We start from the raw sequence: 135,754 nt of genomic DNA, 5'->3' as shown, positions 1-135,754 counted from the left end.
TAATAAATTTCACCAGTACCCTATTGATGGACATCTAAATTGTTTTCATATTTCCTATTAAAAGCAATGTTGCAGTGAATGAGCTTGAAAATTGCACTTGTTGATTGTATTAGGAACTATTTTTTACTTTGCTGTTTTTGCCTGTGTGTGATTAGGTAATGTATATACATGACCTAAAATGTATAATTTACCCAAAGGTAAGTAGGAAGAAGACATCTTTCTCATGTCCCTTTCACATAAGCAACCACTATGACCAACTTCTTATTGTTCTAAATGTACACATTCTATGCATATAAGTATCCATAGTATGAAAATAATTATACATATATCTATAGAAGAATTACACCTATTTGACAGATACTTGGTTTTCTTCTGTCACAGCCTACAGAGATCAGAAGACTTGTCATAAAAGGCATCATGTATGAATGTAAGCCTTTATGTTAGGAATAGCTTTTTTATTATTTCACTCTTTATCAACCACACACCATCAATATTGTGGATCTCATTAAGAAAGCAATGCTTTCATTGATTTTTAATGCCTATGTTTTTCTTCTGGATGGAAGAGGGGCTATGGATATGGGATACTCCCTTCCCTGTCCTTGGCCACACTGTGTTGAATTTTCCAATTTGGATTCATTGGTAAATTCATTGATTTAATCTGGATAAATGCTTTAAAACAAATTCCCTGGCTTTTTTGCAGAATTATTGAGATGACAGGCAGCTGGCACCCACTTAGTAAGATGATGTTCAGTACTAACTAGTAAGAATGCTTTATAGCCAGGTGTGGTGGCTCACACCTGTAACCCCAGCACTTTGGGAGGCCGAGGCAGGTGGATCATCTGAGGTCAGGAGTTCAAGACCAGCCTGGCCAACATGGTGAAAACCCTGTCTCTACTAAAAACACACAAAAAATTAGCCAGGTGTGGTGGCAGGCACCTGTAATCCCAGATACTTGGGAGGCTGAGGCAGGAGAATCACTTGAACCCAGGAGGCAGAGGTTGCAGTGAGCCAAGACCATGCCATTGCACTCCAGCCTGGACAACAAGAATGAAACTCAGTCTCAAAAAAAAAAAAAAAGAAAAGAAAAAAGAATGCTTTATAGGTATAGATGATATAAACAGTGAGATAGACGAGTTAGGCTGCAAATTTTAACATTGCAACCATGTGAGTCCTGCTTTCATTATCCCAGTGGTGGGGTCTGCATTGGGTTGGCTGCTTCCTATGTTTTGTGTTTTTCTCTTTCTTGATTGTATTTTTCCAGTGCTGAGAGTCTACTTGTTTATTAACTCTAGATCGCAGGCTGCATGCAGAGAGACCCTCCCTTCACACACAATAAAATCTCCACTATACAGTTACGTCTGTCCATGCAAACTGTACACTTCTCGCCTGAGTCCTTCTCTTCCATATGATCTTGCTAAAGGTACTTAGGAGCAGTCGTTCTAACCCACCACAATATTCTGAGTTTTTCCAATCAGTCTCCCAGGAAGGGGTAGAAAGGCATGTGGCTTCCCTTCTGTGACAGTGCATGTGACAATTTTACCAAATGTTTTGCCATGGAATAACAAGGTCAACAGCTTTACAGCCTGCCTAACAATCTTTCCCATCACTTAGATGTCACTTTATTCAATGACTATCATGAATAATCAAATTATGATCCTTTCTAAGATGTGGAAATTCTATCAAGTCTTATCTTTCATAGGATTCTGTGCCAAACATTCAATGTAGCTATTGTATTACCTAAGTAGACATCTGTATTAGTTCGTTTTCGCACGGCCATAAAGATACTACCCAAGATTGGCTAATTTATAAAGTGAAGAGGTTTAATTGACTCACAGTTCCACATGGCTGGGGAGGCCTCAGGAAACTTACAATCATGGTGGAAGGGAAAGCAGGAACATCTTACGTGGTGGCAGGTGAGAGAGCGTGTGTAGGAAACAAAAGGGGAAGAGCCCCTTATAAAACCATGAGATCTCATGAGAACTCACTATCATGAGAAGAGGAGAACAGCATGGGGGAAAGCATTCCCATGATTTAATCACCTCCCATCAGTCTCTCCCTCAACACCTGGAGATTACAATTCAAGATGAGATTTGGGTGGGGACACAAAGCCTAACCATATCAACAACATAACCACAGTTTGCTATTGTGTGCTCAGGGTCACTATTCACCACTAGAGTTAATCAAGACAAAGTTAACTGTCCAATTCAAGTTTCTTTCAAGCAAGCAAAACAAAAAACAGAAGGACCCAGCAGCTGTCTACTTTCCTTTCTATCCCCTGACTTTTCGGAGGCCAATACTGAGGACAAACCTTAATCTTGTGCAATTCCCACCCTTGAGCTGTGCTGTTTTGGACTAACGTAGGTTTCTTTTATCTTTATTGGCTTTGAGAATGCAGTTCATTTTTTTTTTTTCTGAATAAGCTTGATGGCTCAACACAGCCAGCAGGCTTAGGCTTTAGGCCCGGAGCACCCTGGAGGCCACATGTGGTTTAATCTGGACAAATGCTTTAAAACAAATTCCCTGGCTTTTTTTCAGAATTATTGAGATGACAGGCAGCTGCCACCCACTTAGTAAGATGATGTCCAGCGCTAACTAGCAAGAATGCTTTATAGGTATAGATGGTATAAACAGTGGGATGGATGAGTTAGGCTGCAAATTGTAACATTATCTTAGAATTTGGATCACCACCTCACTGTACCATTAAATTGCTGTAATTCTTTTGTAATGTACCCAAAACGTTATTAAAGATAGCTTTGGCACACCCTTTATGGAATAAAATGCAGTTGTAAATCCTGAAAGTCTGTTTTTTCTAAGTATATTTTATAACATAAAAATAAAATAATGTGCCAAGATTCTAAATCTTCAAAATTTCTAGTTATTTCAGTATTAACCAAGCAAGTTGAAGACAAATGACCATTATACTTTTTATAAAGTGAGAAAAAAAGTTTTCAAAAAGCAAAAATATAAGCCAAATGCCTTAATCAGAATAATCCACTTTGTAAAATCTGCATTGTTATATTGTCATTTAGTCTTATGTTCCCAGCATTATCTCATAAGATATATTTAAATAGTATCTGGCATTGATTCTTCATAAGACGTCTACTTTCTTTAAGAACTATTGTATTTTCCATGTAAATACAATTAAAGTATAGTGAGTGAATTTTCAGACTGGTATTTTATTATTCCCGACTGATATTTTATTATTACAAGCCCCTTAATACACATATTGGGGCTAATTTTCTTACAATAGATTTTTAAACTATATAGAAATTGTTAGATTTTTTTTTAAAAAAATCACATCAGAATTCAAGCGTTCTAGACAATTTATTCAAATGTTTAAAAGAAAACAAATTCTAAAATTATTAAATTTACTAATATTTTTCTGAGGATCTTATGGTGTTTGATTTCTGCCCCATTCTCACCTCATTGAACTTCTGCTCTCAAATATGTTCTAATATCATACTGTGCTTATTCCATTTTTTTTACATGTCTGTATATCATTAAACCTAAAATGTCATGGTAAAAGATTACAGCCTGTAATCCTAGCACCTTGGGAGGCCAAGGTGGGTGGATCGCCTGAGGTCAGGAGTTTGAGTCCAGCCTGGCGAAAATGGTGAAACTCTGTCTCTACTAAAAATACAAAAATTAGCCGGGTGTGGTGGCAAACGCCTGTAATCCCAGCTACTCAGGGGGCTGAGGCAGGAGAATCAGATGAACCCAGGGAGCGGAGGTTGCAGTGAGCTGATATCACGCCACTTCACTCCAGCCTGGGCGAAAGAGGGAGACTCTGCCTCAAAAGAAAAAAATGAGTTATCATTATCTTAAATCAAAGGAAAAAAAACCCTCTAACAATTAATTGTCATAATGTTTCCTTCTGTCTTCGAATTTTATACTTGCTGAAACAGCCCTTTTCAACTTAAGATACAATTTTTTTCATGTATTCTTATAATTTTTTTCATGTATTCTCATAAAAAGATTAAGGATAAGGTACAGTGGTACAGTAGACCTCCTGTATCTGTGGTTTCAGTTTCTGCAGTTTTAGTTACCTGTGGTCAACATGGTTAGAAAATATTAAATGGAAAATTCCAGAAATAGCAATCCATATGTTTTAAACTGCATGCTGTTTTGAGTACTGTGATGAAATCTTGCACCGTCCTGCTCCATCCCACCTGGACCTGAATTGTCCCCTTGTTCAGCAGATCCACACTGTCTACACTCCCTGCCCATCTAGTAGCACTTAGTGGTCTCACTTAGTCGACAAGGCTGTCAGATTGACTGTTATGGTATCACAGTGCTTGGGTTCAACTCTCAATTCACCCTCATTTTACTTCATAATGTCTCCAAAGTGCAGGAGTAGTGCTGCTGGCAACTCGGATATGCCAAAGCAAAGCCATAAAGTGCTTCCTTTAAGTGAAATGGTGAAAGTTATGGACTTAATAACGAAAGAAAAAGAAATTGTATGCAGAGTTTGCTAAGATCTATGCTAAGAATGAATGTTCTATCTGTGAAATTGTGAACGCCTTGTTGTTTTAATTGTTCTATTTTATTATTAGTGGCTGCTCATTTCTTATGTGCCTAATTTATAAATTAAAGCTTAATTTAGATATGTACAGAAAAAAATATGTGGTATATACAGGGTTGAGTACTATCTGCAGTTTCAGGCATTCACTGGGGGTCTTAGGATGTATTCCCTGCTGATAAGGGGGACTGCTGTAATCCTAAAATATCCTTATATTCATAGCTGGACTTATCTTGATCACTTTCCTACTCACAATTGTCAGTGTCCATATTTTACCATATTTTCTGCACTGTCAGGAATGTTGCAACTTTTCACACAAGAGGACTCCAGCATTGTCTCTGGGATTTTATTCCAAGCTACCAACTCCTCATCTGCATTTTGATATTGGTCTTTCCTCCCAAGGCAACCACTTCCTTCAACTAATATCAAATTCTGCCACTCTGCTCAGTTTTGGCATCTTTCTGTATACATAAAAATGTTTCCTTTCCCAGGACAAATAGTAGTGCAATTATTATTATTATTATTATTATTTTATTTATTTTATTTTTTTGAGACAGAGTCTTGCTCTGTCACCCAGACTGGAGTGCAGTGGCAGGGTCTTGGCTCACGACAACCTCCGCCTTCCAGGTTCAAATGATTCTCCTGCCTCAGCCTCCCAAGTAGCTGGGATTATAGGCACCCGCCACCACACCTGGCTAATTTTTGTATTTTTAGTACAGATGGTGTTTCACCATGTTGGCCAGGCTGGTCTCAAACTCCTGACCTCAGGTGATCCACCTGCCTCAACCTCCCAAAGTGCTGGGATTACAGGCGTGAGCCACCACTCCCGGCCTAGTGTAATCTTTTGTAAAGGTTTTTTTTTCTGAGACAGAGTCTTGCTCTGTCACCCAGGCTGGAGTGCAATGGCGCCATCTTGGCTCACTGCAACCTCCGCCTCCTAGGTTTAAGTGATTCTCATGCCTCAGCCTCCTGAGTAGCTGGGATTACAGGCGCCCGCTACCACGCCCAGCTAATTTTTTGTATTTTTAGTAGAGACAGGGTTTCACCATGTTGGCCAGGCTGGTCTTGAACTCGTGACCTCAGGTGATCCGCCCGCCTAGGCCTCCCAAAGTACTGAGATTACAGGTGTGAGCCACTGCGCCTGGCCAAGACATTTTAAATGTCAGTTAAACCTAACATGCACAGAGCCAACAATAGACAAAACTCAGTTGAAATGACAATAACCAAGTTTGTTCCTCCGTGCATGATGTTGCATACATCACAACTGCCCCCTGGTTGATAGTGACTGTGAAACACCATTGATTTTAGAGATGTTCAAACATGAAAACAGCACATTGTAAGATAAATGGAATATGCTCTTCCACCAAAACATCCCACTGTTTCCTAGATGTTACCTTTTTTAAAATCTGGCTCAAATCCAGCTCATTGTGCAAGCCTTCATAATTAAAACCCCACTTGACACTTGGTATTGCTTACAGAACTCTGTGTATCCACTACACAGTGGTATGTCATGTCACATTTGCTCCCTTCTTCACAGTAAATACTTATGAGCCAGGCTATAAGAATCCTCTTTGATATTGCTTGGGAGGGCTTTCCAGATAGGAGCTGGGATGATGCCCTCCTAGGAAGTCAGAGCTGAATTAAAAAGCAATGGGTGACCAGGTGCTGTGGTTCACACCTGTAATCACAACACTTTGGGAAGCCTAGATGGAAGGATTGCTTAAGCCCAGGAGTTCAAGACCAGCCTGTGCAACATAGTGGCACCCTGTCTCTACAAAAAATAATTTTTAAAAAATTAGCAAAGTGTAATGGCTTGCGCCTGTAGTCCCATCTATTCAGGTGGCTGAGGTGAGAGAATTGCTTGAGCCCAGAGTCTGAGGCTGCAGTGAGCTATGATTGTGCCACTGCACTTTAGCCTTGGTGACAGAGCAAGACCCTGTCTCAAAAAAAAAAGCAGTGAGTGTCAAAGTGCCCTCTTTGATGGCTTGTTTAGTAAACATGTAGTTTGGCTGTTGGATGTGCAAACTCTTTTTTTGAGACAGAGCCTCACTCTGTTACCCAAGCTGGAGTGCAGTGGCATGTTCTCAGCTCACTGCAGCCTCTGCCTCCTGGGTTCAAGTGATTCCTCTGCCTCAGCCTCCTGAGTAGCTGAGATTACCGGTGGGTGCCACCATGCCTGGCTAATTTTTGTATTTCTAGTAGAGATGGGGTTTCACCATGTTGGCCAGGCTGGTCTCAAACTCCTGACCTCAGGGGATCCTCCTGCCTAAGCCTCCCAAAGTGCTGGGATTACGGGCGTGAGCCATCGTGCCCGGCCCCAAACTATTTTTTTTTTTTTTATTAATAGAGACAGGATCTCATGCTGTCATCCAGGCTGGAGTGCAGTGGCACAAATATGGTTCACTGCAGCCTTGAACTCCTGGGCTCAAGTGATCCTCCTGCTGCAGCCTCCCAAGTAGCTGGAATTACAGGTGTACAGTACCACACCTAGCTAATTTTTAATTTTTTTTTTTGTAGAGACAGGGTCTTGCTATGTTGCCCAGGCTAATCTCCAACTCCTGGCCTCAAGTGATCCCCCTGCCTCTGCCTCCCAAAGTGCTGAGATTACAGGTGTGAGTCACCACACCCTTCCTGGATATGCAAATATCTTGAAGGATTCTGTCTACAGTTCCTCTCTATCTATCATCTGCCTATTTAAAAGAATGTGTAAATATGCAGTCAGTTGGATTTGACTCCCAACCAATGCTTAATTTGTGTAGCTTAGACATTTGTGTGGAAATTTATGACAGTGATTACCCTTCCATTTAATGGGGAAAAAAAATTGTTCCTATGGTAACTGTTTCAGAAGAGTGCATACTTACCATACTTCTAAAATATGCAGCCCATCCTATGGGAGTACAGATCATCTTGAAAGGATTTTCCCTCCTTCAATAAACATTGATTTTTCCTCCTCTTCACGTGATTTCAGAATAAAATAAAACTTTGTAAGAATTGCTAAAGAAGAGCTTCAGGAAATGAGAACCATGAATGGGGCTGGCCCTTTGCAGCTCTCATGGGGGAGCAACAACACTGTCCTCAAGTGGTTTCTGGAAACACAAGCTGGTCCCTTCATAGCTGTATTTCTCTCAGACTCTTTTTCTTTTCCGTGTATCATCATGTTTGCTGTGTTTGGGATGTTGCTATGCAAAATGATATAAAAGAGTGGGTTTTTTCTAAGGCAATCAAGCTTAGCAGATGCAAGTTCAAAATGATGCAAAAGTTTCTTAGAAAAGTTTTAGACTTCCTTAGGGAATGTTATAAGAAATATTCATGATAAGAGAGGATAAATATCAATGAAGGCCTAAAATGTCGTTCCACGTGATAAAATTCATCAGCTACAGGGGCTTTGTAACTATGGACAGCACTTAAGTAGCCGTTTTGAAACTGCTCTTATTTGTATTTTTGCAAACAAAGGGCCCCCCTCCAACTTTTTTCTTCAAATTCACTGCTCTCTGTGAATTTTTTCCTTTAAAAACTATGTCTTACAATCTTATTAAAGCAGAGAAATAAGTACACCAAACTACAGCTTGTAGTATTTGTTAGAAAGTCAGCATCATGGTCTCCTTTTTCATTTTTTCCATGTTATATGATTTTTTCTTCAGAGCTCACTTATAAAAACAGACCTATTGATTCTGTAGTTCTGTGATGGACATACAGAAAAAGAGTTATGAAACGTTCATAATATCTTAAGTACGTAACACCCATCCTGAGCAAACATGACTTACAGACTCTAAAACTGTGAGTCTTCACAGCCAAAGGAGTAGCATGGGCTTACTTAAGGACTGAAAACATTCATCTTGCTACTTATAAAGTAGTCAAATGTGGCCGGGCGCAGTGGCTCATTCCTGTAATCCCAGCACTTCGACAGGCTGAGGCGGGTGGATCACTTGAGGTCAGGAGTTCCAGACCAGCCTGGCCAACATGGTGAAACCTTGTCTTTACTAAAAATACAAGACTTAGCCGGGCATAGTGGCACATACTTGTAATCCCAGCTACTCTGGAGGCTGAGACGGAAGAATCACTTGAACCCAGGAGGCAGAGGTTGCAGTGAGCAGAGGTCGCACCAGTGCACTCCGGCCTGGGTGACAGAGCGAGACTCCGTCTCAAGAAAACAACAACAACAACAAAGAAGTCAAGTGCAATAGTTGGGAAAATAGAGGCAGAGTGAGTGATCATATGTGATTCGACTTCTGTCTCTCCAAAGGTAGCAAGCTCTGTGTACAACAGAGCCTTGAGTAACATACAGAATACCTAGGTGAAATTATGGGTTTTCAAACAATTGGTCTGCTTTTTTCAACTCACTACAGTGTCTGAAATCCCACCATCAAATCTTTTCAGGAAGTACTGAATTCACTTATCCAAATACGCTAAGGATAGAAAGGCCGCAGCTGAAGGAGTCAGAGGCATACAAAGGAGCAGAAGAGGCAGTGTAGGGGCTGAGAAAAGTCGTGGGTGTGCAGCGGTACTGTGCAAGGCAGGTCTAAGTACGGCACCACTGGAACGATCTTGGACAACAAAGGATGCTGTCTAAAACCCAAGGAGGATGTTAGCTCCTGGATGAGCAAGGGGATGTTGGCACCTGTGAGGTAGAGATGGGTTGAAGATTGGTAGATTCCTATTTTTTAAGTCTGCCTTGTTGGCTCAGCAAGACATCGAATTTGTACCTTCTCAGACTTCACTGGCAGGAGCACCTAACAATGGGTAGGCTTACGCTTTGTTTTCCTTGTGCATCAGCCCTGGAAAAGGACTGATGTCAGAGACAAAGGAAAAAGGTAACAGAGAGAGAGTTCTTTCCTCTGGGACTGGGAAAAACTTGCTCCCTATATTAGAATCAAAAGTAAGAAGGAATGATAGCCCAAGCTCTTACTTGCAGATAGATTTTCAAAAATCTATCAGGTAATGACATTTCCCACTAATATTTTGCACTCCTTGCAGCATCCCAGTGATGATGTAACTGGTGGCCAGGACTACCAGCAGCCTGTACACATACACACTCACACACACACACATCATACACACATATATACACACATATATACACACACATCATACATACACACACATCATGCTCAAACATACACACATATCATACACACATATACACACACATCATACACACGTATACACATACATCATACACACATATACACACATATATACACACATCATACACACATACACACACATCATACACATACATCATACATACGTATTGTACACACATATACACACATCATACACACATATACACATACATCATACACACACATCATACACACTATACACACATATATAGACACATCATACACACATCTGCATATATCATACACATACTCACATCATACACACATATACACACACATACACACACATCATACACACATATCCACACACATATACACACACAATGCACACACATCATATACATCATACACACAAATCATACACACATCATATACATGCACATATGCACACACACACCATACACACATGCACACATATGTACACACATCATGCACATACATACATCATATATACACATATACACACATATCACACATGTATACACACATCATACACATATATAGACACATATCATACACACACACACAAAATACACACACATCATATACATCACACACACATCATACACACATACACATATACATGCACATATACACACACATCATACACACATCATACGCACATACACACATATACACACATCATGCATATATGTACATCATACATACACACATCATACGCACATATCACACACGTATACACACATCATACACACATATAGACACATATCATATACACACATCATACACACACGTACACACACACGCACATAGGAGTCATTACTATCCAATCAAGGTCATCAAAGACATAAAGGAGGGTCAGGATTACAGTGAGACTGATGAAAAGTCTCTTGTAAAATTTGTTTGAGGACCTAAACATTGAATTAAGCAAAGAGTAACACAATGAGAACTATAAAGCTTCACTGAAAGAAAGAGAAGAACTAAAATTCCCCATCCTTCCCCCACTACCTCCATGGTGAGCATTCAGCTCATTTGGGGGTTTATTCTCAGTTGTAAGAGCCAAAGCCTTTCATCATTTCTGGGCAGAACATCCATTAAAGGCAGACCAGGTGGTACCAACTGCACCTGATGAAAGAAATCACACGGTTTCATTATGTAGAGTAATGACAGAAGAACGGGCAGTCTGGACCAGCTGGATCTGTCTCTGCCACTCTTCAGTGCATTCACACACACACATGCACACACATGCACATGCACACACACGCACACACACATACACACACACCAGAAAAAGAAGACTCAGGAGCTCTGAATTCGTGGAGCCCAGAAATTGAACCTGGTACCCATGGAATCTGGAATCTTTCTGGCCTGTTATGATGTGCAAAGCAGCAGGCCTTGCTCATAACTGGCAGTAAATCTGCTTATTTAGTTAGGTAAAAAAAAATAATTTGTTATGACTTTTCAAAGCCATGAATAGCCAATAAAGTGAAAAACAGACACTACCGCATTTTCTTCTCTGCTGTAGTAACAATAGCAAACATATATAGCTCTTACTAGGGTCTGTGTTATTCTAAGTGCTTAATCTAAATTAACTCAGTCCTCACAATAGCCTTATGATGTAGATATGATTATCATCCTCTTTTACTGATAGGGAAATTGAAGCATGGAGAGGTTAGGTAATTGTCCAAGATCTCACCGTCAATAATTCATAATAGAGGTGTTGATGGGTGAGAGTGTGGATGCCCATAAATAAAGCAATATACTCAGATGCCTAAAAAGGTACAGGAAGTACTCTTCACTAAGATTTCACTTAATCTCCAGCATCTTTCTTGTACCATATTCCATCCATTTTAATCCTTACACATGTGGAGTGACACATTCTAACAGAGTGTGATTCCATTAAGAGAATAATGAAAACGGTGTTGGGGCACCAGGCTTGCAGCCCAGGCTGCTCAGTTAATGCTGGAAATTGTCTCAGAGAAAAGGTGTTTCTGATGTCCAAAAAAAGGCCCACAACACTGGGAGAAAGGACTGAAGAAAGCAAGAGGGTGTTGTGGTCTCAGCAAAAGTTGGTGCTGCTTTCAAAGTTAATGAGAAGGTTGCATGTACAACACATTGGGGTCTCTCCTTTATTAGCCACTTTATTATTAGGGCCTTTCTTTGCACACATTTCATTTTTTCTTCTTTAAATATAAAGGTGGCATTGATGCCAAAGTGGCAAATTGCGTAAGTGACATATTTGATTTTCTGTTTTCTGGATACAGCAGAGAGGTTCCAGTTTCTACTCTCCTTGCACTGTGCTTCACACTTATTCTTCAGGAGGGAGGTGATGAATCTGGATGTGTTCTTGGCAAAGTATTCTTAAGGGCATCCTCTATTGAGTCAATATCCAAATACTATTGCAGGCAAAGCCAAATATAACTTATTTTCTCTGCTAGTTATATCTCTTATTCTGAAATTTTAATGTTCATACTTCATAAATCGTTTAACTAAAGAATCAGGTCAACCTCCCAAGTTACACAACCTCTACTAAATGCAAGAAACAAGACCAGGTTTCAGGTGGTTGTGTGGCTGTGGAATTCTTTTCATTATTTTGTGTTTGATGTATTCTCATATAAAATCTTTAAGTGCAGCAAGTTTATAGGCCCACGACTTGCCAATTTCTGTAGCTTATTAGTGAACAAGGAAAGAGATTCAACCAGTGTTGTTCCAGAAGAAAAATCAAGAGGAAAGTATACACTTTTCAATAACTAGAACTGCTCAAAAATGAAATGGAGTGCCCTGCAAAGGACTGAGTATCCATCCGTAGAGGAATCCTTGCCAATATTCCTTCCACTCAACCCAAAGGCATTTCTGATTATATTTCACAGAGAACTTAATTTTCCATATTCATAGACATCTAAGCACTTGGAAATTTAAAGAAATCATTTCAAGTAGTAAGAAATTGACAGAGATAATTTGGTGAAGCATGTAAGCTTTTTCTGAAAACTCTGCAGAGGTTTGCGTAGTCTCTCTTTAGGGCTGGGGCTCAGAATCAGGGCTGGACAAGTCAATGAGGGCTGTGGCCTCTGGAGGCCAGTGGACCAGACACAAGTGGAGAGGAAAGAAGGAAAAGGAGGAAACGCGGAAGAATAAAGTGGGTGGCGGTGATAGTGATACTAAGATAATCATCACAACAGTCACATCAATCAATTGCAGTTGTTCTCATTTTTCACACAAAGGAATTGAACCTTAGGGTTGTGAGTCCCAAGATCACACAGTAAGTGACAGAGGCAGGACATGGTAGATTTCAGGGTTGGGATTCCTGATTCCAGGTTTTCCCACAATAGCAGAACAATGGCTTGTTCATCTTAGCCTGGATGGTTCTAATTTTTTTTTTTTTTTTTGAGATAGGATTTCGCTCTGTCATCCAGGCTGGAGTGCAGTGACACAATCATGGCTCACTGTAGCCTCAACCTCCTAGTCAAGTGATCCTCCCACCAAAGCCTCCTGAGTTACTGGAACTGCAGGTGTGCACCACCATGACCAGCTAAGTTATTGATTTTTAGTAGAGAAGGGGTTCTCCCATGTTGCCCAGGCTGGTCTTGAACTCCTAGGCTCAAACCATCTGCCCACCTGGGACTCCAAAAGTGCTAGGATTACAGGTGTGAGCCACGCTGCTCAGCCTGGACAGTCTTATGTTAAAGGCAGGTCTAAGAAGGGAAGCTCACTTCTGGATCCTGCTGTAAGCCTCATGAATTTAAAATATCATTACTGTGGATAGTCATAAGTACATTGCTTAGTCTCCCGAGAGTCATTTTCCTTTATATGAAATGGAAGTAATATCAATGAATCTTGGATGTCTATTAATATTATAAACTCCAAATTCCAATTTTGAAAGACTAGGAAAAAATGGAAATGATTGATTTTATATTAAAAAGAAAGTGCAGGTCTCTAATTTTGGCTTTGCATTTTGACCTGAGCTTCATTTAACTTATGTTTCTCTATGTTTGAAACAATTTATATTTTCTTTGTGTTTATGTTTTTTATTCCAGGAAGCATGAAAGAAAGAACCCACACACACAAACTTTTCTCTCGTTATTCCCATATTCAAGAGAGCTACAGACCTACTGTCTATGGGTCTATCAGCTATGAGCCTAACATTTTCATTTACCTCCTAAAAACAGAGTAGGAAACAGCTGAGGTCAGTATAAAGGCTGTTACTCTAGGGCAGTGATGTTTAAGAATAGCAGGGGATGAGTTTGGGCTATCACCCTCTACCCCCAGCCACCATGGACATCTGGCACTTTCTGAAGACATTGTTGATGGCTACAATTGGGGGTGCTACTGGGTTCTAAGGAGCAAAAGAAGCCAGGAATGTTGTTAAACAGTTTACAATACACAGGACAGTTTCACACGAAGAATCATGGAGCTCCAAGTGTCCATATTGCTAATATTGGGAAACCCTGATCTTTATAAAACCAGGTAAAATGCATGGCATTTTACAAACCTGGGTACTTCCATTGGCAAAATCTTCTAAGCTCCCAAACCTTGAGAATGACAGCATGACAGAGCTGTCCACAGCTTTTCACAATGGATAGAGAAGCCTTTCCTGCATGCTCCATTAATCTTCAGATGTTCCTAGAATGTGCTGTGTGAAATGGGGAATGTTTCTTAGATCATTATTTCTACCATTTTTATTTTTCTCTAGGAAAAAGCAAACTGGCTTTTGGGAATTTTTGGTTGCCTGATGTTTTACATCATTTTTCATGGTTTGCTTTTAATGTCAAAATTTTTCTTTTTATTTGTCTTTTGCAGGAAGAAAAAGAAAATATGGAAAGAGATTTGGAAAAAGCTTTTAGAACATGTGTAATGTCTCTAAGAATAAGAAAAATCATCAGAACTGTACATTCCAGGTTTCCCAAACCAACTGAAAGAGGTTCTTGAATAATAACAACCTCAATAACCATTCTTCATATTTGCCATTTTAAAAAGTCTGCTACTTTTAAAAATCAACGCAGTTGATTAGGCAATTGGTCTGAACCTGGGAACTATGCCTAAAGCAAGAGCTCAGAAACACAGACTAGTTTTAAAACTTAGAAAATAAATGTCGAAAAAGAATACAGAGAGGTCACAGGTAACACTGCACACAGAAAAACAGAATATAAAAGGTAATATGACTTGACTAACAAGGTGAAAGGTAATGAGTACAGAGTCCAGGTATGACTTTCACAATTGCTAAGGCATTCTGTCTATATCGCTTAAGCTTTGGCAAAATACCCAGACCCACAGAAAAGTCTGAGTCACCCATCTCTCATCTCTTTATTCTCTGGAAAAGGTGACCTAGGTGTCAGCTGTACTCTGTGGCTGATTGTAATGAACATGCTGAGAAATCTGAGAATGGAAAGCCAGTGACATCAATCTTGGAATTAGAAAGAAATTATTATTTCTGGGTTCAGCATCTGGCCTTACCATGCAAACTAGATTTTTCTAGTCTCCTATTCTTTGAATTGCCTTAATTTAAAGTGTGTTGAAAAGTTCTCACCTGTGTGTGTGACTTTTAGGGTTGTTTCCTTTGTGTGTTTGATATGAACTGAAGAGAATCTGAAAGTTCTTTCTCAAGCCAAGAGACAAATTGAGATAATGACAATGTTGGCCTGAGCTTTAGGTTCAGAAGGATCATGATCATTTTGCCGAGCTAAGACGTAGAAGAGAATCTAAGGTAAAGTGAGTTCTAAGGCAAGAAAACCACTGACCACAGTAACCGAATGGCATATACAATGGCTATGGAAAGAGAAAACTGCTTCAACCCAAATGCCAAATTCAATGCCCACTTCTGCATCGAGGGACAATCTTTCAACATGTACGTTACACTTCTTCTAATCCTTTTTACAGACACTTATAAAAATGTTTAAATGATTTTTAAAATTCGATCCATTTACATTTGTTCCTTAGAAATAAACTATAAATATTGAGATTTAGTGATGTAGTTATGTTTGCTATAGAGCTTATTTTAAGTATATTCATTGATTTTGAAGTTAATGTGTGTTGTTGTCCTTTATATTCCAAACATTAAGGGCATGAAACAGACTAATATTTTCTTCCTAATGTAAGATAAAAATAATAAAGCAATAATTTAAAAAATGGGGCTCTTAATTCGGAATCCATCACTATTTATACTAACTAGACAGAGATTTTCTTGTAATTTACTTTTGTTTTACATACTCACATATAAATATATGATATAACATGTATAGAACGAGTTGATAACACAAGACATAAATATAATTTCATGGGAGCATGTTAGCTCATCTACATGATGAAGCTTTTACAGATTGTAGGTTTATTTTTTAAAACTACTAACTGACCTGTTCATCATTAATAACACAGAACTTCTGACTGACCAGGAATTCCACTACAATAATTCTGTTTTAATATTGGGTAAAAGGTTTTGAGCACTCCTTAGGTACTCAGCACTCTGTATACATTATTTTCTTTAATCCTCACAGTAACCCTAAGTAGCAGGAACTGGCATGATCTCCATTGAACAGATACGAAAAATAAGGCAAAGAAAGTAAGAAACTTGCTCACGGTCAAAATCAGGTGGTAGGTGGTGGAGTCTGGTTTTAAAGCTGAGTCTGCCTGAGTTGGAGCCAAAACCCTGAAACACAGCACCATAAACTTTTCATTAGACTAGGTATTACTTTATGGAGTACAATGATAAAACCACATTGTTTTAAAATAGTGTATAGTAAAGAATGAATCACAAATTCAAACTGACTTTTTTTATTAGTTCCAATTACTATGCTTTTAACATATGTTAGCTAATATTCTTTTCCCTCGAACCTCAAAGTGTTTTCACAGTAAAATTTAATTCACTTTCAGTGAAAAATCTTATAAGATTTACTGTATTCTTCCATTGAAAAAAAAAGACACTAATATTGTAAGTTAAACTTAGCAAGATATATATCAAGAACCTTACAATATTTATACTCTATAACTTAGAAATTCCATTTCTGGAGAGCATATCCTCTAGAAATAGTTAAAATGCATATAAATGGTTTATTACAAACACATTTATTTATATATTTATACAATCAAAATTTGGAAGTAGTATACTTATACTGGAGAATGGTTAAATAAGTGATGGCATTGCTATTTCAAATGATGTTTATAAGGAGTTTATTATACTATGGAAAAACACTTGTGTTATATGTTTATTTTACTTAGAATGTGAAGCAGAGAAGAAGGGAACAGAACTACAGCCTGTGCATTTAGTCACAACTAGGTAAGATAAACTTTCCAGAATCACAAAACTGGAAGAAGGCACCAAAATATAACATGCTTTTCTATTTTACTTCTGTTTTTCTATATTTTCCAGTTTAAAACAACTTGTACATACTAATTTAAAATGGAAAAATACCTTTGCACTGTCTTTTAAAAAGTTATAAACAGAATGGCTGAAACATAGCAGATTTGACCCTCTATGAGTCAGGTTCAACTTGCCATGGATCCTACAGTCCCAACTGAGGAAGGGAGTGTAGGTAAGAGATGCCTAGTTAGAAAACACAAGGAATGGCAAGGTGTGGTGGCTCATGTCTATAATCCTAGCACTTTGGGAGGCCAAGGCGGGAGGATGGCTTGAGCCCAGGAGTTCGAAACCAGCCTGGGCAACAGAGTGAGACCCTGTCTCTATTAAAAAAAAAACAAAAAATAGGCTGGGTGCAGTGCCTCATGCCTGTAATCCTTTGGGAGGATTAGGCGTGGTGAGGGAGCACTTTGGGAGGCTGAGGCAGGTGGATCGCTTGAGGTCAGGAGTTCATGACCAGCCTGGCCAACATGGTAAAACCCTGTCTCTATTAAAAATACAAAAATTAGCAGGGTGTAGTGGTGCACGCCTGTAATCCCAGCTTCTCGGGTGGCTGAGGCAGGAGAATCGCTTGAACCCAGGAGGTGGAGGTTGCAGTGAGCTGAGATTGCTCCATGCACTCCAGCCTGAGCAACAGAGCAAGGCTCCATCTCCAAAAAATAAAAATAAAATAAAATAATAATAATAAAACAAATAAAACACAAGGAACCCAGTTCCTTCAAGTGCAACCCATAGGACTCTTAATGTGAGAGCTGCAATAGATTCCCACTGGGAGAGTTCCTTGAAAGGAACCATGAGCCCAGTATGCCCATACCTTTGTATGACTTTTAATACCACATCCCAGCTCTGCTTCTTGGTTCGCTGGGACATTCCACATGTTGGCAATGTCTAAAAACAAACAATTACCTTTGCAAGCTGCCACATGGTCACTGAGAGAGACAAAAGGGAATTGCCACAATGAGATGGCTTTCATTTCTCTTGCTATTCAGAAGGCTGATTTTGTTCACACATGAGGGAGAGAAAATGGCAAAAATGGGAAAGAGGGTGGGGGATGAGGTGGGGGTAGGGAGGTGGAAATAAGTTCTCTGTCTTCTAGGAAAATACCAAGTTGCGTATCAATCTGAAGGATAACCCAAATTGCAAATCCAGGATATTTCACAAGATGAGAAAGGCCTTAGCCATTTTCATTTAAATTCCTATTACATATTTTTACAAAGAAAAAATATCTATGCACAATTTGAAAACAGTGTTATATATAAAATATTTAGTCCTTTTAGTGTATCTTTAAGAATATATAAAACCTCTTACTTGGAGAAAACATTCAAAACATAAATTTAAACATTTCATAATATTGCAATATTTTTAAAACCTTTATAAAACACCTTCCAGAAAGGTTTGCATATACAAAAAAAAAAAAAAAAAAAAAGCTTGGGAAACATTGCATTACATTGCGTTTTGCAACAGTCTTCCTGAATATTGGCAGTGCATATTGGCATAGTAAAGACTCCTGGAAGACCTACAACATAGAAGTTGGCTTAACTTTGCTTACTTAATTGTTTCTCAAACCTAATGAATCAAAACGCCATTTTCTTCAAATATAAAGTGGATCAAACACACAATTAGGGAAGTGTTGCTCTATGTAGATCAGTGTCCAATTTCTTTTACTTTCTCCATCTCTCCCACTCTCAAGCCACATCTCTCAACCTCTTTCCCAAGCTCCTCTCACCTTAACTCTAAGATGCCACCCATAACCTGGCAATCACTGGATCATGTCTTGGGATATTGCCAGTGGCTGTTATACATCAGCTCTGATCTGAAGAGAATCCATGTACAGCTAAGAGAATAAACAGCTCCATTCCCATTCTAGCTGATCGTCTCCCCAGGACACCAGGCAAAGTTGCTGCTGACTAAGGAGGCCCCCCTTTCTTTGTTTTTGTTTTTGAAGTGGACATCTTTCCTTTAGAAACTCAGCACTGGCTGAGGCACCAATTAATTTTGCATAAGCTGCTACAGGACCATCAGATGCTAATCAGTTTGTTCATAATCACAGAGTATTGTTTTAGGGTCATGTACGTAACTTCTGCCTCCAGCCCTGTGGATTTATTTACTGCTTAGTCCCTAGTTCCTGCAGCTGTGTCCTTTCAATGACTGCTTTATGGTGGCCAAGAGAGTTGAGGTCGACTGCCAGGACTCAGAGATCTGGAGGAACACATGGACACATTATTCTTTTGCTCTGAAGCTATCCAATTCCTGTTCCGGTCAGATGGGGAGATAGTGGGAGGATATCTCTGAAACTGCCCAGCACTTACTGCTGATATTCCTCATGTCTGACATTATTGCAAGAGAACAAACTTAGATCTACCCTCTGTGTGTCCTTCAGTGGAAGGTGAATTACTAACGAAAGTGTAATAATACAAAACACAATTGAGTGTAGCCTTGGCTTTATTTGTAAGACCTACTCTGGAGACATTATTTTCTTTACTCCAAGACTGCACATTGGATCCAGTCTGCTTCAAACAAGAGACCGGGAAAGATGGGTTACTACGCTAATTGAATACTAATGAGGCCTTTGCTTAAGTTGGGTTTTGTTGCAATTATTTGCCACTACATTTCTTTTGTATTTATGTAGAGGGAAAAATAAAGTACTTCAAAGGTAGCAAGAGTCTTACTTAGCCTGAGCACTTGCAGAAAAAATGTCTTGCTACTCTTTCTTTTGTACTTGTAACATTTGTAAAGAGTTTTGTTCGGCACTATGGAAAAGCAAAATATCATCATCATTATTACTGGCCTTTGTCCACAGTGGATTTCATCCAGATTCTAACCAGTGACTCTGTGACTCACAATCTGAGTCACTAAGTTTCAGATGTTTATGGATTTCAACACAATTCCCAGACTGAAAGTCTTTTTTTAAAATTTATTTTCATGTTTCAAGACTCGGAAAGAATTAACTGCCTTTCTGTATTTCCAATCTAGTGTCACTGAGTGACGGGCTAGGAACAATTCAGTGGATAGATTGAACTGTTCCTTCAATTACAGATTTGTATTGACAAAAGTCAATTACCAAAATGTCAAAAAAAATTAGTATATACTTCCAGGACAAAAGCCTCCAGGCTGGCAGAGAATTCAGTGAATTATAAATATTTGTGTTTTCACCATGGTAGTGGCACAGGATAATTACAGAATTTAAAATGCAGAGAATCACGGTGATGGGAAAACTGAATATCCACATGTGGAAGAATGAAACTAGATCCCTCTTTCTCACCATATACAAAAATCAACTCAAGGCCGGATGCAATGGCTCATGCCTGTAATCCCAGAACTTTGGCAGGCCGAGGCAGGCAGATCACTTGAGGTCAGGAGTTTGAGACCAGCCTGGCCAATGTGGTGAAACCCCATCTCTACTAAAAGCACAAAAATTAGCCGGGCGTGGTGGTGGGCGCCTGTAATCCCAGCTACTCGGGAGGCTGAGGCAGGAGAATCACCTGAATGTGAGATGCGGAGGTTGCAGTGAGCCGAGATAAAACCACTGCACTCCAGCGTGGGCAACAGAGCAAGACTCCATCTCAAAACAAACAAACAAACAAACAAACAAACAAAAATCAACTCAAAATAAAGACTGCCATGTAAAACCTGAGATGATGAAACTGCTAGAAAGAAAACATAGTGGAAACACTTCATGACATTGGTCCAGGCAAGGATTTTTTGGATAAGACCTCAACAAAAAGAATGAAATCCTGTCATTTGCAACAACATGGATGAACCTGGAGGACATTATGTTAAGCAAGAAAAGCCAGACACAAAAGGCAAATACGACATGATCTCACTTATATGCGGAATTTTAAAAAGTTGATCACATAGAAGTAGAGAGTAGAATACTGGTTAGCAGAGTCAGGTGAAAGGTGGGGAGGAGTGGCAGGAGTAGGAGAAGTTGGTTAGTAGGTACTAGGTTATAGTTAGATGAGAGGAATAAGTTCTGGTACACTAACGCAGTAGTCTCAACATTTTTGGCACCAAAGACCTGTTTTGTGCAAGACAATTTTTCCACGGATTTTGAGGGGGGATGGTTTCAGGATGAAACTGTTCCATCTCAGATCACCCAGCATTAGTTAGGTTCACAGAAGGAGCATGCAACCTAGATCCCTCCCATGTGCCCTCACCATAGGGTTTGTGCTCCTATGAGAATCGAATGCGGCTGCTGATCTGACAGGGGCAGAACTCAGGTGGGAATGCTCGCTGACACTCATCTCCTACGGTGCAGCTCAGTTCCTAACAGGCCACAGGCTGGTACCAGTTTGCAGCCCGGTAGTTGCGGACACCTGCTCTATGGCACAGCAGAGTGATATATTTAACAATAATGTGTTGTATATTTCAAATCAGCTAGAAGAGACAATTTTGAATGTTCTCACCACAAAGAAAAGAAAAATGCTTGAGATGATGGGTATGCTAATTACCCTGAGTTGATCATTATGCAATGTATACATGTAGTGGAATATCACACTGTACCCCATAGATAATATGTATAACTATTATGTGTCAGTTAAAAATAAAACTAAAAAAAAAGTAAGTAAACACAATACAAACACTAAAAAAAATAAAATGCAGAGAAACTACTGCTAAAATGTAATAAAGAGAATGATAGAAAAATACAAGTATATTGACTGGTTATTAACTTTGCAAAGATGCACATCTTTATTCTTATAGCTCCTTCAAAGGTATATTAGAAAATGGACAGTCTGACCAGGGCCTACTTGAGGGTGGAGGGTGGGAGGAGGGTGAGGATCAAAAAACTATGTATCAGGTGCTATGGTTATTACCTGGGTGATGAAATAATCTGTACACCTAACCCCTGTGACACGCAATTTTCCCAAACAAACCTGCGTGTGTACCCCCAAACCTAAAATAAAAGTTGGAAAGGGAAAAAAAAAAGAAAAGGAAATGGACAGTCTGAGCTAAAATATCCCTTTTTATGAAAAATGTCATTATTTTAATAATTTTATCATTTTTCTGTATTCATTCTCATACCAGCTCTAGATTATCCCTGGACTATAACTATCTCTGATTGGTCACCTTACATCAATCTTTTATTATTATTATTATTATTTGTTTGTAGGGACAGGGTCTTGCTCTGTCACCCAGGCTGGAGTGCAGTGGTGCAATTATGACTCAATGCAGCCTCAAACTTCTGGCCTCAAGCAATCTTTCCAGCTCAGCCTCCCCAGTAGCTAGGTCTACAGGTGCCATGCTACCACACCTGGCTAAGTTTTTAATTTTTTACAGTGATGTGGTCTTACTATGTTACCCAGGTTTGGTCTTGAATTCCCGGCCTCAAGTGAGCCTCCTGCTTTGGCCTCCCGAAGTGCTGGTATTACAGGTGTGAGCCATGGTGCCTAGCCCCATCAACCTTAAAAGACAATTCCTTGTCATTTTCACATGGAATAATTTTACAAACATTTGGTCATACATTTTTACAGCATGTCAGGTTAATAATATCTTACAGTTTTATAGCATTTTGCAAAGAATTCTCTTGCATGTTATCTCACATTCATCTCATCATCATATCCAGTAGAGAATAAATGGGTGGCTCCATTTTATGGATGAGAAAATTGATGTATATTACACTGATATAATTGGCTTAGACTCATTGGCTAAAGTAACATGGATTGTTACAGAAAAATAGAGGTCCTAGTCCAAAGCTATTCCACTAGACATGTGATATGGTTTGGCTCTGTGTCCCCACCCAAATCTCATGTTGAATTGTAATTCCCAATGTTGGGGGAGGGATCTGGTGGGAGGTGATTGGCTCATGGGGGTGGATTTATCCCATATTGTTCTCATTACAGTGAGTGAGTTCTCACAAGATCTGATGGTTTAAAAGTATGTGGCACTACACCCTTGCTCTCTCTCTCTCCTGCTCTGCCATGGTAAGACGTGCTTGCTTCCCCTTTGCCTTCTGCCATGATTGTAAATTTCCTGAGGCCTCCCAGCCTTGCTTTCTGTACAGCCTGCAGAACTGTGAGTCAGTTAAACCTCTCTTCTTCATAAATTATCCAGGTCTCAGGTAGTTCTTTATACCAATATAAGAACAGACTAATACAACATGTAACAGAAATTTGAGGTTTAAAAAGAATTTTTGCCTCTAAATCCTCATAATGCAAGATTAAGAATAAAGCCTTGGACAGATGAGCTGTTATTTCTGGATACCGGTCTTTGCAAATACTATTTGGGTTATCAAGTATTATTTTGTATTATGTTAATGCTCTGCAAAGTATCGAAGTGTAATCAGACCGCACAAAATATTATCAAAATATACAAAGATAATAAAGAAAACGAATTAGATTTCTAAAAACTATTTACTCATCATTCTGTGCCCTTTATAGGATGACCTATATAAGTCTGTGTAGGATGTTCTTGAGCACACGTTCGTAAGATTCCTGTTGTCTTTCAAGCAAGTTACATTTTTCACTGTGAACTTGTTGGATTTTACATTTAAACTAATAGCCCTTCTAAGGGAAGAAGATTTATCTACCATTTCCCTTACATCTTCCACAGTGTCTAGGCTGGAACCAAAGTTGATGCTTTTTGACTTCTGTATGGCAACTACTCCTGTGACATATTTTGAAGTTCCTTGTACCCCCCCAATCTGGCCCTGCACCCACACTGAGCCTCATGGCTAAGTTTTGATATCCAAGCAGTAAGACGGTCTAGTGGAATCCCCTAAAGCATGGGTCATGAGCCACCCACATCACACCCATCTGGTGTCTCTCAGCAGGTACAGGATTCTAGGTGCTTCCACAGATCTTCCCCACCCAGTGAAGCTGCATTAACCAGCTCCCCAGGAGAGTCTTGTGAACTCTAAAGTTTGATCATCATCCTAATGATAGCACTTTTCTGCTCCTGGAAATTTTAATGATGTTGCTTGTGAATATGGCTCCTGGGCCTGGTCTTTGAAAATGAAAATGGAAGATGGTGCTTGACTTTGGGGAAAAGAAGTGAGATGCAGACTACAAAAATGGCTCAAAACAACGCCCTCTGACAATTACTAAGAGAAAATGTTTACCTGTGTGCTGGGAAACAACACCCCCCATTTCTGTAAGGCAGTTGCCAAGCAGATGCCTGATTTCAGGGATCTCTGGAGCTGCACCCTCCAAGGCGCTGGCGCTTAGAAACGACATGAAGAGCCAGCCCTGCTGAGCAGGACCAGGGCGCCAAGTCTGAATGACTAATATTTTTCCAACCTAGAACGTCATTAACCGATTGATAACTATTTCCCCTTTAAACTAGGCAAAATCAGCATTCCTCTCCCCTCTGTGTGCCAGAATTCGAAGATGAACAAAAGACGCCTGAATCAGGAAAACTGTGTTAAGTTCTCTTGGATTCAGGGCTTTGACCCGAGTTGGGCTGAGTGAATGAAGACGCTGGTGAGATGTCAGGGACCTGGGGAATGAAGACACACCCAGAAAAAGCAGGAACCTGCAGGAGTGGACAAAGAACTGGAGCATAGGCGTGTGAGAGGGGTTGAAATGAACAACAGACTCATACAAGAAGGATTTCTAATCAGAAAAGAGCGATTGCTTTATTAAAGCTGCAACCTGGAACAATTACAATCTGACCAGATGTTCTTGCAAAACTGGTAAAGCAGAGAATGTGTAAAAATCTCTCCCCCTCCTCCCCTGAATGCATTTGACGAAAGGCCGAAAGGCTGGATCCTCAAAGCCCAGATCTGATCACTGCAGATCCAGGCCACCCTAAAAGCAATCAGGTGTAATCTTTCCAGCTCCAGGCCCTGGGATGAGGGAGGTGGGGGAAGGTGGAGAAAGGTGGAGGAAGATGGAAGGAGGTGAGGGGAGGTGGAGGGAGGTGAGGGGAGGTGGAGGGAGGTGAGCGGAGGTGGAGAGAGGTGGGTGGCGGCTCCAAGGTTTGAAAACACATCCAGGACACTTCCCATCCTCCAAGAGCACGCTGGCTCACAGGCTCTTTCACGCTTCTGCTTGGGACAATCGCGTGCATGAAATCTGGCAGGGAGGAGTCAAGGAGATTGTTAGCCCGAGGGCTGGGACGGTGGATCTGGGAATCAGGGGCCTGGGGGACACGTTCTCTTCCTGCCGCGGGCTTCCTGCTCCGGAGTTCCCGCGGGGCCTGGCGGCGGGGCCGGGGGCTGCACGCGACCATCCGGCAGGGGGCGGCGGCGACAGCGGCGGCCGCAAGGGACGCGTCCGGGGCCCGCGCTCAGGGGGAGCGGTAGCGGCTTGGCAGCTGCTACCCGCGCCCCCGCGGCCTAGCCAGGGGAGGGGGCGCAGCGCCAGGGCCATGGATCCGCGTCAGGCCGCTGCTTCCCGCCGGCGGGCCCGGGGCGGGGCGGACCCGTCCCCATCCCCGTCCCCGTCCCCGTCCCCATCCCCATCCCCACGTCCCATCCCCCACGCAGCCTTCGCCCTCCCTGCTCCTTCCCGCGCCGTCTTCCCTTCCCGCGTTCCCCGGGAGAAACATGGCCGGGAGCAGCGAGGAGGTGCCAGACTACGGGCGAGGCGTCGTGGTAAATGCAAACTCCCGATTTTGGGGCTCGGCCCGCTCCCCTCCCTCCCTGGCACCCTGCTTGTAGATTAAATGCTAGCCGTGCGTCGGGGGAGAGAGAGGGCCACCGCTTTGTTCTCCCTCCCGGCGGGGATCGCTTCCATCCTCGGACCCGGGCCTCCTCTCCCCGCCCCCAATCTGACGAAACGCTGAGTCCCGTCCCTTCACCCCGAGTTCCCAGCGTCCCCCCGTGTCCTCCGGCCGGTAGCTCGCTCCTGCAGCGTCCCGCCGGCGCCCAGCCGTCCCCATCCCCGCGAGCTACGGGGAGCCGCTTCTGCGAGCCCGGCAGGGCCCCAGAGACCCCCGCGTGCTGCTCTGGAGGCCTCCTTCTTCCTGGGCCTCCTCTTGACTCCTCCAGGGCGGGCTTCAAGTTTTGTTTTTAAAAAGGACACTGAGGGGTTTTGAAGGCAGCTAGGAAATAAAGTAGCTCAAGTGGACAGAGCTTGAGATTTGAAGCCTTTGGTACCCAGGTTGGGGGCTCTCTGGCAGTGGAGGCCTCTGCAGGAGCTCTAGGACACGCTGGCGGCTCCTGAGTGACCTATGGCTTGTCTGTAAAAGGGAGCAACAGCAAGCTGGGCTCTGGAGCCAACTGGGAGGATGCATGTAAAATATCTAGCAGTGTGTCCGGATGGGAGGGTGTGGGGTGCTGGTTTCCCAGAACTGAGCCTCATTAACCCTGAGAATCCTGACGGTGTCAGCCAGAGGGTACCCATCTCTCAGTGTGCTAGGATCCAACCCGTTCTTGACCTTGTGGCCACGTCCTCCCTGCTCCCTGAGCAGTGGTTTTCCTAGAAGGTGGTGGTTATAACTTGTGTCAGGTTCAATGTGAAACTCAATGGTGGTGAGGATGGTGGGTGGGGCTAACTTGCCATCTCTTTCCAGGGATCAGCTTGTCATTCACAGATAATCTGTTTATGAATATGAATGGCCTGAACTAAAGTAAGTGGGCTGGGGAGGGAAACGTGCCACATTCAGACAGAACGGGTCAGGTTGAAATGTGGGGCTCAGTGCTTAATTTAACAGCAGGACCTTTCCTTCTGAAAGGATGAGGAGTTGATTTATTCATTCCACACGTTTATTGTCCTGCTGGGTTGTAGGAGGTGCTGTAGGCTCTGGGGTGCAAAAGACAAAGGCCTTGTCTTCATGAGCTTGAGTTCTAGAGAAGACACAGGCAAGCAGTGTGTAAACAAATAGAGAAAATTTCAAATAGAGATATGTGCAATAGGAGGAGGGTAACAGGATAGAGGGTAACTGGAGGAGAAGGGGGGAGTGATGCTTTTGCTCAGGTGGTCAGGGCAGCCTCTCTGCGGTGACCTTTGAACCAAGATCTGAAGGGTACACAGGAGTAGCCATGTGGACTGCAGGCAGAGACCCGCATACCAAATGCAAAAGAATCATTGTATCCGATTTATGCTTTTACAGAAACCATTCCAGTTGCCCCAGGAGGAGGGGCAAGCCTAGCGGTGCGATGGATAGGAGGGGGACTAAAACGCAAAAATGGCCATCATTAAGTTTGTTCTGGACAAATTGAGTTTGCAGTGCCTGTAAGGCCCACAGGTTGGCCTGCACTGTAGGCAATTTGAAATTCACATTTGGAATTCGGGAGAGTGATTGGAGAGATTTGGAAATCATCAGCAAAAAGAATAATATTTAATGTTCGGGAGTGCTCAGTGAATATGGAAAAAACAATTAAAGCAACTGTTAAGGATGGAAGCCTGGAAAGTCCCAAATATAAGAGGCTGCCTGTGGGGGAGAAGCTGTTTGAAGGAACCGAGAAAGAACTTTGAAGGGTGGGAGGGCAGGCAGCGTGGTGGGTGCCTTGGGAATAGAGCATTGTTGAGCAGGAGGGGCGGGGTCAAGAGGTCATCAGAAGTGTCAGATGCTACAGGGACAGCAAGTTGGATACCAAGATGGAAAACAGCCACTGTATTTAACAATTACAAAGCCATTTGTAGGAAGAAGCTTTTAAACAACCACTGCATTGGTAGAATGGTTAAAATATAGTACAAGTTGAGCATCCCTAATCCAAAAATCCAAAATCCGAAATGCTCCAAAATCTGAAACTTTCTGAGCACTGACATGATGCTGAAAGGAGATGCTCACTGGAGCATTTTGGATTTCGGATTTTCAGATTAGGGATGCTCAACCAGGAAGTATAATGCAAATATTCCAAAATCCAAAGGAGAAAAAATCAGAAATTGGAAACGCATCTGATCCCAAGCATTTTGGATAAGGGGTACTCAACTTGTACTACCGTAACATACTACATACTTTTAGAAAAGAATAAGGTGAATCTAGATGCACTGATAGAGTAGGTAAATTGTTGAACTCTAAAAAACAAGTGAGAGAACACTGTAAATAGCCCAGTCTATTGGTGTCAACAGAGGTCCTCTTGGAAGCAAGGTAATTTTTTGAAAGATGCAAAGAGGTAGTGAGAGGGGTATAAAGAGAGTAGAGGGCCAGGTGAGGTGGCTCATACCTGTAATCCCACCACTTTGGGAGGCCAAGGTGGGTGGATCACCTGAGGTCAGGAGTTCAATACAATCCTGACCAACATCGTAAAACCTTGCTGCTACTAAAAATACAAAATTAGCTGGGCATGGTAGTGCATGCCTGTAATCACAGCTACTTGGGAGGCAGAAGCAGGAGAATTGCTTGAATCCGGAAGGTGGAGGTTGCAGCAATCCAAGATTGCACCATTGCATTCCAGGCAACAAGAGTGAAACTCCTTCTTAAAAAAATAAAATAAAATAAAATAAATAAATAAATAAACAAAAAAAATGAGTATAAACTGTACCAGCTGCCAAGGGGCTTGGTGCTTGCATGAGAGTCCACAAAGGTTGGAAATAATCCACGTATAATGGAGATAGTCCCTACATTTACATCCTTTTCTCCAGTAGAACTTGGAATAATTAGATTAACCTCAAGTTGGATATAAGCAGGCAATTTCAGAGCGAATCAAAGTTGCTGGTAGAAGGCAGCTCATGGTGTGTAAGGCAGGAGGGAAGGGAGAGCTGGAGAGGGTGAGTTTACTGGGAGAATAGAAAGCTCTCAAGGATGGGATACAAAAAATCAAATTAGTACCAGTTTTAAAAAGGGCAGATGGCTGGGAGTGGTGGCTCACACCTGTAATCCCAGCACTTTGGGAGGCCGAGAGAGCGAATCACTTGAGCCCAGGAGTTCGAGACCAGCCTGGGCAGCCAACCCTCTCTCTACAAAAAATTCAAAACTTAGCCGGGCGTGGTGGTGCATGCCTGTAGTCCCAGCTACCGGGGAGGCTGAGGTGGGAGAAGCACCTGAGCCCAGGAAGTCAAGGCTGCAGTGAGCCATGAGCGTGCCACTGCATTCCAGCCTGGGTGTCAGAGTGAGACCCTATCTCAAAAAAGGGGCAGAGGGCAGGTAATAATAGCAAGCATTTCTTGAGCACAAATCTGTAAGGGAGGTCTAGTGTACTCCCCATTTTACAGAAGAGGAAACTGAGGCACCGAGAGATTAAGTAAATCACCCAGGTCGCATAAGTAGCAAATGGCAGAAGCTGGATTTGAACCAGCTTTCAATCACTATACTACATAGGAAGCTGTGATTCCAGGATGGAATTTCAGGGTTGGGGCCGTCTGTAGGACTGGTCTGGCTATGTGAACGTATTGCTAAATGGGGAATAAAGATGTGATTTGAGCTAAGGATGTAGTTTGAGCTAAGGCTGGTGAAGGAGCTACAAGATGAAGTCGTTGGAAAGATTGTTGAGGTAGGCATTGGAGTAAATCACCCAAGGAATTGTCCAGGAATGAGGTAGAGAAGAAAATTCCGAGTTGGTAGAAATCTGTTGATAAAGATGGCAAGGGATGTAGAGTCAGATGATATAAATATAAAACGAGAAGTAAAGTTTGTGCAAGAGAAGGGAATATTAAGAGATTTAAGATGGCTCTTGCCTATAAATTGGCTTTTGGTTGAACTGGGGAGGTAGGACATTTCTACCATTAACAATAAATGGTAGCAAATGCAAATTGCCACATAAGAGAGGTAGATCCTAAGGTCAGAAATTTTGCTCGGAGTTGGCTTGTCACTTGATCTGGAGCTAATACAGTCACCAGATTCCTGGTTGATACCTCTTTGTTACTTCTCAGGGAGAGATAAAGATCTTCTCTATCCACCTGGCTTTTGGGGATTGGGTTATTAGACATGTTTTTGTTTGTTTGTTTTTGTCTGGTTTGGTTTTGCCAAACGATTATCAACTGAGCCATTATTAGTACTTACCTAAGTGAGTTTGGTAGGAATCAGGAGAAGAGAGAAATCAGAAATGATTGTTGTGTTTCTGTTATGGCTGGCTTCCCGTCACCCCCCGTGAAAATACGGCAGTATCAGAGATAAGTAATCAGGTAATATCAGAGATAAGTAATCCATCGAAAGCACAGCTCTACTAGGTGGTAATGAGTTTTCCTTCTGAGGGGCAAACCCACCACAGAAGAGGAAGGCATGTGGATAGGAGGTGGTTGGCCTGTCGAGCTTCCTTCATTCCTCTGTGAGCAGAACCTGGGAATCTTTTAGCAAACCACTTGTCCCCACTTTTCAAGATGTGTGGTTGTGAGGTGGGGCCCTTCCCAGGGTACCTCCCTCCCTGGCTCTAGGGCTAGGACAGGAATCCCAGAATTCCTGTCTGGGATTCTTTGAATTAGAGGGAAGGGATGAGACCCCCTTTCTCTTGCTGGTGGAGGACAGATGAGAGCTATGGCCTGAAGGAAGAACAGGGCCAATCTGTGGAGCTCAGCAGGGGAGAGGAGCAGAGATTAGTTTCTTGTATGTGTTTTCTCCCTTAGGGAGAAAAATAATGCAAAAAATAGCCTAAGCACAAAAAAAAATTATTTTTAATGACTTACAAAGTTTTCGGTGCATCTTCAGTGAGAAAAAGAGAATCAGAATTAGTTCTGGGATTTGGATGTTGCATAAAATGACTCAGTTAATGGGTTTGTCACTTCCCCCAGCTTGGCTATGTTTTGCTGTTTTGAACAGAGAAAGCATTGTACTGAATACACTTAGAGCATATTATCTGTGATACTGAAACTATCTACAGACTCTGGTTTTGATTTTTTAAAAAGCAAGTGAATAACAGTTATCTACAGTTCATAGCAACCTCCATTCCTGCAGGTTTTGATTTATTTACAACACGATTTGCATGCACCATTGAAGTTAGCAAAGCATAAACCAGTATTTCCATCATCTTGAATCGACTTTCATCTCAACAATGAAAACTCACTATTTAAGATTAATTGAAAATAATGGCCAATTTGGATTATAGAACAGTTTTAGAGAAATATATTTCTTCTACTTTTATACTTTTTGTTTTGTTTTCTTGAGACAATCTCACTTTGCTGCCCAGGCTGGAGGGCAGTGACGCGATCATGGCTTACTACAGCCTTGACCTCCTAGGCTCAAGCGATCCTCCTGCCTCAGCTTCCCAAGTAGCTGAAACTACAGGCACACGCCCTCACACCAGAACAATTTTTTTTTTTTTTAATTTTTTGTAGAGATGGGTTCTCATTATATTACCCAGGCTGGTCTCACACTCTTGGGCTCAAGTGATCCTCCCACTTCAGCCTCCCAAAGTGTTGGGATTACAGGCATGAGCCAATGTGCCAGGCCTCAAATGTATAGTTTTAACTAAGATAATAACACTGGCATATAGGTTTGAGGCACTTCTTTAGATGAATTAAAACATATGATTTGTTGTTAAATGATTGATGTTTCAGTTCATCTAAATGATTAGCATTTATTGCATAAGTACTGTAGACCAGAAACTGATATGAGTCTTACATTCATTATCTTATTTAATGCTCACCATAGCCACATGAAGCAGGCACTAACTCCATTTCATAGATGAATACACTAAGAGAATTTAATATGCCCAAGGTCTCATGGCTGGCAGGCTTGTCCCAGGTGTGTGAGATTTCCATGTCCATGCTTTTAACACACTACTCTGTGCGGCCTCTGGGCTATGGATCCATATTACAGTTCATAGGTTTGTTTCATTTGTGATTTTCTTATCATTTTTTTCCTATTTTTGGCATTCACTTTTGAGACTTTTAGTCTGTTTCCTTTTTTTGGCATTATGCGTCAAACATCATGTATTATACATCATGCAGTGTTCCAGGTATTCTAAGTACATTATCCTTACAATAACCCTATCCATAGGTTTTACTGTGTCTTATTTAAAGCAAGGGGAAACTGGATCTCAGAGACGGTAAGTCATCTCCCTAACATCACAGTAGTAAGTGTCAGAGCCAAACTCTTGAACATGGAGTGGAGAGTATGCTCCAAGATTCAACCAGAACGGGGGCAGTAAAGGATTGATGTGGTTGGAGGAATGGATTCAGAAGACCACTAGTTAATGGTGCCACTGGTGGAGGAGCTCCAGAAAGTGGGGTAGATAGTACATGTGGTCTGGAAGGCGATCCAGAAAGTGCTGTACACTTGGATGATCCCCCTGGGGCCTGGGGCCAGTCAGGGTTCTCCTGGTCTGGTCTTTACTGTGGCCTGCCAGAGGCTCTCCTAGAATCTCCTCATGTACAGCTGGTAGTCTAGACTCAGGCCAGCTGCTGTAGTGTTAGAGGTTATAGCAGGTACAAGGAGTTCTCAGGGTGGCAGCCAGAGGAGCTTGGTGCAAATCCAGCAGTCCCACCGGCCAGTTTGATGGTAGAGGGAGAGCAAACGAGACACTTTTCAAATCAAATATGCAGATTGACCAGACATGATGGCTCACACTTATAATCCCAGTGTTTTGGGAGGCCAAGGTGGGAGGATCCCTTCAGGCCAGGAGTTTGAGACCAGCCTGGGCAACATAGCCAGACCTCATCTCTACAAAAAAAATTAAGAAAATAAGCTGAGCGTGGTTGTCCACTCCTTATCTCCAGCTACTTGGGAGGCTGAGGTGGGAGGATCGCGTGAGCCTAAAAGTTCGAGGCTGCAGTGAGCTATGATTGTGGTACTCCACTCCAGCCTAGGCAACAGAGGGAGATTCTGTCTCTTAAAAAATAACATAGATGATATACACCATGTGGCCATCAGTCAGCCAATGGATATGACATATTGGAATCTCCAGAACCTTGAACAGTGGTGCTCTTTATCACAAGGAGACAAACTGAGTTCAGGTTGGAGTTCAGGTTTTCAGGTAGCCGGAAGATGGAGACTGTGTCATCCATTCATTCATTTAACATTTTTGAGCACTTACCATATTCCAGATCAGCATTCTGGGCACTGAGGAATTCAACAATGAATCAGAAAAAGTCTCCGCCAGAAGGAGCTCATGTTCTGACAGAACACACCCATGCACACACACGTCATCCCATGGTAAACAGGGTATGAAGGTCAGGGAAGGCCTCTTTGCAGAGGTGACATTGAATGGAGACTTGAAAGAAGTAGAGGACAGCCATGTGGAAATCTAGAGGAAGAGTGTTGCAGGCAAGAGGAGGCGCCAGTGCAAAGCTCAGGAGGCAGGGGTGTGATTGGCAGATCAGAGGACTTGAAAGAGAGCAGCTGCTGAAGCAGAGGGAAGAGGAAGAGTGCCAGGAATGAGTCAGACAAGGTAATCCCTGGTGAGCCACAGTGAGGACTCTGGTCTTTACTTGGAGTAAAGTGATAAGCCCTTGAAAAAAATCTAAGCAGAAGGCTGCCATGATAGGATGTCCTTTGTTTTTTATTTTTATTTTTTGAGAGACAAGGTCTTGCTCTGTCACCCAGGCTGGAGTGCAGTGGCACAGTCATAGCTCACTGCAGCCTCGAACTCCCGGGCTCAAGTGATCCTCCTACCTTGGCCTCCTGAGTAGCTCGGCCTACAGGCACACAACACCTTGCCTGGCTAATTTTTTAATTTTTTGCAGAAACAGGATCTTGCTGTGTTGCTCAGGCTGATCTCTAACTCCTCGCCTCAAGGGGTCTTCCCGCCTCAGCCTCTCAAGTGCTGGGATTACAGGCATGAGCCACTGTACCTGGCTATGATGTGCATTTTTAAAGGAGCATGCCCGCTTCCAAGTGGAGGGGCTGCAAAGTGGAAGCAGGGAGGCAAGTGCAGTGGCTCCTGGGACAGTCCTGGGAGAAATCATGGTGGCAATGGACTGGCCTGGGGGTGGGGGAACAGCAGTGGAGGTGCCGAGAGGTGGTCCTGGATAAATTTCGAGGGAGTTGAAGATAGTTGTCTGCTGTGTTGCCTGAGGGGGATGAAAGAAAGGAGTCAGTGACAATTCCAAGGGACAGGAGCCTTCTCAAGGATCCTGCATGAGAGCCTTGGGTAAGACAGAGACCTACAAGGGGCACCAGGAATTTGGGAAAGAAGATCAGAGGCTGGGGGCAGTCAGCAAGGCCTCCAGGAAGAAGTGGGGTGTGACCTGGGCTTCTGAGTTCAGAATACAGAGGTAGAGGAGGAAAGGGCGAGAGAGAATGAAGGGGTGCACGGCAAATGAATGAATGAAACCCAGAGCTGGGAAGGATCCTGACTTGACTGCAGACCATTCTGAAGGCAGGAAGCAAAGGTGTAGGGAGTTGTGCTGGAAAATTAGGGTGGGTCTGCATTGTGAAAGGCCTCAGAAGCTCAAAGCTGGACAGAGGAGTCAAAGTGTGCAGGAGTGAGTAAAGAATGGGAAACTGAGGCCAGTTGTGCTGGCTAATGCCTGTAATCCCAGCACTTTGGGAGGCTAAGGCAGGCGGATGGCTTGAGTCCATGAGCTCAAGACCAGCCTGGGCAACCTGGCAAAACCCCATCTCTACAAAAAACACATGAACATTAGCTGGGCATGGTGGCACACCCCTGTGGTCCCAGCTACTCAGGGGACTGAGGCTGGACGATCAGTTGAACCTGGGAGGCAGGGTTGCAGTGAGCAGAGATCGCACCACTGCACTCCAGCCTGGGTGACAGTGCGGGACCCTGTCTCAGAGAGAAAAAAAAAAAAAAAAAAGAGTGGGAAACTGGAATACAGCTAGAGTATGATCTGAGTGTGTAACACTTCATTGTTACATCTTTTCTTGATGTTCCAAAAGTAAAAGTAACTCCACCTTCACCTTCCATTTCTCCCCCACCTCTTTACTATTCTAACCGTAAAACTAGCACATCAAGTCCTAAGCGAGAGGGAGACTTACTATCAGTCCATCCACTATGTGAATAGGCCAATTTTCTGGACCATCAGTTTCTAATAGGACGGTTTAAGTGTCCAACATAGTACATCCTTTTAAAGTCTTTACTATAGTGACTAGACATTCAAAAGTTTGGGTCTACTCTGATCCCAGGAGATACGTACTTTTAATAAGAAATCTTTTCCAGGCAGATGAGGCACTTACAATGAATAGAAATGTAATAGTATGTATAATATAATAATGATACTGCATGTATTTTAGAATTACAAATATGTTGTTTAATATATTTATATTTAAATATATTATATATTATAAATATATAATTTGGAGAAAAATTATATATTACACATATGCCCTCACAAATAATGCTATCGGGTTAGCTATAAAACACTGACTTTATATTTTTATTGTATGATAGGCCAGGCGTGGTGGCTCATGCCTGTAAACCCAGCACTTTAGGAAGCTGAGGCAGGTGAATCACTTGAGGTCAGGAGTTCAAGACCAGCCTGGCCAACATGGCAAAACCTCGTCTCCACTGAAAATACAAAAATTAGCTGGGCATAGTGGCACGTGCCTGTAGTCCCAGCTCCTCGGGAGGCTGAGGCAGAAGAATTGATTGAACCTGGGAAACAGAGGTTGCAGTGAGCTGAGATCACCCCACTGCACTCCAGCCTGGGTGACAGAGAAAGACTCTGTCTCAAAGTCTCAAACAAAACAAAACAAATATTTTATGATGCCAATAGTTGGGAATGGAGTGCTCTGTTCACTTTAGTACTGCGCCTTGTATCAGGTTGTGGAAACAAATAACCTTGTTCCACTAAACTTTTCATAAGTTGAGGGAATTCTCCTCTCAAGTGATACTCTTTTGTTATGTTTTAAACAAATTTCTGATGAAAAAATACCATAACCAAAATAATTTGATTTGCAGATTATGGACAATTGGCCAGGGTATGACTTGAATTTATTCACGTACCCACAGCACTATTATGGAGACTTGGAATATGTCCTCATCCCTCATGGCATCATTGTGGACAGGTGAGTGTGATTTCCTTTGTCAATCTTGGTCCTGCACTGGGCCGGCCCACACTTGTGTGAATCCCACAATATACTTTAGGACCCTATTCCTGAGCTGCTTTTTATAGTGGTAGAGAGAACTTTTATATAGGGCAGTGAATTTGGAATAAAATGAATGTATGCTTAAATTGAATGGTTTACCTGGACATTTGTTCAGGCGGTATGGTAATATGGTAAGAAGGATATACATACATAAGCTATTATAAGTAACAGCCTCAAAATAACAATGTCCTAAGATGGCTTTTCCGTGGCAAAGAAGTCCCACCCTCACAGAGGGGGGACGTTCCGTGATCAAATATACTTTGGAAATTTTGTGTCTCCCATATTTTTGTCTCTCAGTTGACAAATCAAAACAAACATTAGCATATTGAAAATACGGAAATTCCAGCCAAAAGAAAAGAAGAACACAGAAAAGAAACCTGCTTGACTTTAACAATTAAAGCAACCTTTTTTTGTGCAAAGGGAGACTTTGTACTCAGTTTACCTATTTACAACTCTCAGAAGAGATTTCCCTTAACACCAGTTTGGGAAGCTCCTAATTTAAACAAATTCTTGCATTTCTTACCTGAATTTTCTAATTTAAAATTAATTTAAAATCAGTCAGAACATGATTGACTCCTGGGTAGGGGGTAGGGTTACCCTAAGCCTTTTCTTTGTACAAGAGAATCATCCAGTAAACTTGTTAAAATGCATATTCTTAAGCTTTATGTCTAGAAATTTCAAATCGATATTCTAGGGTGGGGCCCAAGAATGTCCGTTTTCACCTTTGAAATAAATTTATAAGCCAGGGGCTATGGCATGCACCTGTAATCCAGGCTACTCCAGAGGCTGAAGTGTGGGGATCACTTGAACCCAAAAATTTGAGACTAACCTGGGCTAATCTCAAATACTGAGATCTTGTCTCAAAAAAAAAAAAAATTAAGATGTAATTTACAGGGCTGGGTACAGTGTCTCGTTCCTGTAATCCCAGCACTTTGGGAGGCTGAGGCAAGAGGACTGTTTGAACCAGGAGTTTGAGACCAGCCTGGGCAATGTAGTGAGAACCCGTCTCTACAAAAAAATAAAAAACATTAGTCAGGCATAGTAGCACGGGCCTGTAGTCCCAGCTACTAGGGAGGCTAAGGCGAGAGGATCACTTGAGTCTGGGAGGTCAAGGCTGCAGTGAGCCATGATCACACCACTGCACTCTAGCCTGGGGAACAGAGCGAGACCTTGTCTCAAACACACACACACACACACACACACACACACACACGATTAATTTATATACTACTGCACAAAATTCACCCATTGCAGGTGAACGACTAAATGATTTTTAGTAAATTTTTATGGTCAGGCAACCATCAGCACCATCCAGTTTTACATTTCCATCATCCCCAAAAGTTTGTTTGCAGCCAATCCCTGCTCCCACTTCCAGCATCTTTTTCTATAAATTTGTCTTTTCTGGCCATTTTGCATAAGGAAATCGTACAATAGCTAATTATTGATTGACCAGTTGATGTACATTTGGATGTCCCATTTTTGGCTATTGTGGAAATGCTTCTATAAACATTCACATGTAAGTTTTGTGTGGACATATCTTTTCATTTCTCTTGGATGGATTTCTCATTGTGGAATTCTGGGTTTTCTGGTAAGTGTAAGAAACTGCCAATTATTTTCCAAAGTGGCTGCACCTTGTTACATTGCCACCAGCAGCATATGAAGGTTTCAGTTTTTCCACATACTTGCCAACATTGAATATTGTCTGTCCTTTTGATTATAGCCATTCTTGTGGCTGTCTAATGGTATCTCACCGTGGTTTTAATTTGTATTTTCCTAATCATTAGTATACTTGTTAGCTATTCATAAGCCTTCTTTGGAGAGAGGTCTTTTCAAGTCTTTTGCCAATTTTTAAATTCAATTATTCATCTTCTTATTGAACTGTAAGAGTTCTTTATATATTTTGGATAATAGTCCTTTATCAGATATATGATTTGCAAATATTTACTCCCAGCCTATGGTTTGTCTTACTATTTTCTTACTGGTATCTTTTAAGAAGAATGTGTATCCTGCTGTTGTGGGGTGAAGTATTGTATATGTGTTAATTAGATCCAGTCAGTTGATGGTGCTTCTCAGTTCAACTATGTGCTTACTGATTCTCTGACTGTTGGACCTGTCAATTACTGATAGAGGGGATGTTAAAGTCTCCAAATAGTGCATTTGCCTGTTTCTCCTTGCAGTTCTATTAGGTTTTTGACACTTTGTTTTTAGGAGCATATGTATTAGGAATTGTTATGTCTCTTTGGATAATCGACCTCCTTATTATTGTGTAATGATGCTCTTTATCCCTGCATATTCCTTATCAGAAGTCTGCTCTGTCTGAAATTAAAATAGCTACTCCAACTTTCTTTTGATTAATGTTAGCATGGCATGTCTTACTCCATCCCTTTAATCTATCTGTGTTTTTATATTTATATTTAAAGTGAGTTTCTTTTTCTTTTTTTTTTTTTTTTTTTTTGAGATAGAGTCTCACTCTGTCACCCAGGCTGGAGTGCAGTGGCACAATCTCGGCTCACTGCAACCTCCAACTCCCGGGTTCCAGTGAACCTCCTGCCTCAGCCTCCCAAGTAGCTGGGATTACAAGCATGCACCACCACACCTGGCTAATTTTTTGTATTTTTAGTAGAGATGGGGTTTCACCATGTTGGCCAGGATGGTCTTGATCTCCCGACCTGAAGGGATCTGCCTGCCTCGGCCTCCCAAAGTGCTGGGATTATAGGTGTAAGCCATAAAGTGAGTTTCTTGTAGGCAATATACAGTTAGATCTTTTTTTAATCCACCCTGACAGTCTGTCTTTTAATTGCTATATTTAGACCATTCATATTTAAAATGAGTATTGATATAATGTTTAGTATCTATCGTATTTATAACTATTTTCTATTCATTGCTGTTGTTGTTTCCTTTTTTGTCTTCTGCTCTGTGAAATTCTACTTTTTTTTTTTTTTTTTTTTTTTTTGAGTCAGAGTTTCGCTCTTGTCACCCAGACTGGAGTGCAATAGCACAGTCTGGGCTTACTGCAACCTCCGCCTCCTGGGTTCAAGTGATTCTCCCGCCTCAGCTTCCTGAGTAGCTGGGATTACAGGCGCAGACCACCAAGCCCGGCTAATTTTTGTATTTTTAGTACAGATTGGGTTTCACCATGTTGGCCAGGCTGATCTTGAACTCCTGACCTCAAGAGATCTGCCCACCTCATTGTGTGACTTCTGATGTCTGTGAGGTTTATTTTTCTCTTGTTTTTATTTTTAAGCCTCACTTACTAGGGATCACCCTGTGTTTGAATAGCTTAGTGTTTGGCCTACAGTTGGTTAGAAGTTGTGCTCAAATACGTCAAGCCAGTAAGTCTTCCACTCTCTGCTGATGGGGGTGTGTGGGGACTTGAAAGTAGATTCAAATTTCCAACCATTTTCAAATCTTTCTGATGTTTACTTTCCCCTGAGCTTTCTTGTGCCTTCTCTGCACATGTACACAGCCTTCATTGTCCAGGGATGTGTGGGTGGCTTGAACTCACTCTGCTGTGCATATGCACAGCCTCTGGTCAATTGAGATGCATGAAGAACTTATTGTGTGCCCCTGTTCTATGACTGTCTAACCTCCTCCCTGGAACTTCCTATCAAGTCCCCAGCCAGCCTGCCAGTGCACTGCTCAGCAGTGACTGCACCTCAGGATAGTGGAGCCCTGCCACCAAGGTGACCATTTTAGCTTACAGTGTTCCCTATCAGGTGAGCTCCCTCTGGCAGTGCACCACCTTGGTGGAACTACCTGTTTGAACAACAGAGCTGGGGATGGGGGCTGGGGGGTAATAAGAGCATCCCCATACAAGAATGCCCCAGACTCATGCTGTTTCCACCCAGTGTTCAGTGTTTTCAGAATTAAATGCTTCTCAGTTTGTTGTATGCCTTTGGTTGATTTCCAACATGATGAGATGGTTGTTTTTGGCAGTTTTGCCCAGTTTTATAGTTGCTTTTCTGGAGAGGATATGTTCACCTCCTTACTTCATCATATTGGAAACAAACGTTTTTTTTTTTTTTTTGAGAAGGAAACTTGCTCCGTCGTGCAGGCTGGAGTACAGTGGTGCAATCTCAGATCATTGCAACCTCTGCCTCCTTGGTTCAAGCGATTCTCCTGCCTCAACTTCCCGAGTAGCTGGGATTACAGGCACCCGCCACCATGCCCTGCTAATTTTTGTATTTTTAGTAGAGACGGGGTTTCACCATGTTGGCCAGGCTGGTCTTGAACTCCTGACCTTAAGTGATCCGCCCATCTTGGATTTCTTAAAGTGCTGGGATTACAGGTGTGAGACACCACTCTTGGCCCAAATGTTCCTTTTTAAGGAGCATGCCAGATATTCTGATGTACATTTTTTATGATCGTATGTCTTCTTTAGAATTCAGTAAATACTGCCAGGCATGGTGGCTCATGCCTGTAATCCCAGCACTTTGGGAAGCCAAGGTGGCCAGGTCACCTGAAGTGGAGTTCGAGGAGTTCGAGACCAACCTGGCCAACATGGCAAAACCTTGTCTCTACTAAAAATACAAAAATTAGCTGAGCATAGTGGCAGGCACCTGTAATCCCAGCTACTTGGGAGACTGAGGCAGGAGAATCACTTGAACCCAGGAGGTGGAGGTTGCAGTGAGCCAAGATCGTGCCACTGCACTGCAGCCTGGGCAACAGAGTGAGACTCCATCTTAAAAAAAAAAAAAAAAGAAGAAGTATGTTTTGAACACCTTATGTTCAACCTTAACAAAGCTTTTCTATCTGTGGGTTTCTGTTTCCCAAGGTTTTCCCCACATTCCTCTGAGTAATCGAATACGTACAATACATCTTGCATTTCATTAAAGCAACATAAATACTCAGAAGTAGTTGTGCCTTAATATATCTTTTATCCTTCTTTCAGAATTGAGCGGCTGGCCAAGGATATTATGAAAGACATAGGATATAGTGACATCATGGTCCTGTGTGTGCTTAAAGGAGGTTACAAATTCTGTGCTGATCTCGTAGAACACCTTAAGAACATCAGCCGAAATTCAGATCGATTTGTCTCAATGAAGGTTGATTTCATCAGACTAAAAAGTTACAGGGTAAGTTATTACAAGTTCCGCTTTATGACATTTCATTTAACAATGCTTTAGGATAAAAGAATCAATAATGTTATGAAAATGAAGAGTGCAATTTTTAAAAATGGAGATGAAAATGAAGGGTAATTTTAATTTGCAAGAATACTGCAACCTAATATAAGAATTCAAATGATATTATTTAGGGTGTGGGGTGGGGACCTTTTCTCTATTTTCACATGTATGGGAAGACTCAGCAGTAATGATTTGTGCTTTCTTTTATGGTGATAAAGTGAGTGGTTATATCCTGGTGCCTAGCCCCACAACTGAGTGTGGTCAGAGTGTGAACACTGATTTGTTTTTTCTACTCTGGATGTCACTATGGGTCCTGGGGACCTATGGGAGGGTGTCCAGCCCAGAGAGGAGTCTTAGTACTTGGGTGGCTGCAGTTGTGGCCTGGAAGTAAAGAAGGGAAGGCTATAGGGACAGCACATTGCCAAGTGTGAGGAAACAAGGCCAGGGAGCTCCAGCAGAAGGCCCCTCCACCAGTTTACTCCATTAATTCTGGCTTTCTGTGGGCACCACTGGGCAGAATTAATGGAATTATTCTCCAAAGATGTTTCCTAACCGGATGCAGTGGCTCATGCATATAATCCCAACACTTTGGGAGGCCAAGGCAGAAGGATCCCCTGAAGCCAGGAGTTCGAGACCAGCCTGGGCAACATAATGAGACCCTGTCTATATACAAAAAGAAAATTTTTAAAATTAGCTGAGTGTGGTGGCATGTGCCTATGGTCCCAGGTACTCAAGAGGCTGAAGTGGGAGGATCGTTTGAGCCCAGGAGACGGAGGCTGCAGTGAGCTGTGATGGCACCACTGCACTCCAGCCTGGATGACAATGAAACTCTTGCCAAAAAAAAAAAAAAAGCTGTTGTTTCCTTAGTCTCCCTCCTCCTCCCTCTATGATGTTAACTTCTTTGATGCTTTTTGATTTAATGCATAGTAAAACATTAAAAATAACTTACTATTGGGTGAGGAGCTCTTGGAGTCAAACCACGAAAATATTCTCGTTGACTAAACTAACTTGACACATTTTAATTCATGAATCACTCTTTGAATTGGCCTTCTATTGCTGTGTGGCAAACTCACCACAAACGTAGTGGCTTAAACCAACATACACGTGTATTATCTTAAAGTTTCTGTAGGTCAGAAATCTGAGCATGGTGTAGCTGAGTTTTCAGCTCAGAACCTTACAGGGATGAAATCAGTGTGTTAGTTGGGATTTTGATATCATCTGAGGTTTTCAAGATCACTGACTGTTGGCAAGCTCAGTTCCCATTTCCTTGTTGACTGTAGGCTGGAGTTGGTAGACTCTCCACTCCTAGGGGTTGTCCCCAGGTGTTTGCATCAATTACCCCACAGGTCGTTCACAACACCATTAGCTGTTTGCTTCTTCAAGTCTGACGGAATAATCTTAGCCCTTCTTTTATAGCTCACCTGATTAGATCATGTTCACCCAGGTAACCTACCTTTTGATGAACTCAAAGTCACCTGACTAGTCACCTAATCTTTGGTGCGAATTCCCACCACGTTTACAAGTCTTACCCACACTCAAGTGGAGAAGATTATGCAGGGTGTGTACACCAGGGGACAGTGGTCTTCAGGGCCACCAATCTGTCTTCCACATTCCTCATGTGACTCTCAGTTGCCTCAGTTCTAGAGCAGCTGGAAATTAGTTCTGATTTCTTAAGATACTCTGTGTTTTCCTGATCACCTCTCAGGCCAGAGTGAAGCTGGTTTTTGAAGACATCTTAGCTCTAATTTCTTGGTTTTATCTTCTCCTGAGAATTTTTTCTCTCTTTAGATTATCTTCATTCTGGGTTAAATCCCTGTGCTTCCTTCATACCAGATTTCTCTCATTCACTTGACCCTGACCCTTATTATATTTGTCCCTGGTTAACAGCATTTTAAAAACCTGTTAACATTTTTTTTAATTAAAGTCAGGTTTATTGAGCCACCGTTTACATGCAGTAACATCCATCCTCTTTAGAGTCGGTGAATTTCAACAAATGCATACAATCATGTAAATCACCACAGTCAAGATATAGAACAGTTTCCTTAACAATGCAAAGAATGTCCTTGTGTCCTTCACAGTCAACCTCCTGGACCCCCAAGCCCTGGAAACCACAGATACGTTTTCTTTTCCTAAAGTTTTGCCCTTTCCAGAATGTCTTACAGATATAATCATATATCATGTAGCTTTAGTAAATCCCTAAATCATAACATAATGCATTCATCCATATTGTGTGTATTGTTGATGAAAAGAGTCAAACTCTGTAAAATATTTCAACAGATTTATTCTGAGCCAAATATGAGTGACAAGTAACCTGTGACACAGCCCTCAGGAGATCCTGAGAACATGCGTCCAAGGTGATCAGGACACAACTTGGTTTTATACATTTTAGGGAGACAGAAGTCATCAATGAATACATGTACAGTGTACGTTGGTTCGGTCTGGAAATGTGGGACAACTAGAAGCGGCAGCTTCCAGATCATGGGTAGATTAAAAGAAGTTCTGATTGGCAATTGGTTGCAAGGATTATTATCAATAGAAAGGAATGTCTGGGTTATGATAAGGGGTTGTGGAGGAAGCCAAGGTTTAATCATGCAGATGAAGCCTTCAGGTAGCAGGCTTCAGAGAGAATAGATTGTAAATGTTTCTTATCAGACCTAAGGGGTCTATTCTATCAGCAATTCCTAAAGGGAGGAGGGGATCACGAGGCATGTCTGGCTTCTTCTTCCCATCATGGCCTGAACGAGTTTTTCAGGTTAACTTTGGAATGCCCTTGGCTGAGAGGAGGGGTTCATTCCCCACAGTTGGGGGGCTTAGAATTTTATTTTTGGTTTACAGTATCAGTTCTTCTTCTTCTTCTTCTCCTTCTTCTTCTTCTTCTTCTTCTTCTTCTTTGTGTCCAGTAGAATTTGATTATATAGATAGAGTGCAGTTTGTTACTCCATTCATCAGCTGAAGGATATTTGGGTTGTTTCTATTTTGAAGCAATTAGAAGTAAAGCAGCTATAAATATTCACATGCAGGTATTTGTGTGTACTTATGACTTCACTTCCCTTGACTAAATATTTAGGGGCAAGATGGGAGGTCATATGATGAGTGTATATAATAAATTGCCTGGCCAGGTGCAGTGGCTCATGCCTGTAATCCTAGCACTTTGGCAGGCCGAGTCGGGCAGATCACCTGAGGTCAGGAGCTCAAGACCAGCTTGGTCAACATGGTGAAACCCCATCTCTACTAAAATACAAAAATTAGCCAGGCGTTGTGGCAGATACCTGTAATCCCAGCTACTCAAGAGGCTGAGGCAGGAGAATCACTTGAACCTGGGAGGCAGAGGTTGCAGTGAGCTGAGATCGTGCCACTGCACTCCAGCCTGGGCAACAGAATGAGACTCCATCTCAAAAAAAAAAAAAAAAAAAAATTGCCAAACTCTTTTCCCAAAGGATTGAATCATTTTGAATTCCCACCAGCATATGTGACAGTTCCTGTTACTCCATGTTTTCAATAATACTCAGTATTATCAGTTTTTCCTTATTTTTTTCTTGATTTTACCTGTTCTAATAGGTGATGATACCACATTGTGGTTTAATTTGCATTTCCCTAATAAATAATGATTTGAACATAGTTACATTTGCTGGTTTGCTATTCATATAGCTTTTTTGATGAAGTATTTGTTCAACTATCTTACCCATTTAAAAAATTGGGTTGTTTTCTTATTATTGTATTTGAGAGTTTTAAAAAATATATTGGCCATGAATTTTTTATTAGATATGTGTTTTGATATATTTTTTAGTCAGTGAGGTTTTTTCATTTTGTTTTTCAAAGAGCATTATTAAAAAATTTTTTAAGTTCAGTTAATCTAGTGTGTCCTTTTGTGGATCATGCTTTTGGTGTACCTAAGAAATCTGCCTAACCCAAGATCACAAAGATTTTCTCCTTTTTTTAAAAAAAGAAGTTTCATAGTTTTAGATTTAAATTTAGGTCTGTGAGACATGTCATGTTAATTTTTTACTACGATATAAGGTATGGATTGCGATTCCTTTTCTTTTCATTTTTGCATGAAGTGTTCGATTATTCCAGGATTATTTGCCAAAAAGACGATCCTTTTCCATGGAATTGCTTTTGATCTTTCACTGAAAATCAGCTTACTTTATATATGTATGTGGGTCTATTTCTGGACACTATCAGGTCTGTTTATCTACATTGTCACTGCTTTGATTATTGTAACTTTATAATAACTCTGTAAATTAAGTCGTATGTGTCCTCCAACTTTGTTCTTTTTCACGCTGCCTTGGCTATTCTTGTTCTTTGTCTTTCCATATAAATGTTAATATCATGTAGCTGATTTCTACAAAATAACACATTAGAATTTTATCAAGATTGCTTTGAATCTATAGATCAATTTGGGGGGAATTGACATTGTAACACTATTTAGTCTTCCATTCCATGAACACGGTATATCTCCTAATTTATTTAGATCTTATTTCAGTGTTTTCTGGTTTTCAAGTGTCAGATCTTAGGCATATTTGGTTAGATATATACTTATATATTTAATGATTTTGATCCTATTATATTCAGTAAGTTTTTCTTTGAATTTCAAGTTCCAATTATTTATGGGTAGTATTTAGAAATACTATTAATTTTGTTTATTGAATCCTATGACTTATGAAACTCACTTATGAGTTCTAATAGCTTTTTCATAGATTCTTTTGGGTTTTCTATGAAGATAATAATTTCTTCCTTAAATAGAGATGATTTTGCTTCTTCCTTTATACTTACAAACCTTTTATTTCTTTTTATTGCATGATCATGCCAGTTAGGACCTCCTATACACTCCTGAATATGAATGGTGGGAGAAAACATCCTTGCCTTGTTTTCAATGAGTATAATACTGACTGTTGGTTTTTTGAAGATGTTCCTTATCAGGTTAAGGAAGCTCCTTCTATTCCTAGTTTTGCAAGAGGTTTTTTCATATTTTCTTAAAAAATTATGAATGAATATCATCAGTGCTTTTTCTAGATATGTTGATATGGTAAAATACATTGATTGGTTTTCTAATGTTGGACTATCTTTCCATTAATGTAATATAATGACATATTATCCTTTTCATGTATTGGTGGATTCAACTTGCTAATTTTTTGAGGAATTTTGCATTTAAGTGCTTGGAGGATATTAAACCATAGTTTTTTGTTTTTGTTTTTTTTCTTGTAGTGCCTTTTTCTGATTCTGGTATCAGGCTTATATTGGTCTTTTAAAATAAACTGGGAAGTATTTTCTTCTCATCTTTTTTTCAGAAGAGTTTGTGTAGAATTAGTACTAATTCGTCTTTGGTATTTGGTAGAATTCACCAGTAAAACCATCTTGACATGGAGCTTTCTTTGTCAGAAGATTTTTTTAATTGGAATTAAGTTTATTTAGTAGATATGGGAGTATTCAGGCTAATAGTTTTCTCACTCTTTAATAGTTTGTGTCTTTCAAGGCATTTGTCCATTTTATCTAGTTTTTACATTTCTGGACATAAAGTTGTTTATAATATTCCCTTATTATCTTTAATCTCTGTAGTGATATTCTCTCTTTCAGTCCTGATAGTATTAAATTATATCTTCTCTCTCTTTCCTTTTCTTCACCAGTATGCCTAAAGGTTTTTCAATTTTTTTATTCTTTCAAAGAACCAATTTGTTGCTTTCTTGATTTTCTCTTTTGTGTTTATGTTTTCAGTTTCATTGATTTATGCTTTTATGTTATTTCCTTCCTTCTGTTTGTTTTGGGGTTAATTTTCTTTTATTTTCCTAGTTTCATAAAATGAAAGTTGAGTTCATAGATTTGAGATTTTCTTATTTTCTAATACTAACATATAATGCTGTAAGTTTTCCTTTAAGTACTTCTTTAGCTGCCTCTATACATTTTGATATATTGTGTTCATTTTCATTCAATTCAAACTATTTTCTAATTTCCTCTTTCACTCATTGGTTGTCTCATGTTGTTTAATTTTCAAGTATTTGGGGGATTTTCCATACATAATTCCTGTATTGTTTCTAGTTGAATTCTGTTGCAGAAACTGTATTTTGTATGATTCTAATTCTTTTAAATTTTTTGAGGCTTGTTCTATGGCCCAGGATATATTTTATATTGTGGAAACTATCACCATTGTAATCCATGTCAAACTAAATACTACTATTTCTTTCTAATTTCTCATACCTTTTCCTTGTGTATTTCTCTAAACAGCACCTCTTAAGGGTGACCACTGAAAAAATAGGAATGTTATTTATAACTTTTCAGCTAGTAAAGAGGATGAAAAGGAATAAAGGAAACTCCAAACTTGATTAATTCAATAGTAGACACAAAATAAGAAACAGGCAGCCTTATTATATTTGTATTACACATAATGAAACAGAGACCTGAGATGTTCAGTAACATGCCCAAGGTCAAGCAGCATGTAAGTGGTGGATCTAGTATTTAAATCAAAGTTCCACGCCACAGCCCAAGACTGTGACCACTGGAGCGTACAGTCTCCCTAGAGATGTGTTGAGATAAATTAGGCTAAAAGGAAGAACATTTGACCAAATGAATCAGCATTATTTTTTCTTGAGCTTTATTTTGACATTCACCTAACCCGGCTAAGCCAGCTTTTATAATTGCTGGAAGAATGACAATATCCATAAATAGACAATTACCTGCTTTTTTTCTGAAATGTTTTATATGTTGAATTAATAAGCTATCAAGTGGTACCTTCTAAGAAAATGAATATTAACACTGGGTTTTTCTGTAAATTATGGAAAACTATGCTTTTCTTTTCCTCTTTCTGCCCTGCACCATGGAGATACTCCACAAGACATGAACTTTCACTCTACCTGCTTGTTCTCTGGATTCACTTAAAGCTTGCTTGCTGCTTTTAGGAGGCCAAATCCAGAAAAATTCAGAAAGAACCTTGAGCTTCAGGCTTCATACTAACTCCTGAGCATATAGAGACTCGAATCAAAGAGAAACAGGCATAATTCAGCAGTCCCTTGAGCTACCCGATTGTGTGTGTGTGTGTGTGTGTGTGTGTGTGTGTGTGTGTGTGTGTGTACATGTGTTTAGAGTCAGGGTCTCGCTCCATCACCCAGGCTGCAGTACAGTTGTGTGATCATAGCTCACTGCAGCTTCAACCTCCCTGGGATCAAATGATCCTCCTGCCTCAACTTCCCAAACAGCTAGGACTGCAATCAGATTTAGTGTGTTTTGAGAAAGCTCTATCAGGGTGGAAGTGGGAGGCCTTTTGGGATATCTATTCTAAGGGACTTTGAGTGGAAAAACAGGAGGATTTGAGGGAAGTATTGTTAGGTGCCAGCAAGTGACTTTTTAGACAGCTTTTTTGTATGTGGATGCATTATTTGCCAAGTTTTTTCCCTTTATTCCCTCTCAAATGTTGCCCTGGTTTAAAAGCTCATTAATTTATATGCAATCCAGTGTGAGGATAAAGTGTAATTCAGAGGTGCAACATTCTGATCTCATTGTTTTCCACCAATTTGGTTAGCTAACCTCTGTACAAAGTACAATCTTCAAACTACAACTTCAAGGCTTTAAAAATTGAGGATGAATGTTATTTTAGGCAAGCCACAGTTGCCCTAGATCCTGCCCCATGTTGTTTGAATGTGCCCTGCTTTGTATGAATAATTCCTGCATGTTGGCAACACCAAGAGATTTTTTGGAGCTAAAATACAACTCACAGTGTAACCACAGTAGAGCCGAGAGATTTGCCACACAGGGGATGTGGGCCCCTGGGGAAGCTGGCGTTCGTATTAAAGAAGCTCATTAGAGCTAAGGGTTAGCCACAAACCTGCTCCCTTGAGGGAAGAGAAACGCTAAATACATTTTTTCTCTCTCATTCCCACAGTTCAGAACAAAGGGTTTAAATCAGTCAGCTCTTGTTATCTGTGCTTGTGAGGAATGGGAACAGAATGGATAAGCCAGGTCCAGTGTCTTTAGTTTTAGTGAATAGTCTTTACCCTACACCAGGGTGAACTTTTGCTGAACTGTTTCCAAGTAGCAAGGGTGCCTGGAATTGAAAGCCTCCCTTTCTTTCTTTTTTTTTTTGAGACGGAGTCTGCCTCTGTCCCCCAGGCTGGAGTGCAGTGGCTGCGATCTCGACTCACTGCAAGCTCCGCCTCCTGAGTTCACGCCATTCTCCTGCCTCAGCCTCCCGAATAGCTGGGACTACAGGCGCCCGCCACCACGCCCGGCTAATTTTTTTGTAGTTTTTTAGTAGAGACAGGGTTTCACCATGTTAGTCAGGATGGTCTTGATCTGCTGACCTCGTGATCTGCCTGTCTCGGCCTCCCAAAGTGCTGAGATTACAGCCGTGAGCCACTGTGCTCAGCCGAAAGCTTCTTTTTCTTGGCACGGTGGCTCACACCTGTAATCCCAGCACTTTGGGAGGCCGAGATGGGCCAATTACCTGAGGTCAGGAGTTCCAGGCCAGCCTGGCCAACATGGTGAAACCCCATCTCTACTAAAAATACAAAAATTAGCTGGGCGTGGTGGTGGGCACGTGTAATCCCAGCTACTTGGGAGGCTGAGGCAATAGAATCACTTGAACCCGGGAGGTGGAGGTTGCAGTGAGTTGAGATTGTGCCACTGCACTCCAGCCTGGGCAACAGAGCAAGACTCTGTCTTAAGAGAAAAAAAGAAAAAGAAAGCCTCCTTTTCTTTTTGAGACAGGAAGTCTGTGTTTAGCAGAGTCTCACCTTGGGCTTTGGGTGAAGAAAAAAGACTCCAGTTCTTTGAAGATAGTAGAAGAGTTCCTCAGTTGTTGGGGGGTGCCAGATGGGTCCAAAGTAGGTTTATAGGTAAGCACATGCACACACACATACATATTTTTAAGTAAAAATGGAGAGAAAAAATAAAGAAATAGGAAAATAGAAGAAAATAAAGGACTAGAAGAGGGAAGATGAGAGACCACAAAAATTCTAAAACTTACCATATTTCATTAAATCTAAAGGCATCATAGATTGTTACTTTATGTACCACTATGAAAGAAAAAATGCTCTAAATTAAGCCATGATTTGACATGGATTGTATGTAAGATGCATCTTGATTTGGGAGATATTATAACAAAAAATGTGTAGCTTGGAGTTAGTGAAAATTGGTAGCTCCTCATCTTTTTCAGCAATTTTATTTGCAAGTGTTCAAATAGCTGAAATATGACAGAAAACATTGTCTTTACTCTTTGGTCATTTAAAAATCTTGGGTCCTGTGCCGGGCGCAGTAGCTCACGCCTGTAATCCCAGCACTTTGGGAGGCTGAGGCAGGCAGATCACAGGGTCAAGAGATAGAGTCCATTCTGGCCAACATGGTGAAACCTCACCTCTACTAAAAGCACAAAAATTAGCTGGGCGTGGTGGTGCACACCTGTAGTCCCAGCTACTCGGGAGGCTGAGGCAGGAGAATCTCTTGAACCCAGGAGGTGGAGGTTGCAGTGAGCCAAGACTGCGCCACTGCACTCCAGCCTGGCGACAGAGCAAGACTCTGTCTCAAAAAAAAAAAATAAAATAAAATAAAATTGGGTCCCGCAATATCACTTCAATACTCTTTTGCAAACAGTTGGGTATTTCTTTGAAGCTACAGATTTTTTCCATGTTAGTGTCTAAAATATTTTTTAACATCCTCAAAACATTTTTGCAGACTTCAAAGGGAGAGTTATTAACTAAACAGTACATCAGGAATAGGCCTGGGTGGTTTGAATCAGTTCATATAAATCATTAAAAATTAATCAGAAGTATTTATGAAAACCAGAACATAATTTCTCTGTGACCTCTGGATAGAAACGCTGAAACATCTGTCTTGTTCCTATGTGTACTGAAACAAAGAGTATTGACGGTCCTGTTTTCTCTTTGACTTTTGGTTTTTAAGAGCTATTTACGATGGGCTTTCAGCAGGGCATGGATGAAGAAACTTGGCATGAAACAAATATCTAGTTTGGCCTAAAAAGAGATCATCTAGCATTGCTCTAGGCAAGTTTACTCTGAGATAGTTAATTCTATGAAGTGAAATTTTTTTTAAAGTGAAACCAAAGCCCATTTATGTAATAAGGTTAATCTCAGTATTTTTTGTTATCGCTCCTTACAGCCTTTTTATTTTATAAATATCCATGCATTTTCTTAATATACATTCTTTATATTCAAATTTATTCCTCTAGAGAGATTCTCATTAGAGTTTGTTTTTCCTTGTGAAAAGCAAACACTGAGAGGGAAAATAAGAGAATGATGCAGAAGGAATTATTAAATTATAGTATCAATCCAGTGTTGAGAGATCACTCTGGGGACAGAGCTGTGCTTAACTCAGCTGACTGCAACAGGCTGGGGTTGAATCCAGGACCAGGAACAGGACCCGGCCCTGGAGCGGACATCTCGGGGAATGGACTCACTCTGCTACAGATATGAGTTGAAGTCCAGTGCAGCAGGGGTCATAAGTAGTTGAAAGATGGATGAAATGGCCGGATGCAGTGGCTCATGCCTGTAATCCCGGCACTTCGGTAGGCCGAGACAGGCAGATCACTTCAGCTCCGGAGTTCGAGACCAGCCTGAGCAACATGGTGAAATGCCAGCTCTACTGAAAATACAAAAATTAGCCAGGTATGGTGGCGGGCGCCTGTAGTCCCAGCTACTCAGGAGGCTGGGAAGGTTGCAGTGAGCTGAGATTGTGCCACTGCACTCCAACCAGGGTAACAGAATGAGACTCCGTCTCAAAAAAAGATGGATAAAAGATCACAGCCTTCAGAACTCCAAGTATTAGGTAGCCAGTATCAGCCCACTTGTGTATGTTGGTACCACTGCTAATAAAACATAATATTCACTGAGTACTTAGGGCCAACTATTGTCCTAAGTGCTTTATATCTATTAGCTTATTAAGCCCTTGCAAGATCCTTATAAATTTTCACAGGTAAGAGCGTGGAGGCCAGAGGGGTTAGCTGGGTTCCCAAGGACACACAGCTAGGAAGTGACATCCAAACTAGGTCCTTTAACACCACGTCTGTCTCCTGGATCTGTGGAAGAGGAAAAGGACTCCAGCCCCTAGGAGGTGGACTGGCAGGAGAAGAAAGCCCTCTAGTTCTGCAGGAGTACTGGGCAAGTTCCCAGGAAGAGACGTGGGCACAGGACAAGGGACAAATCCAGAGCACACAGTGGATACTGGAACTTGGGAACAGAGCAGAAAGACCAAAACCATTGTGAAAGGCATAACATTCAGTTGCTGGGCATCAGACTCCAGTTGGCTGCCTAGCAGTTCCATAGAATTCCAACCCCACCTAAGGTCGGATTTCTTCCTAGCGATTTGATGAGGTCGAGCCAGTAGATGAGGTGGGGATAGGACAGGGAGCAAGTGACTTAACAGTTAGGAGGGAGGAAGCTGGAAACTAGGAAGGGTCAGACCCACAAGAAAGTGTATGTGTTATTAGTATTAATCACAACAGATGCCTGAAGATTTCAGTTGTATTTCACGTTGTCTGCATTTCCTCCGTTTATCATTTGAAAGCTTGCTGGTCCCATGAAACTTAAGCATGCTATGTATATATACAAAAAATATGCTTGTATTAATCTGTTCTCATGCTGCTAATAAATACATAACTGAAACTGGGTAATTTATAAAGGAAAGAGGTTTATCTATTTTTTTAATTATATTTTAAGTTCTAGGGTACATGTGCACAACGTGCAGGTTTGTTACATAGGTATACATGTGCCACGTTGGTTTGCTGCACCCATTGACTCGACATTTACATTAGTTATTTCTCCTAATGCTATCCCTCCCCCAGCCCCTGACACCCCCTCCACAGGCCTCAATGTGTGATGTTCCCCGCCCTGTGTCCATGTGTTCTCATTGTTCAACTCCCACCTGTGAGTGAGAACATGCAGTGTTTGGTTTTCTGTCCTTGTGATAGTTTGCTAAAAATGATGGTTTCCAGCCTCATCCATGTCCCTGCAAAAGACATTAACTCATCCTTTTTTATGGCTGCATAGTATTCCATAGTGTATATGTGCCACATTTTCTTAATCCAGTCTATCATTGATGGACATTTGGGTTGGTTCCAAGTCTTTGCTATTGTGAATAGTGCCACAATAAACATATGTGTGCATGTGTCTTTATAGTAGCATGATTTATAATCCTTTGGGTATATACCCAGTAATGGGATCCCTGGGTCAAAGGTATTTCTAGTTCTAGATCCTTGAGGAATCACCACACTGTCTTCCACAATAGTTGAACTAATTTACACTCCCACCAACAATGTAAAAGTGTTCCTATTTCTCCATATCCTCTCCATCATCTGTTGTTTCCTGACTTTTTAATGATTGCCATTCTAACTGGCGTGAGATGGTATCTCATTGTTGTTTTGATTTGCATTTCTCTGATGACCAGTGATGATGAGCATTTTTTTTTCATGTGTCTGTTGGCTGCATAAATGTCTTCTTTTGAGAAGTGTCTGTTCATGTCTTTTGCCCACTTTTTGATGGGGTTGTTTTTTCTTGAAAATTTGTTTAAGTTCTTTGTAGATTCTGGATATTAGCCCTTTGTCAGATGGGTAGATTGCAAAAATTTTCTCCCATTCTGTAGGTTGTCTGTTCACTCTGATGATAGTTTCTTTTGCTGTGCAGAAGCTCTTTAGTTTAATTAGATCCCATTTGTCTATTTTGGCTTTTGTTGCTGTTAGTCTGATGGGCTTCCCTTTGTGGGTAACCCAACCTTTCTCTCTGGCTGACCTTAACATTTTTTCCTTCATTTCAACCTTGATGAATCTGACAATTATGTTTCTTGGGGTTGCTCTTCTCGAGGAGTATCTTTGTGGTGTTCTCTGTATTTCCTGAATTTGAATGTTGGCCTGCCTTGCTAGGTTGGGGAAGTTCTCCTGGGTAATATCCTGAAAAGCGTTTTCTAACTTGGTTTCATTCTCCCCATCACTTTCAGGTACAACAATCAAATGTAGATTTGGTCTTTTCACATAGTCCTATATTTCTTGGAGACTGTGTTCGTTTCTTTTCACTCTTTTTTCTCTAATCTTGTCTTCTCACTTTATTTCATTAATTTGATCTTCAATCACTGATATCCTTTCTTCTACTTGATCGAATCAGCTATTGAAGCTTGTGCATGCATCACGAAGTTCTCGTGCTGTGGTTTTCAGCTCCATCAGGTCATTTAAGTTCTTCTCTACACTGTTTATTCTAGTTAGCCATTTATCCAACCTTTTTTCAAGGTTTTTAGCTTCCTTGGATGAGTTAGAACATGCTCCTTTAGCTCAGAGAAGTTTGTTATTACTGACTTTCTGAAACCTACTTCTGTCAACTCCTCAAACTCATTCTCTGTCCAGTTTTGTTCCATTGCTGGTGAGGAGCTGCGATCCTTTGGAGGAGAAGAAGCACTCTGGTTTTTGGAATTTTCAGCTTTTCTGCTCTGGTTTCTCCCCATCTTTGTGGTTTTATCTACCTTTGGTCTTTGATGTTGGTGACCTACAGATGGGGTTTTGGTGTGGATGTCCTTTTTGTTGATGTTGTTGCTATTCCTTTCTGTTTGCTAGTTTTCCTTCTAACAGGCCCCTCAGCTGCGGGTCTGTTGAGTTTGCTGGAGGTCCACTCCAGACCCTGTTTGCCTGGGTATCACCAGCGAAGGCTGCAGAACAGCAAATATTGCTGCCTGATCCTTCCTCTGGAAGCTTCGTTCCAGAAGGGCACCCACCTGTATGAGGTGTCTGTCGGCCCCTTTTGGGAGTGTCTCCCAGTCAGGCTAAATGGGGATCAGGGACCCACTTGAAGAGGCAGTCTGTCCATTCTCAGAGCTCGAATGCTGTGCTGGGAGAACCTCTGCTCTCTTCAGAGCTGTCAGACGGGGATGTTTAAGTCTGCAGAAGTTGACAGCTGCCTTTTGTTCAGCTATACCCTGCCCACAGAGGTGGAGTCTAGAGAGGCGGTAGGCCTTGCTGAGCTGTGGTGGACTCTGCCCAGTTTCAGCTTCCCAGCCACTTTGTTTACATACTGAAGCCTCAGCAATGGTGGACGCCCCTCCCACTGCCCAGCTGCAGCATCACAGGTTGATTTCAGACTGCTGTGCTAGCAGTGAGCAAGGCTTCATGGGCGTGGGACTGCCGAGCCAGGCACAGGAGGGAATCTCTTTGTCTGCCAGTTGCTAAGACTGTGGGAAAAGTGCAGTATTTGGACGGAAGTGTACAGTTCCTCCAGGTACAGTCCGTCACAGCTTCCCTTGGCTAGGAAAGGGAAATCCCCCAACTCCTTGTGCTTCCAGGTGAGGCAACGCCCCACCCCACTTTGGCTTGCCCCCTATGGGCTGCACCCACTGTCCAACCAGTCCCAATAAGATGAACCAGGTACCTCAGTTGGAAATGCAGAAATCACCCATCTTCTGCATCAATCATGCTGGGATCTGCAGACTGGAGCTGTTCCTATTCAGCCATCTTGGAAGCGACCCAGGAAAGAGGTTTAATGGACTCACAGTTCCATATGGCTGGGGAGGCCTCACAATCATGGCAGAAGGCAAATTAGGGGCAAAATCATATCTTACATGGCGGCAGGCAAGAGGGCATATGCAGGGGAACTCTCCTTTATAAAACCATCAGATCTCATGAGACTTATTCACTATCATGAGAACAGCATGGGAAAACCCCACCCCTGTGATTCAATTACTTCCCACAGGGTCCCTCCCATGACACATGGAGATTATTACAATTCAAGGTGAGACTTGGGTAAGCACACAGAGCCAAACCATATCAATGCGGTAATCAGTTTAACTGATATATACCTGATCTTTTCCAAAAAGGATCTAATGATGTATTTTATTAATTATGCCCAGATAATTTCTCATTTTCTGCAGGAAAATAATTGCAGGCAGCAAAATATTAATAATTATCCTTATTTTATGTTAGGTTATTTTTATCAACATTTTGTAACTGATGTAGAATGTAAAATTTAGCATCAAGACCAGGAAAATCTTTTTGAAATTACATATTCCATTTGTATTTTATAAAACACATGCACTTTAAAGGCTAGGAAAGTTACCAGGAAATAATTTGGATTTGGCGGGAAAAAGAAACACAGTTGGATATATAATAAAATGGTTTCGGGAAAATATTTATGGAAAAATAATGCCTTTGACAATTGTTTATGATGCTTATTGTACTATAATAAAGTTTGAGTTTAATGGTTTTATTGTCGTTTTAACCCATAGTGTATATTCCTTTCTTGCATGAGTTTGCCATTATTAAACACAGTATTATTGTTAATCACTTAGGTAATTCAACATGCTTACAATCTGTAGCTTTCAAGGACAAGAATTATTTAATTTTCTACTTATTAATTTGGGATTCATTTGGAGGAGGACAGTTTTGAAATTTTTTTGTTTGCCTAGCTTTTTTTTTTTTTTCCTAGAGAACAGAAATGAACTCAAACAGACATTGACAAATAGGAGAATAATGTCATTAAAAACAGGATGACTCTTGGTGAGGAAAAGGGCACAACAGTACGTCAAGGGCCCCCGCAGCCCACGCCACAGAGAGGAATGACTAGGCAGGAGTGGAAAGGAAAAGGCCAGCAGTTGGTGATGAGTCAGCAGTACTTTTGCTAAAAATGCTAATCTAATACAGCAGTGGGAAGTGTTGGTGAGCATGTGATCATCGAGGCCGGGAATGACTCCTTCCTCTCTGCAGCTCTCAGGAGTCCCTGTTGAAGGACCGGGATGGGCTTTGGTGCCCTATAGACCTCTGTGTGTTGTTTTGGGGTGTGGATCCTCTTCTAATTAGGAAAGATAGTTAGAAGGCAGGCTCAGAAGTCTGCCCCAACTCGCACTTCCAAAATTCACATTGGCCATGTGTAAGAGATCTAAGAAATGAAAATGTGTAATATTCTCCCTCATCTTCATATTAAGATAATTTCTTAGGACAAAAATGATTTTTAAACATACCCCTTACTCCATCGATATCTGAGCCCTGATCACTCAGGAAGTGATAATGACACCTTTGTTTTTTGTTTTTTTTTTAATCACTTGTAACCACTGTGTTGTAGGCAGGGAAATACTTAACCATGAAAGTGACATATTCTTGTTTTATTCCTATACTTAAAGCAAAAGCTACTTACTTTCAGTGTAGGTCAATTTAGATCTGCAAAACAGAATACCATTTTAGATGCTTTGAGGTAGTGTTCCTGTAACAGAATTGTTAGTAATTTTAGAAGATTAGTGAAATATTTTATTTTGAAAACCATTATGGAATTCCATGTTTGTTTCTTTTAATGGATAAATTTAAATATATATCAAATGGATAGATTATTGTAGACTTTTTCAGGGATAGTTATTTTTCCATCAGCAGTACTGTTAGACTACTCTATGCAGAATACATCTACTAGAATGACTTATTTCCTTTTTTGAAAAAAAAATTGAATGTTATTTTAAGTTCCAGGATACATGTGCAGGACATGCAGGTTTGTTACATAGGTAAATGTGTGCCATGGTGATTTGCTGCATCTATCAACCCATCACCTAGGTATTAAGCCCCACACGTGTTAGCTATTTATCCTGATGCTGTCCCCGCATCTTCCATCCCCGACAGGCCCTAGTGTGTGTTGTTCCCCTCCTTGTGTCCATGTGTTCTCATTGTTCAGCTCCCACTTGTAAGTGAGAACATGTGGTGCTTGGTTTTCTGTTCCTGCATTAGTTTGCTGACTATAATGGCTTCAAGCTCCACCTATGTTCCTGCAAAGGACATGATCTCCTTCCTTTTGATGGCTGCATAGTATTCCATGGTGTATATATATATATATATATATATATATATATATATATATACACACACACATATATATATGACATTTTATTTATCCAGTCTATCATTGATGGGCATTTGGGTTGATTCCATGTCTTTGCTATTGTGAATAGTGCTTCAGTGAACATAAGTGTGCATGTATCTTTATAATAGAATGATTTATTATATTCCTTTGAGTATATACCCAGCAATGGGATTACTGGGTCAAATGGTATTTCTGATTCTAAGTCTCTGAGGGATTGCCACACTGTCTTCCATAATGGTTGAACTAATTTACATTCCCACCAACAGGGTAAAAGCTTTCCTATTTCTCCATAGCCTCACCAGCATCTATTGTTTCTTGACTTTTTGATAATCACCATTCTGACTGGCATGAGATGGTATCTCATTGTGGTCTTGATTGGCATTTCTCTAATGATTTGTGATGTTGAGTTTTTTTTCATGTTTGTTGGCCACTTAAATGTCTTCTTTTGAGAAGTGTCTGTTCATGTCCTTTGCCCATTTTTAATGGGGTTTTTTTTAATGTAAATTTGTTTAAGTCCCTTGTAGATTATGGATATTAGCCCTTTGTCAGATGCATAGATTGCAAAAATTTTCTCCCATCTGTAAGTTGTCTGTTCACTCTGACAATAGTTTCTTTTGCTCTGTGGACGCTCTTCAGTTTAATTAGATCCCATTTGTCAATTTGTGCTTTTGTTGCAATTGCTTTTGATGTTTTTGTCATGAAATCTTGGCCCATGCCTACGTCCTGACTGGTATTGCCTAGATTTTCTCCTAGAGTTTTTATAGTTTTGGGTTTTCCATTTAAGTCTTTAATCCATCTGGAGTTAATTTTTGTATAAGATATAAGGAAGGGGTGCAGTTTCAATTTTCTGCACATGGCTAACCAGTTCTCCCAGCACCATTTATTAAACAGGGAGTCCTTTCCCCATTGCTTGTTTTTGTCTGGTTTGTCAAAGATCAGATGGTTGTAGATGTGTGGTCTTATTTCTGAAATCTCTATTCTGTTCCATTGGTCTATGTGTCTGTTTTTGTACTTGTACCATGCTGTTTTGGTTACTATAGCCTTATAGTATATTTTTAAGAGAAAGACTTATTTCTAATATATCCTAAGATATCTTTCTAGTTTAATAGTACCAGGTATAGGATTTTTAAAAGTTGAATTTGATTTACTTAAACTAATAATAATATATTGATTGATTACTATTGAAAGTACTATTTTAAGTGCCTTATAAATACTATTTCATTAGTGCCCACCACAACCTGATAAGTAAAGTAATTTATTATCCCCATTTTACATGTAAGGAAAGTGATCCACAGACAGTTTAAGATAGAGCTGGCCAAGAATGGGGCTAAGATGCAAAACTACACAGGCTGATTCAAGAGCATGGAGGCCACAGTCTTTCCACACTGCTTCCCAGAAGGAGGGCCCCATTACCACCATTCACTTTGGCAAGGAACTCATTTTTATGGGTTTTCCTTTGTTCATTTGTAAAATGATGAGGTTGGATTTCAAGATCTGTAAGGTCCCTGACAGATTTGAAGTTATATAATCTTTAATGTCTTGGAACGTCTATTGAAAAAGGACAGATTGGACCAGGCATAGTGGCTCACACCTGTAACCCTAGAGCTTTGGGAGGCTGAGTGGGGAGGATTGCTTGAGCCCAGGAATTCAAGACCAGCCTGGGCAACATAGTGAGACCTAGTCTCTACAAAAATCTAAAAATTAGCCAGGCATGGTGGTATGCATCTGTAGTCACAGCCCTTGGGAGGCTGAGGCAGGAGGATCTCATGAGCCCAGGAGTTCAAGACTGCGGTGAGCTATAATCCTTACTGCACTGTAGCCTGGGCAACAATGTGAAACCCCATTTCTTAAAATAAAAATAAAATAAAATAAAAAAGATATTAACCACACATATTTGATTTGCATTCTCCACTAAAATAACATGGATATATATAATATGATATGATATGATATGATATGATATAGTTAAAAGTGACCTCATATGACAAACTGGACAAGAGAGAATACAGCAGGTCCAGAGATCATGAATGTAATGGCATGGAGATAAGTTGGACCCAAGTGCCTGCAATGAATGACACCAAAGAAGAACCCAGTTAAATGAGGCTTTGAGAGACTTAGTGCTCCAGCAATGTCAGGGACAGCAGGTAATGAGATGATGTCATTGTAAAGATCATTGGGACTCCCTGGTCCTCCACCCCACTTCTATTGTTGGAAGTCAGGTGACAGCTCTCCTCCCCTCCCACCCAGCCTCATCCCCTTCTACCACTATTGCAGGAAACTGAAGATTAATTTTTCAGAAAAAAATGAACCAAAAAAGTACCAAAAACACGGACACCAGGTAAAACAGAGGCCTGGGGAGATCCAGCTAAACTTTTTATATGAGATTCTGAGACCATCAGCTCTCTTCCTTAGCAGCCGGGCATGTGACCACTCGTAGCCCCCACCAATGAGGCACTGAGGTTTGACAGTGAATGTTCTTTGAGGAGACTGAATGGTTGTAAAGAAAAGACCTCCATCTATTGCATTTGGGACTCTCCCACTGAAAAGGACATCTGTCTCCATGGGAATCCACTAGTAAATCCATCTGTCATCAATCTCTGCCCCCTGATGGACACATAACTCTTTCCCATCAGCTCTTTTGGTGTCTCACTTAGAAGCAAGGAGCACAGTGTCTAGCATGAAACACCAGATGAAACAGAACAAAATAAAACTAAAAAACCTAAAAAAGGAACCCCAAGAAAATAGAGCGAGAACAGAGAACAGAAGAAAACATCAAAATATTATGTTTAACATTCCCATGGAGACAGAATAAAATCTTGGTATCTCTAAAGTAAGAACAAGAGTCTGTAACAGAATAAGAGAAGACAAATAAGAGGAGAAGAAAAATTTCTCGGAAGTTAAAAAAATGTGTACTGCAACAGACACACTTGCTTTTTCTACCCAACAACCATCGCTACCCCCACCACATTTTCTGCATCCCATTGCAGAGGCTGCTCACACCAGCGGCTTGCTTTCCCAGCCTCCTTTGTGGTTAAAAAATTGGGCATTTGACACAGTAAAGGGAAGACTCCTGAGAGTCCTCCCAGAGGGAATGGTTTACTTCCCTGATGAAAAGTAGATTATGGGAGGAAATCTCGCTCTCTTTAGCAAAATGTTATTTTGTCTTTAAGTGACTCCTGGAACTATGGCAATCTCCTTGGGTCATTGAAAAGACAAGCATATGAATGCAGCTAATTACTGAGGATGGCAAAGGGGAAAGGGACAGAGCCTGGATCCTCGAATACACCATTGAGCTGAGGATCTACATACAGGGCAATGAGAAGATACACATATATGGTAATTGGACTGTAAGGGAAAATCTAAAGTTTAGGTGGAAGAGATAGCCTTGTCGGGAAAGAGATGATGTTATTGAGGGTTCCAACAAGCCCTAAATTGCATAGCCCATTCACTCGCCAAATAGTTACACTCGTATGTCAGGATTTTACATTCTAGGTAAAACAGACAGGAAATTGAAAATAAAACAAAATGAGAAAACAAGAAATATACCAAAAAGTGGAAAATGCTATGGAGAAAAAGAGACAGAGTAGGCTGGAGGGGTTGTGGGGAGTGATCAGAGAAGGCGTAAGTAGCGCCATTGAAGCAGAGACTTGAAAGAAACAAAGGCTCCCCATGCAGACAGGGGAAGTCAGTCCCAGGAAGAGGAAGCAGCGAGTGCAATGGCCCTTAGCTGGCAATGTGCTTGACACATTTGAAGAGAAGCAAAGGAGGCCAGAGAAGAGTGAGAAGAAATTAGTCAGAGGTGACTTGGAGAAATAATGAGAGGTGAAATCTTGTAGATTCTGTCAGGCCACTGTATGGAGTTAGCCTTTTTCTCTGAGTAAGTAGGAAGATTTCACTGGGTTTTGAGCAGAATGTCATGATCTGGCTTATATTTTAAAGAATAAGTCTGTGTGTGGTGCTGAGAATAGAATGAAAGGGGTAAAGGTTGAGCAGGGAGATGGCTGAAAAGATATTGCAGTAATTGCAGTGAGAGATAACGATAGCTGGAACCTGGATGGTCACAGAGGAGGTGGTGAGCAGTATTTGGATTTCTGTATATATCTTATAGGTAAAGACAAAGCCATCACCCATACGTGCTGATGAATTTTACATTAGTGGACATTGACATGGCTGTAAGGTTTCTGGCCTGAGCAAGAGTATAAACTGAGTTGCCATTTACTAAAATGGGGAAGATTGTGAAAAGAGGAGCTTTGGGAAGGAAACCAGGGGTATGGTTTTGGAATGTTTTTCCTCCTAAACATCCAAGATAAGCAGGCAGTTGGATATACCAGTCTGGAGTTCAGGGAAGAGAGGCAGAGGATTAAGATGTTTGTTTAAACGTGGTCAAGGTATAGAAGGGATTTAAAGCTGTGCTAAAGAATGGGTCATCCAGGGAGTGAAGGTGGATAGAGAAGAGCTCTAAGGACTGATACCTGGAGCTTCCCACTATTTGGAAGCTGGGAGGACAAGAAGAAACTAGTAAAGGAGTCTGAGGAGGAGCAACCAGGGAATCATGTCCTGGAAGCTGAGTGAAGCAAGGGCTAATCAGCCACTGAATGCAGTTAATAGAACAAGTAAGAAGATTGAATGTTGACCACCATAGTTAGCAAGATGGATACTGTTGTTGACCTTGATAAGGGCTCAAGTGTCTTTAAGAACAAAGAACCAGTCAGGTTCAGCCAAGGATGATGTGTCAGCAGTAGCAGCCTATCTGGACACCCAGTTATGGGAAGTGGAGTGAAACAGTGAAATGACCCCTTGCCTAGGGAGTGGGCACAATTCCAACACTGCCTATAGGGATATGGAAGCCAAATATGAGAAGTGGTCATGAAAAGGAACATAAGAAGCTCTGATTTTACCATTTAAGTCAAGCAGTTATGCCTTTTGAAGCTGTTATTTATTTGGAAGCACGTTAAAGGAAGCTAGAGGACCCATTTCCCTGTCCAAATGTCAGGAGTCTTTGAAAAGGCAAGCATAATGAAGAGAATATGGAAACCATAAACACAAACTTTAGAATAAAGACGCATCTGGTGCAAATTCCAATATCACATGCTAATTTTTGATACCAAGTTACTGAACCTTTCTGAATCTTAGTGTTCTCTTCTATAAAATAAGGCTAGCCATGGGTGTCTCATGAGATTGTTTTTTTCAACTTTCATATTAAATGCAAGGGGTGCATGTGTAGGTTTGTTACATGGGTATATTGCATGAGGCTGAGGTTTAGGGTTCGATTGCACCCATCACCCAGGTAGTTAGCATAGTACCCAGTAGGTAGTTTTTCAACCCTTGACCCCTATGAGAAGATTTTTTTATGAGTAATAATTGGATGGCATATGGAAGGCCCCTAGAACTGTATCATCCAAACAGGTGACCAGCAAGTGACAACTTTGATTATTCTTACATCTTAGCTGGGCCTGAGGTAGAAGCTACTTGTTTTAATGTGAGAAAGATGAAGCATTTGTTGACATGAACCTAGTCAGAGAAGGAGTTGGCTAGAGCTGTAGTTTTAATAAAGTTCTTTAAAAGGCATTTATTATGGCCTAGACCTTGGAAGAAACAGAGCAGAGGTCTCAAGGCCTTATTTTCTTGATATATTCCAAAATAAATCTCACTGACTTCTCTTAAACTCTGCCCTTCAAACCAGATCATAGCATGTATAAGGTTAAGATAATATCACACCCATGGGATGCTGAGGGCAAAAAAGTTCACCTTGCTGCCTGAGAGTGTTGCCAGATGCCAAGAAGTACATCTTTGTGAGGCACAAAATGGCCTTAAGCTCACCTTTCTTCTGTGTTTTTCTTCTCAACCTTACGTATTTTTACATTAGAGCTCTCAGTACACATGGGTGTTGGCTTTATTCTCCCTAGTTCACAAAATAGAAAGCAGATAGCAAATGCCTAAGAAATAATTTTTTGAGAGTACACTATGACTCTCTTTTTATTTTCATAGTAACTCAGACCAAATTGGAATACTTCTAGTAGAAATAGTCACATTCCTCACTCTTGAATAAAATATTTAGATATTTAGCAAATGGATTCTGTGTCCTAAAACAATGTTTACTTGTGGCTATGATTAACTACATTTTCTTATTTAAATATATGATTTTGAGTCTTGGTTCTATGATTTATTATTTATTTTCTATCTGATTTGACTGTGAAACTTGGTGGTGTGAAAGCACTTTGGCCAAGAAATTCATAGGGCAGTGTTAGTTTTGGATTTCACTTTTCCTACTAGAGTTCATGGTCATTCAGTTTATCAATGTACAAAAAATTAGACAAAGTGGATATTTCCCAGAAGTCAAGCAATTTCCCCAGAGGGAAAATAAAATTTCATCAGTCCCTGAATTTAAAAATCTCCAAACCCCATTTAAAAATAATCATACAAATCCTGTTTCTCCACATAAGACTCAAAGATTTGTTTGTGCATCTTGAATCTACAACTGCTTTGTGTGTTTCCTGACCTTTACTTATATAAGTTCTAGTCCCCATTAGAGGTAAATGGATTCTAAAATTTGCTTTAAAATCATTGCCAAAGTGGCCTTATCTTTATTAGTTTCTGACTATATAATCTGAGTGAGAATACATTGTAATAGGGGCGTTGAAAATCACTGAGATTAACTTGAAAGGATTATTTCTGGCAGAGATGACAATTTCTAAATACTGAGATGAGAGATATTAAGCTTAACTTGATTCTAACCTCTTTGTTGTCATGATCATGGTGGAAATTTACTTAACCAATTCTCTGGGACAAAGAAATTGTCAGTTTGGGCCAGATATAGGTTACAGTGTTAGGAATTACAGTAAGAAGCATGTCACTAATACCCAATAGAGAACTTTATTACAATTTAAAACTGTGCAATGAATCATCTTATAAACCTAATAAATACAGATGCAGTTACCCAAAGGGTCAGCTAAAAGAACAGTAAGAACCTCAAGACTGCCTGACGTTATTCCTTGACAATATTACACCTTCCAAAATGATAGCTAACCTAAGTGAACCAACATGGGGAAGCTAATTACAAGGTTATCTCAGCTTTGGCATTGAATTATTCTGCTCAGTGACTTTGCTGTGAAAGCTGGGCAGCCCTAGTGAAGTTCGTGTTTTCTCCATAAAGTGGCTGCCATTTCAATGGCCGATGGGCTTAAAACTTTTAGTTGCCATACTTGAAATCCATTGTATTTTATTTGGTGAAAAGATTTCATTAAACTGGATTGTCAAATCTGATTTCAAAAAATTGTAAGTGGAATTTTCTCTATTTCTGTAAGTGTCTGTAGTTTTTGACTTAGTAAAGGGACGGCTTTGGAAGTTTCTGAGTGGAAAGGTGACATGATATGATTTAAGGGTTAAAAGGCTCACTCAGGATGCCATGTTTAGGATAGGAGGGAGAAGCAAGGCCAGTTCAGAGGTGACTGCAGTAATCCAAGTGAGAGCTGATGGATCACGGTGGGTGAGTGGAGATGGTGAGAAATGTCAGATTCTGGATACATTTTAAGCTACAGCCACGAGGATTGGATATGAGGTAAAAGAGAATGAGTGGTGTTAAGGATGACTTCAAAGTTTGGGAGACTGATTGGGAGAAAATATTTGCAAAACATATGTCTGATAAAGATCTTATATCCAGATATATAAAGAGTTCTTACAGTACATCTGTAAGAACACAGCCCAATATTTTCAAAACAGGCAAAGGATTTGAATGACACTCTACCAAAAATGACATATGAATGGCCTATGAGAACATGGGAAGATTTTCAATATCATTAGTCATCAGAGAAATACAAATCAAACCACAAAGAGATACCACCTCACACCCAGAGGATGCCTATAACCAGGAAGTCAGATAGGAACAGTTGTTGGTTGAGGAAGTAAAGTTGGAACTCCCCTACACTGCTGATGGGAATGGAAGACGCTGCAGCCACTCTGAAAAAAAAAAACAAAAAACTCTTCAGCAATTTCTTTCTTTTTCTTTTTTTTGTTTTTTTGAGATGAACTCTTGCTCTGTTGCCCAGGCTGAAGTGCAATGGCCTAATCTCTGCTCACTGCAAGCTCCGCCTCCTGGGTTCAAGCAATTCTCCTTCCTCAGCCTCCTCAGTAGCTGGGATTGCAAGCATGCACCATCGTATCTGGCCAATTTTTGTATTTTTAGTAGAGACAGGGTTTCGCCTTGTTGGCCAAGCTGGTCTTGAACTCCTGACCTCAAGTGATCCACCCACCTCAGCCTCCCAAAGTGCTGGGATTACAGGCATGAGCCACAGCACCCAGCAGGCAATTTCTTATAAAGTAAACCCACACTTATCAATGTGATCTACAATCATACTCTCCTATGTATTTATCCAAATGAAATGAAAACAGGTTTTTGTTTGTTTGTTTCTTTTGTTTTTTTTGAGATAGAGTCTTGCTCTGTCGCCCAGGCTGGAGTGTGGTGACGTGATCTTGGCTCACTGCAACCTCCGCCTCCTGGGTTCAAGTGATTCTCCTGCCTCAGCCTCCTGAATAGCTGGGACCACAAGCATGTGCCACCATACCCGGCTAATTTTTTGTATTTTTAGTAGAGACGGGGTTTCACCGTGTTAGTGAGGATGGTCTCAATCTCCTGACCTCGTGATCCACCCGCCTGTGCCTCCCAAAGTGCTGGGATTACAGGTATGAGCCACCATGCCCGGCCCATGAAAACACTTTTTACACAAAGGCTGGTATGCAAATATTCATAGCAACTTCATTTGTAATAACTCAAACTAAAAACAATTCAAATGTCCACAAACTGATGAAGGAATGAAAAAACTGTGGTACGTCCATGAATGGTGTACTACTCAGCAATACAAAGCAATGGACTGCATGCAAGGAATGCCAGCAGCAACATGGGAGAATCTCAAGTGCAATGTGTTCAGTAAAAGAGCCACACTTGAAAGGATATATGCCGTATGATTCCATTTAAATGAACTTCATAACAGTTCAAAAACTTTCATAACAGAAAGCAGAACTGTGTTTGCCAGAGGCTATAAGTGGAGAGGAAGAAAGCAATTAAAAAGGGGCTCAAGGGAGCTTTTGGGGGTGATGGAATTATTCTACATCATGACTGTAATGATAGATGACTGTGCATTCATCATAACTCATTGAATTATATTCTCAAAAATGGCATATGTAAATTATACCTCAAAAGAGCTGATTTTTTTAAACAAGTAATTCTAACTATCACTGTTTTTTTGAGGTCAGCACATTTTAATTGGAATTCGATAAAGAAATAGGTGTACAGTCCTTAAGCAGTCTTGAAAAAAATTACTTAGCTGCTGGGGATGCTAAGGTGGGAAGATCACTTGAGCCTGGGAGGTGGAGGTTGCAAAAAAAAAAAAAAATTACCTAACTCTCTAAGCATCTGTCTCCTTAGCAGGAAGATGGAGATCAGGGTGCCTGATTCGGTAATTTTTTTTTAATTTTCGTTTTGATTTGTTTTAATCTGAAAAGTCATGTGTAATCACTATTTTTGTAAATTGTATTGAATTTTAATTGCCTCAAGTTCAGCTTTTATTTAATGAAATCCAGTGGTGGTCCATTTTATTAAGTATCTTTTTATAGTGAAATAAGTGGGCTTGCATTATTTTGTAGGCTTGTATTTTTGTATGCTGGGTTTTATTAAAGCTAGATGGGTCTATAATTACATATTCCTGAAGGGAGAAGAATGCTTGCTCTTATACTGACAGCCTAAAATTCTGGGTTTTTAGTGATTCACTCACACTCAACACTGATTATGATGTTTACTAAGATCATACACTGTATTTTCATGTGCATTATCTTAATTGTCCAGCAGCAATTTGAAGTAAGTCTCCTTACCTCCATTATACATGAAATGAGACAAAAATCTATCAGTTGTTAGATGATTTATTTGTGGTCGGCCAGCTTTTAAAACGAGAATTCAATCTTAGGTTTCCTGGTTTTCAGTGCAATGTTCTTTCCTCAACCAAAGCTGCCTTCTTCCCCTAGTTCTTAAAATATGTGTGAGCTGTCAAGATTCTGATTGTCCTTAATTTGCTGAATCTTCAGCTTCCACCATTGTTCAGGTTATTGGAAAAATTTATTTATTTATTTTTGAGATAGACTCTCACTCTGTCACCTAGGCTGGAGTGCAGTGGCACGATCTCGGCTCACAGCAACCTCTGCCTCCTGGGTTCAAGCGATTCTCCTGCCTCAGCCTCCCGAGAAGCTGGGGTTACAGGCATGCACCACCATGCCTGGCTATTTTTTTTTTTTTTTGTATTTTTAATAGAGACAGGGTTTCCTCACGTTGGCCAGGCTTGTCTCAAACTCCCGACCTCAAGCGATCCACCAGCCTTGGCCTCCCAAAGTGCTGGGATTATAGGCATGAGCCAATGCGCCTGGCCAAAATTAATGTATTTCGTTGGAATGTTTCAGTAAGGTCAGGTTATGGGCATTGAGAAAGGCTCTACACTGCTAGATTAGACCCCCACCTAATTACTGAGGTGCTAAGGGCATCATGAAATTTCAGTGGGAGGTGAGATAAAGCTAAATGGCCTTTCTCAATGTAGAGGGTAAAATCTGGAATGAGAACTTATTGCCAGGTATAGCATATTTGTCTTTAACTATTCGAACAAGGGGATTTTTTTTCCTATACAAAGCTATACAAATTAAAAATATATATGCAATATTTTAAAATTCATCCATTCAGCTAGCATTTGCTGATATTCTCTGCATCAGTGATTCTGCTAGATCCTGTGAATTAGGGGGACAAAAAAGGCTATTTACAATTCTCATCCTTAAAAGGATCCATAGCCTAGTAAAGGAAGCTGACTTGCAAACAACTAAATGAAAGCTGGACCATGAGATAAGGGGTAATGGATATTTTTTAAATAAAAAGATAGCTTATAGCCACATATGTATTAAAAGTTCTACAATATCTCTTTCTTACCTTTGAGGTAGATAGTCCCCTTTTTTTTGAGATGAAAGTCTCACTGTGTTGCTCAGACTGGAGTGCAATGACACAATCACGACTCACTGCAGTCTCGAATTGCTGTACTCAGGCAATCCTCCTATCTCAGTCTCCCAAGTAACTGGGACTATAGACACACACCACCATGCCTGGGTGTTTTTTGGCTTTTTGTTGAGATGGGAGTCTTACTGTGTTGCCCAGGAAGGTTTTGAGCTCCTGGCCTCAATCAATCTCCCAAAGTGCTGGGATTGCTGGCATGAGCCACTGCACCTGGCCTGAGGTAGTTATTCTTATCTCCACTTAACACAGAAGGTAATGGAGGCTCAGAAAGGTTGGATGCCTTGTTTAGAGCTGATCTTTCTAGGATGAGACTACATTTAGAACAACTGACCTCCATCCTGCATTCTCACCCCAGCCAGAGGTCTTCTGGTTTTCTTGAGGTGGCTGGAATCAAATGGGCTATTTGGAAAAGGGGGATGTGAGGGCTATCTGGCTGTGGCATCAGTCACCCCATTGATCGCTAGTGTTGATCAGGCTGATCGGGCTGGCTAGGTGGGTGTCTCCTTCCTCCCTCACTGCTCCATGTGTGTCTCTCCCAAAGCTGCGTGCTCGGTTGAAGAGGACAACCATCTGTGATAGAGGAGGACTGGCCTTCGGTCAAGGGTATATGAGTAGCTGTGTTCCCCTGCAAGAATCTCCAAATACTCTCTGGAGAGGTTACCTCCAAGTGCTCCTTCCCTGTTTCCATATCCGGTTTCAGTTACCAAGTTGAGAGCAGAATTAGGTCTGAGATCCAGTGAGGTGTACAGTAGCACCTGGACCATTCTAGGGCTCACTGTCTTCAAGCCCTGGCTGTGCCCACAGTCTTCATGAAGAAACTGGAAACTATGTCTGCTGGATGATGTATTTCTTCTTGCTTGAGGTTATGAAAAATATCAAAATATGTAAAGAAACATGCTGGATAAAAATATTGCCTTGAAATACAATGTGGTAGTCTTCTAGTTCTTTATTCCGTAAAAGACAGAGGGCATGACATGTTCAATTCAACGCAACACAACGCAACATAAATGTATCTGCTGCAATGGTGGGGATACGAGAGTATGATGTAGCCCCGGGCCCTGGGGGACTTTGGTGTGGATCTCGCAGTACTCTGTGAAACTTACTATAAAAGGCCCTATTCAACATTCATTTTAAATGTCTTGGACCATATCCTAGAAAGCAGTGTTGCCCTCAAGTAAAATTTTCCCACATTTTAATGTTCCAAACACTTGGTTGCTAGAAAACTTTATAAAGAAATTTTACTGAAAATCAAACTCTTAGGACAAAGGTCATGCCATTTTGTTGCCTAGCCCTAGAATGAAATAGTCTTTTATTCTGTGTTCTCTATTTATATGAGTTAGAATGCTTCACTTTGAAATGAACTTGTAGTTTTAAAATAAAAAAAGACAGAAAGTAAAAGAAAGAAAACAATTATTCCAATTTTTTTATTCTAACAATAAATGTCTAACACATTACATTTAAAAGAATGTAACTTCTTTAATAGTGTTAGTGAAGCTACCCAGGATATTCAGAACTCAAATGAAGTGTAAAAATGCCAAAAACGATTATGTTGCTATTTCCACAGATGTTTTCTGAGGAATTTGCCTTGAAGTGATTTAAGATGAATACTTGATTTTTATTTTTATTTTTTTGAGACAGAGTCTCACTCTGTTGCCCAGGCCAGAAAGCAGTCACGTAATCTCAGCTTACTGCAACCTCCATCTCCCGGGTTCAAGCGATTCTCCCACCTCAGCCTCCCGAGTAATGGGAACTACAGGTGTGCGCCACCACACCCAGCTAATTTTTATATTTTTTAGTAGAGATGGGGTTTCACCATGTTGACCATGCTGGTCTCGAACTCCTGACCTCAAGTGATCCACCCGCCTCAGCCTCCCAAAGTGCTGGGATTACAGGCATGAGCCACCACGCCCAGCCTAAGGTGAATACTTTTATTCTACAGAAATTCTAATTCATACAAGTCACTGTTAGTCCTCATTTCCTGAGTAATTTTCCATTTTTATTTCATTTTTTTTTAGAGACAGGGTCTAGCTCCCTTGCCCAAGTTGGAGTGCAGTGGTGCGATCATAGCTCAGTGCAGTGTCTGACTCCTGGGCTCAAGCGAATCTCTAGCCACAGCTTCCTAAATTGCTAGGATTACAGGCGTGAGCCACCGCACCTGGCCCCATTTTTATACTTATCTATACTATCTCATTTTTCTGTAACGTGTTCGTATGACTTTCATATTCAGGAAAGTAAAACATAAGTTGCTTTATATGCTAAATGTATATAATGATATGCCTATATTCCAAACATATAAAGAAAGACGAACTAACAGTAAAGCCAATAACAGTGCCACAGCCTCCTGACAGCTTGTCCATTTCTCCCCTCTTTGGCCCTGTGCCTTTTAGAACCAAAGATTGTGATGCTCAAATGGGAGCAGGTAGCTCAGAGCCCTCAAGCCAGCTCTCGAGAGCAGGTGACGAAAACCTACACATGGGCTTCGTGGCCACAGTTGCTCCTGCGAAATGAGGTCTTACAGCAATCTCCTTTTTATTTCCTTGATAAGTAAAAACGTTCCAGTTAACTGGTCCCTTAGCAGAAATGCCACAGATATCAAGCAATTAAAGACAGCTTTTTGTGTGATCTACATTCTGTCCATTTTTCAAGGGAGTGCTCTTTGTTCCACATGGTAAGGCACATCCATTCATTCATTCATACAAGTCATTTGTTCATATATCAGCATACTCCCTCTGTGTCTGGGACTGTGTGTGTGTGGGTGTGTGTGATGTAAGCATTCAAATGACACCAGGTTTTTGTAATTCTTACTATTTCTTCATATTCAATATATCAGAGTCCTCGTAAGCTGGGGGTCCAGGGGTATCTTGACCTCAGAGAGTAGCTGGCGCTTGCAGTGTGATCAGAACCATAGTGAAGCACAAGCACAAAGCATGGAGACAGAGGCAGAGGCTTTTTCAGCTGAGTTAGGAACATGGAATGGGGCTCTCTACACAGCCAAGAGGAGATGGGGAGTCAGAGAAAGCAATGAGAAAGCATTGAGAAAGCAATGTCTATAGTTGCCCAAGATTACAGGAGGAAGCCTGATCTGGGATGGAAGGAGCACGCCATGCATGGGAGGTGACAGGAGCAGATCTACAAAGAACAGCCTGGACATCCTATCATTTGCAACATGGATGGCACTGGAGGACACTCTGTGAAGTGAAACAGGCCAGGCACAGAAAGACAAACTTTGCATGTTCTCACTTATTGGTGGGAGCTAAAAATTAAAACAATTGAACTCATGGAGATAGAGAGTAGAAGGATGGTTACCAGAGGCTGGAAAGGGGAGGGGTGACAGGAGGGAGCAGGGATTGCAAATGGGTACAAAAAATAATTAGAAAGAATGAATGAGACCTCAAAATATTATTAAATAAGTAATCAATAACTACTAATTCCTCTAGGTGATTAAATTAATAGATAACTGATGGAATACAGTTGATAAAAGGAAGAGACTTGTGGTTTCCAAACTTGGGCATATGATGGATAATGTGCCATCACTGAGATAAGGAAGAGAAGAGAAAGAAACCATCCAGCAGGAAAGATAAAGATGGCAGACAAGACACTTTTAAAAAATTTCTTGGCTGGGCAAGGTGGCTCACCCCTGCAATCCCAACACTTTGGGAGGCCGAGGCAGGTGGATCAAAAGGTCAGGAGACCTTTTGGCCAACATGGCAAAACCCTGTCTCTACTAAAAATACAAAAATTAGCTGGAAGTGGTGGCACGTGCCTGCAATCCCAGCTACTCGGGAGACTGAGGCAGAAGAATTGCTTGAACCGGGGAGTCGGAGGTTGCAGTGAGCCGAGATCGCGTCACTGCACTCCAGCCCGGCGACAGAGTGAGACTCTGTCTAAAAAAAAAAAAAAAAAAAATTCTTGAGACAGGGTTTCACTATGTTGCCCAGGCTAAAGGGCAGTGGCATGGTCTCGACTCACTGTAGTCTCAATCTCCCAGGCTCAAGCTATCCTCCCACCTCTGACTCCTAAGTAGTTGGGACTACAGGTGCACACCACTGTGCCTGGCTAATTTTTTTTTTTTTGTACTTCTAGACACAAAGGGTCTTCATGTTGTCCAGGCTGGTTTAAAACTCCTGCGCTCAAGTGATCCACCCGCCTCGGCCTTCCAAAGTGCTGGGATTACAGGCATGTGACACCACACCTGGCTAGCATAGATTTTTGTACATAATGACTTTGAAGGACCCATGGCACACCCTGTGGAGACTTCCAGCAGGCCATTAGGAAGATGAACCTTGGTACTGTAGAGATATCTTGATAAGAGATAAAAGTGAAAGGAGGAGTCATTGGCATAAGGTGGAAATTGACACTATGGAAGGGATTGACTAGGGAATATGAAATGGGGTTGAAGGTGGAGGATAGAATTTGGGATGAAATCCACAGAAGGTGTCAGGCTGGTGAAGAGGGGCACATGGACAGGATCAGTAGCATAGGTAAAGGAACAAATAAGAGTGATCTCTCTAAACCATGGCTTAGTCTTTTTTCCAGGATTCTTAGAGATCCCTAGAAGTTCAGATGTATTCTTAAGGTGCTTCTAGAAGAGAAGGCTCTGGAACCTTAAGTCAGGGAGCCGGGTGATCCAAGAGGTGGCATTGAAGGTGACAAGTTCACGGGGCTGAAGTGTCCCCAGGCTTCCATGTAGCAGACTTGCCTGCCTCCCTGACATGCTGTCCCAAAGACTAGCACACCTACTCGAAGTCTTGCAGGAGCCCTTTCGTACTTTACACCTGATGGAAATGCATGATTGCACAGATGTCTTTGAGGGGGGACATCTCAATAAAGATATACGTGAGTGACCTGCTCCTCACAAGTGGGTCATTCCCACAGACTAGCTTTTGTCAGCTTCATAATAAGAATATTTGCAAGTCTGAGATTCCATGTGTGTGTGTGTGTATTACATTTTAGATGAAAGAGAATCTTAGTGGTATAAATGTGCAGCCCACTCAGGGCCGGTACTGAAACAACTCCCTTTGTTCCCATCAGATAAACTTCATCCACACAAGCTACCTCTGTTAAATTTTAGAGCTTTACAGTTTAGTTAGCCCAAAGAAAGACTAAAATTTTCAGTTTACAGTTTAGAAAGAATAGAACAAGGCCAAGAAGGAATAAAGTGATACTTTTTTTCTCAGTGACCCTCTTCAAATATAGTTCTTAGAATAGAACTCCAGCTCGGTGCAGTAGCTCACAGCTGTAATCCCAGCCCTTTGCGAGGCTGTGGCAGGAGAATCACTTGAGCCCAGAAGTTTGAGACCAGCCTGGGGAGGTTAGCAAGACCCAGCCCTATAAATTAATAATAATAATAATAATAATAATAAATTAGCTGGGTGTGTGGTTGTGTTCGCTTGTAGTCCCAGCTACTTGGGAGGCTGAAGAGAAGATCGCTGGAGCCCAGGAGCATTGCACTACAGCCTAGATGACAGAGCAAGACCCTGTCTCAAAAAAAAAAGAAAAAAAGAATACAACTTCATCCTGAGAAGGAGTGGATACACAAAACGAAGAGAATATCAAACCAGAAGACCAGCTCCTACTCCTAGCTCTGCCCAAGCCAGCTGTGAGACCTCTCTAGACGTCAGTACTCTCTGGGACTTCGTTTTCCATAAATAGTGTAGGATGATTGTATTAAAATAGAAAATTCCTAGGAACTAGGGCTGTGCCTATTAATTTCTTCCTATACTTGGCACCTTTTAAAAACTTTGAATTGAAGTGCAATATACATTCAGAAAAGTGTCCACATCATGAGTGTTCAGCTCAATGAATTTTCCACCAAGCAAACAACCTTGTGTATAATCATTACCAGTTAACAAATAGAGCATCACCAATCATTGGCTTTATTAGTCTTCACTTTATAGGGGATGCCTAATAAATAATTTACTTAGTAAATGCACCTTAGTAAAAGGTGCAAACATGTTTTCTCACAACAATCCCTATATTTTGTTTTTTCTTACTTTTTCTCTTGAGATGCAGTTTCACTCTTGTCACCCAGGCTGGAGCGCTCATGATCTCAGGCACGATCTCAGCTCACTGCAACCTCTGCCTCCCAGGTTCAAGCGATTCTCCTGTCTCAGCCTCGTTAATAGCTGGGATTACAGGTGCCTGCCACCACACCCAGCTCATTTTTTGTATCTTTAGTAGAGATGGGGTTTCACTATGTTGGCCAGGCTAGTCTCGAACTCGTGACCTCAGGTGATCCACCCGCCTTGGTCTCCCAAAGTGCTGGGATTACAGGCATGAGCCACTGCGTCTGGCCCCTATATTTTCTTATTAAATTCACAGGAGAAAACGTGAGCCAAATAATCTAACTCAGTCTTTCACGACCTTCTTAAAATCAGCAGATATTTGACAAAAGAATAAATGAATAAATATCCAAACCAATAATTATGTCAGAGTATCAAGGCAATGAGGAAGAAGGAAATCTAACTGTAATCTTGTTAGACTCCATTTTACTTTCCTTCTTGTTACCTTGTCACTGGGTGATGAGAAAAGACAGTTCTCTGAATTTGTCATTCTCTTTGCTCTAAGTTTGAAGAAAAATATAAAAGTCAACTTTCTCTGGAGCACCTAGAAAAATCGCCTTTCCTAAGATAGTTTGCACTGCAATGGAATTTATGAGGAGGAGATTCTAGTCTTGGTTCTGATGTAACCCACCAAACCACCAGGTCTTGGACAGAAGTTGACTGGGTCTTTCCTTTGCAAAAGGCCTGAACTAGACATTTCCTAGAATTCATTCCTGCTCAAGGTTCCAATGACATGCACTTTTTCAAGATGACCAACTGTACTGAAGGTTACAGTCTGTGGCCCTGGAGCAGATAAAAATAAACTGGGGCCCTGTAATAGTGAGTCATTGGCATCCGTCCACAGCTCTATGAGTTGGCCAAACTAACCAGGCAGAGATTAATGCCTAACTAGAATGTGGATTGCTGCTTTGCAAAAGAGCAGTTGAAAGATTAAGGAGGAAAAAAAAAAAAATCCTGGATAATCACCTCCCTCCTCCATCCAGCTATGATGGCAGCTTTGATGAGTAATCCATTGATTGCTATGAGCCATCAGTTTCCTTCTTTCCCTCCCTTTGCTGCAGCAGTTTTCACTGCCAGTAACCACTGCAGCTGTACAGGGATTGTCACCAGGACACACCCCTTCACTCTGTTCCCCACCACCTCCTAACAAACAACCACGCCTTAGATAAAGGGTGCAGGAATTGCAGCAAGGGGCTTTGGCCCTTGTGGGTGGATACCTGTGGCAGTCACCGTGCCTTTAGACCATCTGTGGTTGGGGAGTTGGCTGTTCATGCATGTTCTGGAAGAGAAATTCACTGCAAATGCAGAGTGAGCCAACACAACAATAAGAGATTCTCTGCATGACTAGTATAAAATCATGTGAAAGATAAGAAATGAAGTCGCTTTGTTTCAGCCTCTATTTATCTATTTACTTACTTATTTGAGACTGGGTCTTTCTTTGTCACCCAGGATGGAGTGCAGTGGCGAAATCACAGCTCACTGCAGCCTCCTCCTACCAGGCTCAAGCGATCCTCTCGCCTCAGCCTCCTGAGTAGCTGGGACTACAGACATGTACCACTATGCCTGGCCAATTTTTTTTTTAACTTTCTGTAGAGACAGAGTCTTGCTATGTTGCCCAGGCTGGTTTCACACTGCTGGACTCAAGCAATTCTCTCGCTTTGGCCTCCCAAAGTGCTGGGATTACATTCCTGTTTCAGCCTTTAAAATAAAAAACATTTTAGGGTACGTTAGTAAGTGAGGTGGTGGTGGTCATTTCTCTTTAAATGAGACTTTCCATCTATAATTTCTATTTTTATTACACTCTCTCAGGCCTGCTGGGTTCCTTCACCCTTAATTGCTGACATTCTGCCAACAAAGAAACACCCACTTAGTTTCTTTCTTACATAGTTGCAAGTTCCTTTTTTCTTATTGACTTGATGTTACCCTGCTCGGCCATTCAAAAAACAAGAAACAAGAGCATGATCTGGCTATGTGAGAAACAGAGGAATTATAATTGTGGCTTGTGATACACATACATATAGGAACCAAGACACAATTTTGTTAGATTTGTAATGATGTCTGAAGCATATGATTCTGAAAAATTCGAGAAAACTGGACACATTTCCGATGCTAGAATATGATTCTGAGTTGTACTTGCTTTGTACTTTGACAGTTTCAGGTTCCATATTCAGACCCACAAATTTCAAAATCTAATTGCAAACACCTGTTAGCAACAAGTTACCACAAAATAGTCTCCTTTCATAGGGACATGCCTGGGAAACAGAGCTCTTCCTTTTTAGGTACAAGCTTTATGCATAGATTTTTATTTATATAAAATGTTCGGCCCAAGTCTTTGTAAACAGTACTTACCCAGGTTATTTATTTTTTAATTCTAAATATAAACATGTACAAAATTTAGGAACTAAAATTTCCAAACTAACTGGCTTGCAAACAATATTATATAGATTTGTTGATTTGGTTTGTAGAATGTTTTTTATTCAATGAATTTTTTTTCATTCAGTGAATCACTTTGATGAGAATATTTAAAAGAATAAAGAGCTGTATATCAAAAAGATCATATTTTTCAGCAAGTTATCCTTTCACAAAATTATTCCACACATTCCTTCTCCCTCTGTTTCCACTCAAGATTCTAGAAGGATCTGAGGTGTTGCCTTTCTGTTAATAAGAGGATAACTTTATGGAGCTGCAAAAGTTGATAGGAAAAATTCAGATGCAAAAGTTCTAAGTTACCTAAGGCTAAAATATCACCCACAGAGCTTCCGAGTTTCTGGCTTGTTAGTTTCTCTGCCTCTTTGAGCCTAGACATGGAACAGTGTGTAAGCTACACACCCAGAGCTAAGACACTGGGAATCAAGACGAGGGCAATGTTCCGTTTCTCACATCTGCTCAATATTGGCTTAGGTTTTCTCAAGAATTTATATTTGGGAGGAAATTCTGTAGGGGCGAAGTTACTTAAGTTCTCCCAATCCAACAGTGTGGGAAATGGTATCAAATAAGTAGGCCACTTTTCAAAAGGGAGAGGTTGCATCAGTAAATTAGGAGAACTGTGGAATTCTGCCCATTGATGGAAGAGCTTGTTTTTTTTAATTGATTTTTAAACTGTCACCAGCTAGCAGTCTCCACATATCTACCACTTTCTTCATAAATAAAATGTGTGAGTTCTATAAAATTTCTGAGTTCTTTTCCAATCCATTTTCCACCAATGCCTTAAATCCCCCAACACCAGTAGATGAGAGTCCACAGATACCCATATCTGTAAAATAAAGAAATCCACAAAAGCAGCATTATTGTTCAACTCGGAATACTTCCCGCAACATTGTTGGCTGTTCTCTAACTGAATTAGAGCATTTTATTGTTGTGGGAACATGTTTAAAATGACCATCATTCATCATTGTCATCTGTCTCTATTATCTTGAAAACTTGGATTTTTAAAGAGCCATGTTGTATTTTTTCTTTGTCTCTAAAGTATATGGTTCAGATGTCAGATGTGGCATCTCTGATGACAGCATGGTATAGTCCACTTTCTGGTTAGTTAAAAATCAGTATGCTCTAGAAATGCTCTGCTTGATTTCCATATAATGGGTAAATTGTTATTTCCCAAAATCAATTCCCACCCCCTAAGTTTTGTGGAGGATGCGGTCGTTGGTCTGAGGTGGCAGGTCATTCTGTTTGGTCCCACTCAAACAATATAGCCGGGAATAGTCATACAGAGCTCCAAGCGTATAACCCCAATCCAGTTGATCTCAGAGCATTTCCCAACCACACAGTCACAAAGGAATGCCTTCACTTGCAATAAAATAAGACAAAGTTGTGCTTTAACCTCACAAGAAGAAGAGGGCCAACTACTGTGGAAAGAAAGCATTGACCAATAATATTATCAACTGAAGTTGTGGGAGACACAAATTGGGGGGTGGCTCCCTGGTTCCAGCAATTTCCTCAGTCGCCCCAACGGTGGTATTCCATTCACTCCACTGTTCTCATAGGGGATCCACATGGCCCCTTGGTCACAGCACTTGATGGAAGGGTAGGTATTTTAGTCTGTTTGGGCTGCTGTAACAAAGTGCCATAGACTGGTTGACTTATAAACAATAAAAATTTATTTCTCACAGTTCTGGAAGCTGGAAGTCCAAGATTAAGGTGCTGGCATGGCTGGGTTCTGGTGAGGGCTTCCGGTTTGCATGTGGCCAGCTTCTTGTATCCAGAAAGACAAGCATTCTGGGGACTCTTTTATAAGGGAAAGAATCCCATGACTTAATTACCTCTCTGAGGCTCCCCCTCCTTATAGCATCATATTGGGGGTGAGGATTTTAATGTGTGAATTTGGGGGAGACATAAACATTCAGTTCTTAGCAATTTCTCATACACCCTAGGCTGATCCTTGTGGTTCACGTATACTTGGCCACAATGACTGGTCCAAGGGTAGATGTGTCATCCAAGCCAGACCAATCAAGTCTTTCTTGGAATTTTTCACACTGGAGTTTGGAGGGGGAAATCCTTTCTTCTTGGGTAATGAGGCAAGAATGTGAGCCTAAAGATGGAGGAGAAGCAGAGACAAGAAGGAGAAAAGGAGAGGGAGACCCGAAGCTATCTGTGTTCCTGGTTCTATTATAGAGTGCCACTGTCACTTGAACTGCCTTCCTAAGCCTGCTGGTCCAACTCTTCATTCCTTTTTTTTTTTTTTTTGAGACCCGGTCTCATTCTGTCACCCAGGCCGGAGTACAGTGGCACAATCATGGCTCACTGCAGCCTCGACCTCCCAGACTCAATTGATTCTCCCATCTCAGCCTCCTGAGTAGCTGACACTCCAGGTGTGCGCCACCAGGCCCAGCTAATTTTTGTGTTTTTGTTTTTTTGTAGAGACGGGATTTCCCCATGTTTCCCAGGCTGGTCTCAAACTCTGGTTTTAAGAGAACTGCCCACCTCAGCCTCCCAGAGTGCTGAGATTACAGGTGTGAGCCACTGCGCACAGCCTCAGCTCTTCTTTTCAATCAGTCACCTTTCTGTTTAAATTAGTTCAAATGGAGTTCCTGTCACTTGCAGCTGAGAAAATCCTGAATTGGACACTTATCAAAAAAAAGTACTTTACAAGATCACTGTTAATGGCTGGTAAGCATCCCGTGATATGCACACCTTTACATACTTTTCAAGTATTCCTCTATTATAGGACACTTAGATTCTTTAAAGACGCCCTGCACCATAAATAATGCTGTGATAAACATCCTTATCCATAAAATATTGTGCACCTCTCCAACTGTCCCATTAGACTTGCTGCTAAGACCACATGCACTTTGAAAGCTTTTGAGACCTTATGATCAAATTTCCCTGCCAAACAGTTGCATTTCATGTATATATCTCACAGTCATTTATGAAAGAAAGCATCTATTTTTTCACGTTGTTGCCACATATTAGATATTATCACTATATTTCTTTAACATGTTTCTCGATGTTATAGGCCAAAAGGGCTACCTCATTGTGTTTTTAGTTTGCACTTCTTGGGAAAAACAGTTATTCTTACAAAGAAGCCCCGGGTTTCCATCAAGTTGTGGAGTGTCATGCTGGGGACACTCTTATCACTCCCCTGAAGGCCTCAATGGCTGACTCACTCTATCAAAATGCTAACAGGGTTTCCTGCCATCAAAGGGTTTTGCCAAAACATCACATTGCCTCATTTTTTATCCTAAATACCACAACCTTCTTAATTCTGAGAGGAGGGGAAGAGAAGCCATCAGTGAACATCCTAAAAGAGGACAGCAGGTAGTAGGAGTACCTTTTTATTTTGTTTTGTTTTTGTTAAGTTTAGACTTAGGGATAGGGATAGACTTAGGGATAGACTTAGGAATAGGAATGCCTTTCAACTGACTCCAAGGAGGGGACTTCTACTGGTTCAGAATGCTCTCCATTTGGGGGATTGTTCATTTATTTATTTATTTTTTTGAAACAGAGTCTTGCTCTGTCAGGCTGGAGTATAGTGGCTTCATCATTGCTCACTGCAGCCTCAAACTCCTGGGCTCAAGCGATCCTCCCACCTCAGCCTCCTGAGTGGCAGGGACTACAGGCACATGCCACCATGCCCAGCAAATTTCTGTATTTTTTGTAGAGATGGGTTTTTGCCATGTTTCCCAGGCTAGTCTTGAACTCCTGGACTTAAGCAATTCTCCCACCTCAGTCTTCTGAGTAGCTGGGACCATGGACTCGCACCACTACACCTGATTAATTTTTAAATTGTTTGTAGAAACTGGGTCTTGCTATGTTGTCCAGGCTGGTCTTAACTCCTAGCCTTAAGGGATCCTCCCTCCTTGGCCTCCCAAAGTTCTAGGATTACAGGTGTGAGGTACACACGGCCTTTTCAACTTTTTAGAAGAACACGCTGAGTGGTATGCACTTTTGTTTGGTATTGGAAAGACCTTGAATTTCACAGAGGACATTTCAGGATTTTTCCAGAGTGTTTAGTGCTTGACCACCCAGTGCTCGTCACAACAGACCAAATGACACACTTTGTCTTTCCTCTGAAGTGCCTCCAAATAAGATGCATTTGCTTTCATCTTTTTCTCCCTTTCCACTAAGAAAAGACTAAAACTAGCATGGCACTGTCTGCAGTTGAGCTAGTGAACTCTGGGATTCTCGTGAGGAGGCCCAGTGAAGAAACGGCCTTTCTTCCTAATTAAAGACTTGGGGAAGCATCCTCTGGAAGAGCAGTCCCTGACCTTTTTGTCACCAGGGACCAGTTTCATGGAAGACAGCTTTTCCATGGACTGGGGAAGGGTGGGGAGATGGTTTCGAGATGAAACTCTTCCACCTCAGATCATCAGGCATTAGTTAGAGTCTCATAAGGAGCACGCAACCTAGATCCCTCGCACGTGCAGTTCACCATAGGGTCGTGATCCTATGAGAATCTCATGCCCCTGCTGATCTGACAGGAGGCGGAGCTCAGGCAGTAATGCTCCCTCTCCTGCCACTCACCTCCTGCTGTGTGGCCCTGTTCCCAACGACCACAGACCAGTACCAATCCACAGCCTGGGGTTTGGGGGCCCCTGTTCTAGAACACCTACTGTTGACTTCTGTGCCCCAGTTTCCCAGGACCAAAAGCCCTTCTCTGTACATGTGTGGTGGGAGCACCATGTGGCCAAAGAGTTAGCTGAGGCCAGAGATGTTTCACTGTGTCAGTGCAGTGAGAGAAAGAAGGGGGGGAACAAGTTTTATTTTGTTTTTAGATTAAATATGCATTGATATAACTTCCAGGTGTCTGAAAATTATGTGAAAACATTTTTATACAGAAAGATCTGTACTCATATCATTATTATTGTTGTAATGGGTTAAAAATTGCATCAAGGGATATTGATTTCCATTTTTTAATCAGTCTCCCTCTCTAGATATATGGATAGAGAATGCGCGTATGCGTGTGTATGTATTTACAGATGTGTATATATATATATATAAATCCACCCCAGCTCTTGCCCTCCTAGGTTTTTAGGTTTTCTTTCACTTCTGTTCCAGTGCTGTTCCTTTTCCCTAAGCTCAAGCCAGGCTGTTCATGCAGCAACCCCCACATTCTCTAAGGCGTAGAAAACTACTAATAAAGTGGAGACCGGGCGTGGTGGCTCACGCCTGTAATCTCAGCACTTTGGGAAGCCAAGGCAGGTGGATCACCTGAGGTCAGGAGTTCGAGACCGGCCTGAGCAACATGGAGAAACCCTGTCTCTACTAAAAACACAAAACTAGCCAGGTGTGGTGGTGCATGCCTGTAACCTCAGCTACTCAGGAGGCTGAGGCAGGAGAATCTCTTGAACCCAGGGGGCAGAGGTTGCGGTGAGCCAAGATCATGCCATTGCATTCCAGCCTGGGCAACAAGAGCGACTCCATCTCAAAAAAAAAAAAAGAAAGTGGAGATTTCCAGAAGAAGGACAAATCCTACTCGGATATAAAAATAGAATGTTTTGCAGGATATAGCTTTCTAATTTAAACCTGGTACAAAGCACAACTTCCTCAGACCTCAGTTTTCAGTTTATAACAAGACAAGGATTGCCTTTTCTCTAAGGTGGCATCCAGTTTTGTGATCTTAGGAGACATTGACTGGTACGACGTAGGCAAACCCCTCTCTGCTTCAAACCTGTCTGGGAAGCCAAGCCCAGGGTTTTCTTTCATGAACCACTCGGCATCTCTGTCTCTCTTTGAGTTTAACCTGGTTTCCCTCTATCTCACCACCCCCGGATGGGGCCAGACAGTGGTGTGTGTCGCCACTACTTCCTGATGCCCACTCTGAGCCAGGCTGCATTTGGGGCTCAAAAGGGTTCATTTGCCCAAGGCATACACAATCCACAGGAGCAGAGCCTGGATTTGAACCCATGTTGTCAAACTCCAAAGCCATGATCTTAACCACTATCCTATGCTGTCTCCCAGGAGGAGGGTGGTTTTCAAACTTTTTTTCAGCACTGAAACATTTTAAGTGATGTCTTCCATAAAACCTCAAAAATGGAGCTGCCCTGGGGATCGCAGAGCAGGAACCTGGTTGTGAGCCACTTTGCCTCATCCACAAACCGAGATTGGCTCCCGGGTGCCTTCACAGAACTCTGAGCTGCATGAAGTGGAAAAAGAAACCACTCTTCTCCACTGACTACACATGACTGTGACAGACAAAACCCACCTTGCCTGTCCAGAGCCTGCTGGTGATGGTCAGTGGTCAGCATCCACAGAGGCCGAAGCCTAAGAGCATGACTCACAGCTCATGCAGCACTTCCCACAGCTAAAGGGCCAGCAGTGCCGTCCTATTTTCTTTCTTTTTTTTTTTTTTTTTTTTTTTTTTTTTGAGATTGAGTCAAGCTCTGTCGCCAGTCTGGAGTTCAGCAGCATGATCTTGGCTCACTGTCACCTCTGGTTTCCAGGTTCAAGCGAGTCTCCTGCCTCAGTCTCCCGAGTAGCTGGGATTACAGGCACATGCTGCCACGCCCAGCTAATTTTTGTATCTTTTAGTAGAGACAGGGTTTCACCTTGTTGGCCAGGCTGGTCTCCATCTCCTGACCTCGTGGTCCCCCACCTCGGCCTCCCAAAGTGCTGGGATTACAGGCATGAGCCACCGCATCTGGCCAACGAAGTCCTATTTTCATACTTCCTTTGAGGACCACAGTAATGTTATCAGGAGACAAGCAGTTTCTGCACCTCCTCTGCCTTGACCCAAGTACATTCCAATAGACGTCATAAGGTGACAAACTGTGGGTGCCCATGTTGAGCACTGCTACCGCCAGCATTGCCAAGTTGATTTGTATGGATTTGTGTCATTTCCCTGAAGTTCAACACAATGCTCAAACAGGAGGGCTCTGCTATGGGGCAGGCCTGGGTTTACATTCAGGCTCTGCCAATTACTGAGTGAGCTTGGACCAACTATTTAATTAAGATTCCATTTTCTCATCTAGAAAATGAGATCAAGTAAGTACAACCCTGCACAGTATCCATCACTATAAAGGTTAGACTAGCTATTATTATTACTATTATAAGCTAATGAAACATATTCTTCTAGTTACAAGAAAATGAAGCTGGGCACAGTGGCCCGCCTGTAGTTCCAGCACTGTAGGAGGCTAAGGCAGGAGGATCACTTGAGGCCAGGAGTTTGAGACCAGCCTGGGCAACCTATTGAGACCTGTCTCTACAAAACAAACCAACAAACAAAACAAAACGAAAAAACACTAACTGGTTGTGGTGGCACTCGCCTGTAGTCCCAGCTACTTGGGAGGCCTAAACAGAAGGATTGCTTGAGTGCAGGAGCTCAAGGCTGCAATGTGCTGTGATTGCATCACTGCACTCCTGCCCAGGCAACAGAGCAAGACCCTGCTGAGAGAAAGAAAGAGAGAGAGAGAGAGAGAGAGAGAAAGAGAGAGAGAGAGAGAACAAAAGAATCAGTGTTTTCAGAAACTTTCTGACTATACATGCCTATCTAATTATTAAGAGATGGACTCATGAAAACTTTTTCAAGTTTGGATACCTTCCTCTTAAATTGTGTTTGAATTTCAAGTGAGTTTTCATTCTCAAATATATAACATTATGTAACATAGGATGTGCTACTTCTATTTTTCTTTCAGTCAGGTGTGCTATTACAAAGACTGATACTGTATGAGCAAAATTTGGGTGGATTGTCTTATCTATGGATAGCTAGATCCCAGGGTTTTAAGAGAACTTAGAAACTCTTTCTCCCCATACTCCTCAGCCCAATACAAACTGGAGTGATAAAAATCAAACATTTTATGTGGCGGGTTTGAAAATCACTCATGTATCCTTAATATGTACCCATGCTTGCCAGTGGTACCAACATTGGCTTTTAGGTCTTTAATGCCCCAGAAATAAGAATCTAAAATGCCAGTTTTCTACTGAAGAATACTGACTTCATTGCCACTTGCCTTGTGAAATACCCCAGTCTCTTTCTGCTTGTGGACCAGTGGATTTATCATACGCACAATTTGTTACTAAATTTGAATTGTTGAGTTAGGAGTGCTTGAGAAATATGTGACTGCAGACCAGGACTGTGTCACCTACTTGGCCTCGGTGTCATTTTCCCGTAAGAATCAGGAAAAGATTATTTTTTCTGTTTCTGTGAAGAATGTCACTCGTATACGAATGGTCAATAGGTACATGAAAAAATGCCCAGTGTCATCAATCTTCAGGGAAATGCAAATCAAAACCAGATGGGATACCACTTCACACCCGCTAGAAGGGCTATTATGAAAAATACAAAAAAAAATCACAAATGCTGATGAGGATGGAGAGAAGGGAGACCCTTATACACTGTTTTTGGGAATGTAGCTTAGCTGCTATGGTGAACAGTATGGGGGGTTCCTCAAAAAATTAAAAATAGAACTACTAGGTCAGTTGCAATGGCTCATGCCTATAATCCCAGCACTTTGGGAGGCCAAAGTGGGTGGATTGCTTGAGCCCAGGAGTTCAAGATCAGCCTGGGCAACATAATGAGATCCTGTTTCTTAAAAAAAAAATAGAACTACCATATGATCCAGCAATCCCACTACTGGGCATTTATCCAAAGGAAACAAAATCAGTATGTCAAAGGGATACCTGCTCTCCCATGTTTATTGCAGCATGACTCACTGTAATAGCCAAACTAAGTGTGCATCAACAGATGAATGAAGATGATGTGGTAGATATACACTCAGCCATTAAAAATAATGAAATCTTGTCATTTGTGACAACACAGACAAACCTGGGGGAGGTTATGTTAAGTGGCCTGAGAACTCTAGCAGGACAGTAAGCTGAGGCAATCGTAGGGCCCACCTTATTTATCTCTGTCTTGCAAGGATTTCTGTCCTTTATTGCTTGATGTCTAGTATCTTGAAACTGTTGTTTCATATATTTTGTCTTTTTTGTTGTTGTTAATGAGACAAGTTCTCACCCTGTTGCCCATGCTGGAATGCAGTGGCACGATTACAGCTCACTGCAGCCTCCTGGGCTCAAGCAATCCTCACACCTCAGCCTCCCGAGTAGCTGGGACAACAGCTAATTTTTTTTTTTTTTAAGAGACTGGGTTTCATGTTGCTTTGGCTGGTCTTGAAGTCCTGAGCTCAAGCCATCATCCTGCCTCAGCTCCCCAAACTGTTGGGATTATGGACATGAGCCACTGCACCCAGCCTGAGCCTGTCTTTTTTATTTTTAAGGAAAGAGGATAAATCTGGTCTTTGTTACTCCATCTAGGCAAGAAGCAGAAGTCACAGGGGCTTATCCAAAGTATAATGACATTTTTAAATTACAGCAATAAAATTCATTCCCTTCAAATCATTTAAAATTAAAAAACAAGGTTTTGTTATATTAGGAAACAGTTTTACAAACTGCATTATGTTAAGGGTATATATCCTGTATATGTAAGGATATATACCCATACTCAGTGGAGTTTCATGATATATCATGAATTTTACAGCAAATGAAATTTACATGATCACAAGAAGAATAAATCAATTCTGAATAAGTTACTGAAATTTCTAACACCAATTGTCATTTTCTATGTAGCTTCAACCCTTGGCATAACTGGTCAGTAAATACAAAATTGGGTCCTTTTATGACTATGCCCGAAGTACATTGGATTTGGGTTTAACTCTTCCCACCTTCCTGAGAATTTCTCAGGGTTCCCAAGTGGGTCCTCCCTTGCATCCACAAATGAGCCTGTCAGCTGCAGTTACCACAGAGCTTCTGCCACCTCCTCCGCCAATCCCTGCTGCAGTTCCTGCTTTTCCTGGTTCTCCCTGAGAAGCCTCTTCTAGGATCCTTAGTGAAGCCTTTGCTGATGGCGCCTTTTGAGGGAGTGCCCATATAAGTGCCAAGGGCTGCCCAAAGCTGCCAGGCAGGGCTAGGTTTCTCACAGAGGCAGGCGACCCTGAACAGTTCTGAATATAACCTGCTTCTGGCCTTTAACTCCTCCCAGGATCTTACAGTCTCTGATGAAAGCACTTCAATCAATTTATGGGCAAAGAAGCCAGACAGGGAACAGAGTTCATATAGCCCTCCCTCCTGTTCCCTCTTCCCTGCCACTCTGACTCAGTCAAACTTCTTCTCCTCCCTCCCTTACAAAACAGAAGCCCTCATGCTCATCAGCCAATGACCAGAAATATTTGATGGGGACAGAGGGAGAGAAGAGTAGATGTTTTATGTACTAGCAATATCTGAATGCAAAAACTGGACAACCCCCGTGGCTTGTTCCATAGCCACTGGCCCCTGCTAGGCCACGTAGTGTGGATGTGCCTGCCATTTGGAGCTCAGCAGTTGCCCAGTATGCAGCCTCAGTGGAATGTCTCATTGAGGAGCTGTTCCTAGATCCTCCCACAAAAACCTAAGAGCAGAGGTCACCTTCCCCAGGTGATTTTGCATTGCTCATCGGCAGCCTAGACTATGGTACTCAATAGTAGCTTCTGATATCGAACCTCACATTTCTCATGCTCAAAGAAGGCACAACCTAAGTCAGACACAGCTGTGGTCAGCTTCCTTCTCCCACTCCTCTTCCAGGCTTCCGCCAACAAATTGGTACAGCAGAGTCTCATTTCCTTAGGGGTCCTGGAACTTCCTTTTCACTATGATTTCAAAAACATTTACTACAGGATACATTTATTCCTCAGCACATTAATGGAGTCCAGATTCTGCTTGGATAATATGGACAGACAGATGTGCAGTGTTTTGTGCTACTTTTAGATGAGCAACGCTGTTTACACAGAATTTGCCCAAGACCACCCAACTCATTTCACATGTAGCCTCCAGCTTTCCAAGCCCTTAGCCTCCAGAGGAAAAGAAAAAATTTAATAACTCAGCACCCCACCCAGTTTTGAAGACATGACTTAATACTGAAGGAATTTGCAAGCCTGCACTGCCAATCAACATGCCTACATCAAATAAGCCATCTTTTCTTATTCGGAAAAATGGAAGGTGGTTCTAGAAACATTCTGCTCTCTGACTTTCTTCCACAGTGTTCATGTCTCATTTGAGACCTGGAGAAGTCTGAACAAAGACCTTAAGCCTAAAAAGTAATAACAATGCATGAAACACTTGATATTTGCCCTTCAAGTCTTCCACTTTCTATTTCACATCAATTGCCTTTTCCCCTTAGCTCTATATTATGCCTAATGATATTGTTAATAATTTTTTGCATAAAGTTTCTTACATTTTTCCTAGCATTTGCATATATCAGTAATTTGTTGGCTCCTTATGTAACTTTGAGAAGTGGGTAAGGTGCTGTCTTAGTCCATATGGGCTGCTGTAACAAAATACCATAGACTGGGTGGCTTATAAACAACAGAAATTTCTTTCTCATGGTTCTAGAGTCTGGGAATTCCCAGATCAAGGCACTGGCAGATTCAGTGTGTGGTGAGGGCCCACTTGCAGATGAGATCGGGCGTGTTCTAGGTGGTATGGCCATAGACGAGGTCCCACTTTCATGTCCATAGATGGTGCCTTCTTGCTGTGTCCTCACTTGGTGGAAGGGGCAAGCAAGCTCTTTGGGGTCTCTTTTCTAAAGGCACTAATCCCAATTCATGAGGGCTCAGCCTTCATGACCTAATCACCCCCAAAGTCCCCACCTCCTAGTATCATGGTGATTCGATTTCAACATCTGAATTTTGGGCAGGGTCGGGGAGGGGGGTAACAAACATTCAGACCATAACAGGCAGGTGGTAGCAGCATTTCCATTTTCCAGATGAAGCAAATGAGAAATCAAATGAGTTTGCCACAGTTTCCCAGAAAGTAACTGGTTAAGTCAATTATTCCAGCTGATCATAATAATTTCTTTTTCCACATTGCATCTGGAAACCATTGCCTGCTTTTAAGTTTTGTTGTGTTGAGTTACGTAGAGATACCACCACATTATTGATGTATATTATACATTATGATACTTTATGGCTTACCAAGACCTAAGGGTACATTGATACCTTTTCTTTCTAAGCCCTATCTGAATTTGGTCAGTGATTTGTATAGAAAATGTGAACCCAGTAAATAACATTCTAGTGTTTTTCTGTAAACACTAACAAATTTTAGCTACATGAATGACAGCTACTCATAGAATTAAAAGGCAGCAAAGCTTGGGAGAGTGGAAAACGTATTGGAATAAAAGCTAAGACACTCGGTGCCAGGTCTGGTTTTGTCCTTAATTCACTCCCATGTCTGCTACCTTCCCTTTTACAGATAATGCAAGAGGCAAATTCAATCCAATAGACATTTTATCAAGGGCCTATTGGGTAAAGCACTTTACATATGACATTTAAATTAAACCTCACAACAACCCAAATGGGTAGGTGTCACTGAACTCATTTTCTAGAAGAGAAGACTAGCATCAGGGAGCTTAAGACAGGGGCAGGGCAGGGTCTGAGCCGCTCTTTGAGTCCTACACCATGTTCCTTTCTATGTCCAAGGCCCTGTTCAGTACTAAGGAAACTTTAAGGAGATAGGTGTAAAGTCCCTATCCTCGAGCTGCTTTCAAAACAGCAGAAGTGGGCCTGGTGCAGAGGCTCATGCCTGTAATCCCAGCATTTTGGGAGGCAAAGGCATGAGGACCACTTGAGCCCAGGAGTTTGTGACCAACCTGGACGACACAGCAAGGCCCTGTCTCTATAGAGATACAAAAATTAGTCATTCCCAGTAACTCAGGAGGATTGCTTGAGCCCGAGAGTTTGAGACCAGCCTAAGCAATATAGTGAGACCCTGTCTCTACAAAAACTACAAAAATTTAAAATTTAAAAAACACAGAAGTGAACAGATGCATACGCAGTGAACGAGGGGTAGCTAATATAACAAGGAAGTAACCAGTGCTGCCTGAACGGGTGCTACATGCAAAGGAAGCGGGTTGGCTGGAGAGATCACTTCTGGCCAACAGCTGTGGTGGGGTGAGGTTCAGGTGATAGTTTATAATGAAAGTGGAACTTAATTTGGATATCTAAGCATGATTATGATTTTGACAGGCAGAGATGTGACAGAGAGCCGTGCTGGATAGAGGATGTATTAGTCCGTTCTCATTCTGCTATAAGGACATACCGAGACTGGGTAATTCATAAAGGAAAGAGGTTTAATTGACTCACAGTTCTGCAGGGCTGGGGAGGCCTCAGGAAACTTGCAGTCATGGCAGAAGGGGAAGCAAACACATCCTTCTTCACATGGTGGCAGCAAGGAGAAGTGCAGAGCGAAGGGAGAGGGGGGAAGCCCTTATAAAACCATCAGATCTCGTGAGAACTCACTATGATGAGAACAACATGGAGGTTGTTCTCCATGATAATTGAATCACCGTGATTCTCCACCAGGTCCCTCCCATGACACGTGGGGATTATGAGAACTACTGTTTAAGATGAGATTTGAGTGGGGACATGGCCAAACCCTATTAGAAGGAGTATTAACAAGATACAAAGATGTAAAATACAAAGATGGTAAAATGCAGGATACGCACTAGATTTAGCCCACAAGTTGATGTGTGTGGAACATAGACTCTGGCTACTCAAAGGGTGGCCTGTGGACCTGCAGCACCCCCATCACCTGGGAGCTGGTTAGGAATGTGTAAAAAATTAGCTGGGCATGGTGGCACGCACCTGCAATCCCAGCTACTCTGGAGACTGAGGCAGGAGGATCTCTTGAGCCCAGGAGTTCGAGGCTGCAGTGAGCTATGATAGCACCATTGCACTCCAGCTTGGGCAACATAATGAGACCCCGAATATAAGGGGGTAAAAAAAGAAAGAAACACAGACTCTCAGGCCCCACCCCACACATACAGAATCACAATCTGCACAAGTGATCCATGCACAGTGGAACACACTGGAGTGCAGGTCACACTGAAAGGCAGATTGTGATCAGGCCAATACGGAAGCTGCCAAACCTGTTGGTCAGGTGGAGGCTTTGGAGCAAGATGGGGTTGTGTGTGAAATCTCCAGCCTGGCTCCAGCAACATCACTTCCCAGCTGTGGGAACTTGGGCAAAGTTATTTAACCAGGTTACTTAAATTGGGGTGATAACAGTACCTGTTCCTTGCCTCATAATATTTAAAATAGACTTCATTTTTCAGAGTAGTTTTAGCTTCACAGCAAAGCTGTCTGGGAGGTACAGGATTTCTCATATAGCCCCACATAGACTCCCCGCTTATCAACATCCCCTGCCAGAGCTGAACATTTGTTACAATAAAACCTACATTAACACATCATTATCACCCAAAGTTCGTAGTTTGCATTAGGGTTCACTCTTGGTGATGTATATTCTATGAGTTTAGATCTGTATGATGATATCAATCCACTGGAGTAGTATCATACAAGATAGTTTCACTGCCCTGAAAATCCTGTGTTTTTCCTTTCTCCCTGCCTCCCACCTAACCCCTGTTGACCACTGATCTTTTTACTGTCTCCACAGTTTTGCCTTTTCTAGAATGTCATTTAGTTGAAATCTTACAGTGTGTGGGCTTTCAGAATGGCTTCTTTCACTTAGTAATATGCATTTAAGTTTTCTTCATGTCTTTTTATGGCTTGATAGCTCTTATTTGCACTGAATGGTAATACATTGCATAGATGCATCATAGCTCATTCATCCACTCACCTACTGAAGGACCTCTGGGTTGCTTCCATAGTTTAGCAATTACAAATAAAGCTGCTGGCCAGGTGCGGTGGCTAATACCTGTAATCCCAGCACTTGGGAAGCCGAGGCAGGCAGATCACTTGAGGTCAGGAGTTTGAGACCAGCCTGGCCAATGTGGTGAAACCTCATCTCTACCAAAAGTAAAAAAATTAGTCTGGCATGATGGCGCACATCTGTAATCCCAGCTATTCAGGAGGCTGAGGCAGGAGAATCACTTGAACCTGGGAGGCGGAGGTTGCTGTGAGCCAAGGTCATGCCACTGCACTCCATCCTGGGCAACAGAGCAAGACTCCGCCTCAAAATAAATAAAGCTGCTAGAAACATCTAGGTAACTTTTTGCAGACATAAGTTTTCAACTCATTTGGATAAATATTAAGGAGTGTGATTGCTGGATCCTGCCTCATAGGACTGTGTTAGGATTCATGTAAGTAATGTGCTTACTAATGTGCCAGGCACTTGGTAAATTTAAATGCTCAGTAAATGATTCTGAGAGTCAGGCTTGCCCCTAACATTTATGGGTCCCAGGACAAGAATACAAAGGCAGATCCACATACCCTTTGCCGAAATAGTTAAGGTTTTGAAACTTGATAGCTTTGTTCATGGCCAAGCTCAGGTTTTCACTCGACCTGGAGGTTGACTAAAGGAGCCAGGCTCATCCGTACAGGCTGCAAGCCCAGGCAGACATGGTATCTGCTGGGCAAGGCTGGGCATGAGTTGAAGACAGGGCCCCCAGGCGAGGACAGGACCCTCCTGCACCCTGGATGGGACTGACCCAGGAAGCTCTTAATAGCACTGAGAGTCCTGGGTCCTTCTCCATGTCCCTCTTTTCCAACTCAGATGCCTCCAAGACTACACCTTCTGAGCCAGGGGCTGAAGGGAGCGTCATTATCTGGGGAGGCCGTCCTGCTGAGACCCCTACCCTGGGTGATTTAGGGTGGCCAATATCCCTTTCTCTTTGCCTGTTTTCCCAGGTAGGCTGTTCTTTTCTCCACCACTGCCCCTAACTCTACCCTGCAGAGGAGGGGAGGCCTACTTCAGCATACATGTCCTCTTGAATAATTCCATTAGCTCAATCTGTTACAGAACTTTCTAAAGAAAATCTTCTTCATAAGACCAAAAAGAAAAACAGCAACAATAAATGTCTTTGTGTTTTGGTATTTGTGATATGCAGGGCTCCTCTTGCCTGGCTCTGCGGGTGGCTCTGCCCATTGTTATGACAAAACCAGACTTTTGCAGGCATGGGAATCTTCAGAAATATTTTGAGCTGAGAAGTGACACACAGAGCTCAACTTTTTGGGCCCAAATACGGTAGCATGGACATGAAGATAGATTCAGTCAAATGCTGGAAGGTGGGTGAGTGTTCTAGAAGTTTTCATGGCTCCATGGCACAGAATCTGCTGCCACTTCTCTCCCTGGGCCCTTCCTCAACACCATGTCATCCTCCTGGCAATCTTAAAACAGTTTCATGAGAGCTGGTTTAAGATGTTGTTACTTTTGAACAATCATTTTCATTTAATTATTTAAGTGATAATTCTAAATCTTCCTTTTTTTTTTTTTTAAAACAATTGTGTGGAGAAAATCGTCTCTTGGCCGGGCGCTGTGGCTCACACCTGTAATCCCAGCACTTTGGGAGGCCGAGGCAGGTGAATCACCTGAGGTCAGGAGTTCTAAAGCAGCCTGGCCAATATGGCAAACCCTGTCTCTACTAAAATATAAAAATATACAAAAATTATCCAGGCATGGTGGTGCATGACTGTAGTCCCAGCTACTCAGGAGGCTGAGGCTGAGAATTGCTTGAACCCAGATGACGAAGGTTGCAGCGAGCCAAGATCACGCCACTGCACTCCAGCCTGGGCAACAGAGCAAGATTCTGTCTTAAAAAAAAAAAAAAAAAAAGAAAGGTCTCTTAAGAAATGATCACCACTAGGATATCATCAAATACATTTTGAAACATAAACTTTGCTGGAGTCTTTGGGGTCATTCAGATGTGTCAAGAGGCTCCATGTGTTTGTCCCTCTGCCTCACGATTTAAAAACATAATTTGAATCAAAACAAGAAGTCCATACCAAGGTTCAAAACAGAAGGATATCCTGCTTCAAGGTTTCAAAGAAAGTTCATGTAAAGCAATGTGGCTGAATCTGTTTTTAAACTGAGTTTCCTCTTTTCCTGGGGTCATCTATAACTAAACTGAAATAAAGATCCATTCCCTTCTCCCCTCCCCTTTTTCCTTTTTCGTGGTGGCCTTTCTTTCTTCCCACTAGCCTGTAGCTTCTTCCCATTATTGTGTCCCTCCTTCTGACCCATCCTCCCTTTATTTCTCATAAAGAAAAGCACCTTTCTCTGTGCAGTGGGGATTACGCTTAGCTAACCAGGACCCCTTTTGGAAACTGGGTGGAGTAGAATACTAATCACAATACAGTGATTAATCATTGTCATTAAACAGAAAGCCATTTTGTCTTAGAAGAAAGTCACATCATGTTTGGAGAGTTAAGCACACCAAAGTCAGGAAATGCAAGATGGATGTGTACTTTCAAATGAACTAAATTGTATAGGTGAACATATATATATATAATATTTATATTATATTATATTATTTATAATTATAATACATTTATATTTATATTCTATGTGTTTATATATAAATATTGTTATACATAAATTATGTATATATGTTTATATATAAACATATTTGTATATGTGTAATTATATATATAGATACAATTTTTTTCCTGGCTAAAATTGCTAGTTTCACTTGAAAACTGTATCCTTTACTCATTATCCAATGAACTACCGGTATTAAAATATCAAGAATTCATATTTTTATATTTTCGATGTTCAGAATTCACATGGCCTTTTGCATTTAGGTTTTTTTTTACTTTTTTAATTTTTTTTTTTTAACATTTTGAGGATGCGGGGCATGGTGGCACACGCCTGTAGTCCCAGCTACTTGGGAGGCTGAGGCGGGAGGATCACTTGAGCCCAGGAGTCCAAGACCAGACTGGAAAACATAGTGAGACCCCATCTCTAAAAAAATAAATAAAAATAAAAAGTATATATTAAGGAGGCTTTTCAGGAACTGAGATAATAAAATAATAGTAATAAGAATAAAGAAATGTAGTTTGGGTGGGAATCACTCAGACATAACAGGAAGTGTTGCTTGCCAACATTTTGTGGCTAAAGTGGGTGGGGAAGAAGCATTAAAAATACAGCTAACATGCGCGCTTACAAGCTTCAGTCTGGCTCAACAAACGCCGAATGCTACAACGTGCCAGCCACTGGGGGTACAATTAGGATGAAAGTCGGCTGCTGTGCTGAAAGAGTTTTCATTCCATCGGCAATTGCTACATTCACAGAAAATTTCAGTCGGATGTGCTTTGTTGACATCCAGATATGCATACTGTCATTGGGGCACCCATGCAGAGGAAGCCAGGGGGAGTCCAGGAAAATCTCCTAGAAGAGATGATGCCTGAGTCTTTCTCTTTTTTTTTTTTTTTTTTTTTTTTTGAGGCAGATCCGCTCTGTCACCCAGGCTGGAGTGAAGTGGCAAGATCTTGACTCATTGCAACCTCTGCCTCCCGGATTCAAGCGATTCTCCTGCCTCACCCTCCCTAATAGCTGAGATTACAAGTGCGTGCCACCACACCTGGCTAATTTTTGTATTTTTAGTAGAGACAGGGTTTTACTGTGTTGGCCAGGCTGGTCTCGAACTCCCGACCTCTGGTGATCCACCTGACTCAGCCTCCCAAAGTTCTGGGATTACAGATATGAGCCACCGTGCCCCACAAACTGAGCCTTGAAGAAAGAATAAGAATTACCCACTTGAAGAGAGATGGAAAGGTGTGATATGAGCTATGCCCAGACAAGACCAAGAACCAAATTGCATTTCCTGTACCCAGAACTCCAGGGTCCTCAGTGCAAAACGGTGGTCGGTGTTCATTGGCCATGGTGAGAGGGGTTGCAAGGAATTGGTAATTAACAATGTTTATCAAAATTTGTGGAATATTGACTTTTCCTGTAAACTACAGTGATTGTTGAGGTTCTTTCGTTTACAAGTAGTGAATTCTTTATTAAATTCCCACAAGCTAAAATGGTGGATTTATAGAAAGGAGTTGACCTGATCCCCAAGATAAAAATGCAGCCAGACCTGGAAAAATATCAGGAACTCCATGCTCATGTTCTACCACAGATCTTCTCCTCCATCCTGCAAAGCAGTTTCAGGATCACTCCATGCCCTGCTGACTGTAAATAGCTCTCTAGAAAAACCAACATGGGTCCAGGGAGAGCCAATAAGTACAAACGTAGGTCAGAGCATGATCTCCAGGTGACTGCTGTCCATTGAGAAAAAGGATGAAAACAGCAAAGTGGGGCCAGGTGCTTTGGGAGGCCAAGGCAGGAGGATCATTTGTGGCCCGGAATTCAAGACCAGCCTGGTCAACATAGTAAGACCCCATCTCTAAAAATAAAAATAAAAAAATCAGCTGGGTGTAGTGGTGCACATCTGTAGTCCCAGCTACTTGGGGGACTGAAGTGGGAGATCGCTTGAGGCCAGGAGTTTGAGGCTGCAGTAAGCTATGATTGCACCACTGCTTTCCCACGTGGATGACAGAGTCAGGCTCTGAGAAAGAAAGAAAGAAAGAAAGAAGGAAGGAAGGAAGGAAGGAAGGAAGGAAGGAGAGAGAGAAAGAAAGAAAGAAAGAGAGAAAGGAGGGAAGGAGGGAGGGAGGAAGAAAGGAAAGAAAGAAGAAGGAAAGAAAGGGGGAAAGAAAGAGGGAAGAAAGAAAGAGGGAAAGAAAGAAAGAGGGAAAGAAAGAAAGAAAGGAAGGAAAGAGGGAAAGGAAGAGAAAGAAAAGAAAGAAAGAAAGAGAAAGTAAAGTGGAATGATAGAAATTTTGCCCACACAATGGCTCAGTGTAAACATCAGACACTGCAGCATGGGAACTGGGGGTTCACTGAGAAACCCCAAAGGAACACACAGATGAGTGAATTTCCAAGGTGATAGCCAATCAATAGATTGGCACCAGAGGGACAGCAGTCCTTCTTAACCATATGCCTCATGGGGTCAGTCCACCTCAGTAAACCCTAACCACAGAGCCCATGGCTTACATGTATGTGTTATCTGCTGTGTGAATGAACAAAGAATAAATCACAAAACCAATGTCAGGAGACTCACACAGATGTGCATGTTTCTTAAGATTAAAGGCAAGACTAAAGACATGGTGAAACCCCATCTCTACTAAAAATACAACAACAACAAAAAATTTAGCTGGGCCTGGTAGCCTGTAATCCCAGCTACCTGGGAGGCTAAGGCAGGAGAATCACTTGAGCCCAGGAGACAGAGGTTGCAGTGAGCTGAGTTCGCGCTACTGCACTCCAGCCTGGGCAATAGTGCAAGACTCTGTCTCAAAAAGAAAAAAAGAAAAAAAATACTAAAGACAGATGTCAAGAAGACAGAGCATACTTTAAGTACTATTTGTTATAAAATACCAGGCACTTTTCTAAGTGCTTAATGCGTACTAATTCATTTAGTCCTCCCTATGCTCCTACGAAGTAGGAACCCAGAATGTACTCTTTTTATTCATAAGGAAACTGAAGCGCTGAAAGGTTAGGTAACTTCCTCAAGGTCAGTGCACAAAAAGTGGAGCTGTGGCCGGAACCCAGGCAGCCTGGTCCCTGAATTCGTGAGACGCCAGCTGCCCGTTCGCTTGGTCTCCACATTCTCCCTTCTCCCCACTCACCCCACAGAGATTGCAAGCATGAGTTTCTCCACAAAAACAATCTAAGCACCAAATGGGTATTTAAATGAACCGGAAACTGAAAAGAAGGTAAGTTGATTTCAAGGGATAAAAGCATTAACATGATATTAGGTTGGTGCAAAAGTAATTGCAGTCCTTGCCATTTGAAAAAAGGCAAAAACTACAGTTACTTTTGCACCCACTTAATAGTTTTCAAACTTTTGGGTTTTTTGATAGCGGAACATTTCCTCCCCAGTGTCTTCTTTAGAATTCAGTAAATACAGCTGGGCATGGTGGCTCATTCCTGTAATCCCAACACTTTGGGAGGCCGAGGCGGGCGGATCATCTGAGGTCAGGAGTTCCAGACCAGCCTAGCCGACATGGTGAAACCCTATCTCTCTACTAAAAATACAAAAAAATCAGCCAGGCATGGTGGCACGCACCTGTAATCCCAGTTACTTGGGAGGCTGAGGCAGGAGAATCGCTTGATCCTGGGAGGCGGAGGTTGCAGTGAGCCGAGGTCGCGCCACTGCACTGCAGCCTGCGTAACAAGAGCGAAACCCCATCTCAAAAAAAAAAAAAAAAAAAATCAGTAAATACAACAGAGACAGGTAGAACAGCTCTGGTGGAAGCAAGGTACAGTGTGAGAGCTTCACTGACCCTGGCTCTGCATCAACTTCCACTTTGGCTCCATGCAGTTTAAAAGACTGAGGGACTCAATTACAAGTCACATCTCACATCAACCAGTGATTGGAAAACGAGGAATACTGGAATCAATTCACCTGTCCTTATTATCTGCGCTGGTATCAAATGCTCAGAGTTTTGAAAAAAATCAATTTGAGCCATTTGCAACATTTTAATTAGGAGCTCTCCAGCTTGATCATTAAATCGTCTTATAATGAAATGTTTCTGACTCTGTTTTGCATCTCTGTCCATTTGGTAGAGTATCAGCGACCTCTTTGAGCACAGGAGAATAGCTGAGAGGAAGGATTAGGATGAAAAAAGGGGAAAAGCAAAGTTAAGGCCTCTGTGGGGGCGGAGAATATTGAGACAGCCTTTGTGTAGAGATTTTGAAGCAAGTTGCGCTCTGACTCTTGAAATGAATGGCTTAGAGGGTGGTTCTCTTGTGTATTTGTTTTCTTTACTTTTCCTCTTCTGGTTCCTCAAAAGGACAGGATATTTAGGATATGTATTCTTCCTCAGTTTGTTTTTTTCCTGAATGTTCTCAAAGCAGTCCAAATTGTCTGTTTGGTGAGGAATCGTCTCCCCTGCTGCGCTATCTGGCGTGCTCTATGTAGTACCTAGAGCCCAGGTCACCTAATATTTCCAAAATGGTTTTTCCAAAGATGCGTGACTAAAGGTCAGAGGTTTCCTTTTGTATTTAAGTAAATCCACACATCCTCTGCCACCAGCATTCCTACGGAGATGTTGATTTCTCCTGTCCATTTCAACTTATGCCTCTGACTTCACTGATGCAGCCAGATCCTGCACCCCTTGGTGTTCCTCTCCAGGGAGGACCCACTGTGTGCTTCTTCCCTCCAGGAATACTGGGGAGGGTCAGGTGCTACACAAGAATGTTGTGCAGTCAGGCGAATCTAAGATTGAACTGGGCTCGTTCGCTTACCTGCAGCACCTCTTTGGGAAAGTTTCTTTCTTCTTTTTTTTTTAATACAGAGTCTTGCTGTGTCGCCCAGGCTGGAGTGCAGTGGTGCAATCTTGGCTCACCACAACCTCCACCTCCCAGGCTCAAGCGATTCTCCCACCTCAGCCTCCTGAGTAGCTGGAATTGCAGGCACTCGCCACCACGCCAGGCTACTTTTTGTATTTTTAGTAGAGATGGGGTTTCACCAGGTTGGCCAGGCTGGTCTTAACCTCAAGTAATCCACCTGCCTCGGCCTCCCAAAGTGCTGGGATTACAGGCATGAGCCACCACACCCAGCCCTCTTTGGGAAAGTTTCTTAAACTCTTATTGTCTCTGTTTCTTCATTTGCAAATTGGAGATCAAATAATACCTATTCTGGCCAGGCACAGTGGCTCATGCGTGTAATCCCAGCACTTTGGGAGGCTGAGGCAGGCAGACTGCTTGAGGCCAGGAGTTCAAGACCAGCCCGACCAACATGGCGAAACGCCGTCTCTACTAAAAATACCAAAATTAGCCCGTCATGGTGGCACATACCTGTAATCCCAGCTACTCAGGAGGGTGAAGTGGGAGAATCGCTTGAACTGGGGAGGTGGAGGTTGCAGTGAGCTGAAATTGTACCACTGCACTCCAGCCTGTGCAACAGAGCAAGACTCTGTCTCAAAAATAAAATAAAATAAAATAAAATAAAACTATTTCTGAGCTCTACTGAACATTAGTGAAACAGCTAAATCCATTTATATACAGAATCTTCTAGTGCATAGAAAAACCAACTTATTACATGAAGCTAGCATAACTTTGCTTTAAAAATACGCAAAGGTAGCAAAAGAAAATAAAACGATGGACCAATCTGACTTATAATATTTTATTTGGGATTGTTCATCTATCTTCAAACCAGTGACGTTCATTAAAAACACACAAACATCAATCCAAGAAATATAGGATGATTTTGAACCATTAGAAAAATATCATGGTTAGGCCTGGTGGGATGGCTCACGGCCAGAATCCCAACGATTGGGAGGCTGAGGCAGGAGGATCACTGTAGCCCAGTTGTTTGAGACCAGCTTGACCAAAATAGTGAGACCCAATCTCTACTGAAAAAAAAAAATTAGTCGGGCATGGTGGTACGCGCCTGATTAAGGAAGAGCACTGACTCGGCCGAACAGAGAAAGTGAACATCAAAATGCCTGTGGAGGGGACTATCACTGAGAAGTAGGGTGGTCGTGCCACAAATTCCTGAAAGGTTCAGGAGTAGGTTTTTAGAAAGTGGAGTAAGGAAGGAATGGAATAAAAACAACAAGGTTGGTTGAAAGCCTTTGAATGGAGAAGCTGAACCTCTAAGTTTCCTTCACCGTCCCAGTGGGAAATAAAAGGCTTATTTTTCTGGAGTGTTTAAACCAGGGGAGCCCTAGACTCCAGTGTACCAGTGGAGGACTGAGTAGCCATTTCCTCAGGGGCTGAGTCGGGGGGCGGGGGGTTGGGGGAAAGAAGGAAAAGAAATTGGGAGACGGAGGTGGGAGGTTTGCTTGGGGCCAGGAGTTCGAGACCAGCCTGGGCAATACAGTGAGACTTCATCTCTATAAAAAAATAAAATAAATAATAATAATTTTTTTTTTGAGATGGAGTCTCGCTCTGTCACACAGGCTGGAGTACAGTGACATGACCTCGGCTCACTGCAACCTCCACCTTCCAGGTTCAAGCAATTCTCCTGCCTCAGCCTCCCAAGTAGCTGGGACTATAGGTGTGCACCAACATACCTGGCTAATTTTTGTATTTTTAGTAGACATGGGGTTTCACCATATTGATCAGGCTGGGCTTGAACTCCTGACCTCGTGATCCGCCTGCCTCGGCCTCCCAAAGTGCTGGGATTACAGTTGTGAGCCACCACCCTTGGCCATAAAATTTTTTAAAAAGAAATTAATCCTGTCTGGCATTTACTGAAATGCTAATCATGTGCCAGGTTCTGTTCTAAATGTTCCACATGCATTAATTCAGTTAATCTTTGTACAACCTACCAGACAGGAAAAAAAAATGTACAAAAGTAACCAAGACAGTTTTGGGTTTGTTGGGTTTCTTGTTTTGTTTTGTTTTGTTTTGGTAGAAACGTTGGTCTCACTATGTTGCTCAGGCTGGTCTCAAACTCCTGGGCTCAAGCAATCCTCCTGCCTCAGCCTCCCAAAGTGCCTGCCTCTGCAGGCATGAGCCACCACCCTCAGCCTCAAGGCAATTTTTAAAAAGAACAAAAAGTAGACTTGCCCTATCAAATATTAAAACATACTAAAAAGCTCTGATAAGTCCAGCCGTGGTGGCTCACACCTATAATCCTAGCACTTTGGGAAGCCAAGGCAGGAGGATTGCTGGCAGCCGGGAGTTCGAGGGTGCAATGAGCTATGATTACATCACTGTGCTCCAGCCTGGGTGACAGAACAAGACCCTGTCTCTTAAAAAAAAAAACAAAAAAACCAAAACTATGAGAATTATAACAATATGATTTGGGTGTTGGAAATAGACAAGTTAGATTGATTAATTGGACATGTTAGATTAATTAATGTTGAAGTAGACATGTTAGATTAGAAAAATATGGAAACTGACCCTTACATATGAGAATGAAAGACAAGATCAAAATGATGTTTCAAACCAGTAGGGAAAAATAATAATTCCATAAATTATATTGGAACAATTGACAATATACCCACTTGGAAGATATAAATTCCAGATGAATTAAGGGCAAATCTAGTATTAAAAACATGTATATACATGAAAGGACTGAGAACATTATGCTGAGTGAAATAAGCCAGGCACAGAGTGATAAATACCATATAATTGCATTTATATGTGTCATATAAAAAAGTTGAACTCATAGAAGTAGAGAATAGAATGGTGCTTACCAGAGGCTGGGGGCAGCATGGGAGAATGGGGAAAAGGGAGAGGTTGGTCAGTGGGTGCAAAGTTACAGGCAGATAGGAGGAATAAGTTCTGGTGTTCTATTGCACAGCACAAAGACTACAATTAATAATAATGTATATTTCAAAATAGCTAAAAGAGGATTTAAATGTTCTCAACACAAGAAATGATAAATATCTGAAGTGTTGGATATGCTAATTAGCCTTATCTGATCATTCCATAATGTAGAAACGTATCATAATATCGCATTGTACCTCATAAATATTGTATTAGTCCATTCTCATGTTGCTAATACCAACAAATACCTGAGACTGCGTAATTTACAGAGGAAAGAGGCTTAATTGATTCACAGTTCCACAGGGCTAGGAAAGCCTCAGGAAACCTACAAACATGGTGGAAGGAGAAACAAACATGCCCTTCTTCACATGATGGCAGGAAGGAGAAGTGCAGAACGAAGCAGGGGGAAAAGACCCTTAATAAAACCATCAGATCTCGTGAGAAATCACTCATCATCATGAGAACAGCATGAAGGTAACTGCCTCCATGATTCATTTACCTCCCACTGGGTCCCTCCCCATGACACATGGGAATTATGAGAACTACAGTTCAAGATGAGATTTGGTGGGGACACAGCCTAACCATATCAAATATATGTAGTAATTGTTGGTCAATTAAAAATTTTTAAAAAACACGTTTGTACACTTGGAAGAAGTAAGACTTTCTTAAGTAACACTTGCTTGGTAACATAATCTATGACTTTTAGCACATTATTTAGTTATCTGATTTTTGTGGTTTTTGGTTTTAATCAATAGAATGAAGATGAAAATAGTAGAATTATTGTGAAATTTACTCTGATCTGACAGACTATAAATCTCACTGGTTACATTAAACTTTGTAGTTTAGTAGTTGTATTCAATTCTGTATAACCCAGTCCCTGGAAGTACTGAAATTTTATTTTTCCTGCTGCTGTTAACAACATAGTTAAGTCTAATGTGCAGAAATTCTTCCTGTGTTAATTCCTCTATTTCAGCATCTCTAGCAGTGACAAGAAAATTTTCTCCTTTGACATTTTTGACAAGTCCTTAACCACTGTCATGACTACTTGTGAATATCTGGTGATATATGAACAAAAACAGCAAAACATCTGTAAATTCTGAATATCCTTTGATTTTTCTCCTTTTGACATCAATCCCAATAAGAAGAAAATCACTGGTTTTATCTAACTTAGTGGACCACTTTCAGGATGAGCTAGTGTGTCAACCCTCTCTCCTTGTCTGCCTGTGCTCCCTCCAACCATCCATGGTAAGGAGTGAATGCTTTACCAAGCAGAAGTAAAAATATATTTGGCCAGGCGTAGTGGTGTGCACCTGTAGTCCCAGCTACTTGAGAGGTTGAGGCAGGAGGATCGCTTGAGCCCAGGAGTTTGAGGCAGCAGTGAACTATGATTGCACCACTGCTCTCCAGGCTAGGTGACAGAGACCATGTCTCTTAAAAAAAAAAAAAAAAAAAAAAAAAAAAAAGGTAAAAAATTATAAGGTCTTTTTTTTTTCGTTTGAGCAGCAAGGTAAAAAGAGAAAAGGTGTTTCATTGGCAAAACTGTCCTACTGGTGGTTTGGCTGTTTTTTCCCTTCCCAGATGACCAACTCCATAACAAAGTAACTGTACTTCTAGACAGAGACTCAGTTACAAGTGAGAGAATCCAATTCAAACCAGCCCAAGAAAATTCCTAAGGGAATTGGCTTGAGTAGCTGGGAAGTCTGAGACTGGGTATAGCTTCAGGCCCAGCTGGTTGGCCTGCACTGCGAAGGCCTGGCCCTACCTGAACCATGTAGAATGGACTCCCCCCAGGAAGAGGGAGGGCCTCTTTAGGAGGAAAGGTGCTGAGCTAGCAAAAGCGACAGCTGTCCACAGCAGTAACTAAAGACGTTTCCTGGTTCAGCATGTAGCACATATGGTGCGTATATTGTCTTTTTCTCCCCAAGGTTATTGTTAGAATCAAGGGATTGCAACATCACAGCATTCTTGCTTGGTCATGAAGCAGACTGCCCGAATATATCGGCTTTGGTTCCTTTAATGTGGGTCTGTAATGAGGCTGGGAGACAAGTGGCTGGTTCTGTTTCTTGTTTTGCCTCTGTGTCATTCTATCATGATGGTCACTATGTAACAATCCATTTTGTTTGTTTGTTTGTTTTGTGAGGTTTCATTAGGACAGGATAATATACCATACATAAACATGATGAAAGTAAATGATCATAAACTCTAACAAGATTTGAATGAAAAGTCTTCTAAATATGGCTCTGAGGCCAGGCATGGTGGCCCCTATCTGTAATCCCAGCACTTTGGGAGGCCAAGACAGGAGAATCACTTGGGCTCGGGAGTTCAAGACCAGTCTGGACAACATAGCAAGACCTTTTCTGTACTAAAAATAAAAATAAATTAAGAAAAATATTAGCCAGGCACTGTGGTATGTGCCTGTCTGTAGTCTCCGCTACTTGGGAAGCCAAGACAGAAGGATTGCTTGAGCCTGGGAGATTGAGGCTGCAATGAGCTATGATCACCCCACTGCACTTCAGCCTGGCCAAAAGTGAGACCCTGTCTCAAAAAAAAAAAAAATATATATATATATATACACACACACACACACGTATATATACACACACACACGTGTGCACATATATTTGTATATATATATATTTTGTATATTATATATATTTTGTGTATTTATATACACACACACACATATAGTTCTGAGTGTCATATTCTTAGGACTGCAGAAATTGGCTGAGACCACATCATTCATGTCAGAAGGTCTAAGTGCAATACTTCTTGATTCATGGCCTGTTAGAATTGCCCTGGATGTCAGATGAGGGGCTGGATCTCCAATGGCGGGGAGTAGAGGAAGCCTCCAGTCTCTCAGGGAACCAGAATCTGACTGTTCTCCACTGCAGATCTTTAATCAGGGCTTGGTGGCAAAGCTGACACATACTCGGTCCACCCCTAGGTAGGCAAAGCACAGAAGCATGACTGTCTTCTCCAATTTTCTCTGCTCCAGGGTAGGCTCAGACACCTTCCAGAGTGTTTTGCTTCATGTTAGATTTGTCTGTCCTCTCTCCTCTCTCCCATTCCCCCTGCACACCCAGCCTCTCCCTGCCAGCCATTAGAAAGCTTTGTCTCAAGGGCAGTAGCAGGAGCATGGCTCTTGGTAACCATAGGCAACCATGAATCCCTATTAGCTATTTGTGCTGTATTTGTAAGGCACATTCCGGCCACTAACTGGGTAGACAGGAAAATGTGCTTTAAAGGTTTTCTTGTGCGGTAATATTGTCTCCTTTTTTTTCTTCTTTTTTGCAGAATGACCAGTCCATGGGTGAGATGCAGATAATCGGAGGCGATGATCTTTCAACGCTGGCTGGAAAGGTTTGTTCATGTAACTGTGCTCAGACCGCATTGATGTCTGGGGGCATCGGTGACCTGCATTTCAGGTCAGCACTCACAGGACATTTCAGACATGCTCCCGGGTTTTCCAATTCATACAAATGGCTGCGTGAATCCTTTTAATGATCTCCCCTTTCTAAAACATTCTTTTTAGAATGCTTCCAAGACACCATGCAGACCAAATCTTTCTTCTCCGAGCTTCTTTCCAATCTTGTTTCAGACAGCAAAACCCCTTTGCCCACCTTGTTCTAATCCTTTTCTACTCATCTTTCCCAGCACCTTCTGAAAAGGAAGCTTTCCCTTTATTTATTCGTCTGCCTTTTTTTTTTTTCATCCATCCTCTGCAACTAGGCACGTCAGTAAGACATTTACACAGGTTCATTGACATGTACAAAATCTGGGGAGGGAAGAGAAAAGGAACTCTTAAGAGTGCGTTTTCAGCACTTTGACTTTTTTTCTATTAAAAACAATGTAAACTATTAGATAATAGGAAGAACACCTCCAGTTTTAACTTGGAGTTCCAAATTTGCCAGTGCTTAGTAATTAAGTGAAAAGACTGTTTAGATTCTGATAGAAATACATAAACTGGAAAGAAGAGTTGTTTCCTAACGAAGATGATGTTCGTGGAATGTTACTTGAAATGCACATTTGCTGTGAATAAAAGCAATCCGGAATTTGTTTTTGTTCAGCCGTACTGACCTAGCTTGTATTCCTTATCCCTGAACAGCTTGGCTTTCTAAGTTAAATGGATTAGTCTATTACACAAGCTTAATCTCTCATATTTGTGCTTGTTATCGTTATGCAATGCCCGGGTAGGGAAAAAAATAGCAGCCACATTTCATAAAAATATGTGTAATAATCATAGGATGGCTATAGAGCCACAAGGACTTTTTTTTTTTTTTAGACAGAGTCTTGCTGTGTCCCCAGGTTGGAGTGCAGTGGCGTGATCTCAGCTCGCTGTAATCTCCACCTCCTGGTTTCAAATGATTCCCCTGCCTCAGCCTCCCAAGTAGCTGGGATTACAGGCACCTGCCACCATGCCCGGGTAATTTTTGTATTTTTAGTAGAGACGGGGTTTCACCATGTTGGCCAAGTGGGTCTCAAACTCCTGACCTCAAGTGATCCACCTGTTTCGGCTGCCCAAAGTGGAGCCACAAGGACTCTGACTACAAAACAGTGCACTTCCCTCTACTCTGAAGACAGCATAGTAGATCTATGTGTTAAATGGCTGTCTAGCAGTAAATTGTGTTCCATAAAAATCAGAATTAACTTGTTGCTGTTAATGCATCACTAAGCCACCATTTGATGTTACTGTTACATTGGTGCATAAAACAACATCCTAGAAAGCTAAAATACTCAAAGTAAATTCCAGAAATTCATAAGTTTTAACGACCCTGGAGTGGCCTTTAGCTAATACGTCATTTTAGCATTTTATTGTAGGACACTGCCTTACAGGTTTATTACACAAAATAAGTAGTTTACCTTGTGCTTTTGCTATGGAGTCTGTCAAAGTGACAACTCTAAAATTCCCAAATGAATGCCAAGAAGAAATTTGCACATAGACGGCTGGGCATGGTGGCTCATGCCTGCAATCCCAGCACTTTCAGAGGCCGAGGTGGGCAGATCATTTGAGGTCGGAAGTTAGGGAAGTTATGAGACCTGCCAGGCCAACATAGCAAAACCCTGTCTCTACTAAAAATACGAAAATTAGCCAGGCATGGTGGTGCACACCTGTAATCCCAGCTACCTGGGAGGCTGAGGAAGAGGATCACTTAAGCTCAAGAGTTAAGGCTGCAGTGAGCTATGATGGCACCAGTGCACTCCAGCCTGGGCGACAGAACAAGACTCTGTCCCTTAAAAAAAAATAATAATAACCTGTATATCCATACCTTGTTTCCACTAGAGCCCTTTCCACAAGTTGCAATGTTTACCTTAGGGCTTATTTTTTATTTGCCTGTCTCCCCAACCAGGAAGTCAGCATGAAGTTGGCAGAGACCATACCTGGTCCATAACAAACTGGGATAAATATTTGGTGACTGAACAAGTGGATGGTCCTCTTATATAGAAATTAGAAAGAAGTCTTTGATTAGTTTGGGGTAAGAGAGGACAGGGCAGAGCGAAATGGTAAATAAGCCCACCTGGTCACACCCAAGGACACACCCACCAGCTGGTTAGTTGAGAGGTGGAGAGAAAGGTGCTGAGTGAGGGAGGAGCGCCCTCTTTGTTGAGGCAAAGGGCTTCCTCATAGGAGATTCAAGGGGGACTGAGGAAGTGAACGCAACATAGCTGAGGTGGAAAAGTGAAAAAAATTTCACTTAGCTTTTAAAATTTCCTTTTCCTTAAAAAAGATAAAGGCCTTCCAATATGCCTTGGCATAACACCAAATAACCACCAGAAGTAGCCAGAGCCCAGTTTGAACATCACAGTTGTAGATGTTTTAGAAGCTATTTCTGGCATGAGTCAACGGATCATGTAGGTAGAGGCAATGTATTGTTTGTGGAGTTTTTCAGCTGTAGGGGAACTATTAAAATCCATTTGTTTCCATTTGATAGGTAATAAAAATCATTAGTTGTCACTGGGTTTGGGAAACTTAAATGCCCGTTACAGCCCTGGGGAAGGGTTTTTGGTCTTATGGAGTGAGTTTGTTAGCATTCAAATTATAGTTGCTGCCTTAGGATAGTAGGCTGCTACAATGACTTCTTTGGGTAGCCATTTTCATAAGAAATAAAATACAAGACATGATAAGGTTAAAAAAAAAAAAAGATAAAGGCCTTCATATGACCCACTCTGTTCACTCATTCTTCATTCAGCCTCTCCGTGAAAGGTTATCAATTAAGTTAGATAGAACAAATAAGCCCCACTATTCAATGGCAATGTAGAGTGACGATGGTTAACAGCAATGTGTTGTATATTTCAAAGTAGCTAGAAGACTTGAAATGTTCCCAACACATAGCAATAATAGACAGTCAAGGCAATGGCTACCCCAAATACCCTGACCTGCTCATTACGCATTCCGTGCATGTAACAAACACTCATGTACTCCATAAATACATAAAACATTGTGTATCAATGAAAAAATAAAATTTTTAAAAATAAGGATTGGCAAGATTTTAGAAATAAGTTTTAGAGGCTCTCCAAAATCTTTCCATCATGCAGAATATACACTAGCTGGAAAAAAAAAATGTAAAAGGAAAAGGCACCCAACAGTTAGTGGGTACTTGTTTTAATGGGTGTAGAAGAAAGTCTGAAACTGCAATAAATATCTGCAGTGGATGAAAGGATTGTTGAGGCCAGGAGTTTGAGACCAGCCTGGGCAACATAGTGAGACTGTGTCTCTACAAAAGAAATTTAAAATTTAGCCAGGCATGGTGGTGCACACCTGTAGACTCAGCTACTTAGGAGGCTAAGGTGGGTGATCACTTGGGCTCAGGAGGTTGAGGCTGCAGTGACTTCTCCTTTCTCCTGTAGTGATAATACAATTTGTCAGTCATTCAGTAAACTTACATTTAAAGTACATTTATCATCATGTTATTACTCTGCCAGGAATTTGTTCCCAGGAACACACCTTCTCTTATTTCATGCTTGGCACTCTAAGAAGAGCCCCATAGGTCTTTCCACGCAAGACTCTTTCCTTGGATTTAAAGAAATCCAAAGAATGAAGGATTCCTTAGGATTCAGATAGTCTTAGAGAGGGGAGGGTGAGCTTTTGCCTGGAATAGAAGGGTTTGTGACTAACACAGAAAAGAGAGCAAGGGCCCCCCAATGGCAACAGTTGACCCCCAAGCCTCAAGGTACTCCTCCATAGCTATCACTGTCATGTACCCAAAACCAACAATCATTCCCTCCAAATGAATTTAAAAAACCATTAAGCCAGCCAGGCACGGTAGCTCATGCCTGTAATCCCAGCGCTTTGGGAGACTGAGGCGAGTGGATCACTTGAGGTCAGGAGTTTGAGACCAGCCTGGCCAATATGGCAAGACCCCGGTCTCTACTAAAAATACAAAAATTAGCCAGATGTGATGGCACACACCTCTAATCCAAGCTGAGGCAGGAGAATTGCTTGAGCCCTGGAGGCAGAGGTTGCAGTGAGCCAAGATCATGCCACTGCACTCTAGCCTGGGTGACAGAGCAAGACCCTGTCTAAAAAAAAAAAAAATTAAACCTACAAAAACCCCATCAAAATTTAATACAATACCACAACCTATCCCCCACTAATAATTAGCCCTAATCCTTCATAAATAGGTGACGGCTTCGAAGAAAATTCCACAAAGCCTACAACAAGAATAAAACTTAATAAAAATAAAAATATGGAATGGGGTAATCGAGAAAAGAGTAGGATCACCGGACATAAGTGGACCAGCATGACTGAAGGAAATTAATCAAAAACAGGGAAGTAGTAGGAAAAAAAAAAATGAAAACACGGGGTTTGATGTGTAGAATACATTGAAAGTCTCAATGAAGAGCTGAACTTGCTCAGCAAAGTAAACAGGAGACACAAAAGTATTTGAGCAGAGATGACATCATGGAGCTGTGTTTTAGGAAAATGAAACTGACAAGAGGGAAGAATGGCTGAAAGAGAGGAGAGAGCAGTTTGGAGGCGGGGTAGGCGGAGCCTGCAGGAGCACTTGAACTACAGGAGCCAAGTTAGGGTGGAAGAGAAGATATCGTGGTATCAAAAGGAGCCGTGACAGAGTTAAATGAAGGAGGGAGGGCTAGAAAGGATTTTTTAAAATTAAATTTGTGTATGAAAGAACTCTATAAAACATGGGGAAATAGCTCACCTACATAATCTTGTCATGCTGTGAGTTAGAGGCATTATGAACCCATAACTGTATAATACTTCTGGAGCCCTTGAAGGCATGGGATTAAAATATTTAGAAAAAAAGGAGACTCTACACAGCCCTCTCTCTCTCTCTCTCTCTCTCTCCCTCCCTCCATCTCTCTTTTTCTTTCTTTCTTCCATTTCTTTCTCCCTTTCTTTTTTTTAAATAAAACATTTTTTACTTTGAACCCCGAGAAACTACCTTTCTTTCTCATCTCTTCCTTTCTTTTTTTGTTCTCTTTCTTTCTCTCTTCCTTTCTCTCTTTTTCTTTCTTTTATTTTTTGACTTTTTTTAAAATTCCTTTCTCTCTCTTCCTTTCTCTGTCTTCTTTTCTCTCTCTCTCTCTCTCTCTCTTTCTTTTCTTCCAAGGAAAGGAAGCTCACAAGGGAAGCTGTCTGAGTCATGGTTCTAAATAGGTCATTGCTGTTGAATAAAGTGAGCCCTCAACGATTAAGTTAAATGGCCTCTTCAGTTCATGATGTTAAAAGCATTTTATTCGGTGTGTTTAAGCTGTCTACACAATGTACTCTCTGGCTGATTTTTTTTCCAAAGTTGATTTAATATTGGCACTTCATAAAATGTGTGTATCTATTAAAGTAAGATTTTATTCATATTCACGAGGAACCTCTGAAAGGGTGGAATAAACAAAATGCATGGAAACAGGCTCAAATCTGGCAACATGAAAACAGATGTGCAGGTTAAGCCCAAGATTTTGGGAGACATGCCCCCCAAACCTGCCCTCAAATACGTTTTTTTTTTCTTTTTTCTTTTTTTTTTTTTTTTTTGAGGCAGAATCTCGCTCTGTCGCCCAGGCTGGAGTGCAGTGGTACGATCTCAGCTCACTGCAACCTGCACCTCCCAGGTTCAAGCGATTCTCCTGCCTCAGCCTCCTGAGTGGCTGGGATTACAGGAGCACACCACCATACCCAGCTAATTTTTGTAGTTTTAGAAGAGATGGGGTTTCACCAAGTTGGTCAAGCTGGTCTCGAACTTCTGACCTCAAGTGATCCACCCTCCTCAGCCTCCCAAAGTGCTGAGATTACAGGAATGAACCACTGTGCCCAGCCTAAGATTCTAATTAAATGCCAGAGTGAAGCATCGGAAACTGCCAAAAGTTCCCCCTTGGCTGCCTTAGCTGTTTAAATCATTCTTTTTTTATTGCATCTGACTAAGCTGAGAACAATAATGGAAAGACCCACTGACTGATGATTCTGGAAATTTTGTGAATTATCACATAAAATGAAATGCTAAACTACATTCCCTTTTCCATGGGGTTTATATTCACATTCCTACTCATTCTCCACATCCCCAATACAGCTCATTGTCACTGCTGCCATTGCTCTTGATTAGTGTGATCACGGCCACCAAACTACACTGCTGCAGATGAGACAGTGTGGTGTGCAAATCACTGTGTGCTCTAACATACTAGAAGTAGGAATAACCTATTTAAGAATATCATGTAGATTTGTGCAATTCTTTCCTCCCTTCTTTTCTTGTTTCTTCCTTTCTTTTTCTTTTTTGTTAGGAAACCCCTTGTGATTAGTTTTGATCAGAATCATGCAACAGCAAAGAAAGCACACCCCAGAGATTCCTCATAGAGTTTTTGCCTGCAGCTCCTAGGCTGCAGATTTTACTGGCTTTCTGGGAGGAAATGAGCTAGGTGTGATGAGATGACTAAGACAGTAACTGGCAAACATCTCAGAGGCAGTGATCAGAGTTATCAGATTGGAAGTGTTTAGGAGGCATGGTGTGTACTGAAAAGAGAAGTTGCCCACTCAAAAAAACCTGAATTTTAGGAAATTGCTTAGTGCAAAATTAAAAGCAATAGACATTGATAATAGCTTGGTTAAGGAGGAATTGCAGATTGTTAAGGAAAAATGGAGGGGATGAATCAGAAATACAATGAACCAGAGAAAGTGAAAGAAATGAGGTCAAAATTGTTGATTCACTACACAGGTATTTCTTGAGTACCTACTAGATGCCAGTCTCCATGTTATGTATTTTTGTTCGCTTGTTTTGTTTTGTTTTGTTGAGACAGAGTCTCACTCTGTCACCCAGGCTGGAGTGCAGTGGCACGATCTCAGCTCACTGCAACCTCTGCCTCCCCGGTTCAAGCAATTCTTGTGCCTCAGCCTCTCGAGTAGCTGGGACTACAGGCGTGCACCACCATGCCTGGCTAATTTTTATATTTTTAGTAGAGACAGAGGTTCACCATGTTGGCTAGGATGTTCTCAAACTCCTGGCCTCAAGCAATCTGCCTGCCTTGGCTTCCCAAAGTGCTGGGATTACAGGTGTGAGCCATCACACCCAGCCTCCATGTTGTATACTGATTATATAAAGATAAATAGTTTTGGCTCCTTAGCTCTTTGAGCTAATCTTAGGCACAGCCATATCTCAGAGTTATTGTGGATTTGATTTCAGATCACCACGATAAAGAGAGCCACACAAATTTTTTGATTTTTCAGTGCATATGAAACTTATGTTTATACTGTATGGTAGTCTACTAAGTGTGTGATAACATTATGTCTAAAAAATAAGGCACATAACTTAATGAAAAACTACTTCATTGCTAAAAAACAATGCTAATGATCATCTGAGCCTTCAGTGAGTCATCTTGCCTGGTCCACCAGGCAAGACCTGGTGGAGGGTCTTGCCACGATGTTGATGGCTACTGACTGATCAGGCTGGTGGGTGCTTCGGAAGGTTGGAGAGGCTGTAGCAATTTCTTAAAACAAGACAACAGTGAAGTTCACTGCTTAGATTGACTCTTCCTTTCATGAAAGATTTCTCTGTAGATTGTGATGCTGTTTGATAGCATTTTACCCACGGTAGAACTTCTTTCAAAATTGAAGTTAATCCTCTCCAGCCATGCTACTGCTTTATCAACTAAGTATATATAATATTTTAAACCCTTTGTTGTCATTTCAACAATGTTCACAGCATCTTCACCAGGAGTAAATTCCATCTCAAGAAATCACTTCCTTTGCTCTTCCATAAGAAGCAACTCCTTATCTGTTCAAGTTTGATCATCAGATTACAGCAATTCAGTCGCATCTTCAGGCTCCACTTCTGATTCAGTTTCTCTTGCTATTGCCACCACATCTGCAGGTACTTCCTCCACTAAAGTCTTTTTTTTTTTTTTTTTTTTTTTTTTTTTTGAGACGAGTTGTTACTCTGTCGCTGGTGTGCAGTGGCACAGTCATGGCTCACCACAGCCTCTACCGCCCCAGGCTCAGGTGATCCTCACACCTCATTTTTTGTAGAGACAGGGTTTTGCCACGTTGCCCAGGCTGGTCTCAAACTACTGGGCTCAAGCAATCCGCCCACCTCAGCCTCCCAAAGTGCTAGGATTACCTGCAGCAGCCACCGCCCTTGGCCTCTCCACTGAAACCTTGAGCCCCTCAAAGTTATGCATGAGGGTCGGAATCAACTTCTTCCAAACTCCTACTCATGTTAATATTTTGATCTCCACTCATGGATGATGAATGCTCTGAATGGCATCTGGAATGGTGGATCTTCAGGTTTTCAATTTACTTTACCCAGATCCGTCAGAGGAATCACTATCTATGGGCAGCTATCACCTTACAAAATCTATTTCTTAAATAATAAGACTTGAAAGTTTAAATGACTCTATGGGCTGCAAAATGGATGTTGTGTTAGCAGGCATGAAAATAATCTCCTTGTAAACATCTCCATCAGAGCTCTTAGGTGACCAGGTAGATTGTTAATGAGCATAATATTTTGAAAGGAATCTTGTTTTCTGCGCAGTAGGTCTCAAGAATGGCCATAAAATATTCATTTCAATAAACCATGCTGTAAGCAGATGTGCCTGTATAAACAGGCTTTGTTGCTCCATTTATAGAACACGGGCAAAGTCGATTTAGCATCATTCTTAAGCACCCTAGCATTTTTGGAATGGTAAGTGAGCATTGGCTTCAACTTAAAGTCACCAACTGCATTAGTCCCTAAAAAGAGTCAGTCTAGGGGGGTCACAGTGACTCACACCTCTAATCCCAGCACTTTGGGAGGCCGAGCCAGTGGATCACCTGAGGTCAGGAGTTCAAGACCAGCCTGGCCAACAGGGTGAAACCCCTTCTCTACTAAAAATACAAAAAAATTAGCTGGGCATGGCGGCATGCACCTGTAATCCCAGCTACTTGGGAGGCTGAGGCAGGAGAATTGCTTGAACCCAGGAGGCAGAGGTTGCTGTGAGCCGAGATTGTGCCATTGCACTCCAGCCTGGGCAACAGAGTAAGACTCTGTCTCAAAAGAAATAAAATATAAACAAATAGTACATTAAAGATCGCTGATCCCAGATCACCATAACCACAATGACAATGAAAGTATTTGAAATATTGCAAGAATTTCCAGAATATGACACAGAGACACAAAGTGAGTACACACTGTCAGAAAAACAACACCAACACATGTGCTCAACACAGGGTTGCCATAAACCTTCAATTTGTAAAACAAAAACAAAAACAAAAAAACCCACAGTCTCTGCAAGGTGCAATAAAGAGAAATTTGGGAGGCCAAGAGGGGCAGATCACCTGAGGTCAGAAATTCAAGACCAGCCTGGCCAACATGGTGAAACCCCATCTCTACTAAAAATACAAAAATTATGCATGCGTGATGGTGCACACTTGTAATCCCAGCTACTCGGGAGGCTGAGGCAGTAGAATCACTTGAACCCAGGAGGCAGAGGTTGCAGTGAGCCGAGATCGCGCCATTGCACTCCAGCCTGGGCAATAGAGTGAGACTTCATCACAAAAAAAAGAGAAATGTAAAAAACAAGGTATGCCTATACTGCAAAAGAGACTGTTCTAAATTGAAAGAGAAGGGAAGATCCAATCCATGATATAGGTTGGATAAACCAGCTACAAAGGCCATTTTAAGGACAACTGGGGAAATTTGAATATATAGTAGGCTTTATATGATGTTAAGAAATTATCATCATTTTTGTTGGATGTTATAATAGTTTGGCTATACATAATAAAGAATTCATGATACCTTTAATCTATTTTAAAGCACATAAAAATTTTATATACTTTAAACAGTTAAGCATGTATCAAAAATTTAGAAAGTCTTTAGACTTTTCTGGTTTTCAAGCATTTTATAATGTTTTATATTTATATATTATAGAAAGTACAAACTTTCTTTGACAGGTATATTTTTATATGTAAGGAAATATATGCAATTTCTATAATAAGAATGAATACATGGCTGGGCGCAGTGGCTCATGCCTGTAATCCTAGCACTCTGGGAGGCTGAGGAGGGAGGATCACTTGAGGCCAGGAGTTCGAGGTTACAGGGAGCTATGATCGAGATTCTGTCTCTAAAAAATAAAAATAAAATTTAAAAATACGTATTTATACTTAAACCCTTTTTAAGAAACAAGCAACCTAAAAGTCAATAAATGATTTAAATATGTTTTTAAGTACAGAAATAGGTATGTGAAACATGACTAAGTCTAATTTTTAGAAATAAAAAAGTAACGAGCAGAAAAACAGCTAAAAGAGTTAAAAGTGACCGTCTCTGGGAAACAAAATTGGGAGCGAACAGGGGTGAAGTGATGGAGGGGTGTTTTTCTTTTAAAAACCTTTCAATCTATTTGATTTGTTTTTTGTTGTTGTTGTTGTTGTTTTTTATGTTTTGAGATGGAGTCTTACTCTGTTGCCCAGGCTGGAGTGCAGAGGCACCATCTCAGCTCACTGCAACCTCCACTTCCCAGGTGCAGGCACTTCTCCTGCCTCAATCTCCCAAGTGGCTAGGACTTCAGGCTGGCCACCAAGCCCAGCTAATTTTTATATTTTTGGTACAGAAGGGGTTTCAATATACTGGCCAGGCTGCTCTCGAACTCCTGACCTCAGGTGATTTGCCCGCCTCGGCCTCCCAGAGTGCTGGGATTACAGGCGTGAGCCACGGCGCCTGGCCTCAATCTATTTTAAACATGTGTATGCATTACCTTGATTTGAAAATGTATTTGAATAATTTTGACAGTGTCTTTCAATATCTCTCAATATCAGTATACATCCAAATCCTACTTCCCACTTACCACTATATCTTAGAATTGAAGCTAATCTTTTCAAAGATGACTCTATTGTTTTGCAAGGTTCTGTACCGTCAAAAAAATATTTAATTACATTCAATACATACACTCTACTTAATTAGGCAGGAATGCAGACTAACACATTTTAGAAAGGTTTTTCTTTTTAACGTTGAAACAAAAAGAGATTGTGAGCTAGAAAATTACATTAACCAGAACATTCTCCAAGTATTCTGGTTGGTTTATAGGTCTGATTGGTAAGCGTCAATCAAACTAAACATGCACATATCAAGTAACTACTGCAAATTGGTGGTTAAGATCATAGAAATTCTTGTTGAAAATACCAAGAGGACTCCCCTGGCAGTATGACTCTTGTATTTTTTGTTAGAGAAGGGGTTTCAATATACTGAAATATACTGAAAGAGTGGAGGGTAACGTGGCATGCCCTGCTTCAAAAATGGACAAAATAATCTTATACATTTCCATGATAAAATTAAGATTTTCAATGGATTTAATGAATAAAAATGTCATAACTGACAGAAAAACACTTCCAAGAAGTTATTTTAACATAAGAATGTATTTGACATACGGTGCAAAGTTAACAGAGTTGTTGGTCGGCTGGTTTGGTGGTTGGGTGGTTAACATTTTTATTAATTAAATCTTGCATTAAACATAAGTAAGTTATCGAATGTGTAGTATTTGATCTGATTTTTTTTTTCTTTTGAGATGGAGTCTCACCCTGTCACCCAGGCTGGAGTGCAGTGGTGCAATCTTGGTTCACTGCAACCTCCGCCTCCCGGGTTCAAGTGATTCTCCCGCCTCAGCCTCCTGAGTAGCTGGGATTACAGTCACCTACCACCACACCCAGCTAATTTGTGTATATTTTAGTAGAGACGGGGTTTCACCAAGTTGGCCAGGCTGGTCTCGAACTCCTGACCTCAGTTGATCCACCCACCTCGGCCTCCTAAAGTGCTGGGATTACAGACGTGAGCCACTGTGACAGGCCATGATTCTTAAAGTATTGTATAAATCATAGAGATAAATGAAACATCATCTAAAGAAAGAAAAACACCATTACGTTGAAGGGATAGTCTCACCATTTAGTAAACTGGGATGGCATATTAACAGTCATATTTTAATTTGGTGGGGCAGCATTAACATGTCACTGCTAATCCAATTAATCAGTCAGTTTTAACTCAGTAATGAGTTTAATCAGTTATTATTGCTTTAGTCAACAAATAATTATTGAGCATTTATATGCAGGCATTATGCTAGTTTCTGGCAATGCGGTAGGAATCAAGACAAACATGATCCCCACCTCATGGAGATTAGAATATAGTGGGGAAGACAGATATCAAACAAGAAATTAAAATGCAGTACAATCATCGTGTATTAGTCCTTCCTCACACTGACATAAAGAAATACCTGAGACTGGGTAATTTATAAAGAGAAAAGGTGTAATTGGCTCACAGTTCCACAGGCTGTATAGGAAGCATGGTGCTGGCATCTGTTCTGCTTCTGGGGAGGCTTCAGGAAACTTAAAACTGTGACAGAAGCTGGCTGGGTGTGGCAGCTCGTGCCTGTAATTCCAGCACTTTGGAAGGCCAAGGAGGGCAGATCACTTGAGCTCAGAAGTTTGAGACCAGCCTGGCCAACATGGTAAAACTCCATCTCTACTAAAAATACAAAAATTAGCCGGGCGTGGTGGTGCATACCTATAATCCCAGCCACGTGGGAAGGTGAGGTGGGAGAATCGATTGAACCCGGGAAGCGGAGGTTACATGAATGGAGATCGCACTACTGCACTCCAGCCTGGGTGACAGAGTGGGACCCTGTCTCAAAAAAAAAATTATGGCAGAGGCAAAGGGAGAGCAGCACTTCAGATGTCTGGAGACAGATATGGAGCAAGAGAAAGAGGGGGAGGTGTCATACACCTTTAAACAACCAGATACAACACCACCAAGGGGCATGACGATGCTAAACCATTCATGAGACCCACCCCCGTGATCCAGTCACCTCCCACCAGGCCCCGCCTCTAGCACTGAGAATTACATTTCAATATGAGATTTGGGCAGGGACACAGATCCAAACCATATCACAGTGTTCTTAGGGGAGAGGTAGAGGAATGCCTTGAGAGCTTGTTGCAAAGAATCTAACCAGCTCGCTAAAAATACAGACCAGGCACTTCCCAGCCCTTTCTCTAGCCTACCCTCTTCATCTAGGTTGACAGTCCAAGAGGAAATCCTGAGTCCCCAGGGATTTTGGTGGCTGTGCAAGAGTAAGGCTGTCACAGCTGAACCCATGATGCATTTACCGAGCACGGTCTCCATTAGCAATGCAGTTCATGTTGCATTGTTTTCCTGGTAAACTCTCAACAGGCTTTGCCTCCCAAGGGAATGCTGGGGGTGGGAGGCCCTTGGCAGAATTACTGAAATGGGATGACTTTATGGAGAGCTCGTCAGACAGGTCTAAGATAAGCTTGCTTCTAACCTAAATATAGATACTAATATTGCACCACCAACTAATTCCAGAGGACTTGTTAAAATGAATCTGGAAAACCTAGATCACCTCTAGTCCTTTGAATTAGATGGATGGGGAAGGACCGTCTAAGTAAATTGTGAAATTCTAACTATAAGCAAAAAAATATGTATGTATCCTGTGAGTCAGATTGGCATCACATTCTAAAATATGGGTTTTGTTTATTTCAGAATGTTCTCATTGTTGAGGTAAGCTGGCATTTCCTTTTCCATACTTGGAGGTTGAAAGAATCTAATGGTGAGTTTTAAACGGTAAACCTTGTTATCAAATTGACCAAGGATTTCTTGAGCTCCCACTGGGTGCATGCTCTCCAAATTTAATGAATAGGGGCCAGATAGCATCCCTGATTTCAAATAATGTAGAATAAAAGCTTTGCAACGGTATTTGTGGACGACTTTATCCTTTTTGTGTATCCAGTTCCACATATCTCTGTGTTGATTCTTATACTTCTTTGTGAATCAGACAGCTTTAAAGAAGAGGAAACTAGCTCACTGAACCAAATTCATTTCACAGTAAAACCAAGGTTAGAACTCTGTTTACCCTGAATTCAGTGTCTTTGCTAAGGACCTCTGATGATTTCAAGAATTCTCAAATACTTTCAGCATCAAAATCATAAACACAATCAATTAAAAATGACGAGCTATGGGGAAAGCTATGTTTTTTTGTTTCTCGTTTTTCGTTTTTTTTAACTTTTGTTTTTCTGTTAAAAAAGAGAGAAAAGAGAACGTGGGATCCCTATGGCAGTAGTGGACTAATACAGCAAATGGCCACGTTTCCTTCAGGAGCACGCTTGTCTCATCAAACAGCAAAAAATTCAGGGGAGCTGTTTTCAACCTTTTGTTACACAATTGCCTGTGTGCGCCATGTGCATCTGGAGTTCTTGCTCAGTATAACCCATGGAGTAGACCCTCTAACCAAATGAATTGCCCAACCCTGGCTACATTCAGACCTGTTGTTTTGATAATCAGCTCATGACAGCTGATTCCTGTCCTTAGGACAATAAATCGCCGCTGCCCATTCTCCTCTAATTGTGCAGCAGCTCATCAGCAGAGATGAGCCCGAGCTCACTGCAGCCGTGGACCCTCAGAATTCACAGGCTGTCACCAGCTGCTGTCCAGACACCTCTCACTTCCCAGCCATAGAATCCCGCATTGAGTGGGGGAGGACAAGGGGGAGGTTTTTATCCATTCAGTGTATTCAGATGTACATATCCATGAAAATTCATGTGCCTTGTATTGTGTTACATAACCTCAGGGCCAAATTTAGTCCTTGAATGTGCAGACACAAGTCCAAATGTACTCAACGAGGAGTCCTACATGCTGTCCAAAGACTAAATTTGGCCCTTCAACACAGCTAAAGGATTCAAGGAGGAAAGAGTCTCCAGTAATTCCCCAAAACTCAGCTTCCAGAAAGAAGTGCCTGTCTAAATAAAACATAACCAACTCTTCCTCCTACTGTGGCTCCAAATTGGATGGCATTTTTAATTACGATGCATTATTAATCAGGAGTATCTCCCTGGGTGAAAAGTCTATTGTGCTGCTCAAATGCATTTTGTTGAATTTATCTGTCCTTTTTGCAAAGGATGTTGTCGGAACTGGGAGGACCATGAAAGCACTACTCAGCAATATAGAGAAATACAAGCCCAACATGATTAAGGTAGCCAGGTGAGTTGGACATTCATAGCATGGTGATTTCTAGTTTTCCAAGCAAGCCCAAAAGGGATGCTAACACAGGATGCTCTTTCCAAAGAGTGTAATATATTCCAAACTAGTGACCATTTCCCCTGGGGTATTACAGCTGGACCACACTGAAAAACAGCCCTTGACTGCTAGCCTGAGAGAAGTAAGGGAAGAAGACGTGCTTTGCCGTGTTTCTGAGTTCCTCTTTACTGTGCCTCCATTAGCTGTTTCCAGGAGCAGCTGGATGAGCCCCCGTGCAATTGCTCCGCTCCCTTCATTTTTTTCTGTTCTTTGTTTGTTTGTTTTGAGACAGAGTCTTGCTCTGTTGCCCAGGCTGGGCTGGAGTGCAGTAGCACAATCTCGGCTCACTGCAACCTCCAACCCCTGGGTTCAAACAATTCTGATGCCTCAGCTTCCCGAGTAGCTGGGACTACAGGCGCCTGCCACTGCACCCAGCTGATTTTTTGTATTTTTAGCAGAGATGGGGTTTCACCATGTTGGCCAGGCTGGCCTGGAACTCCTGACCTCAAGTGATCTGCCTGCCTCAGCCTCCCAAAGGGCTAGGATTACAGGCATGAGCCACTGCACCCGGCCCTTTTTTTTTTTCTTTTTTTTTTTCTTTAATAAGAGACAGGGTCTTGCTCTGTCGCCCAGCCCAAGCTGGAGGGCAGTAGTGTGATCATAACTCACTGCAGCCTCAAACTTCTGGGCTCAAGTGATCCTCCCACCTCAGCCTCCTGAGTAGCTAGGACAGCTACCTTTTTTTTTTTTTTTTTTCTGAGACGGAGTCTTGCTCTGTCACCCAGGCTGGAGTGCAGTGGTACAATCTCAGCTCACTGCAACTTCAGCCTCCTGGGTTCGAGCAATTCTCTTGCTTCAGACTCCCATGTAGCTGAGACTGCAGACATGTACCACCATGCCCAGCCAATTTTTGTATTTTTAGTAAAGATGGGTTTTCACCATGTTGGCCAGGCTGGTCTCAAACTTATGAGCTCAAGTGATTTGGCCTCCCAAAGTGCTGGAATTACAAGCATGAGCTACTGTGCCTGGCTGACAGCTACCTTTTTAAAAAGTTTTTTTATATTTTATCTACTTTTTGAGACAGGGTCTCTTTCTGTCACCTAGCCTGGAGTGCAATAGTGCAATCATGGCTCACTGCAGCCTTCAACTCCTGGGCTACAACAATCTTCCCACCTCAGCCTCCCAAGTAGCTGGGACTACAGGCAGGTGCCACCACACCCAGCTAAATTTTTTAATTTTTTGTAGAGACAGGGGTCTCACTATGTTGCCCAGGCTGGTCTTGAACCTCTGGGCTCAAGTGATCCTCCCACCTTGTCCTCCCAAAGCACTGGGATTACAGATGTAAGCACCGTGCCTGACCTGCTGTCTTCTTTTTATCCAGAACCATCTGTATAGTGCCACAGTAGCAAAATATGTATTTCAAGTACATCTTTTAATGATGCTTGATTCTATTTACAATTCATAGAGATTTGATTGGGTTCACTAAAGCATGTCTTCTTTAATGGTAGTTTGTTGGTGAAGAGAACATCCAGAAGTGACGGCTTTAGACCTGACTGTAAGTGTTTTTTAGTTTTTTGTTTGTTTGTTTATTTGCTTTGTGCTTATGGTGTTTCATTTTATGTTTAAGAATCTTTGGTTTCCTATTTGACAGCATTGCATGTGGATTTGAAACTGTGTAGGGCTGATAGTCCCATGGATTCCTCATGATCTCCCCCACCTTGATAGGGAAAACAGAACCCTTTAAAATGAGGGTCTTCAATGTTCTAATTTGCATCTTTCACAGGAACTCTGTTCCGTGCATTGGGTATTTTTATTTGTATGTTTCACACAGCACCTTAACTACAGAGAAGTCAGCTGAAAAGTTTCAGGGAGTAGAGGAAGACCTGATCCCGCTGGACTAACTCAGACACATAGGATCCCCACCTTGGCCTCTATTCTCACCAGTCAGACAAGGAGAGGTGCTATGGAGGTTTAGAGGGATTCTTATGCCATCATCCGGAACTATTACCAGACAACGCACAATGGTGACCTTTAGCAAGCCTGAATTGTAACGCACAGAAGGGGAAATCTAAGACAGCTCCCCTTCACCTCCAAACCAAAGCTCCATAACACAGAGAATTAGCAGAGCAGGTATCTCTAGATACCATCTTCACGCTTGACTTCAGATGTGTGTTCTGTAGGGCTTCCTCATCTAGGACACTCTCCTCCCTTCTCCCCATAATAAGCCTAGTTCTAACACCAGGAAGGATAAACACGCAGCCTGATTATTTATTATTCTAACACTAGAGGCGATTTTTTTTCACTCACATAGGCAGACTTCAGATTGATTTTTATAACTTACATTTGCTCCAAAGCTCCTGGGATAATTTGGCTACAGTTCTCTTCAGCAAGCTGAACAAACATTAGCGAAAGAGAAGTGCAGTATGGATGGGTGACATGCCAGCGACATTTAGCCAGTGACTCTACATTCTGAAAACAAGTTTCATGCCTGTGCTGGATGTGTTAACTCTGGACCATGTCAGTTCTGGGCAGAGAGACCCAGTCGCATGTTCTCATCTATTACTATTATCAAAGGTATAATCTGGATGTAGTCAAGGTTGCATGTGGTTACTAAGCAGAAATTGTCTAAGGAAATAGTACAGGATACTCAGTGTATAAATAAGATTTTAACTGAAGTTGAAAAACATTCACTTCAATGACAAATTTCTTATATCACTTATAATAACAGCAATAAAATAATAGCAGCTAACACTAGAAAGAGGTCGTGACGTGCCATGCACTATTCTAAGAGCTATACAGAGATTAGCTCATTTCATCCACACAATAGCTCTCTAAAGGTAGGAGCTGTTGTACCCATTTTACAGATGAGGAAATTGAGCACAGCAAGCTTAAATAGCTTGCCAAAGTCATGTAGCCATGAGTGTCAGGCCAATATTAAGCCCAGGCAATCTGGTTTCAGTCACTGCCCTGACTCTTCCACTACATCTGCAAGTAACATCTGCTATTGCAAATGTAAGTGTAATAGCTGCCTGCATTTACCAGCTAAGGATAGGTCACTCTGATTCATGATTGTCCTACTGATCCATCATCCTTTTATTCTATGACATCTCAAGGTTTGGCCTTCTAAATAGGCTTTGGGCTCTCATTTTCCCAGTGTGAGTTGCCCTGCCTAATGGAAGGATTGCATTGCTCCCTGTAAAGTCATTATTACAACCCTGGTTACAAACAGGGCTTCTTGGGATTTGCTCATATTATTATTATTATTATTATTTGAGACGGAATCTGACTCTGTTGCCCAGTGCAGTGGTGTGATCTTGGCTCACTACAACTTCTGCCTCCCAGGTTCAAGTGATTCTCCTGCCTCAGCCTCCCAAGTAGCTGGGACTACAGGTACCACCACACCTGGCTAATTTTTGTATTTTTAGTAGAGATGGGGTTTCACCATGTTGGCCAGGCTGGTCTTGGACTCCTGACCTCAGGTGATCCACCCACCTAAGCCTCTCAAAGTGCTGGGATTACAGGCGTGAGCCACTGCACCCTACCTTTTTTTTTCTTTTTGAGATGGGATCTCACTTTGTTGCCTAGGCTGGTCTCGAACTCCTGGCCTCAAATGATCTTCCTGCCTCAGCCTCTTTAATAGCTGGGACTGCAGGTGCGCACCCAGCTTCATATTCTTTTAGCTAGCTCAGAATCTCTGTTCCTTCTTTCTCTCTGGATTTATGAGGCTTTGTACTTTGCATTCCTTTCTCCTGATTGAGTCTTTCTTTTCTCCTCAATGTAACTTCTGACCTCTTCTGCTCTTGCTTCTCCTCTCTTATTCTTTTTTTCAAGAAACTCTGCAGTTTGGAGGAATCAAGCAGGCTTCCTAGCAAGGGGCTCCATAATGCAACCCCCTAGAAAATAAGTCCCTCACCTCTAGTACTTATTTTCCTAGCAAGGGACTCCATAATGTAACCCCCTAGAAAATAAGTACCTCCAGTACTTTCTATGAGCATGAACCAGTTGTTTTCTTCTTGTGAAAGCATCATTGGTCATAGTCACTGTGGAGATGACTTTGCCCAGGCTATAAGCCCACTGGCTGTACCCAAGTACAGTTCCATTAAAAGTAAGCAAATAAATCTCTCATCTATAATACTGTAATAAACAAACTTGTAAGATTCCAAAACACTGAAACAAGTTTGAAAATCATTGGACCAGTGCACCTTTATTCTGTTTCAAGACTTCTGAAGAAGGAGAGCTATTGTCTGTTCCTTAAGAATTCTCTCCAATAAGTATTAGCCAGGCGTAGTTTTGCATGCCTGTAGTCCCAGCTACTCAGGAGGCTGAGGTGAGAGGATCTCCTGAGCCTGTGGAGGTAGAGGCTGCTGTGAGCCATGATCACACACCTGGACGACAGAGTGAGACCCTTTCTCAAAAAATAGCCAGGTTCAGTGGCCCATGCCTGTAATCCCAGCACTTTGGGAGACTGAGGCGGATGGATCACTTGAGGTCAAGAGTTCGAGACTGGCCTGGCCAACATGGTGAAACCCCATCTCTACTAAAACTACAAAAATTAGCCTGGCATGGTGGCACACGTCTGTCTTCCCAGCTACTCGGGAAACTGAGGCAGGAGAATGGCTTGAACCCTAGAGGTGGAGGTTGCAGTAAGCCAAGATCGCGAGACTCGGTCTCAGAAAAAAAAAGAATCCTTTCTGACAAAAAATCATCATCTTTTCAAAGAATCTTCTTTTGCTTTTCATAAGTACCTTGCACTGTGCTTAAATCCATTTCCTCTCATTGTGCCCTCAATAGGGAGCTCATTAATATCGTCTGCATCATGAACCCAAAGACCAGCATTAATGCAACCTCCACATTCTCTTCCTCAAGTTGAACAATCCCGTTGCCTTTCATCTTGTGTCCTGGCTTTTGCTTTCCAGCCCTTTAAACAGCCAAGACACTGAGTACAGCGGGAGAATTGCTTTCTAGTTGCTGTGGCCCGCGCACCTGTTCACATAATGCAGCGTCGTAACGCCTTCTGCTTGAACTTTCCTTTGTGTTGTTGAGAGTGTTTCCTTTGGCATCGTATCACTGCATACTGCTTGCTTTAGAACACCAGGGCCACGTGACTCAATTATGCATATTTCTTGTTATGCACCAGGCTTCCTGAGCCCTTTCTCAACTCTGTATGCTAGATCAGTCATTCTTCATTGTAGGTTGGCTTGTTTGCCTTGCCTCCTTCCTCCCGAGTAGTCCTTCGGGTCCAGGTCCCTCTTGGGCTCGTCCTGTGCATTGCTCACCATTTCTCACTCCCTCCTGCCTCAATGAAAGGTCCTCAAGTTTGAGTGGCGACGGCAGCATATGGTGACTTGCATTTATATAATCTAAATTTTGTTCCCTTTTTTTTTCTCTTTCTCTGTCTGCTAAGATGCTGGATTTGAGATTCCAAACTTATTTGTGGTGGGATATGCCTTAGATTACAATGAATACTTCAGAGATCTGAATGTAAGTCTTGCATGCAAATCCCTAACCCCCCTTTTTATAAGAACTTAACAATTTAAAAAATTATTGAATGCGTGTTAGTGATGTCTGCTATTGATTGAGTATCTTCTATGTCAGGAGTATGGTGAGCACATTGCATCCATACTCCCAATTAACTCCCACTACTATTCTGCAGGGTAGGTATCAGGATGATAGAGGCAAATTATGATTATCTCTATTTTGTACTAAAGAAATAGGAAGCTAAAAGCAGAACTATGGTTTGACACTGATTCTTCTCCATAGTCATTGACTGTGCCCAACCAACCATAACAATAGCCAATATTCTATACACTGGTTTGTGTCAGTGCTTGAACTCTAGCAGGTTTCAATTACAGTGGCATGCAGCTCATAACTCTTCCCTCTTTGGGGGAAATGATCTCACCACACAGACGTGGACCCCCAGTGTGGACCCCAGCTGTGTGACCCTGACCAACACTGCATGATCTAGAGGTAGACAACTTACCCAAAATGGACCAATCAGTCTCTCTGTCCTGGGAATTAGAAATTTAAACCAAAAGTCACAGAGACTGAGTGTGTTCAGACTTCAACCACTAGGATAGCAGTGCCCCCAGAGAGTATCCACAGCACCATGGGTGAAAGTCTCTGGAGCTGCCCTTGTTCCTGCCTTCTAGTTGCTTCATTGCCCAGCTCATCCTTGGATTCTGAGAGCTACCCCAGTATTCCACCAATAAATTCCCCCTCCCCACTTTTTAAAGACACAGGGTCTCACTCCACAGTCTCACCTAGGCTAGAGTGCAGTGACGCAATCATAGCTCACTGCAGCCTTGAACTCCCAGGCTCAAGCGATCCTCCCGCCTCAGCCTCCTGAGTAGCTGGGACTACAGGCACACGCCACTATGCCTAGCTAATATTTTTACTTTTTGTAGAGATGGGGTCTTGGTATGCTGTCCAGGCTGGTCTTGAACTCCTGGCTTCAAATCATGCTCCCACCTCAGCCTCCCAAAGTACTGGGATTACAGACAGGGGCCACTGAGCCCATCCAAATCCTCCTTTTTTGCTTACATTAGCCTGGCCCCATTTCTGTTGCTTTCAATCAAAATATTCCTAACCCTTTGCTTGTTGCCCAAAAAGGGTTGAATAAGAGCCCATGTTGTGCTTGCCACTGTTATTTCTCCATTCACCCAAGCAGTTGTCATCTTACCAGTAGGAGACTTCTGTTTCTAGCAGGGCTAGACATACTGCTCCCTCAGCATTTCTGGGTTTTAGGGACCTGGGGAGCCGGATTCAGAATAGGAATCTCCAAACTAAAACCACAAAGGACCTTTTGTCAAGCATTTGAATGGGTCTCTTTAGATTTTACCCACACATATAAATACACACATTTCTATTTAAATGATCAATAGCCAATTACACGATGGCATTCGGTTATTACTGCATCACCTTTTCTGTGCCTCATATTTTGTTAAGAAACTGATGCGTTTAAATCCTTTATTGTTTCAGCACATATGCGTCATCAATGAGCACGGTAAAGAAAAATATCGAGTCTAAAGACATGAATTCTCACCACTAAAGTCCCAGATAGCATCATATTTACGCCTGTACTTGGGAAGCCAGCTGTCAAGTTTGTCCCCGCAGGCATCTTCACTCAGCAGGATATAAAAGAAAAAAATGTTCAAATGAGAGAGCTTTCTTTTCTGAGGTTAATATAAAGAGTATCAAAGGTTCCTAAGGAAAAGAAAGCAGTGCTTTTATTTGACTTGTTCCAAATTAAACACTCCGCCTTGTGACTCAGCAATGCTATCTACCTTCACGCTCCTGAGCTCCGCCTTCCTTTGTTTTGATACAGTCATTATATTTGATTAGTATTCCCAGGAATACCCCCAACTAGTTACTCAAATATTTTTCACTTAACTTTTTATACTCTTATTTTGGTAATAAGCTTACAATATTAAGAAGCTGGGGACTTTTTTTTAACTGAAGCCTTGAGTCCCCTATACCGGGAATGCAGCTACTAATAGATTCCCATATTTTAAAAGGAGGGAAAGGACAATTTAATATAAATTTCTGTTTGTGCATTTCTGACAGGCCATTATTATCTGCTTTGACAAAGCCTTTCTGAAACGCAGTGTACAATGAATCTTAATGATGTTATGAAACGAGCTTTGCTCGGGGCTCTTGATTGGAGCTTCCGGTATGTGATGACGGTATGTCATGTATGCATGGATGTACTCAACTGTGTTTAATACTCTGAATTTTAATTAGAAAAAAATACAATAGCAGCAAGGCCCTGGTTTCTAAGCTGTATCCTTTTATTCATGTGGGACATGAGCAAATGGCAGAATTAGGGGCGAGTGCTTTCAATGCTCGAAACTAAGCAACTATAATTTTTTCCTCTTATTTGCATGAAAGGACAAGACACTGTTATGCCCTGTCCTAAATGTGAAGACAGAGGTTGAATTTTTAAAAAAATATCTTTAAAAGACTGATCACAAAATCCAAGGTGCTACAGGAAACAAGCACACTCAAGAAAGTTTTTTTCTGAATAACATTTTTTTCCAATTTCTCCGTTTTATGAGACATTTCCTAATTTATGGAGATTTTAATTGAAAATAAACTTGAGTCCCAATAGAGCTGTTTTTTTCTCACTTCCTACAAAATGCAAATGCAAAATAAATAACTAAGCAGCTTTTGTTTGGTTCTGAACCGTATGTGGCGTATTGTTATTAGGTTCTAGCTTCCTTTAAACTAATAAAGAATAAGAAAACTTGTTATGGTTTATCACTTCTTACTGTTTTTCTTCCGCCTCCATATTTTTTAAATACTTTCAGACATTAACATGTATGTGAGTCAGTAGCTTAAATATACGACTGCATGTATCTATCCTGCGGCTTTATTTTTGTTAACTTGGATTAAATCCAATATATGCACTAGTAGAAGCAAATGATTAAGCTGGGCTAGATCTGCTGCTTTTTTTTTTCCCTCAAGCTCGTTTGTGAGAACAAGGAATTTTAGTTGTAAAAGAAGATTTTCCTGCATATCTTTGTTTCGGTCAGAGCAGAAAACAAGCCACACCCAAATATCCCAAGGGATAAGTCAGTAAAAGGAATCTCTTCTAGCTTTGTTTCACAGAAGCATTGGTACCCAAGCTTAGATTTATAATTGTGTCTGACTGACGAATTTCTTGAAATATCAAAATTAACACTCTGAATATAGCTTTTTTTTCACAATGCCATGTTTATGTCAGAGGACCTAGAAAAATCCAGGCACACATTTGGTTTTAAGTGTAAAATTATCCATAAGTATGCAATATGAAAATGTTTTCTTAAAAACGTTGAATTTTAGTAAGCATCAGTATCCTTTCTGAGGACAGTCTGTTTATTCAAATTAGAAAGGAGATTGATCTACCTCACAAGATTGTGAGGACTTGTATAGTTAATGCTGAAAATTCACTAAATATGCAAGAAGTTTAATCATGCTTGCAATTTTTTCCTACCAGACAATATTTTGACAGTGATATCCCAGAAAGTCATCTTGGGAAAAATAGTATTTCCTTTTCTCTTGCAAAACTCATGTCTAGTTAATATCACCGAGTTGGCTGGGTGTGGTGGCTCACACCTGTAATCCCAGCACTCTGGGAGGCCGAGGCAGGTGGATCACCTGATGTCAGGAGTTCAAGGCCAGCCTAGCCAACATAGTGAAACCCTGTCTCTACTAAAAATACAAAAATTAGCCAGGCATGATGGTACGTGCCTGTAACCCCAGGTACTAGGGAGGCTGAGGCAAGAGAATCACTTGAACCCAGGAGGTGGAGGTTGCAGTAGGCTGAGATCGTGCCACTGCACTCCAGCCTGGACAACAGAGTGAGACTCCGTCTCCAAAAAAAAAAAAAAAAAAAAAAAAAAAAAAATATCACCGAGTTTATTCACTCTAAACCAAAAATGCGAAACTTATTACTTGATTAATAACAAATCCATTATTAATTTAGTGTTCCAAAGCTGATTTGTAAGGGGGAAAATGTGTGAGTATGTGTGTGTGTGTATGTGTGTGTGCGTGTGCATGTGTGCATGTGTGTGTGTGCGTGTGCGCGCGTGTGTGTGTATTTCACTGGGAAGTTTGGATTCAGTTATAATCAACGTAATTAGTAATACTTTGGGATTTTCCAAACAAATTAGAACCCCTCATTATAAATTGGTCCTTTCTTACAGGGACTGGAACGTACTCATTTTTGACCCACGGACCCCCTAGATGTAAATGGCAAATAGTCAAATCCTGACATACCTTATTTAATTTTTGCGTATAAGATGGCTTGCCATGTTTCAGGCCTTCTGAGACTGTGAAAACAGCCTTTCAGAGCACAGTCAGGCATTTGCTCAGCCTTCTGTGAAATCAACTTGTGTCTTCCCAATGGAGAGAAAAAGCAGACTATCCCACGTCCAGAGACCTGGTGTCATGGAAATATGCCCTCCCTTTTGTCATAGAGGTAGTGTGTTCTAGGAAGTTGAAACCCCAAACCATGCTCTCCACCCAGTTGTCTGACTAATTTGGGCAAACTTAGCATTTGGGAGTTTTACTGACTTTGCAGTCGTGAAGCTCCTTTGGATCCCAAGATGACAATTGAGAGCTGACAACAAGCCAGTTTCAGGAAGGGAAGAAGGGGATCTCAAGAGGGGCCTTTGCACGCTGCTGAGGGGAGGTGTGCAGAAATAGGAAGAGGGTGTGCATGTAGAGGGCTGCATTATTTCTTGGCCAGTCATACACCCATGATGGCTTCTGAGCCCGGTGCAAAGAGGAAGACTAAGACACCAGCCTAAAGAGCTGCATTCATGGTTATCTTTGTGCTGCATAGTGGAGCTGACAGGCCAGCTGTTCACATTTCATTGAGGGGCATGGGGAAGCTTTGGGGTGGGAAGAAGCAGGAAAGTAGCTCCGTGCTAGCACCCCAAGGGCTCTGCAATTTGGGAAGCACTGTGGACTGGAATGGGCGCTTCCCAAGATGCCACCCTCCAGAAGCGTCATGAGCCACAGACATCCGCAACGAGACCAGAGCCCACATGAGAGGAGTGTTGATGGACAAGTTCCAGAAAGCTCAGAGCACCCCAGGAACCCAGCTACAGCATCAGGTTGTGCAGCCCACACTGCTGGTGCCCTCACAAAGACATCAAACCAAGGAGAGCCCACACTCCACTTGCCAACCCTTGGACCCTGGCTGACGACTGCGTCAGCCCTGAGGAAGAGGTGCCTTTTCCTAAAAAGAGCGTCTCTTTCTAGTCCTCTCAGAAGAGATAGGTTTTTGCAATTTCTCAGCCAGAAGGGAGTGGCTTTTTAAGACAGGGTGGGGCGCTGAAACCCTACACTGCCCAAGAGGGAGAAAGAAGCTTGAACTAATGTTACTGTGACCTCCTTTGTGTCCAGAGCCTAGTGAAGGTTGAGTAGAAAGTAAGCTGTGAGTGAGGAAGGTGTGAAGGTCACTCAAGAAGCCTGGCTGTGAAGAGAAGAAGACATATACAATCATAGCCAGAAGGCTTTTAAAAGATGGGAGATTCCTGTGAACTCACCTCGGGGTGGGGGGGAAAAAGACTTGCGACCATCCTGGCCAACATGGTGAAACCCCATCTCTACTAAAAATACAAGAATGAGCTGGGCATGGTGGCCCATGCCTGTACTCCCAGCTACTCAGGAGGCTAAGGCAGGAGAATCACTTGAACCAGGAGGCAGAGGCTGGAGTGAGCTGAGATTGTGCCACTGCACTCCAGCCTGGGTGACAGAGCAAGACTCTGTCTCAAAAAAAAAAAAAAAAAAAAAAAAGAGGAATACAGAGAAGACATACTGGAGGTAGTTTGTTTTTGCTCAGTGATGTCTGGTACTTCAGATGGAAGACTCCAAGGCTGATGGCTGCAACCAAGAGAAGCTGAACTGCACAATGTGGCAGCAATTATGTGGTTATTTAAATTAATTAAAGTCAAATAAAATTTAAAATTTACTTCCTCGTTCACACTAGCTATGTTGGAACTGCTCGATGGCCTCATGTGGTAGTAAGTTACCAACCGTATTGGACAGTGAAGACATAGAACGTTTCCATTGTGGAAAGCTTTTATGGAAAGCTCTAGTCTGAAGGCTTGTTTTTGTCTAGTGGTTAATGTTAGCTGTTAGCTGGAACCTTAGCTGAGGCTGTCAGTTGGAACCCTAACATGTGGCCTCTCCATGTGGTCTGGGCTTCCCCACAACGTGGTGGTTGGGTTCCAAAGTGGAGGGAGACAGAGAGAAGAAGGAGATGGAAGCCATATTGCCTTTTACACAGCAGGCTCACTTCTGCCATATTCTGTTAGTCAAAGCAGTTACAAAGATTTGCCTGGGTTCAAAGGGAGAGAACACAGACTGTCATCATTTGATGGAAGAACAGCAGCATCATACTGTAAGAAGATCAAGTGGGATAAGAAGTATATTGGTGGTGATCTATAGAAAATACAATCTGCCATGGAAAAGTTATGTGCCCTGCACATTTTCTTTTTTAAAAAATTATTATTATTTTTATTTTGCATAGAGATGGGGTCTCACTAAGTTGCCAAGGCTGGTCTCCAACTTCTGGCCTGAAGTGATCCTCCCACCTTGGCCTCCCAAAGTCCTGCACATTTTCTATTAATAAGATTACTAAATGAGTTGATTATTCAGTGGTCATAATGTATAATTGTGAAAACAAGTCTGCTTTTATAGATGTTAAAGAATTCCAGAATACTATCTAGAAGATGACAAAAAGAACACCAGACAGTGTGCGCACATACATATTTGCTTACTGATAGTGTTTGGAATAGATTATGAAGACATTGAAAGAGCAGATTTAGGCCAGGCGTGGTGGCTCATGCCTGTAATCCCAGCACTTTGGAAAGCCAAGAAGGACAGATCACCTGAGGTCAGGAGTTCGAGACCAGCCTGGCCAACATGTCAAAACCCCCATCTCTACTAAAAATTAGCCATGTGAGGTGGCATGTGCCTATAATCCCAGCCACTCAGGAGGCTGAGGCAGGAGAATTGCTTGAACCTAGGAGGTGGAGGTTGCAGTGAGCCGAGATCGTGCCACTGCACTCCAGCCTGGGTGACAGAGTAGAACTTTGTCTCAAAGAAAAGAAAGAGCAGATTTATTTCGAAATGGCTTAAGTTTGCAGTATAAAAAAGTTTAGAAAAATAGATTTTGCTCATCAAGGATTCTATTAGTGTGAACTCATACTAAAATTTTAGTAACATTTCTATATTTATAGAAAGAAATTGCATAATAATTTGGCCAAGAAACTAATCCAGGGTGGAGGTTCCTTAAATACAATAAATATAACTGGGTGAACTGAACCCTATATAATATATATATATATAATATATATATAATATATATATAAATATTGTTATACCTGGAAACAGTAATCCAGTAATCCTCAAATCAATTAATAAATATTTTTAAAACAAAAGATTAACAACTAACAACATGGTTTTACAATGAAAATTGCTCTGATTTATCTAATCTTCTAATATTGAGTGGTAGAATTGGTTGACTGAAAAAAGAAATGTATGTAATCTGTCTTATCTTTATTTTAACAAGGTTGTGGCCTGTGAAGAATATTCATCATTGCCTGAGAAAGTAACTGACACTACATAGCTACTGGGTGACTGCACAAACCTTTATAGTTGTACTCAAAAAAGATCTGTCCTGAGCATAGCAAAGCATATTGTGAAAGATTCAAGCCTAGGCCCTCAAGCTTGTTGACATTTCATGAGCAATTTGGTTGCAACTTCTGTGGATCATGCACTGTACAAAAACTTAACAATAACCCTTTTTTTTTCTTTTGAGACAGGGTCTCTCTCTGTCACCCAGGCTGGAGTGCAGCAGTGGCGTGATCATAGCTCACTGCATTCTCAACCTCCTAGCCATCCTCAAGCCATCCTCCCACCTTAGCCTCTTGAGTAGCCAGGACCACAGGTGTACACCACCACCCTGGCTAATTTTTAGAAAAAAATTAGTGGAGATGAGGTCTCCCTGTGTTGTCCAATCTGGTCTCAAACCCCTGAGCTCAGGAAATCCTCCCGCCTCAGCCTCCAAAAATGCTGGGATTACAGGCACGAGCCACCATGCCCAGCCTGAAAACTTAATAACTCTTAATCTAATACTTAGCACAAAATGTTGAGATAGGAATTGGCATCTCCATTTGAGAGATAAGTAAGTGTCAGAGAGATTGAATCACTTACTCAGGGTCACACAGCTTTTTTCAAAGCCAGAAATTGAACTAATGCTATTGGGCTGCTGAGTTAGTACTCACTTCACCACACAGGACTAAGCGTCATGTACAGCTGGTTTTGCTCTGTGTCTCCACCCAAATCTCATGTTGAATTGTAATTCCTAATGTTGGAGGTGGGGCTCAGTGGGAGGTGATTGGATCATGGGGGGTGATTTCTAATGGTTTAGCACCATCCCCCTCGTGCTGTCTCGCAATAGGGTTCTCACGAGATCTGGTTGCTTGAAAGTGCATAGCACCTCTCCCCTCTCCTTCTCTCTTGGCCATATGAAGATGTGCTTGTTTCTCCTTTGCCTTCTGCCATGAATGTAAGTTTCCTGAGGTCTCCCAGCTATGCCCCCTGTACAGCATGTGGAGCTGTCAGTCAATTAAGCCTCTTGTCTTTATAAATTACCCAGTCTCAGGCAGGTAGTTCTTTATAGCAGTGTGAAAACAGACTAATAAACCCATAGAAAGTGTATAGACAGATGTATAGATGACATTCAGATGAGGATAAGAAAGAATGGTATGATATAATAGGAAATATATTTGGTCTTTGTCCCCAGTCCCTGGCACAGGGCTCCTGAAACACTTGAAATGTCCTGAGTGATAAGAGCATCTTTTGTTACTTGTAAGAAACCCCTTATGAGTTTAGGATGGAGTTGGTCACCAGAAGGACCAAGTGATTCAAGGGTTGGAAGTTTCAGACCCTCCCACTGAGCTCCAGAGAGGAGGCTGGGGGCGAGAGATTGACCTTTATAAAAACTCTTGGACAAGAAAATTCAGAGAGCTTCTAGGTTGGTGAACACAGTGCCATGAAGGGAAGGTGGTGTGCCTTGATTCATATCTTTAATAATCTATCTTTCTTTTTCTTTAATAAAAAAACATTTTCCTGAGTTCTGTGAGATGTTCTAGCAAATTATGGAAACTCAGGGCAGGTGGGAACCCACAGATTTGTAGCCAAGTTGAACAGAAGCGTGGGTTACCTGGGGAGCTGATACTTGCGACTGGTCTCTGGAGTGGAGGCAGTCTTAGGGAATCGAGCTTTTGAAACCTCTGGAGTCTGAGGCTAACTCCAGGTAGTTAGTGTTAGAACTGAGTTAAATTCTTGGACATCCACTTGGTATCCAGAGAACTGGAGAACTGGTTGATGGAATGAGAAAACATTCCAGAAGGAAGGCACTTAGAACAGAATTCTCAAGCTTCTAATGTTTACCAATCACCTGGGAGACAAATAAATATAAATTACTTGAACCTATCCCTAGAGGTGTAGATTCAGCAGGCCTAGGTGAAAACCTACATTTTTAACAATCCTTTAATCTTCTCCAGATGATTTTAA

At 41.6% G+C, this 135,754-nt stretch overlaps 1 protein-coding gene across 5 annotated transcripts; it reads left to right on the top strand.

Annotated features, from left to right (window-relative positions):
- Positions 1-24,672: 24,672 nt before the first annotated feature.
- PRTFDC1 (phosphoribosyl transferase domain containing 1) lies at positions 24,673-128,936 on the top strand. 5 transcript variants are annotated; one of them, XM_063709954.1, is made up of 11 exons: positions 25,449-25,484; positions 26,405-26,461; positions 35,568-35,674; positions 40,647-40,830; positions 105,492-105,557; positions 119,153-119,170; positions 119,695-119,838; positions 120,564-120,646; positions 122,191-122,237; positions 126,087-126,163; positions 127,661-128,936. In XM_063709954.1, exons 3-11 carry the CDS (start codon positions 35,571-35,573, stop codon positions 127,706-127,708), a joined length of 771 nt encoding a protein of 256 aa, XP_063566024.1. In that variant the 5' UTR covers positions 25,449-25,484; positions 26,405-26,461; positions 35,568-35,570; the 3' UTR covers positions 127,709-128,936. The 5 variants fall into 5 exon arrangements, 4 of the variants coding, with proteins under 4 accessions (XP_063566025.1, XP_063566026.1, XP_004049222.1 ...); XM_063709955.1 differs by lacking the exons at positions 25,449-25,484; positions 26,405-26,461 and adding an exon at positions 24,673-24,788; XM_063709956.1 differs by lacking the exon at positions 26,405-26,461 and having other exon boundaries at positions 25,316-25,484.
- The last annotated feature ends 6,818 nt before the right edge of the window (positions 128,937-135,754 follow it).

The sequence above is a fragment of the Gorilla gorilla genome, chromosome 8 (genome assembly GCF_029281585.2).
Source record: "Gorilla gorilla gorilla isolate KB3781 chromosome 8, NHGRI_mGorGor1-v2.1_pri, whole genome shotgun sequence".
Classification (NCBI taxonomy): Eukaryota; Metazoa; Chordata; class Mammalia; order Primates; family Hominidae; genus Gorilla; species Gorilla gorilla.
This window is presented reverse-complemented; position numbering and strand designations above follow the sequence as displayed.

What these genes read in the sequence shown, in the direction of transcription:
- PRTFDC1 (XM_063709956.1), top strand. Translation starts at nt 25,437, where the DNA reads ATGGCCGGGAGCAGCGAGGAGGTGCCAGACTACGGGCGAGGCGTCGTG. An exon ending in AACATGATTAAGGTAGCCAG is followed by an intron (nt 120,647 to 122,190) that starts GTGAGTTGGACA and finishes CTTTAATGGTAG; the next exon opens with TTTGTTGGTGAAGAGAACAT. An exon ending in AATACTTCAGAGATCTGAAT is followed by an intron (nt 126,164 to 127,660) that starts GTAAGTCTTGCA and finishes TTATTGTTTCAG; the next exon opens with CACATATGCGTCATCAATGA.